This window comes from Lepisosteus oculatus, chromosome 25 (assembly GCF_040954835.1).
Source record: "Lepisosteus oculatus isolate fLepOcu1 chromosome 25, fLepOcu1.hap2, whole genome shotgun sequence".
Lineage (NCBI taxonomy): Eukaryota > Metazoa > Chordata > Actinopteri > Semionotiformes > Lepisosteidae > Lepisosteus > Lepisosteus oculatus.
The window spans coordinates 10,006,513-10,150,691 of NC_090720.1; the positions used below are offsets into that span (position 1 = coordinate 10,006,513).

The 144,179-nt window shown below is 40.5% G+C and overlaps 3 protein-coding genes and 1 long non-coding RNA gene across 6 annotated transcripts; 2 read left to right on the forward strand and 2 right to left on the reverse strand.

Moving 5' to 3' along the window:
* Positions 1–303: 303 nt before the first annotated feature.
* sdf4 (stromal cell derived factor 4) lies at positions 304–12,353 on the reverse strand. Its single transcript, XM_069183780.1, has 7 exons — positions 12,084–12,353; positions 11,165–11,530; positions 8,794–8,930; positions 7,294–7,407; positions 5,990–6,148; positions 5,253–5,428; positions 304–2,113 (listed from the first exon to the last, which is right to left on the reverse strand). Exons 2-7 carry the CDS (start codon positions 11,458–11,460, stop codon positions 1,937–1,939), a joined length of 1,059 nt encoding a protein of 352 aa, XP_069039881.1. The 5' UTR covers positions 11,461–11,530; positions 12,084–12,353; the 3' UTR covers positions 304–1,936.
* A 1,790-nt stretch (positions 12,354–14,143) lies between these two features.
* b3galt6 (UDP-Gal:betaGal beta 1,3-galactosyltransferase polypeptide 6) lies at positions 14,144–19,130 on the forward strand. 2 transcript variants are annotated; one of them, XM_069183830.1, is made up of 2 exons: positions 14,144–15,480; positions 16,076–19,130. In XM_069183830.1, the coding sequence occupies exon 2, from the start codon at positions 16,210–16,212 to the stop codon at positions 17,203–17,205; it is 996 nt and encodes a 331-aa protein (XP_069039931.1). In that variant the 5' UTR covers positions 14,144–15,480; positions 16,076–16,209; the 3' UTR covers positions 17,206–19,130. The 2 variants fall into 2 exon arrangements, with proteins under 2 accessions (XP_069039931.1, XP_069039932.1); XM_069183831.1 differs by having other exon boundaries at positions 14,144–14,379.
* A 2,760-nt stretch (positions 19,131–21,890) lies between these two features.
* On the forward strand, positions 21,891–75,123 carry c1qtnf12 (C1q and TNF related 12). Of its 2 annotated transcripts, XM_069183874.1 has the most exons (8): positions 21,894–22,991; positions 58,027–58,131; positions 60,294–60,405; positions 62,774–62,955; positions 66,118–66,226; positions 68,768–68,861; positions 73,251–73,329; positions 73,966–75,123. In XM_069183874.1, the coding sequence occupies exons 1-8, from the start codon at positions 22,821–22,823 to the stop codon at positions 74,062–74,064; spliced, it is 951 nt and encodes a 316-aa protein (XP_069039975.1). In that variant the 5' UTR covers positions 21,894–22,820; the 3' UTR covers positions 74,065–75,123. The 2 variants fall into 2 exon arrangements, with proteins under 2 accessions (XP_069039976.1, XP_069039975.1); XM_069183875.1 differs by lacking the exon at positions 58,027–58,131 and having other exon boundaries at positions 21,891–22,991.
* On the reverse strand, positions 69,245–92,584 carry LOC107075519 (uncharacterized). The gene is made up of 5 exons (XR_001477035.2): positions 92,458–92,584; positions 84,995–85,033; positions 83,527–83,626; positions 71,709–71,855; positions 69,245–69,325 (listed from the first exon to the last, which is right to left on the reverse strand). It is a non-coding gene; the product is annotated as an uncharacterized lncRNA (long non-coding RNA).
* Between the last annotated feature and the right edge of the window lie 51,595 nt (positions 92,585–144,179).

Genomic DNA, 144,179 nt, shown 5'->3' on the forward strand with positions numbered 1-144,179 from the left:
CACCAAATTTAGCATGGGCATATCTTTGGATCTGGGCAATTTTTACACAATTAAATACCAAACACTGAGCACCTAGCATTATTTGCTCACACATATCTGCTCCCTGCTTGGTTGACATTACGTGCATGCCCAGTGAAAAACAATTATGTAAAAACAGACTCATGCTTTCATTGTGCTTCAGCAAAGTTCAAGGACCTTTCTGTCTGGTAACGTGGTACAGAATATATTAGCATAATTGTTGGGACTCAACCTGAAAGATATGTGATGCTGGACAAAAAAGGTTCTGCAACTTGTCACTGTTGCTGATATTTACACAGACTTTTATTATTTTGAATCATCATCATCATCATTATGTAGATCTTTTGCCACTCCACAAAAACACAGTCTGTTAATGGCACAGAACAAATATATCATGAAGTTCAAAACCAGAGAAGAAAACCTAGCATGAATGTAAAATTGAAAATTATGGTAGGCAAAATATATGGACAAACTATTTTCCTTTTTTTTCTGTCGGGACATTTTAACTTAACTTTTTACAACTTTAAGCACTGTCTGTGTGTGTTTTAAAGCTCTGAACTTTAAACCCCAAATTAAAGCATGTAGATTTGTATGAACTTGCACAGTTCCTGGTTTCTACTGAATCTCAAGAAAAGCTACCCATGTATCTGTACAAAAAGGACAGAGCTCAGTTGTTAAGGTGCACTAAAAAAAGTTTCTTAAAGCAATTCTTAAAGGTTCATATTAATGCAAGGATACATACATCAAGTGTTACAGAGAAGCCAGACCTGGATTCTGATTAGCTGTCATAAGGCATGAGACAACACTGACTCTTGTCAGAAAGTGTCGAAGGTCTCTTGTAAAATGCTTTACAGATTAGATGACAAAACACAGGAAATCCACAGATCATTTTTGAAGCTCTGAGAAACAATCTGTCATACCAAGAGAACAATTTTAAACGACAGTTTTCAAATACTACAAAAGCTGCAAGATGAACCCCTTAGCTGTTGTTGAAACATACCAGTATTTAGCCTGGAGTTTTAAGCATGCTATAGGAATCTATCATTTGGTTTCCTTTAGCTCCTAGCCATACCTCTAAGAGGAATAAAACCAAAGTTTTTATTTAGTGGTAATCCATTTTATGAAAGGGCACTGCAATGTTAGCAACAGTGAAAAAGGAAATCGGACTGTTATTTATTCACTAATGAGGATGGACTTGTACAAATGCACAGGCCCTCGACAATAAGGTGGGCTCTGAAGATTGCTCTCATATCAGCTTGAACGGATGTTATCACAACCACACAATAAAGTAGGCCGTCCAGCTTCTGTAATGCACTGAATTCATCTTAAGGAATGGAAACGAGCAAGAAATCCAGAAAAACGCACGGTCAACAGTGACTTTCCTGTCTGTTGTCTGATTGCACACCTACTTAAGAACTCGATTTTAGTAGAACAATCATACTGCTTTCACTCTCCTGCACCAGAGTTAGGCAAATCCCAGTCTTTTAGGGCTGTAGTCTCTCTGGTTTTCATTCCCCTTCTTACTTAATTGAAGTAATCAATCAGATAAGAAGCCAATCAGCCATGTTTTAGATCTTAAGCTGCTAATTGAAAAGTACCTTTAAATCATGCAGGACTCTGGGCTTTCTGGGCTGGGGCTGCCCATCCCAGCTACAGATGTACCGCAGAGGGGAAGTACATCATCAGGGCCTGAGGAAACGCAAAGCGAGGTCACCGCAAATCATTCCAGATCAGATCCGAGCGATCCGGCACCAGGATGAAGCGCACGAGGACAAGAGGCAGTCCGATGCACGAGGCACATGCTGTTGCTCCGAGAGTGTGGGATCGACTCGCCGTGAAAAGTCGACATACTTTGCTGGGAACGCGGTGGGGGGTGGGGGTGGGGGTGGAAGGGGGAGGGGAGGGAGAGGGAGGTGCCTCAGAACTCCTCGTGCACGTTGCGGGCGTAGTCCATCAGCTTGCTCCCAGTGAAGTACTCGCTGTACTTGAGGATCTCCTCCAGTTCCAGGTTGCGGTTCTGGTTCTCGTCCGCCACTGCGATCATCTGCTTGGCCTCATTCAGGGCGTTGTACTCGTTCATGGGGTCCATGTACTCCTAGAAACCAGAGAGCCAGCTGTCATACAGAGCTGATTCCTGGGGAGGGCGGGGGGGGCACGTTCTCCACTCCGCCATCAAACTCAAACACCAGAAGCAGCTGACAGGGTACGTCTGGGGGTTGGGAGTGTTCCCTACCTAGTTTTTTTACCTATTTTAAATATACCCCAAAGGCACCATCAGGTTCCGGCACGTGCCTGCTACCGAAAATGAATCTGATTTATAGAGCTGATCTCTCAATTTCTTTCACAAGGGCGGAAGGACATCTTGCTTTAAGAGGATGACGAGCAAGAGGCATGAGGGACAAGCTGTCGCTCTGTGCAACCCACTCTAGGTTTTACAAGCTGCATGCTCTTGCAAGAAAACAAAATCACGCCTTCTTCAGGGCATGCCAAGTCTACATTCATTGTGGAGATTTATTTAATATGCATGAGATCTACACACGCTTCAGCTGCTTTGCAAAAGGAATCTTCACTTGGAATGATCATATCTCGTATGATCTGCTAACCTGCTGACTGTTTTCTGAAATGTTTTTAAATCCGAGGCTGTACTGCCTGCGACACTGGAGAAAGCTGGGAGTTCAAGCAGGAAGCAATGACTCGCATCTATAGAACTGTGATTGAGAACGTGCTCCCCTTCTCAATAACCGTGTGGTACAGCAACACAACCGCGCAAGAGAGGAAAGAGCCGTTCGAGCAGCACCCAAGATCATCGGACGCGATCTTCCCTCTCTTGCGACAGGCGCATCAAATGGAAAGCTAGGAAAAACCCCTCCCAGCCTGCCAGCTCCTTTTCTTAAATGTCTCCCTTCAGGGACGAAGTTTCAAAGCATCAGATGCAGAACCGTTCAGTTCCGAAGTTGCACCTATCTATGGGGCATTTAGTACCTCAATATGGACAGTAGATCTTGGACATTGCATTGACTGAATACTAAGTACAGTACAGTCTCGATTATCCGACATAACCAATCAACATGCTATATGCTGTATGAGTGCAAATGCATAATATTGTAACAATAATTGTTTACACTTACAGTGCCTTGCGAAAGTATTCGGCCCCCTTGAACTTTTCAACCTTTTGCCCCATTTCAGGCTTCAAACATAAAGATATAATTTTTTTATTTTATGTGAAGAATCACCAACAAGTGGGACACAATTGTGAAGTGGAACGAAATCTATTGGATTTTTGAAACTTTTTTAACTAATAAAAAAATGAAAAGTGGGGCGTGCAAAATTATTCGGCCCCCTTGCGTTAATACTTTGTAGAGCCACCTTTTGCTGCGATTACAGCTGCAAGTCGCTTGGGGTATGTCTCTATCAGTTTTGCACATCGAGAGACTGAAATTCTTGCCCATTCTTCCTTGCAAAACAGCTTGAGCTCAGTGAGGTTGGATGGAGAGCGTTTGTGAACAGCAGTTTTCAGCTCTTTCCACAGATTCTCGATTGGATTCAGGTCTGGACTTTGACTTGGGCATTCAAACACCTGGATACGTTTATTTGTGAACCATTCCTTTGTAGATTTTGCTGTATGTTTGGGATCATTGTCTTGTTGGAAGATAAATCTCCGTCCCAGTTTCAGGTCTTTTGCAGACTCCAACAGGTTTTCATCCAGAATGGTCCTGTATTTGGCTGCATCCATCTTCCCCTCAATTTTAACCATCTTCCCTGTCCCTGCTGAAGAAAAGCAGGCCCAAACCATGATGCTGCCACCACCATGTTTGACAGTGGGGATGGTGTGTTGAGGGTGATGAGCTGTGTTGCTTTTACGCCAAACATATCGTTTTGCATTGTGGCCAAAAAGTTCGATTTTGGTTTCATCTGACCAGAGCACCTTCTTCCACATGTTTGGGGTGTCTCCCAGGTGGCTTGTGGCAAACTTTAGACGAGACTTTTTATGGATATCTTTGAGAAATGGCTTTCTTCTTGCCACTCTTCCATAAAGGCCAGATTTGTGCAGTGTAAGACTGATTGTTGTCCTATGGACAGACTCTCCCACCTCAGCTGTAGTTCTCTGCAGTTCATCCAGAGTGATCATGGGCCTCTTGGCTGCATCTCTGATCAGTCTTCTCCTTGTCTGAGCTGAAAGTTTAGAGGGACGGCCAGGTCTTGGTAGATTTGCAGTGGTCTGATACTCCTTCCATTTCAAGATGATCGCTTGCACAGTGCTCCTTGGGATGTTTGAAGCTTGGGAAATCTTTTTGTATCCAAATCCGGCTTTAAACTTCTCCACAACAGTATTACGGATCTGCCTGGTGTGTTCCTTGGTCTTCATGATGCTCTCTGCGCTTTCAACAGAACCTTGAGACTATCACAGAGCAGGTGCATTTATACAGAGACTTGATTACACACAGGTGGATTCTATTTATCACCATCAGTCATTTAGGACAACATTGGATCATTCAGAGATCCTCGCTGAACTTCTGGAGTGAGTTTGCTGCACTGAAAGTAAAGGGGCCGAATAATTTTGCACGCCCCACTTTTCATTTTTTTATTAGTTAAAAAAGTTTCAAAAATCCAATAGATTTCGTTCCACTTCACAATTGTGTCCCACTTGTTGGTGATTCTTCACATAAAATAAAAAATTTATATCTTTATGTTTGATGCCTGAAATGTGGCAAAAGGTTGAAAAGTTCAAGGGGGCCGAATACTTTCGCAAGGCACTGTATATAGGGCTTTTCTGGACACTACCTGGATGAGGCCATGACTGGTAAGGGCCAATGGAAAATGTGGCCAGGACACCGGGGTTACACCCCAACTCTTTTTTGAGAAACACCCTGGGAATTTTATTGACCACAGAGAGTCAGGACCTCAGTTTTACGTCTCATCTGAGGGATGGCACCTTTTTACAGTATAGTGCCCCCGTCACTACACTGGGGCATTAGGACATTTTAGAATTATCTGACATACTATCGGTCCAGTTTAGGTCAGATAATCGGGACTCTACTGTCCTGTCTTTGTGTAAGTTCAGTGTAATGTGTGTTTTTGTGTAAGTGTAATACATAATTTTTTTTGTTATCGCTGTGTTTTTCTTATCTTGGCTGCCCTGTAGCGAATTCCATCCACCTCTGCTGCCTTGGCAACGAAGGACTGAACTGGATAAATGCCTCCCAGGAGGAAGCAGGCGTAAGAGAAGAGCCCACCTCCAGCTCCTCCATCGTGACGATGCCATCACGGTTGGCGTCGATGACTTCCTGGAACTCCTTCTTCCTTTCTCGCACCCAGTCGTCATCGATGTCCTGGGCCTGCTGGTTCTCCACGGTGCCCATGGGCAGCGAGATGAACTCGGAGAGGGTCAGCTTTTTGTCTCCGTCTTGATCTGCAGCACAAACATCTTCATTCAGTCCTCTGGGGACCGTGCTGCACTCGGTCTAAATCCTAACTGTAGCGGTACACCCCTCAGATTTAGGGGATAGGGATTATTATTATTAGCAGCAACTGAAATACAAGACATTTAATTTATGAGCACTTGGCAACACCCAGTTCCTATTTGGTAGCTCTTACACACAAGGCACTAAGGGTAATACCTAATACTATACTTTAAGGTGTGCTCATTTTATGCTTTTAATGTTTTAAAATGGCAAAATTCAACCATTTTGATTGCAGACTGCAGTCCACTTATGTAAAGTATATCATGCTGTACATATTCTATCCATTCAAGCGTAGCACAACCTAAGGGCCCTGCTCGTCTTGGGGATCAGCAGTTCAGCAGCTGAACTTACAGCTCTAAAGCATCTTCCCCTGCTGTGAAGCAGGAGACAATGCAGCACCATGGGAGAGCTGGGAAGAGCTGCAGGGAGTGGGAACGGCACTCGGAGGGGTTCAGAATGTGGGGGGGGGGGGCCCTGGAGGGGAAACACGGACAGGGGCGGGCACGCACCCAGATCGCGGACGATCTCCTTGACCATGAACTTGAGCATGCCGCGGCTGTGCTCGGGGTGCAGGAAGGAGAGGAACTCCTCCTCGTTGAGGAGCTGGTCTGCCGGGGGGCCGTCGGCCTGGAACCAGCGGTCCTTCAGGTTATCCAGGACCTCCTGGGCTGCAAACGCGGGGCAACAAACAGGGCGTTACGCGAAAGCACCTCCCCTGCCGCCCGTACACAACCTGTACCGGCCCAAACTGAAGGGAAGAAAAACACTAGCACACCACCACACCACCACACCTGGAGGAGCTGTTCCGTCACCTGCTTTGGTCTTGTGCATTTCGGTTCTAGTTATCAAGCCACAGCAATCAATCTCAAGAATCTGGTTCCTGTTGAGCGATGTGGCCCACAGGTGTTAAGAGAAATACCTCCATCAAAACTATGGGGCATCTTAAGTGCCTGTAATTAGCATTTCTCCAAGGAGCTGAGGCTAGCAACACTCAGCTCTAGTCTCGAGGAAAGATGCCTGCAGTCCTGATGGTGATTGGATCTCCTGAGCAGTGGTAGCAGAGTGGTGTGTGCAACTGCATTTTCATCAAATCCTCATGCGTTATATCATGCTATATCACTGCTGATTGTCTCTGACTCAAATGCGCGTGGCAGAGCTCAGAAGACAGAATCCATAAAGTCACACAGTCTAAGGTACACAGTGGGGTAGGCTTCCACTGAAGCATTTTTTGTGCAATTCCTTGTTCTTTGTGCAATTTCACAAAACAGAAAGCATTGTGGTTGGAAAACGCTTGGGATTTTTGGTCATCCGCAGGAAACACTCAGTTAATATCTGTCAAATACTTCCTGTCACACCACTGGCTTTAATTGTGGGTAAAAGTAGGTATGAAATAAAGATCTCAGTGTTATTATTAGGTATTTTTTTAATACTGAATACTTTAGAATGGTCTTTATATTAATTGGTTCTGTTATATAACCCTTTGCTCCTACTGTATTCAGTACCCACATCTACTGTCTCCTCTCACTGTGTATTTTCATTGTGTATTGTGTACATTTTCAGAAACCATCCTTCGAGTCCATGTGTAGTTAAACACAATCATTCCTCTCCCACTAGAATAATGCATGACAAAAGTATTCATTTTCATTTCACAAGAAAGATCCACAATGTGGGAATGGGTACTTTAACATGCTAAAACAATCAAACAATTATACAGCGGTCTTGTCAGAATTCACTCTTCAGTGTTTGATGCCGAAAGCACGTCTAGTCATTCCAGTAACACAGTGAGGTCGAGATGAAACACCACTCAACTTACTTTCTTCGTCCACTTTCAGCTCCTCGTTATTCTTAATTCTTTCCGCAACTTCCTTCTCGTTGAAGCCTTTACTTGCCAGAAACTTAATCCGGTATTCATCCCAGGTGACGTGTCCTACTCAGGCCAAGAAACAGAAAAAAGGAAAGCCTTTCTTCATACTGATGAGAAATTCTATGGCATCGCTCGTGTCACTGAAGTATTAAGCCCCAGGACTCCAGGGCTGGATGGAATCTAGACATTAGGCTTTGCGGGATATTGAAGCAGTAATCTCATGTAATCTTATAACACGAATCCCAGAAAACAGGCAAACAATCTGTATTGGCCCAATATTTACTGATGGAACTGCTTCAGGACAGGCACTGAGGAATACTGCCACTGCCCTGACAGGGACTGATGTTAACCATAATGTGACAGAATGACAGCTCCTGTCCCGCTTTCATTCCGAGAACAACCTCACAGACTACTAGCGCAAGGGCCAGTTTTGGGAAAATAAACTTGACTAGTGTGAATAAAAGCCAAAAAGCCATTTACAGATTTAAAAATTGTAAATGAATTCAGAAAAACCTACCCACGGGAAACAAAACAAAAAAAAACAGGTAGTAGACAGTTTTCTCTCAACAGTATTAAACAACGCAAAACAATTGGTGAGATCATAACATAAATCTATATGACTGAAGAACATGATAATGGCTATAGCATGGTTCAGTTTGAGCATTTCAGCTAAACAGCCATATCACCCTGCAACTCACAACTGGCAGCCCACTGAAGCTCAGCAAGTGTGAGCCTGGTCAGTACCTGGATGGGAGACCTCCTGGGAAAAACTAAGGTTGCTGCTGGAAGAGGTGTTAGTGGGACCACCAGGGGGCGCTCACCCCGTGGTCTATGTGGGTCCTAATGCCCCAGAATAGTGATGGGGACACTATACTGTAAAAAGGCGCCATCCTTTGGATGAGACGTAAAACCGAGGTCCTGACTCTCTGTGGTCATTAAAATCCCAGGGTGTTTCTCGAAAAGAGTAGGGGTGTAACCCCGGCGTCCTGGCCAAATTTCCCATTGGCCCTTACCAATCATGGCCTCCTAATAATCCCCATCTCTGAACTGGCTTCATCCCTCTCCTCTCCTCCCCACTATGGCTGGTGGGGCTACACACTGGTGGTAGTGGAGGGGATCCCCATTACCTGTAAAGCGCTTTGAGTGGAGTGTCCAGAAAAGAGCTATATAAGTGGCTGTAAAGAGGCTGAATCTGAAGATGGAAGAGACACAGCACACCGTCAAAGCAATCTGGAACACAAACAATCCACTCCAGACCACAGCTACGGCGCATCACAGAAAATGGTTGCCTAGGGACCCTTTCAAATACAGAATACAGAGGACTTGTTTGATCAGCTGCATCAGTGTATTTAAGGCCAACCTGACACTGTCTTGTAAAACATCCGTAACACGAATGCCTTCGACTTCGGTTTTAGGGAAACGGTGTAATTTGAGGGTACAGTCTCCTACCATCGCCATCGGGGTCAACGGCTCGAAAGCTCAGCTTGTTTTCTTTCACGGCCTGCTGGAAGTGTTCCTCCGTCTTCTCCATGATCCAGCGCTGCATCTCCTTGGCGCTGACGCTCTTATCTCTGTTGATATCCACCCTGTGAGGGCGACACGCTACCTCGTCAGCCACTGGAGTGGAAGGCGGGGGGGGGAAAACGTATTTTGTCTGGCAACATATATGAACAAGGCTGCTACACAACAGTGGGAACCATGTTGTCATCCACGGAGGTCAAAATGAAAAATAAAAGGGCGGCGCAGTGTTGAGGCAGCGCTGGGGCCCTGGCGTCTATTTCAGACATGGGTGCCGTCTGTGTGGAGTCTGTATGTTCTCCCCTTGCTCGTGTGGGTTTCCTCCGGATGCCCTGGTTTTGTGCCACAGTCCAAAGACATGCTGGCAGGCTATTTGGCTTTTGGGAAAATTGGCCCTGGTGGGAGTGTGTCTCTCTGTCTGTGTGTGTCCCGTGTTGGACTGGCGTCCTGTCCAGGGTGTACCCTGCCTTGCGCCCGTTGCTGGCCAGGATAGGCTCTGGCTCCCCTGTGACTCTGGATTGGGAGAAACACTGTCTTTTTTCAAGAAATGGCTGGATGAGATTCTCAGATCAGTTAGCTACTAACGACCAAACAGCCTCTTTGTAACCACGTTCATACAGCCACCAGGTCCTCTTAACACTACACCCATAGAGAAGATTTCTAGTAAAACACACAACTGCATAGACCTGGTTTATAACTGACCTAATCAAAAGCAAGCCAGTTAATGCATAAAAAGCCAGAGGAGTCATCGCCTGTGAAATTTAAATGCGGTTTATCAACAAATTCATGTTTTTGTTAACATTTTCCATCCGTGCAATAATAATGATGACAGCAGAGAACTGACTTGCAAAGTCAATGATTGGCTTTTGGCCTCAGAGTCCATACCTTTATAAAGGAACTAAAAAGAAAAACATCCACCCATTTTCTAACCGCAATATCAGGATTGCGGGGGAGCTGGAACCTATCCTAGCAAGCAACAGGCACAAGACAAGGTACATCCTGGACAACATACCAACTCATCTCGGGGCAGACGGACACAGATGCTCACCCTCTCACACCAGAAGCCAATTCACCTTCCAGTATGTCTTTGGACTGTGGGAGGAAACCGGAGCATCCAAAGAAAACCCCATGAGAACCAGTGGAGAGCATACAAACTCCACACAGACAGCACCCCAGGACCCCAGCACTGCGAGGCAGCAAAGCTAACTGCTGCGCCACTCTGCCATTCTGGACCTACAACAGTCTGAGAAGACGGATCAAAGTCCTGACTACCCTAATGACTGAGACCCTCCTAAGCTTCTCCAAACAGGACTTCTGCTCACTGCTGCTCCTGTCCTGTGGCCCTGCTGCTCCAGAGATGCCCCCCATCCTTCAGTTGTCCCACAGACAGCTCCCAGTCCCTCCCGTCTCCCCACGACCCCTCTTGGCCTCCTGTCCCCCTCCTCAGCTGTGCCAACTCTGAGACTCACCTTCCTGGGCTTGCACTCAGAAACTGGCACTGCACCCTAGTAACTGTAAATGTAATACTGTTTTATATCGTATTAAAACTCCTGCACTGCCACTCAGCTGTAATTGGGGTTTTACTGATCGTAACTCTTTTTATATCTGCCTTGCTCTTTAATATTACTGTTGCTGGTTTTTTTAATACAATGGCACTAATAAAAGGGCTTTGATGGAGGGGAGTATGATCCAGCTGACACCCTCCAGAGCTGGAAGCAGAACCACTACTCTGTTGTGCAATACAAACCCAAATGAGTAAAGAGCACCCAAGAGGGGACAATGAGCTTCACCTTATGTGGATCAGAACCGGTTTCTAAGAACAGGGCCCTGGGACCACTGACTCTTCCGGTTTTCATTCCAAACGAGCTGTTATTAAAAAGGGCTGCTCGCTCAGTCCTTGGCTTAGGACATCACCTGCTTTAGGAGAAGCCCTCCAAGAAAGGTCTTCAAATTAAGCACACTGTTGCTCTAAATTGATCCTAATGGGTGCTAAGTTACAATGTGCTGAGGCAGGTCAGAAACCCACCTGCACACCACAGGAAGGCTCAGTGACTTAGGCTCCGGACTGGTGCGAGACTATACTCCAGACAGAGGGGAATGATCAAATCCAGCACTATGCACGGAGAAAAGCTAACCTGCATCTCATCTACCTTTCAAGGAGATGAAACAAGCTGTACAAGCAATGCAATTAAAGGGTCCCATTAAGACCTAATGAAGCACTCGGCTGGAAGGAAAACCACCAAAGAGGACTGTGAACTATCCTGAACTGTTCTCTTGAAACCATCATCAAACCAGCTCATACTTGCTGAAGATCTCGATCAGCTTCCTGCGGTTTTTCCTGGGCTCGGAGTCCTCCTCGAACTCCTCCATCTCCTTGCCCAGGAAGACCTCCTGGTGGAAGTCCTTGTTGAGGTGCCCGTCCATCTCCATCTTCACCCCGTTCAGGTGGTCCGGCGGCAGGATCTCGTTGTCCTCCTTGCTGCTCGGCGACTTGTCCTTGAGCGCGGACATGTTGGCCGGCCGGGCGTGAGCCCCCGTCAGGAGGGACACCGTGAAGACAAACAGGTGCACAGAGCCCGCAGGCCAGCAGAGAGCCATCCCCACTGTCGCTGAGTGGCCTCGTCTACAGGTCTCCCCAGTCCCACAAATCCGGCAGAGAAACAAATTGCTGGGAACAGGACATTAAGAAACCTGCATTAAGGAGGGCACCAACTCTAACCCACTGTGTGATGACGAAACACGATGCAAGATACAGGTTCTCTTTCGTAATGATACTAAGGGGGTAACAACTGGATATTACCCAACAAATCTCTCTGTTGGGCCGTTGACCGTTTCGTCAGCCAGATTCCCCAATCCTTAATCTGATCTCAGCAGCCGCCGTTTTCACATTTTCCGGCAAAAGCTGACGTGGAAAGTGAAAGTCCGATCTCGGCGTCGCTATCGACCGCTTGCATCTCGCTATCGGAAATACGACCGATGAAGATCTGGCGAGGACCGTTTTGCATACGTCTTGCGAAACACGGGTTAAACTTTCGAGTAACAGTTGCTTGCATTTCAAGATCGCGTTTTTTTTTTATTTTCAATCCAAAGGGATACCGAAACGCTTCAGGTGCATCCCTTTTTCAAGCGTGAAATTAAACTTAAAGAACCGCCGCGTTCATACAGTACTAAATCAAATGCGAAAACTCATTTTAAAATATTAACAAGGATGAATAACCTACCTCCTGACACCCCTTTTCCTGTATACCCAGGTGAAGTCCCACTGAAACGGACGTAGAAACGGCAAATCAGTCTGTATCTCTGCTGCTCCCTGTTTTATGTCGTCCTAGTTCCTGTACACGTGGCTATTTCTATAAATATCCCACTGCCGTACCTCCCCTCTCAATTCAAACCAGATCCGCAAGAGCTTCCAGATTTATGGCACAGACGCTCAGGAAATATCGAGCTCGCTCCCACTTCCTAGACGAAGGCCCAGCCCCCGTAACCTACAACACAAACCCACGCCAACGCCAACAAGCCTCTCCAATCCCAGGTGACTGGCCTGCAGCCGGAGGAAAATTGCAGCCGAGCAAATGTCCTGCGCCCTCTGGCGGAGAGATGTGGTTTTTCGGTCTAGGCTAGGGCATCACTTTAATTAATGGGAGTTGGGGCTTTCATCAAATAAAATCTGTGTAGCTTTCCTGCGTTACCTTTCTATAAAAATCAATCAGTAGTATTTACAGACATATATGAACATGAAATAGCATGACAGGAGAAAAGTAATCCTTTGAAGAAAAATACCAAAAAAGTAACACTTTATTTCTAAACATGTCACAACTTGGACTTAGTTATTGCAAATGACACCTTTGTTTCCCACTTATCCTATCTGGAACTAGGCCTTTCTGATCTCCTAGCCATTCTCTTTTCGATCAGGGATCCACTGTCTCACGTTCTGTATGTTTCTGCAACCGGCGATCAGCTGACCAGACTGGGTTTGCTGATTTGGCTCTGTCCTCATCGTCTTGCTTCTGTAAAACTCTGACACACTGGAAGAGAAGGGACAAGCATTTCATAGCTCTCTTTTCACCACTCTTTAGCTCCTCTTAAAACTCACACCACCTCCTGTGCTCACTCTGCTCTCTCAGTCTCTCACAAGACTAGAAAGCAGGTGGCATCTTCCAGGCTTGACTGTATATCGTAAGTCGTGGATGGAGCACTTGAATACAGGGATGCAATAGAGTCTTCCAGCTTCTTCACCCTAGTTCCAGCTTTTTCTCCCACATCCTTGAAAGCAACCATAACAATCCTAGTTTTTTAGACAATAACACAGTACAGAAACTGCACTTATTAACACTAACAATCTTTTTATGGCTTCTGATTACAGTTCTCTGTCTATATCCTTATTCTGCTTGGCCTCAGTGCTGATTTTAATACTGTTAAGCATGACACCTTACTTGCTCCTCTTGAGACAGTGTTTGGAGTTTCCCAACTGCTTTTAATTTACTTAATTTACTGATTGACGACGCTTTGTCCCTCTTGGAGGTTCCAGGTCTGAAACTGGACTTATTAAGTCTGGTGTTTCTCAGGGCCCTTTACATGTTCCTGCTTGATCAGGAATCATGATCACATGGTCTGAATGATCATTTCTATGCTGATGAGATTCAGATCTACGTCCGTACTAAACCTGACACTACAGTAGCCGTTTCTGCACTCTCTAATTGCATCTCTGACATAAAAAAAACACGAATGCTTGAAAAATTCCTGCATTTGAACTGTGAAGACTGAAGTAATGCTTCTTGGCACTGTACTATTTGACCCACGTGTGCAAAATACTGTGAAAACGTCATTCTTCTATCTCAGAAATATCGCCAGACTATCCTATGTGTCCTACAGTATGTCGTCTCTGACTGTAGCAGAAAAGCAGATCAACACAGGTCTTCTCTAGAATTGATTACTGCAACACCTTCTTGCTGGGGTATCTAAGTCCACACTGAGCAAATTGCAGTACGTCCATAATTTGGCTGCCAGAATCTTGACCAGTTCAGGATTGTGAGAGAGCCGGAGCCCCTCCTGTCAAGCGGAGAATTTTCAGATATGCCCCGTATGGAAAAAAAGGCCTGTGATTAATTGCTCAGCTGTCGCCAGTATTAGAAGAACATGTTCCTCCAGGACCAGCGACTCAACTCGCAGTTAGGTTGTCAGCGCGCACGATAACCACTACAGTCCTCCACGCAGCAGGGGGCGCCAAACACGCGACGGAGCGACCGAGCTCGCTTGCGCAGCCGCCCCAGCATGCCGTGCACAGCCCGCTGCGCTGCTGCAGGTACCGCTCGGATGGGATGCTGTCAGAGCGGCTCTGCTGCGGACGTGACTGAGTCAGCTTCTTAAAGACCTATATCGTTATAAAAAAAAGCCAGTTGCAAGCTAGGGCACAGTTCTGCCTCGCTGTGCCGATGGCAGGCAGGCGTCTGCAACGATTAAGCACTGCGAGGTTATGGGAATGTACGCGCACTTAACCAAATCTAGGGTGTTGCAGAGGTCAGTGTCATCTTCGTGTGACTAATTTACAATGTATCGTGCTGTTTCGGCAATTGTAATTGAGTACACCTAAAGATAACGCAGTACGCCAATGTCGAGGCATTTATATCGTACGCATTTAAAATAATATTTCAGTTTGCGTGTTTTTTTTTAAATAAAAAATAATGAAACGGTGAATCGGCAATCCAACCATAATTATGTTAATTTGCACGGTCTAGGTGAGACGCAAAGCTACCGATATCAGTTAATTATAACATATTTATTCAGAGGTTGTGACTCAATTGCGTACTATTTTCTGCCCTCGTAGTGGGGATGCTCTTCAGTTAGATACGCTGTCAAAGTGATCAGATCGGTCAGTTTCGCTGCGCCGCTTTGTTATCAATGCAAATGAACAAAAGAGCGGACGAGTATTTCTCGAGGACAGGGAGACGCAAAGGCATTAATAGAGGACATTTTGTATCCCCGTTTCTGCCTTTGTTGCAGATACATTCTGCGAAATCTTCAATATTAGCAGGGAAATAAGTGAAGTCTTCCTCTCGATGTGCATGATTCAGTTTTCAGTATATCTGAGTATCTGAGTAATTCCTGTAGCTCCCTCTCGCCCTAAATCACAAATACCCTCTCAGTATTCGTAGGTCCGCTTTCTAATTTAAGAGGTAAAAGATACGGTGTCTTACTAACGTAGATGATTTTATGGTTACTGTACATCTTTATGCAACATTAAAACAACACTCAGCTTTCTCGAACATCTACGCATCTAAATTAGGCTTTTAATAAATGCATTAGGCTTAATTTGTGCAGTCGTTTAATTCGCGAAGTGATAATGCCCCGCTGCTCTCCGCTGGAAATCGCCATTAAACACGTTAGAATCCATCGTTTTAATTTGTCAAATATGTTTGATTTGAAACAGACGAGCCGGTTAAATAAAACTGCCTATAGCTAAAACTGTAGCGTCGATCTGCATAAACGTCAATGTGGAATATTTCTGAGAGATCGTAGGTTGTTAGTACAAAGTCTAAAAGAACTTTTGACTTTAATCTAAAGATAAAAAACACGTCAGATTTGGTGTTCCTCTAATAAACATCAGTAAGCAGAGGACAGGTGAGTTTGATGTTTAATTGTATATTTTTCATTCTCTTCAAAAGCTGCCTTTGATCAGCTTTATTAATCTATTATGATTAAATTGTGCATGCATCTTCTGCATGTACAATAGTTGTTTTTCTTTGCTGTGCTTTATAGAATTAGTTGAAGTGCAAATTTCAATATGAGTTATTTTAGGTTATTGCCAATGACAGTTATTGATATGGATGTCTACATGTTCTGTCTTTTTTCATGACGGCAAAGGTCACGTAATGCTTCCATGAAAACAGACTTAAAAGTCTCAGAGATTTAGTCTCGGCATCAAACCATGATGTAAAGGGCCCAGTATCTCTCTGTCTGTAATGTGCCCAAATATTCAATGCATTGGCAACCCTACTGTATGTAAAAATCTTTTGGCTATTGGTGTGAAACTGGCTTTTTAGACGTTTCCAGTGAGGTCACAGTGTTCTGCGCTCTGAATGTAGCTTAAAGGGACCATGCATGAGCCTTATTCCTTCCGTCTAAAAATCTGAAGGAGATCAGATCCCTTCTGAGACATCTGAGACTGGAAAGCTTCAGTGCCTCTCCTAAGCCGTGCCCTTAATCTCCTCACCAGGAATTTCTCGCTCTTTTCCCGATCTTCTGCTGTGCTGGGCGGCGCTCTGTGGCGAGCGGGCACGAACCGGACGCCGGCTCCGGGGGCTGTTTGCTTTCCCCTCCCTCCGCCAGGTCTCCCCGAGGCGGGGCATCATGAACCTGGCGCGGCTGGTGTGCCGTCACAAGACGGCCCTGGCCCTGGGGGGCGGCTGCCTGTTCGCGGCGGTCCTCCTCTACCTGGCCAAGTGCACGTCGGAGGCGGCCAAGGGCCCGGAGCCCGGATTCCCCGCCCAGTCCGAGATCCGCGCCGAGCGGCGGGACGCCGCGGCCAAGGTGCTGAGCGCCTTCCTGGTGGTCTTAATCACCACGGGGCCCAAGTACACCGAGAGGAGGAGCATCATCCGGAGCACCTGGCTGACGAAGGGCGACCCGGACGTCCTGGGCCTGTTTGTGGTCGGCACCGAAGGCCTGCCCCCCGAGGACCTGCAGAGCCTGGCCGCGGAGAACGCCCGATACAAAGACCTCCTGCTCCTGCCCAACCTCAGGGACTCCTACGAGAACCTCACCCTCAAGCTCCTGCACATGTACTCCTGGCTGGACCAGAACGTGGACTTCACCTTCGTCCTGAAGGCGGACGACGATACCTTCGCCCGCCTGGACGTCATCAAGGAAGAGCTGCGCTCCCAGGAGCCAAGGAGACTCTACTGGGGCTTCTTCTCTGGCAGGGGGAGAGTGAAGTCGGCTGGCAAGTGGAAGGAGAGCACCTGGACCCTGTGCGACTACTACCTGCCCTACGCACTGGGGGGGGGCTACGTCCTGTCCTCGGACCTCGTCCACTACATCCGGATCAGTGCTCCGTACCTGAAGGCCTGGCAGAGCGAAGACGTCTCCCTGGGCGCCTGGCTGGCGCCCGTGGACGTCCGCCGGGCGCACGACCCCCGCTTCGACACCGAGTACAAGTCCCGGGGCTGCAACAACAAGTACATAGTGACGCACAAGCAGAGCCTGGAGGACATGCTGGAGAAGCAGCAGATGCTGCTCAAGGAGGGCCGCCTGTGCAAGGAGGAGGTGAAGCTGCGTCTGTCGTACATCTACGACTGGAGCGTGCCGCCCTCGCAGTGCTGCCAGCGGAAAGATGGCGTCCCCTGACCGCGTCTCTGCTCGCGGTTCCTGGCGGCTGCCCTCCGGGACGCGGCGGGAGACGTTTGTTTCCTTCCCCGGTGGCCGGCAGCCCAGGTGAAGAAAAGACCAGATTTGAGGAGGACGGCGAGTCTTCGAGTCATTGTTTGCAGTCGTTTTTTTGGACCTTCACTAAGCGTCTTAATGAACGAGCCAGGTGGGGTTAAAAGGGGGCTGGCGTAATAATAGCGGATAATAACGTCATAACGACCTGGCCGTAACAACAGATTATTCTGTGGCTCATACCAAGAAATGAGCCATTTCCGCCCCCCACCCACCCTCGTGGACTACGTTGTAACTGCTGGTGGTTTGATCACGCATATAAGGAAAGCTTTCATTTAGCTGCCCCTAAGTCCCTTTCTCCGTAGTTTGAGTTTATGGGCCCGGCCGAAGGCGGTGTTGAAGCTGCCCTTGGCCCCCGAGATCCATTGGATTTGAAGGCATCGTGGGATTTGCCACGCCGAGGCAGCTCTGCTACTTCAGAACCAATCCCGTTCCCTTGTGTGAACACTGGTACACAATTGTGGAAGTCGGCTTCTTAATTTATAGTAAACATTTTTTTTTTAATTTAAAGACGCTTTTGAAGGATGTGATTTTCTTTTCCTGTATTGATTTGGCGGGGGTGCGAAACAGTGGTCCTTTCTCCCCCCCTCCTTCTGGGTGGCTGTCAGACTTTATCATTTGATTTGACATTGCAGAACGTAAATGGAAACTTCTGTGAGCGAAGGGGACGTGCTGTTACAGAAGGAAGTGAAATCGGTGTTCCCAAAATGATTTTTTCCCCCTTCAGATTTACACAACATGTATGGTACTTGAGTGATGATTGACTTCCATTCATCCATTTTCTAATCCCCTTTATCCAATACAGGGTCACAGGGGAGAGCCGAACCTCACCTGGCAAGCAACAGACACAAAACAGGATCTGCTAGTCCATTAAAGGGGCACACACAGACCTGCATATACTCATACCAGGGCCAATTTCCCCAGAAGCCCAGTAACCTACCAGTTTTTGGGCAGTGTGAGGAAACTGGAGCAACCAGAGAACATACAAACTCCACACAGACAGCACCCCAGACCCGGAATTGAACCCAGGGCCCCAGTACTGTGAGGCGGCGATGCTAACCATTTTGCCACTGTGCCCATTTAAAAATGATCGTGAACCCCCCAGAAATCAAAGAAAAACAAGTAGGGGAAAAACAAACCACATTTCCCCATATGAATAGTCAGACATGTTTCTGAAGTACTGTTTCAAGAATTTTAATCAATGATGAAAATTATCCATAAATATTCACTGGAAGGCGTGCAGATAGAGGGAGTTGTGGTGGATGAAGGGATGAGCTGCTGCCTCAACTCTTTGAGTCCAGGGTTTGATTGAGGCCTCGGACACCTGCTGTTTGGAGTTTGCATGTTCACCCCAGGGCTCGGACTCTCTGGGTGCTCTGGTCTAATACCATATCTTACGCACAGCCTGGATGGGATGATTGGGGTTTCGAGTTTGTCCCTGTTTGTATGCATGTATGTCCCGAGAGGGACTGGAGTCCTGTCCGGATTTGTGATTCTGCTCTTCCTTTGGGATAGGTATAAGGTTTTTACCCACCCTTACTGTGAATATCTGGCTTTTGGACAATACCTGCATAGACTGACTTTAATTAGGTGGTGCTGGCGTGGCTCATACAGTAACCAAGATCTTCTACCCCTGGTGCTTGACTGCTTTATCTCTGGTACGGGATCAGAGTTCATTGACGGAAAAGCTTCGGTGCCGATGACAGTGTGTGCAGGCCTGAGACTCAGAAGCCCCTTTGAGGGGGAAGAAGCATCACTTTGCAAGCTGCAAAAGAACAAGTCAGGGAAAATTCCACGCTGAACAGTAAAAATAAAAACCACATTTCTGCTGTGATTTTTCTGTCGAGCCTTCTTCTATCGAGCATTGATGTAGTACCTGACACAGGATCAGCCGACGAAAGGTGTCTTTTTCTCTCTTTACTTTTTAGTGTGGAATTAACATCTACTGTAGTTGTTCTTTATGTGTTTTTTTAACTATTCTATTCAGATAGTGGTATATTGCAAGTAAAAAAACGATGCAATTTAACCACTCACAATGCAAAGTTTCCAACATTCCAATGATTATTTGCAAAAACTCTCTCCTTTTATTGAACCCGAATAATAAAGTTGAAAGACATGTCACCTTAATACACCTAAGTGATATTAATTGTTCTCATTTTAAACTGTGTTGCGAAAACAGTTCTTGACCCAAGCAGGACAACTTGTAACAAATAGGAGTAATAGGTTTATTCCATGCCGAGAAGAGAAGAAAGAACACAACGTTTCGGCCGTGAAGCCTTCTTCAGGTGAAGAACTTCTTCACCTGAACCTTTTTCACCTGAAGAAGACTCCACAGCCGAAACGTTGTGTTCTTTCTTCTCTTTTCAGCATGGGATAAACCTATTGCTCCTTTGCAGCCTACGCATGCTGACGCAGCTCCCCACCTGAACTACTTGGAACAAAGAGTAGTTTTCTGTTGGACCACTAGATGTCGCCATCACTCAACTATTAAAACCTCTTCATCGTTTCAATTGGAGATGCCCCCCCACGACATTAATCTTAAATCCACAAAACCTCCTGAAGAAGGACTAACAGAAAAGTTTAGCATCTCATTAATTCAGCAACAAAACACATTTACTTGCAAATCTCACAATTGCGAAGAAAAAGAATATCGTTTTTTTTGCTGTATATCACACACCAAGCAACAAAGGCTGCATCTGCGGTTTATGAAGAACCTGCCGGATGAAGTCGCAGTGGCATTTTGCTTACTGCTGGAATAGGGCAGTGACCTAACATGGCTGTTCAGTTTTTGTCCTGTTGCTTAAGGTAAAACAGAGAATGTGGGAGAAGCCAACGTGTCCACGCCTGCACCCTGGCGTCTTCGTCTCATTGAATTACTAACAAGCAAACGAGCTCGCCGGACCCAATAGCCCAATCATGTCTGTGACGCTGTGGTTTGTGCTCTGAAGAATAACTCAAGGACCTGTACTCCTTGAAAGGAAAGAGCGCTTGAGGAACTCGTCCTGCCCGGTTTTGCAGAGGCTAAATGTCAGCTTCAAGACAGTGCGCTGTTCAGTACTGATCCGTACTAACGGTCCAGCCTGTGCTAAGGTATGTTTTAGACCTTGCTGCACCACACTCTTGAGTCCTCACATTTAACCCTTTATCACATTTCAACAATTCCTGCTTAGCAATTAGCTGCTAAGCAAGAGGTGGTAAACGGGGGAGTTCCGATTTTCTCCTAAGAGATGTTCATTCTGTTGTGAACATCTGAATCACCCAGCTGAGCATTCACCTGGGATGACTTAGTCAGTACCTCTGAGGTACATGAAAAGTCCCCCCATCTAGCAAGTTCAATGCCAAAGTTTCCTTACCTTACCTTAACCAATCTGCGTAAGACCTTCGTTTAAAACCTGGAATTATTTTGCTCGGTTTTGATGCACAGTATCACAACACAACGATAATGACCTGTTTTTAAAAATTAAACGATATGTAAACTAGAGGAGGTTCTTGTGCAATGTTGAGCATTATGTCACTTGATGCAAAACGCTACAGTTTGTGCTTTGTAAGCTTCATGTTTTTTTTATTATTCTGCCTTATTTACATTGTGTAGTTTAGGACAACGCCATGGTAACTCAACATTTGTGTAACAGCTAGGATAGCTACACAACGGCCAGGTTGGCGCTTTCCTTGGGTACTCGGGACAAGAGATGGCGAATAATTAAGAGACGATTAATGCAGTCAGGCTTGCACCTGGGAACCGAGAGAAAAGTCACGTGAACACGAAGGAACTTCTCTTAATGAGCTCAGGGTTTTAGAGAAGTATGGAAAAACAGTATAGTGCAACATCCTATGAGATACTGTACGTGCAGGCCTATTGTACCAACATGAATGGCCCTTTGAAACCCAACTGTCTATCCCTGTCTACACCCAGAAAAAATAACGGTATTATCGTCCTGAATTCTGCACCTGTTCACGTTTTCGGTCCGTCACAGTATCGCAGTTATTGCGCCCATCGCCCTAATCAGTTTTAAAGCGCATCACCAAGCAATCCTCAGTTTTTAAATTCGGTAAAATTACGTTTTAAAACGGTACGTAAAAGGTATTACACTGCTGTAGCCCCTAATACAACAATGTTATGTTCTGTTAAAAACTGGAGTAGAAAGTGAGGCACTCTCTGTATGTGAAAGGATAAGAGGAACGATTTTTCCACCAAATTCTGTATTTCTTTCAACATTTCTAAATATGGAAATCGGATGATTTAAACCAGCAGCGAGGCCAAATAACACACAGGAATAGGAAGAGCTTTTATGCGAGTATAAATATGCGCTAAACTGAAATAAACGGACCAGAAAACAAAACTATCGTCTTGAAAAATGCTGGAAGCATAGCTTGGAAACTAAAAAAAAAAAATCTCATTTTAACACGCCTAACGGACCGCTAATTGCGCAACACCATATGGGCAATTTTTAATACACCTGGCAAAAACAAACGTTTAAGCAAGAAGCCTCTGCAGATTTCTTTTTTTAAATGAATTTGAAGGTGCACCTCTACAAAGAGAGGCCGTCAATGTTGACATGAGCCCTCCTCTAAGTTTCAGGACCTGTGTATTTAAATCCTCGAGATAGAGCAGAGCACAAGAGCGACGCACTGCCAACCTGACGAGGTGGGAAGAAAAAGGAAAAAAAGAGCCCAAACTCCGATCCTGGAAGCGTCTGAGAGCTCGGCGTTTTCACCCTAAAAGTGTCAGCAGCAGGAGGAATATACTGCAAATTATCCCTGAATTCAGAAAACAAGAACGCATCGGGGGGGTGGGGTTGCCCTTTTTGGGGGGACTTTTCGATTTTGAAGCTGTTTGGGAGCTGTCTGCAGGTTAGACCACGCTTCTGCTAGAATGAACGGGGGGAGACTAAAGCAAATCTCTCTTCGTGTAGAAGCCACGTGTGAAACGGACAGGAGTGGGTAGGGGGGTCGGTCTGTGCGCCGCGCTTTCCAGCCAGCCCCGCTATTAAGAGATTTGACACTTCGCCTCGGAGCCCGGCAACCGCGCGTCAAGGCGCGGATCCGGGGCTTGGCACCAGACATTGATGAAAGAGGGAGAGCTGCTGCCCTCCCCTGCTCACACACACACACGCACGCACGCCCACCGGCCACCCCTTTCTCCGCCGAGCGGAAACCGTGCAAAATCTCCCTAATGGGTTTATGTGCCGTCAGGTCTTCGCAGGGCTTTTGTTCTCCGGGACCACTTCGCTTGAGATTAATTCAAAGCTGAGCAAGCCTGCGTGCTCGACCACCGTGACGCCGACTGGATGACAAGTGCGCAGCCCGGTCGAGGCTGTAGCGCGCAAGAGGCAGAGCGGCCGCCCAGCGCTTCCAAGCGGAGACGGGTTTGCTCGCGTCCCTCCAGCTGCATGAACAGTCCCTGCGAGGGAGCAGGGGCGCCGAGGACTCACGGGGCGTTTTATTCTTTAATTGGGCTTTTCTGGGAGGCAGGCGTGTAGTCTTGCGGGCGTTGGCACAGGACTGCCTTTTTTTTTTTTAAGATGAAGTACTGGTGGCCACTTTTGGTGGTTTCTGTGGTTTGGATGCAGCTGACCCTCTTCAGGGAGGCGAACGCCAAAAAAGAGAGGAAAAAGCAGAAACAGACCCCACAGCAGACTGAAACTTATAACGCCACCCTTTCTAACAGCGAAGAGATCAGTGGCAGTACGAAGGTATGTAGAAACGTCCGCCTTGTTATTTCTCTATATTCTTGTCTTCAAAAGTCATCTTCATATGCACCTGTTCGTTATATAGCGTGGTTATACAAACGCTATGCTCTGATATTATTAGTACGACTGGATAGCACATAGTAGAGTCGAGGCATCTTGATCTTAGCAGTCCACGGCGGAACTTCTGAATTGTTGCGATCACCCTAATGAAGTTGATAAGGGCAAATACAAATCACACGTCGTCTTCAGCTGCGGTAATGCTACAATTAACTAACTACACGCAACGCACACGCCCGAATCGTTTTCTCTTTCAAGTCATCGCTGTATCAGGAATGTAATAAGCTGTAATTGTACCGTTAATGTTGCAGTGGTTATCAGTGTCTGCTGTAGTATTTTATTTAAACTTTGGTGACCGTCTTTCTTCGCCACTTGTACTTTCGTCGAAGTTTAAAAGTGAAAATACAGGCACTGCTTAGATGACCAATTTTATTGCGAAACAAACCGGGTTTTAGTTTGAAAACCTGTGTGAAAATACTGAATAATGAAATGATAATGAAAACTCTGCAGATTGTGTGCTTTACAGCGTACTACAAATGTTTCCTATAAGATTGTAAGCAACCACAACTGAACCTACAGTACTTCAGACAGATCGAATTGTCTATAACGTTAAGCAGTACATCACAAAATACTTTGGCTCATTTTTGAATACTTTTGGTGTTATTCTTAATTGAGGATTTCTAGGAGAAAGGCTTTATTCTTTATTCTTTTATTGGGGAAAAAAAAAACCTCATGCTCTTATAAAGTTCACCCAATAACTTTTCAGTTGGGCTAAGAAGAGAAGGGAGGCCAACTGTACGTCAAAATGTTTCTTGTCTGCTACTAGTAATTTTCAGTTGAATTTATACTTTACTTTTAAGTGTCCTTACTGAGGTTACTGCTAGTTTCCAGAGTGTGAAATGATAATTTTGCTGTACATTTAGGTTTTTATAGTAACTTTTATTTTGCAGTGACAGAACTACAGCAGTTTCTCACATTCTCAATAATGCCTATCTGTATAGCTGACAGTGTTGTGGAGGGATTTTATGTCCAAGTCAATACAGAAACAAACCGAGTGAAGATAATAAAAGCATTATCTTTGGCCCTTTGAATACTCTGGTCATCTACTTTCATCTTACTCTTTAATTGGGCTACTTTTATTTTGCCCGTCTACCATTTACAAAGTACGTGTTGATTGTGACCTGCATTCTATAATGCAAAGGTTCTGAAATGTCTCATCAAAATTCTACTCCTTCTGAAGTTTCATGATCGATACTCAGTGAATAAGCTATACTATATTTCTTCCTCAGATGCACAGAGGCAGTGTAACTTTTATATCTTACACTCCTGTGTGTTATCTACTGTAACTCTTTACACTTTTGTGTAGGGCTCACAATAACTGCCTTTCAAGTTTGTGCACGGTTCAGGTGAGCTGTTTAGCTCACTCACAGTCCTGTGTAATGACCACATTATAACTTGTAAGGGATACGACTCTCTGTGGTGTTTGGCTGATTTAGTCAGTACATACAAGCAAAATTGTATAAACACATATCTTAATTTTAAAAACATTGTTCAGGGTTATTTTTAGGAAAGGTCCTTTTCTTTGGAGGTTTGTGTTTTATCATGGCGATGACTGTCACCATACAAACTCCACGCCAATAACTCCAGTTAAAAAACAACAGGTTTGATGCTGACCTCAGAACCATCGAAATTCCCCAAGGACGAGCAGGACAGACTGTGGATGGCAGAAGCACAGCCATCTGAAATATACTGGGGGGAGATGATTCGGACAAACGCAAACTAGTTGTGTGACAGTGTCCTCTGAGAACATGAAGCCGAAGCAGTTAGCAAGGGCATAGTTGGATGAGAACAATTTCCATAAAAAATGACAGCAAAACAGGATGTTCATATGAGACTTACAATCCCTGACTTTTTGCAGTGAATTCACAGGAGCTGAATGAGGTTCTTGTTTGTTAACAGACCAGGGCATAACAGAGCACTGATGTTGCTTTTTTGTAATACTGTATGTGCATGAGTGGTCAGGTGATGGACTTACTGCACTCTTTTTACAGATACAGTATGGCAAAGGACAGTGGGAGTCCCTTTTGGATCTCCAGCTTTTAATTTTATGACAACTGCATTGCCTTGTGGCTCCTAAATAACAAGGGTGCTTTTGCTTTTTTGCACAGAACAATGTCAGGAGAACTGGGCAAAAAAAATAAAATAAACACGAATAAACTGTTGACCTAGACATACAGATTTGGTCAGTGGGCAACTTTCCCTGCCCGTTTTTAATGCAAATGTCAGTCTAGAAATGTAGAAATCATATTTTAAGCAGAACTTAAACTATCTTGTATGATCTGTGTTTTTTAATTTGAGTCTTACATTTTGTTTGAATTCTTTTGAATTGTAAAAATAAAATTTTATGATGACAACCCTGAGAATGTAAATAATCAGCCTGAAAAATTCTACTCTCGTGTATTTCACTGTGACATGGAGAAAATCTGATTTCACTTGGTTCTGCAAGTTTGGCATGTTGTAATTGATGTATTGGACTTCCCCGCTGCTTACTTTTTTCAAACAACAGAGCACAGAGATGCGCAAAAAGACCAGAGCCTCTAGAAGACGAGAAGGAATTGTGAAGCTGAGGTTAAAGAAATGAAATGAGTTGCATTGCTCCAGCATGCATCACCGAACTCGGTTTTAATCCGAAATTGTCAGTGTGTAAACCTTCAGCAAGATCAAGAAATCCCTGGGAAAGAAACCAGAGAGTTTGGAGGAGAGCAGATCAGCACCTGTGTGTGATCTTGGGGATTAATGGAGCAAATTGTAGCTGGTATGACCTGAATGTTTATGCTAAATAAATGCAGGGACAGTGTATCGAAGAAGGCCTCTAATCTATTTATAATGGAGCTTTACTTAATAAACCCAGATAACCAGGCATTAGGCCAGCAATGCCAAAATACTGACATTGAGTCAGTAAAATGTCAAATTGTGGACATAATGACCTTATTGGTCATTTGCATGTACAGTATATGAGATGGTGTTAGGATTGTATGGACTGTTTTTGTGTTGGACCTTTTGGAATCAGGGCATGCAACTATAGAATTTTTAAACTGGTGTGCTCTTGTAATGCAGTACCTGTAATGACTTTAGGAAGTTAGAAATACGGGGTCAATTACTTCACTGTTTGAAACCTCAAGTAAGCATTGTGGAAGACAGCAATTTTGATTTAGACAACTGTTTCCAAAGGGGATTGGTTTTGCGTGTCAAAGTGCTACTGGTACTACTTCGCTTCTGTGTGAACCAGCCATCACCCAAGTCTTTTTTTTGCTCAGACTGTTTTATGTTGCATGCAAATCTGATATTTAAATCACATTTGTCTATTTCATGTATTACACGCCTGAACTAAATCTTTTTAGTCTTGAGCAGAGACGTCTGGGGGGAGACCCAATTCTGATCTTCAAAACCCTTTAAAGACATTGTACTGTAAGCCTTTGAATTTAAAGCCATTAGTGAATCACGAATGGAGACCAAAAGCTGAAATGACAAGGAAGAGCACTTAAAACCAGAGACACTTTTATAAAAAAAAAAAGTCAAAGCTGATGGCTTGGCTTTGTTCAAGTAGATGAAAACCTTGAGTCAATTAGAGCATTAGAGATGTTAGGAAAAAAGAGACAAGGCCAATCTAGCCTCTTAAGTTGCTAGTGCAGTGCCTCACCTGGGATTTGAACACACAAACTGCAGTGGACTGGTATTTGAACTTCGGTTACAGCTCCAAAGGCCTAACCACTGATCCACACTGCTAAGTTACCTGCCAAATGAGTTCCACAGTAGATATAAACTGAATGGCACTTCTCACTTCTAACCATTGTTATATCGGCATTGATGAGCACAGTTCAAACCAAAATGGACACAGTAACTTGTAAAACCTCCAATCACAAAATAAATGATATTTCCAGGTATGCGCAGCGCCGTATTGCCGTCAGTGTCTGCGATTCAGAATGAGGCAACAAAATACTACTGACCTGTTCAGTGTGCATGCAGATCACAGTGGAACATTTCTGTGGTGAAATGTTTTGCAGCACAGCCTGTACTTATTCACTCGTACATCACATGACATGAGTCTTGACAGTGACTAGTGAGCAGGAAGGGCCGCATCACGTCACAGTTCTCGCACACTCCCGACAACGTCAGCTACGCCGTACTTTCGCACAATTAACGATTTTGTGTTTAATTCAGAATTTGTCCAATTCTGCGATACCGTCAATTAATCTGTTTCGTTACTGAGATTTCATAACCAGTCGGAGGAATTGGGACTGCGGCTCCCCTTTAAAATACTGAGCTACAGGTCTGCAATGCGAGATTTTAAAGGATATGTAAGCCTGCTCTTTGATTGTGAGTAGCAGCGGCGCCCGGGTGTGTATTACTGCCGAGTCTCCTCTGAGCCTGAGACACCTGATAGCTAGGCACTGTGAGGCTGTTTGTAATCAGGACCGCAAGCCTCATAAACTTTTAAAGAAACGTTTCAAGACTGGAGCCTAACTGAAAGAAAACACTCAAAGAGGGATTAGGGTCCCCCTTTATTCTTTTCTTTTATCACTTTTTCAGGCGGCAGGTGATGACATAACATCTTAGAAGAGCTTGTGAGTTTTGGGAGAGCAGCAGAGGGAGATAGCCACATTTGTGCTGGTCATGGAAAAGGGCTCCAGTCCTTCTGGTGTGTTATTTGTATGTAAGCTGACACTATATCTTGGTTTTGTTTCTATCACTTCCTAGCCCCATCAAAAGTAAGACCTGCTTTTTAAAACAAAATCTGCATCACACATTACACCCGCAGAGACATCTTTCTCGGGTCTTTCTCAGTGAGGAAATATACAGAGAAAGGTCCCTGAATTTGGAGCTGCATCTGGATTTTAGCTTCAGGTGAAGTCGGGTTGGTGGTCTAACTTGGAACTAAAGTTAATTTAAAACCACAAAATCAGACCCCACAAATGGAGGATGAAAGATTTTCTACTTCATTGTTAGCAACAGCCATTGCCACTGACCAGCGAAAGACTTACAAGGTTGTATTTAAAGCAGTCTAGACTGATATCACACCCAGCTCTGTGAGTAATGGCATAAGTGAAGCCTGAGGGAAGCACTGAATTTACTTGTTGCATCTCTAGCGATGATTAATGCCAGAAACTCAAAGCCTGTGTGTAGTCCTGTCACAATTCCTCCCCAGCACTTAAGTCCAAAAGAAAACACCAGGCGCTTGAACAGGTACAACTGTTTACAGTACAAACAAGCTTTTGATGGCAGATGACAGCTGCAGAGGCTTATGTGTTCAGCTATTAGTCATGCAATAGATTGAAAATGACAGGAATTCTGGAGGAAACTGCAGTTTGACAGGTTTGACAGTGGGAGCAGGAAAAAGTGTCAATAGCCGCAAGTCTGCTCTTGCTGAGCTGAATTTGCAAATGCTGCAATGGCCCAGGAAAATAATGTAATGCTATCGAAGCTGACGTGTGGCAGGCTGGAAGACAGCAGGATCAGAAAATCATGCTGGCGGCCATCTGTGCTCAAGTGTTGCCTCTGTGCTGCTCTGGCATCTCTGTCAAAAACTGAATGCACAATGACTGCTTGGCTTCTTGCACAGATGGTAATTGTTACCTCTAAGAGACATATCAGCGCTATTTCTGTAAGAATGAAAGTCTACAGTATAGAAAAAAACCTACTGATGAAAATATCCATATTAGACAACAGAAGCTTGTGGTCATATACCCTTGCTGTAGCCGAATTCCAGTGGAAAACTGGAAACATGCGTCTGGTAATTACATCATGATTGAGAGTCCTGGCATGGCAGATGTCATAAACCAGGTTGCTGGTCTAGGTGTTTTTGGTGGACCAGTTGGTCAGTAGAGTGACCGTCCTGCCTACTTGGTCACTAAAGTCCCAAGTGCAGGATGGCAGGAGGGAGCTTCACTTTAGTGATGAATAATGAGCAAGTTAAATATTGCGCATAACCTGCACTAGTACAATATTGGGTAGACCCTTTCAAATAAGTAAAGTGGGCGCTTTTAACCAGAATGCATCTGTTACAATAACAAATGGCTCGAGTTTAAACAGGAGAGGTTAGACTTTCAGGGCAATCATGCACTTTATGTGATCGGAGTGAGTTGATCTTGGTGACGTGACCTGGGTGTACTGTATGTCATGCTGATGAACTAATTTGAAATGCTTAATTGCATAAATTGTGGCTTACAATAGATAGTTTGACTTTTTAGATAGATTTGCAATGAATGAAACTGCAGTTGTAAAATGCATCCGTGTCCACTTTTATCCACACATGTAAGGGGCATGAAAGGGATTATAAACCGCAATCACAGATTATACGTCCTGCTCTGCACCATGCATACAATTACAGAAGTGCGAAAATGAATAACAGAAATAATACAAAATATCTATAATCAATACATATAAAAAGGAGGAGGCATCACTGCTGTAGGAATCTATCTATTCCATCCCGCTACAGTATATTACTTCCATTTGTACAATGTTATTCAAATAGATCAGGTATTCCTGTTATCTGTTTAGTCAAGAGTAAGTTGCTCAAGATATGCATCAAGTCATCCAACTATTTGGACCATCAAATTTTTCCTTTTTGCTGACCAGGCTAAATTAGCACTGCTCATGGTCAGCTCATTTACCCACCATTCCCTGCCCCCGCGGGAGGGCGACTATAGTTCGACTTCAGCTCCACAATACCCCCCTCCCAGCTGGAAGCACTGTCTAAGCCCATCCTGTATCACGTCTTGGCTCCTGTGATGGGACGAGCAGGCTGCTGGCGTTAGAACACAGGAGTACAGTATCTACTCCTGTGTGAACCAGACTCTCATTCTTCTCCTGACTCGCTTTCCCTGCACTGCAGGAGCTTAGACACAGTCCCCTGCTACCTGGCTGCTGTTATATCCTAATTTGCTGATCCTGGGGAATGTTTGGCTATCCGATGGGCCAATCTCATGGTCCAGTTTTTTCACCTTTTGGAGACGCCTGATTAGCATCGGCGTTCCAATGTCAGTCCAGCAGGAAAGCGCTTCAGCCTAGCCTCTTCTGGCACCATCCACATCATCTGGCACAGCTACTGTGATTTTCTTCTCAGACAGCATCCTAAAGATCCTATGTTTTCTTCAACCTCCAATCAATCTGAGCTACATTCTCAGTAGACCAGACGGAGTCCACATCAGTCTGACGCCGCTGACAAACTGGGAGATCAGTCACAATCTTTGTAAGCCCAGAGAGGGGTCCAGTAAAAGCTATGCCAAAACCTGAACTGGACCATGAATCCACATTAATGAGGAAAAAAATGCCTTTGCCCATATATCATAGTCGCTTTTCATTCACTTCTTCACTTCAAAGTGATTTCCCTCTTTCGTGATGATGAAAATGTAATATTAAGTTCCCTGAGTTTATAAAGTTCTTCACACCCAGAAGTAATCCAGATGCCTGTCATGTGTAGGACCCACTACAAGCTCTCGCTTGGGAGCAGCACCCTCCTGGGAGATCCTTGGCACCTGTTCAACATCAGCAGCTCATTACACAGCAAACCAGTTGGAGAAATTAGGAAATTGACCTATGGGCTAACCTGAGCTTGACATTGAGGTGGGCTAATCTTAGGAAACCAGCCTGGAGATGAGAGTTACCACCCCTGCCTTTTCTAGCAATGCCATAGGACTTTGCCCACAATTGCAATGCCTCACAGAGTGCAGAGTCCTCTCTATGCTGGGACACTAGTTCGAAATTTCTTGTCTGAAGGAACGAGCGCCACCTACTGGTCTCCTAACACTACAGCCTGATTTATTCTCTGAGCTCTCTCATTCCATAGAGTTTAGGGTTAGGAATGCTCAGCTTTTTACCTCTGACAAGAGTAATCTTTAAACTGGAGCAGCTACTAATGAGTTCTCCCGAAGCATTCATTCCTTCTTTCAGAAGATTCCATCTGGGGAACCTAATAATTAAAAAAAAAAACATTTTTATGAAATAAAGAAACTGATGGAGAGCTAAGTTCTGTGTCTTTCATTATCATGCAATGTGCATGTTAGTACAAATCTGAAAAAATGGGTAGAAAAAGTTATTAACCCATACAGATCAGTTCAAACACTACCCATCTACTACCCACCAATATCTAATACCCAGTTATTCAGATACAGAATAACATTGCCCAGAGCCCACCCAGAGTGCATACAGGCATTTGTGCCTTCTTAGATATGACAGACAAAATAGATGCAATGTTCAGTATGAAAATCAAAGAAAGCACTTTACACCAACAAGGCAGGACATCAGGGACCGAGCAGGGGTTAATTCTCCTAACCTGTAATACAGAATTATTATTTCCTTTTAACTTCATTTCCCAAGTCATCAAATTAAAAAAAAAAAGCAGGGAGTAACAATAAAACAGTCTAAATTCTACAAGGGAAATAAAATTGATGTTTGTGGCATTCATATGGAAAGTGATTAAATAAGTGTGGTTTGAGCCAATCAATCCAATGAAGATCCAATATTCTATATTTTATCACCTGTTCACATATTAAAGTACATAATTAGTGCTGTATAAAACTGCATCCAGTCAAAATTGACCACAAAACCGAAGATTTCCCTGCTTAAGTGCTGATTATTGTGTATTTTTTGTCCGTGCACATACTACATATTATTTAACAAACATTTCCAAAATTAAAGAAAAAAACAGCAGATTCTGGGCTCTGTTACTTATAGTATGTATCACCTACCGCAGACATTGGAATATATTATAGTGAAAATAAATATAGATTTTAACAGAATGCATGCCATAATTTATACAAAAAGCAGGTGTGACAACTTTCCTGAGGTAGTTGTCTTTTTATAGTGAGAGGAAGCCTGGGTAAACTCTGGAAGATTTCATAAGAGATTTTATGGCATACACAAGTCTTTACTAGCTAGGTATGCACACTCAGTGTGTTTGAATGTTTTTTTTTTAAAAGAAATTAAGTTTTGTCAGTGTTTCCCAATGGGCAAAAAGGCACAAGAAGAATAATAAAAAGAAATAGTTAATTTTCTCTCGTTTTTGACCTCCAAGACGTCACCCTCAGGCTTTGTGGTCCTGTCTCTGATCTGCTGACGGAAGTCGGGCCAGTGGACTCTTCGGCAGGAATCTCCAGTTTTAGTGCAAAACGAAGAGGAGTCCTCTCATGGCCAGAGGCTCCCGTGTTGATCACAGATGTTATTGTAGATTTATCATAATGCTCACACAAAAGCTGTTCGACAACTGCAGCTTGCATCCAATGCCAACATCTTACAAAATGCAAGACATACTACTGCTCTCCGACTTAGTGCTTTCTGGAAACCTTTGCCTTATTTTTCATAACAAGGCGATTTTAACATCCCTAATTAAAAACACGAATGTTTTTTACTAAACACAAAAAACAACAGTAAGCTTAATTTAATTATTTTACAAAATTTGTGCATATAGTTTAGCAGGGAATAAGCATATGTTTATTTATGAACATTGACATAAAAATAAATAAATACAGCCTTAATTGCCACCAAAGAAAGCTGTGGATCCAGGCTGGCTGATTGGAGTGAGCAGAAATGTCTTTTGTGAATGGCCATAGAAGTATCAAGCAGTGTGAAAATGGTCTGAGAAATGACCAGTGATTTCATTTGTGGTCTTCGGTGAAGTCACACTGGTCAAGAAGGCAATACTGAAAAACGGCTGCATAGTTGGGTGCATTTACATTGTTCTCAGGCCTGACACCGAGATGAAGAGAAAGAGAAGAATGGCACATTTAAGCTTAAGTGGCTCCTACCGTGGCCAGCAGCCATATCACCCTGCAACTCACAACTGGCAACCCACTGAAGCTCAGCAGGTGTGAGCCTGGTCAGTACCTGGATGGGAGACCTCCTGGGGAAAACTAAGGTTGCTGCTGGAAGAGGTGTTAGTGGGGCCAGCAGGGGGTGCTCACCCTGTGGTCTATGTGGGTCCTAATGCCCCAGTATAGTGACGGGGACCGAGTGTCCAGAAAAGCGCTATAGTGTAAGTGTAAGCAATTATTATTAATTATTATTACCGTAACTGTGGCTGTCTTCTAGTGCTTTATAAGTCATTATACAGAAGCTTTTTAGCACCATGGAGAAAAAAAATCTTTAATTTATACAAGATAGTATTGCGTTTATATGAGAATATTATTGTGTTTAAATGCAATAGTTTGTGATCAATGTTACCTACTATATTAATATATTGCATTATATATGCAATAATGTTGTCCTGTGCAAAGTAGCATTGACTTTAACAACAGTAGAATTTCGTCACACTCCCTCTTTTGGTAAAAAAATGCAAAGTAGCAGGTGTACTGTTTTTTGTATACATGAAGTAGAGCACAGTGCACAGAGCACAGTCCTTGTGCTATTTAGCAGTAAATGGGTGGTTACTGTTGATCTATATCATAATGAAAATCGCCAAAGTCTCCTGTGGCAAAACAGGGGTGTCATGGTCTGGATGCTTGAGGTTTCTGGGCAGGGAGATACAGCCTCACAGAGGAAACTGATGTTAGGAGCCGTTTGAACTGAAATAAGCTTAGCTGCAATACAGTTTTGCTTAGGTGCTGCCGATAAGAAAACAGATGAAACGTTTCAATCCCACTTGAGCTCAGTAACCTAACTGACATTTCCCAAATGGAGCATATCCCAAGAAGTGCTTTTAAACAGGACACCAAACCTGTGGATTTCTGAAACTATTTCAAGGTGTAGGACGCATCTATTGTCTGAGCTGGCGACTGTCAGTCTTCATCAGCTGGCAGAGCAGTGTAGACATTTGCACAAGAAGCTGCTTTAATTTAGACATTTAAAAAAATACGGCCACTACTACGATCGTATCTGAACTCTGCTGCTGAGTCAGGCTGCAGGACTTCCAGTCAGAGCATCTTAGGAAATATTCTTGTTCAAACAGCTTTGCTTTTGCTCAAGATATTAAACCAAGTAACTCCAGCTGCTCTCCCTCTAAAACCTATGTGTGAACAGCTGAAATGGCAGTGATGGAAATATTTACCACTATTACTTATGTCCTAGAGGAAACGCAAGGCTTGCCACACAGGAAGGCGGTAATCAAGGCACAAAGGGGTTTCTGCTCCACCAGCAATGTTCAGATTGTTGTTGCCATCATGAAAGCAGTTTGGAGTCTCTTTGTGCCCTATTCCAGAGTAAACCGGGGGGAACAATTCAACAAACCTCTGATCAGTTTGTGAATGACTCCCTTCATGGTTTCATTCTTCACCGCAGAGGTCAGCGTGTCAGGAGCTAGTTGTATGAAGGTGATTGCATGGGCCTACACCACAGAAGACCCCAGATATTTCTACAGGCAATATCCTGGTGTTGGGATGGCTAAGCGTACCAAATGTTGTACAGCAAGTGAATGAGAAAGGTACAGAACACTTTGATGTCCATCACTTAAAAACACTCGGATGAACACTCATTTTGTGTTGCTCTCTGTATTGTTGGATTTTTGGAAGTTAGAACCTGAACATACAGTGCCTTGCGAAAGTATTCGGCCCCCTTGAACTTTTCAACCTTTTGCCACATTTCAGGCTTCAAACATAAAGATATAAATTTTTTATTTTATGTGAAGAATCACCAACAAGTGGGACACAATTGTGAAGTGGAACGAAATCTATTGGATTTTTGAAACTTTTTTAACTAATAAAAAAATGAAAAGTGGGGCGTGCAAAATTATTCGGCCCCCTTGCGTTAATACTTTGTAGAGCCACCTTTTGCTGCGATTACAGCTGCAAGTCGCTTGGGGTATGTCTCTATCAGTTTTGCACATCGAGAGACTCAAATTCTTGCCCATTCTTCCTTGCAAAACAGCTCGAGCTCAGTGAGGTTGGATGGAGAGCGTTTGTGAACAGCAGTTTTCAGCTCTTTCCACAGATTCTCGATTGGATTCAGGTCTGGACTTTGACTTGGCCATTCAAACACCTGGATACGTTTATTTGTGAACCATTCCTTTGTAGATTTTGCTGTATGTTTGGGATCATTGTCTTGTTGGAAGATAAATCTCCGTCCCAGTTTCAGGTCTTTTGCAGACTCCAACAGGTTTTCATCCAGAATGGTCCTGTATTTGGCTGCATCCATCTTCCCCTCAATTTTAACCATCTTCCCTGTCCCTGCTGAAGAAAAGCAGGCCCAAACCATGATGCTGCCACCACCATGTTTGACAGTGGGGATGGTGTGTTGAGGGTGATGAGCTGTGTTGCTTTTATGCCAAACATATCGTTTTGCATTGTGGGCAAAAAGTTCGATTTTGGTTTCATCTGACCAGAGCACCTTCTTCCACATGTTTGGGGTGTCTCCCAGGTGGCTTGTGGCAAACTTTAGACGAGACTTTTTATGGATATCTTTGAGAAATGGCTTTCTTCTTGCCACTCTTCCATAAAGGCCAGATTTGTGCAGTGTAAGACTGATTGTTGTCCTATGGACAGACTCTCCCACCTCAGCTGTAGTTCTCTGCAGTTCATCCAGAGTGATCATGGGCCTCTTGGCTGCATCTCTGATCAGTCTTCTCCTTGTCTGAGCTGAAAGTTTAGAGGGACGGCCAGGTCTTGGTAGATTTGCAGTGGTCTGATACTCCTTCCATTTCAAGATGATCGCTTGCACAGTGCTCCTTGGGATGTTTGAAGCTTGGGAAATCTTTTTGTATCCAAATCCGGCTTTAAACTTCTCCACAACAGTATTACGGACCTGCCTGGTGTGTTCCTTGGTCTTCATGATGCTCTCTGCGCTTTCAACAGAACCTTGAGACTATCACAGAGCAGGTGCATTTATACAGAGACTTGATTACACACAGGTGGATTCTATTTATCACCATCAGTCATTTAGGACAACATTGGATCATTCAGAGATCCTCGCTGAACTTCTGGAGTGAGTTTGCTGCACTGAAAGTAAAGGGGCCGAATAATTTTGCACGCCCCACTTTTCATTTTTTTATTAGTTAAAAAAGTTTCAAAAATCCAATAGATTTCGTTCCACTTCACAATTGTGTCCCACTTGTTGGTGATTCTTCACATAAAATAAAAAATTTATATCTTTATGTTTGAAGCCTGAAATGTGGCAAAAGGTTGAAAAGTTCAAGGGGGCCGAATACTTTCGCAAGGCACTGTAGCTTTATCCAATATGCGGGGGAGCTGAAGCTTATCCCTTCAAGCTGTATATGCACAAAAAACAGACTTTCTACCTTCTTGTATGGACATCTGTTGCTTCGCTAGTATCCCAAGCTCCTCCTTTGTTGGGAAAAACCTACTTGCCTCACTGACAAGATTTGCCGCCTTTTTTATTTCAATGGGCTGTGTGACCCACAATGCACTGTTTCATCCCTTCTCCCATATAGACATGAGCTGACCCACAGCATGGCCCTCTTCATCAAATAACCTCCACTAGTACTAGGTTTAAAGCTCTCTTTTTCCGAAACATACATGCAGACCGAACACCATATGTGACTATTCTCAAAGCAAGCCAAACGATAAGTGTCCTGTACAGTAGGTTGCAAATGGATAAGGTACTAGTCGCACACTTCAAGGCTCTCTAGATCTCGATAGCAACCACAATGTTAAATGCTACCCTATGATAAATCCCACAGACAGACAACAGAAGGTAAGGTACTCGCTTGCTACCTTGTAAAAGATGTGATTTTAAATCTCTAAAGGTTGTCCATCTAGACAGGGAGGTCAAATTCTATTTAGTCCAGCTAGTTTTAATTGGCTTCAATGGTTTGGAAATAGCAGCCAAGTTAACCGCAAGAGGTTGGTGTGGGGGAGTTTAACATTTGTGCCTGAAACCAGATACATAACTCTTCCATGAATGAGCCACAATAGCTGTGGTGTTTGGCAGCACATGATAATTTCTTGAAACTCAAACCTCTTTGGGTCACGTAAATCATTCAGCTTTAGCAAATCACTTAGTGCTTGTCGTTAGACAGTGACCAGTTTTGGATTACATTACTTTTTGGGTAGGAATCCATATAGACAGACTTAAGTAGTGCAGTCCAATAAATATTTTGGAAGAGTATTACATTATATCGTGTAGAAAAGGTGCATCTATATAGACGTATACACATATAATTCTATGGTCTAAGAGATATCAGACCTTCATCTAGTCCACACCAAGTCCTAACAGTTCATAAATCTAACCTCATGTGACAGATAACATGCACAAATTTGACCTGAAAGGCTCCACAGCAGAAAGTTTTTCTTGTTCTTTTTCAGCATGAAATAAACCTTTACCTGTTCCTTTACAAAAACCTGTTACTTTGTCATAATATGTTAAACAAAATTATCAGTGGCCTCATGAATGCCTTCTCTGTGGAAGATACACCCCAACCTTACTAATCCATTCTGAGCAAGTGCTTCATTTATTCCCAACTCATTCTCCTAGCAGTGAGCACTCAAAGCAGACTTTCATTACGTCAGAGCCAGAACAAAGGATCCCAAATGTTAAGTTACATAAAGTAATCTGATCATTTTAAATTAGAGCAATTTATTTCAGCATTTTGTAGAGTTATTTAAAACATTAAGAAACTTTATTGCTAAACAGAGCAACATAAAGGAATTCATTTAAGAATTCTGCTTCAGGCTATTACATAAGTGACAACAAGGTGCTATATATTCAAAGACAGTTAACCCGAGTATTTTAAATAGGTGATAATGAAAGTGTTACAAACGAATTGATGTATTGCATTTGAGATTTACACAAGGTGCAGCACAGTGGTTGGCATTGCTGCCTCACAGCGCTGGTGCCCTGGGTGCAATTCTGGACCCGGGGTGCTGTCTGTGTGGAGTTTGCATGTTCTCCCCATGTTTGCATGGATTGGCTCCCACGGTCTAAAAACAGACTGGCTTCTGTGAAAGCTGGCCGGGTGTGCGCGCATGCGTGGGTGCGTGCGCTCTTGAGTTGGACTGCCTTTCCATCCAGGGTGAACCCTGCCTTGTGCCCACTGCTTACCAGGATGCGGCCCTGTATACTTTGAAAGTTTGAAAATGAGTGGACGGATGGAGAAATACACAATTCTGTAGAGCTAAGAAAAATCTGCTCTGGTAATTGAAAACTACCACAGCAGCAGTAGTTCTGACTTATTTTCTGGGTCATGACGCATTCTACAACACTCACTTTTGGGAGAGTATGGTTTGGAGGAGTTCCAGTTTCGGTTTTCTCAGCTCAGCCTTCTGCGTTTTTCTTCTGTACTTGAATATGCTTGGTAATTCTTCACATTCCCACTGGATCTATTGCGATACATCACTGATGCAGCCCTGCAATTCTGAGTGTGCTGTGGTTCTGTGTTGATGTCCCTACTTGCTTGTAAAGCGCTTTGTGAGCCTTTGGGATAAAAGGAGCTTAGGTATTCTTATTAATTTTAATTACTTACTAATGCTTTACCAAAACATGTTTTCAAAGCGATTAGCAGGCCTGTATGTCTTAGATTACGCACACAATACATGCTTTCTAAATGCTGGAAAGACATGTTGCACCTGGGGAATAATCACTTTGATTGTAGTAAAACGTGTTGGCAGAAACAAAAAGCAAATAACATAAAATACAGTTTTAGTGCAGTAAAAACACACACGTTCAGACTTGTGAGATAATTAGAACAGATATATTAGCGCTGTATCTATCTGATCCTCTCAATGGCATCCAGAAGAGGTCTTAATTAATTATAGGAGCCACAATCATGAATGTACAAATAGGACAAAAAACTGCACATATTTTAATGTGTTTAAATTAATCAATCTTACCTCAGCCCCTGTAAATGGTGTATATTGCCTCCTAATCCTTTCCATATCTTTGTTTTCTTGTTGTTAAGAAACCTTGTTGAATAATGACTTGTAGATGACGGTTGGAAAGATATGCAATCAAGAAAAAAAATCATCTGAATTCGTCCAGTGCGCTTGATTAATATCAGGGCGGCCAGATGAGATCACAGATATGTGAATGTCAAAGGACAAAATCAACACTAGGTGGCACTGCACTGTTATAACTGAGATTCGTCCTAATTGAGAGTTAAATCAAGATGCGCTGACACCCTTGACATAATCACGGCTTGGGGGCTACAGCAGCTCTGGCATGAGAAGTGGCCAGAGCAAGGGCAGAGATATCTAATGGCAGCGACACACCTGGTGCTTTATATATATTCCTATGACCAAGGCAGGTGATCCTGCTGGCTGCTGAGTCACAGGGCCATGGGTGGTGTTGGAGTCATCAAGGGGAGATCCTTCAAGGGACTGACAGCATGGGGAGGGGTGAGGGGTCACCTACAATGCCATGCTGTTGCGATGTGGGCATTACAGATTCCTCCAAAAGCTTACATGTCCACAAACCAGGAACCCAACCAGGAATGATGCTATGAAACCTCATGAGGAGGCTGTGGTAGCACAACATGAACTACATCTGGGTGTTTCCTGTCCCATGTGCCACAGTTTTGTGTGTCTTCAGTCCCATCGAGGGTGAAGTGAACTTGGTTGGTCCACAGGTCTTCATAGCCACATGCACAAGGAAGCTTAATACAGTGTCTCTCCCTTTTACTCCTGCAGCTCTTGCATCATGAGTACTGTATCAATGAGACTCGCAGATGCTTGTGAACAGACCCCAAAGACAAGTGTACAGTACAGGCCCTTGAGTCCTACACACAGCATGTTCTTCCTTGTCTGCGGTGCAATCGCAGCTACCACCTCAACAGGGGGTCATGGCTAACCTGACCTGGGACAGTCAAAAACTCAACTTTTCACATTAGTGAAAAGTTGACAGATGGAGACCCAGGAGGAAATTTCTTAGCCTATGAAACTCTCTTGTATTAGAAGACGAATTAATACTTAGGAAAAGGCTAGGAGAAGTGAGGAGCCATTATTATAAGCATGTCGACCAATACACAACAGTTTTTGTGCATAAAGCACATAATCTCCGCAACACAACCTAGTGACAACCAGGGTGTGCAGTGCCATCTAGTGGTGAATTCCACACACTACTCCCAGTCTAATGACCCTGAAACCATCTGTGTGCGCCAGAAATCTCAAGGAAAGTAGATGTTTACAGGCATATTCTTTTATATTCAAATTCCAAAATCAGATAGGGAAATGAGGAGCACAAGCCCTGGTTCTGATCTGATTTGTATTTGAAGTATGTTGACTTTAATCAACAAGCTACCCAACATAATCCTTTGCTCTTCCTTCTTGATTTCTGTTTCCATTCACCTCTGACAATTGGACTTTTGCACTTCACTCAAATCTTAGTAAATGCTAAGAAGCAGATCTGATCAGCAAAATTGAAAGGCCTGTGGCTTGTTATACAGCATGAAAACAGATAAACAGCTATGCTTGTCTGACTGTCCCTTTACATAATTCTGTCTGCTGCTGCAGTAGTTTCCAACCTCGGTCTGGCTGGTCCACGTGTCTTTCCTGTCTTTTTCCACGTTTTCCTCTAGCCAAGCTCTTCATTACAGGTTATTTCCAAGGATATCACTGAGCCACCTTCCCTGAGTTGAGTGCTTTGAAATCCAGACTCAAAAACCTTCTCCTGTCCATTTGCATCTTCTGCATCCTAAATCCTTCCGTTTCGTGATGCTAACTGTTATCTGTTGTCTTTATTACAATTTCCAGTGTTTTTTTTCCTATAAAGCGCTTTGAGAAGATGCACTGTATACATTCTAATTCTTATCCATATTCTTATTATGCTTCAGTGATTTCATTTCTTTTCAGTGCATATTTAAAAAAAAAAACATCCTGGACCAGTTTCTCATTTTGGGACTTTCCTCATACCATTTTGGTTTGTTTGCAGAAAGTACTCTTTGTGGAAGAAGTATTTGATTAAATGAAAACAAGTTGAGGTGGGGGATGTATGAAATTCATTATGCTAAGATGGTGGAAGCAATTTGCTTGAAGTGGGGCATTCTTTGACAGCAAGGTTTGAGTGCAGAAACAGCGCAACAGGTAATCAGATTAGTTAAAAGCATCTGTCCGTACCACTGACACTGTGGTTGCCCAGGGCCAACTCAGGGGTTTACTATGTGAATTATTCCTGTTCTGAATTAACATTTTAAAAGCTGTACAGTTCCTGATTCCAGGACTGGTTTTGTCACACACAGAGACAGACAACATCTGGACGAGAGCCTGCCAAACAAATGGGAATGTTTATGATGCCACTGTTGTCTTTCTATTGAATTTCACTTCTGACCTCAATTTGGATATTTAGAAAAAAATATTTTTGAATTGGGGGCACAGTGGCGTGGTGATGTGCTGTCCAGACACACAGTTCCGAAGAGATGCTGGTAGGTTAATGAGCTACTGAAATATAGCATGAGTGTTTGAGTCTGTATGTCCTGCAGTGGACTGGTGTCTCTCACACGGTGTACCCTGCCTTGTGCTTGTTACTTCCTGGATTAGGCTCGGGCTTCCCTGTGATCCTGTACTGGCTAAGCGTATTTAGAAAATGGATGGATTAATATACTGTACATACGTATTGTGTGGATCAACTATTTATTGTGTTTAGTTAACAGATATCGCAAAACAAACATATAAGAAACAAGACCGCACAAAATGAAATCAGATCAAGCAGTAGATGATGAATTTGCCGTCTCAGAACTCCTCTGTGCCTCTTCCTTATCACTAGAGTTCTTCTGACAATGATGAAATCAGCACTTTAGCCAGCTGTGCCAGAAGTGCTTACATGATCACAAAGGAATTGTGTTCAGAACTTGCTGTTTTTAGTGCTTACTTGTAAAACTTGCCATGATATATGCACAGGGAGGTCTTTACATAAACCAGTATTCCACTAATTATCTACAATCAGGGTTACGATACGCAGTGAAAGTTAATTTTAAATTGTAATTCAATACAAAAAACAGCTGAAATAAAAAAAAAAACATCATTTCGTGATGTACTGTTACAATATAGCTCATGAGTAATGTAATAATTTCTTAGGATTGTGTTTTGGATTAGCTCCTGTTCTATTTGTTCTTTTTGTGTTTAAAAGAGCTTTAAGCATTAAACAAAACGATGTGTCATTGCCCTGTGTAATGCTACATGACAAGTCCTCTGTGGGTGTTTGTATATTCTGGAGGTGGACCTACTCATACGATGATTGATGAGTTTGGGTTTCTCTTAACTCCTTTTAGAAGTTCTGTTCATTTTTTGTATCACATTTTAACAGATGACGTCCCATACGAGCGAAAGTATGCAACAGTGTTTTCAGATCCATGTTTCTGAAGAAGACTATATGTTACAAACAGCTACCTAATCAGTGACTACAGATGATGTATTTCATAAAGCCTACACAAAAATATCCTGAGTAATTTCTAAAAAGAATTCTGTGTAACACATGAAGGTTTCCTATAGGAAATGAAGTATTTCTGACGTTCCTGCAGCACATACTCAGGGCCGGATTTTAACATTCGTAGGCCCGTCGGCACTTTCACTCCGAAATGTGCGAAAAGGGGTAAACGCCCATTTAATTACAGTACGTCGATTGACATGATGCTCTTTAAACTCTTCTGATGCTAAACCACGTGATTGACGGAGCAAGTCGAGCGACCATCACTTCGATACGTCTAGTTTCTAGAACAGATAGCGTCTGATTATTGATCTGGAGCACCTAGAGTCCGTCTCAGGCATGTTGTTTCAGCTCGTTTTTCGTTAGTCACGAGTGTTTCCCTCCTCCGTAGGCCCTAGGCACTGTGCCTGCAGTGCCTAATGGGAAATATTGCACATACTGTACAAGGCCTTGCAGAACCTTTCGGATTTCGTTGCTTTAAAGCTTGCAGCCATGACACTTGGAAACAGCAGATGATATTTGTTGTACACCCAACATACTCCTTGCATTCAAAGCAAAACTGGAAAAAAAAGCTGCAAAGCTTAGCAAAGCCGGCCAGGCACACTTAGACTAGACACCAGCTCCAAGGAGCAAGATGGAGAGGCAGCAGCTCGTGGTTGCTGGCTGGTGTTACATTGTTTGAACACGGTCTATGTGTGTGTTGGGGTGGGGGAGGGTCGAGGTGGACTTACTAAATGAAACTCCTCTGGGCGCAACACTAAGCATTTAATCGCAGCGGCGTGTGCTGACAATTCAGAGGGAACGCTGGAAGCGCGCCTGCCTCCTTGGCACCTGCGGCACCGCTTCCCTGCAACAGCAGAGGACGGGCGTGACGTCACGCCCAGTAACCGCCGAGGTGGCCAGGGAGCTGGCTGGCACGTCAGGACTGTGTGGTACTCCTGGAGGGGGGGGATTGCTAAATCTTAACCTACACGAGGAATCACAGCATCCGCTGAGCCAAATGTGTTGGGGAAATTGAGACGTTAGGGTATGAAGGAGGTTTGGCTTAACCTGCTTGGCTGAGGACCAGCCACCTAGCCTTAGAATGGAGAAGTGAGGACCCCCATCCAGAGTGGTGGGGGGGCCTAAGGGTGGAGATGGAGTGGAGTAGAGATGCAGAAGGAGAGAGGGCCTCTTCCCATTATTAATTCTTGATAGCTATGGTATTAATATATAAAACGCTGCTAGTAATAGCCTTTTAGGAAGTGCATCCTAAAGGAACATGTTACAGTCTGAACTGGCAATGTCTACTAATTGTACGGTATATATTTATTGTATAACTGAAAGAAATGGTGTGAAATGAAAGGAACAAATAAGACTTTAAAGGGGTCTCATCAATATGATGCCTATTGGACAGAGCCCCCTCTACTAATGCGCATGTACTCTCATTCCTTCTTAAATACAACATGCTGTTACTTTCAATCACTTTTAGGGTCCATTTGCGGTTTTCATTTGTCTTTTATTGTTCTGTCTTGTGTGGTTTGCTGCATAAATTGCCCCCCCGGGAATGTATAAAGCATTTTGATTTGAATTGAAAATCCCATTTCATTTGTACAAAATGTAAGAGTGATTCAACTCATCGATATGGCGTTTTCCATCCTGAAGTGCATTAAATATAGGAGGTGAGGCACATTTACCACTGAAATGCAGCAGCCAGTAAACACCAGAAGCCTCACTTCATACAGCACTATCCTGTGTTGCTATAGTGCCCTGTGTATGCAAACAATCAGATAGTGCTTAAGGACTTTAAAGGTATAGATGGCAATAGCACAGTAGTGAGGTGAACGAGTACAAACTGCTACAGTTCCTGGGAAGAATGTCTAACATAAGTATATAGAAATTAAAGTCTTAGCTCATAAAGGCTCCATGGGACAGATTGCAGTCTGACTCGAGTTTTGACGAGACCTGTGTGCAAGACTCGAAAGAGAGCAAAATCAGTACTTGTGATCATCACAGAGACGACTGAGGAAGAAAGCTGTCACTCTCCAGAAGTGATAAACAGTAAAGTGCCTCAAAATATGCTCTCTGTATGAGAGACAGTAATCCAGTAGAGCATATGGTAGCTTTCTTAGGACCCAACAGAACAGTAAAATGTATAATTGCACAAAGTTTCCTTAGTGGATATGTTTCACTTCTGCGGCTCATAGCAGTCATTTCATTTGGTTTGTACATCTTATTTCTTATCAAAGGTTATGTTGAAATGGGAAAACCCTGTCTGTCACAATGGTAAAGCTAGCTATTAGTGAAGGTGGGCAGATACCGTCATGAAACCCATGGACAGACCCAGGCTGGAATAAAGCAGTCATTCCCAGTGACTCTTAAAAGTCGAATTAAAAAAACCATCAGCGACCTGTTAAAGTATAACAGGAATCACACTGCACACTGGATTGATGTAGTTTGCATCCTATTGAGGGCACGCTGTGGGATAAGAGTTATCAAAACAAGCTCAATTTATAATAAAAAACAAAGACACTGGAAAACAACTACTTTTTATCTCAAACCACAGTATACCATGTTTTTCCTGTTAGTAATAATTGAAATACCTAACAGAAAACATGCGGTAGTAATTTATTAACATTATTATAAATAACAATACTACTACTAATAATAAACTGCGATCGCTGAAGTGATCTCCAGGAGTTGGGCTCTACGTAACACCTACTTAGTTGGGGAAGAGCGGTGGCTCTGTGGCTCAGGATCCACGCCTGTGGCTGGAAGGTTGCCGGTTCGTATCCCGCGGCCGGCAGAGGAATCCTCCTCCGTTGGGCCCCTGAGCAAGGCCCTTCACCCCAGCTGCTCCAGGGGTGCTGTACTGTATAAATGGCCAGTCACTCCCTGTCTGTGTGTCTCGGGCACGTAAGGTAAGAGGTTGAAAATACCACTCCTAGACGTCAGTTCAGTTTTGTGTCCAGCTTTGAAGGGCACCAGGGGTCTCAAAATGAAAATGAAATGAAAAGGATCAGAAGAACTGGTGTAGATGCATCAGGAGCTTCAAATGCCTGGTCTGTATAACCCTGGCTGACTCACAAGCTTGTGGGACGTAACTGCTTAAATTTACACCTTTTGTAACTTATTGATAGACAGTTTTAGCCAAAAGCAATAAATGTATTTTCTTTGTAAACGGTCAGAAACAGAATGACACGTGACAAGAACTTGGCTGGGTGTGTGTACAGTATAATTGCACTCAGCTGCTGCTGACTGGTGTTGCCTTTTAAGATAAAATGATATTGCCAGACGACCATGACTGGATGAAAACTGAATGAATGAGAGAGAGGGGCACTTAAAATGTGGTTCTCCACTGATTTTTTTCTAAAAAGCTACTTAAGTAGCAAAATGAATGATCAATGCTGTGGATATATTTTTAGACTTTTATTAAAAAAATGTTTCATATTACCTTTAAACCCCTTTAAGTAGTTGTGTCCATCTCTGATTTAAGGCAGAGTAAATACTGACTTAAATTCTTCACCATTTCATGCTTTATGTGTGTGCTTTGATGTCTCACAGAAGGACAGACATTTAAGATGAGCAGTGACCTCAGTGAGGCACACGTCTAAACAGGTTAGAGGACAATGTGGGGAAAGCCCATGCTCTGTGTTCGTATTAGTTGTCATGCCTGTAGTTTTGTATGGATAAAGCAGTGTCACGTGAACTTGAATATTTAATCAAACACTTCTAGCGAAGCAATGCAATACGAGATACTCTTCATAAAAATGTGACGGTCATTATTTGACGTGCTGCCATACAGTGTGTGTATGATTTTAGGAGAAATCTCCCAGGGTTGCAGGTTTTGAAGGTTGCTGTGTAATCCACAAGTCTGGAGTTTTGGCAGGTACCACAGTGTTTGTGTTGCAAAGTCTCTCTCTCTCTCTCTCTCTCTCTCTCTCTCTCTCTCTCTCTCTGCTTCTTTCAAACATATAGCAAGCAGACTGGAAAGTAAGATAAAGCCTGGAGACAGAACTTGTCACCTGCTGATAAACCTCCATCCATTATCAGGAAGAATTATTATGGCTTGTGGCAACCCAGGGCCTATCCCAGAATTCCACTATTTATAAACCAAACTAAGTTTCTAGGTAAGCATATTGAACTATAATACATCTGAGTAATAATTATAATGTTTTATAGGAGTTTTTGGACTTGACTTTTGAATTAATGATGCCCGACAAAGTGTTAGCTTGCATAAGAGGCAATAATATAATTTTCCGTCAGTTCTGATTGGTGGAAGAACCCACTGAGAATGAGTTACTTAAATCTGTATTAAGTTGAATAAAGCCATTTTCAAATTCTGGAAGAAAGTTGTGAATAACAAAATCCAAAAGAGTAGAATGAGTAATAACATACAATTTCACTTCCTTTTAAACTAGGAAATAAAATTAATTGGACTGATTTTCAAATATATGAGCAACATGATTTTTTATGAAGGCAGACACTTGGAGATCAGTACCTATCAATGTGGGCGAGTTCACAGTCTATGGCTCTATCCTCTATCTTCTGGAAAAAATGTTTTAAAAACCTAAAAGTAATAAAACACCCATTAAAAATAAATTAGTCATTTAATATTTGTTTAATCCTGACCAATATCTGTAAAGTAATTTAAATTGCACTTGTATTTACCTCAGTAATAACAAAATAGCATTTTACTTTTCTTAGAGATTTAATAGAAGGGTTTTCACACATGAAATACAGGGAGTTTCCAATATCACTGTATTCAGAAACAAAACTCCTGATGTGAAGAAGCAAGTATTTTATTTAAATGACTAAGTAGGCGGTCTGTTGCCTGCCAGATCTAAATGAACTCCATTTCTGAGAGCTTGATTTCCTGGGATGTGATTATCTCCACTTTCTATCTTAACCACAGCCTTTCGATGTTCAGGCAGGGCTCGGGTAGGATTCAAGACATTTTTGTGGTTGTTGGAGTTAAGCTCCGACCATGAACATGACTTTTCAGTGAGTTAGCAAAGGGTGTGGAGCTGTAAAAAAATATATAGAATGGGGAAATTTCTCGTTATTAAATCTCTTTAATGCAGAAATAACCCTTAATTAGTAGTAATAATGACTATTAACATTCTTCCCGATTGCTATTATTACTTGATGTGTGATTAACCATTGCAGTGACTGAAGTTTGAAACTCAAGAGCTCTCCTGAATATCTGATATACCACCCTATTCTTCTAGATCCAGGGAGCAACAAGAATTCTCAATGAGGTACATTATAAAGAAGTCTTTCAAGGTCTTTAAGTCTTTAAGGTGATTGCTGATAAAAGGTAGTACACCTTTCTGTGTAGAATCACGCCTTTGCACGCCCTGGGCACCAATCACAACAACTCATTTAGTATTAAAAAGCCAATGATTCTGCGGATCTTTATGCAAAGAGGATACTTCCTATTTTGCCACATACTGCGCCAGCCTCAATGGATGGGTGTCTCAATTGTTGCCCAAACCCTTATTTTACTAGTACAGCTGGCGATATAACCAAATAAATGGTCTAACTACAAGACGCTGGTCTTGTAGTTATGAGCGTGTCCACTTGTAGAGCACTTACAGAGGTTAGTCGGTTGCCCTACCACACTTGAACAGGATGCTGGGGGGCATTCGCCGAGACAAATGTCAGCCCAGTTTACCGCTCCTCTTGATGTAGGGTAGCCCTACTGCTGGATGGGCCACTTGTATTGTTTATGATCAATCAAGGGTGTTTTTCAACATTGGAGTTGAAATTACACTTCAAGTTAGTTTTAGTTAAAGTTGTCCTGGGCTGGAATGAATCAGGGCTCCGTGACCGATTGACATACAGGATGATGAAGAGATTGCAACTAGTCCAGCCAGTTGGGTCAGAAATGGGGTCGTCTCTCATGAAGCAATTGGATCCTTGTCTGTGTAAAATGCCCACCGCCAATTAGCTCTGCATTATTGGCAACTTTTTGAGCCGATTTAAGCCAATTGTGTCCATAGTTTGTTCCTTCAACACCCAGCTCCCAGTTCCTTTCGCAATCGCAGACACCGATCTCTTCAGAAAGTAGCTCAAAGACGGGAATACAAGGGCTCATCTAAGGGGATCCCCTAGGGGAGCCCGTACCCCTTGAAATCAGTCACTCAAACAAGAAGTCACATTTTTCTAATTCATTGCTCTTCACCTCAGCTTTCATGGTGCTAATCAAGGCCCAGCAGGCCTGGCCAAGGACAGCTGTGATAGTTCTACATCAAGACTCAGCACCTGTTTGGAAAACATCTGGACTTCAATTAATTAAGCAGCTGACCTTAACTGATGACATCAGTTAAGACATTGCACTCTGATGCAATGAAAATTTGGTCAAGAATCAGGCCTGCAGGCTTCTGTTTCTGACATCAGCTAATAAAGCCCTTTTTTATTTAGGACTGGAGCTGCAATAACCTTTCAGTTTTATTGAACATCATCCATGCTATATATTATTTTAAAGACTATGTCATGTGAATTTAAATGTTTAATATTAAATATAAAAATATGCTTTACATGTATAATGTTATTAAAACGAAGCTTCTTATTCACAAAACTGAAACGCAGATTGAGAGCAATTTTGTCATTCATTTTTCTGATAAAGTTCGCAAAGTGAAGAGTTAGGGATTCAACTTTTCATATAACAGCAGTGATCACTTTGAGCCCTATATAAATGCTGTTTTATTACTAAAAGCAGTCGAAGTTATTCAAAATGAGCAGTTTGTCTTTAAAGGCATTATGCTGTTCTTCAGCATTTTATTTCATCTAACAGTCTTGGAGCCTACAGTACCTGCTGCTGACTGAAGGTCAGTTGAATCGCTTCCCCTCTGGTCCTTGTGTGGGAGGAATTTGACAAAATGGATTATAAATATATACTGTATATTATAGTTGTAGGGTGACATGGGTGACCTGGGCTCAATTCTGCACCTGGGGTGGGATGTGTGTGGAGTTTGTATGTTCTCTCTGTGCTTGTGTGGGTTTAATTTCACAATCACAAAATATACTTGTCTTCTGGGACACGTTGGCTGTAGGTGTGAGTATGTGTCTGTGTGTGCCCTACAATGGACTGGCGTCCCACCCTGGGTCAAACCTACCTTGTGCAGTTAGTTAATGGATGTATGGTCTGAATGTTGTAAATAAAGAAGGTAGCAGCCAGAATGCAATAATCTAGTGCTGGATATGTTTATTTTTAAACTTGATTTATGTCTTATGTATCCCTTTAAGTAATCAACATGATAGCTTAACATTTAATGGAAAATCTCCCCTTTTATAAAGAGGAACATTTTTGGCCATTTTTACATGACAGCTACATTAAGCCAACATGACCTGGTTATAAAAAATAAGCAAACAAACAAAAATGTAAAAGTAAATTGTCAGAAGCTGTGCAATTGCTGCTTCGCTTAACACATATAGTACTTAGGAGTGATACGAGGGCTCTGCCGAAAAAAACAGTCAAATATGCTTCAGATTTAGTTTGGTTGAGAAAATATGAATAAAATCTGAGAGGCTTATGTGAACTGTAATAATTCCTAGAATCCATGAAGCATGTTTAAACATTTGTAATACTTTGCTCAGAGTCTTGTAGGTTTTATCATCCATTTTCTACTGCATGTTTTCTGAGGCAATAAGAAATATATTGTTTTTTTAGTACTGAGACATTAGTCTTTAGGAGTTATATTCATCTCAACATAACTTTAGGTTGCCCTCAGCATAGAAACCATAGGGCCCAGCTCCCCCACAACCCTGAGCTGGAAGAAACAGTTAGAAAATGGATGGATGATCATCAAGCTGTGGTTGGAGCTAGTGGACCTTGTGCAGCTGTTCCTGCTCTTACTGGGATTGAATCCCAGTCACAGAGGGGCGCTATGAGTGTGCACAACACCAGGACAATGGACAACACTGCCAAAAGTCCAAATCCTCTGCTACATTCGAACTGTGCAGTGCGTAGATTTCAGAGGGGGTGATGTCACTTCTGTAACTGGCTCGGTGTAATGTAAGTAACATTGTGTAACTCAAGGCGTACATAACAGTTCTGTTACATGAGTGACTTTAACAGTTGAGCCATTCTGGAGCTAACCGATATTCTTTGAGATTCACTGTGGAGAGAAATGATTGAAACCATAAAGTTTTGGATTTGAATCCAGGCTGCTCAGGTTATTCTAATGTATCTGTAGCTGACAGTACTATTTTCATAATAATTAATAATTCCTTACACTTCCTGTATATAGCATTTTTCTGCACACTCCACTCACAACCACATGCTTTACAGGTAATGGGGACTCTCCTCCACCACCACCAGTGTGTAGCCCCACCTGGAAGATAAGATGGCAACCAGAGTATGCCAGTACACTCACTACACAGCAGCTATCAGTGGGGAAGAGAGCAGAGTGATGAAGCCAGTTCAGCGATGGGGATTATTAGGAGGCCATGACTGGTAAAGGCCAGGGGGAATTTGACCAGAACACTGGGGGAACACCCCTACTCTTTTCAAGAAATGCCCTGGAATTTTTAATGGCCACGGAAAGTCAGAAATTCATTCTAAGGACAGTGCTTTTTTACAGTATAGTGTCCCCATCATTATACTGGGTCATTAGAACCCACACAGACCACAGGGTGAGTGTCCCCTGCTAATTCCTCTTCCAGCAGCAACCTTAGCTTTTCCAGGGGGTCAGGTACTGACCAGGCTCACACCTGCTGAGCTTCAGTGGGCTGCCAGTTGTGTGTTGGAGGGTGATATAGTTGCTGGCCGTTTTATAATAACTTATTCTTAGGATCTCTGTTATGCATGTTGCTGCAGTTGCTTTAAGATAGTGCCTTTCACAACACGTTTGGTCTTTCACCACCAATGTATTTAAGACATTTTCAAAGAGAATTAAACATGTATTTAAGTAAGTGAAGTCTTGCACCGTGAGCTTAAGTTTATGACTTGAAGTGAAGTTTATGACAGCTCCAAGGTAATAGAACTACAAGCAACTTTAACAAAGTATTTCAGACTTGTTTTGATGTGCCAGACAGCTACAAATGAGAGACTTTGTAAACACTAGGACATTTTTATGGATGAAGATTACTGATGTTTTCCCAGGTTCTTTTTAGAGTGCATTGTGCTTATGCCAGGCTGTTTACACAGCAACGTGGAAAAAAGTGGACTACACGTGAGCACATGTTTAAGAGATCTAAGCTCTCAACACTTAGTTTTAAAGAGATTTATACACAATACCTCATTAACTTTCTTGGGTCACTGAGCAAGCTTGTGCTTTGTACTTAGTATTGTGACGTTCCACTGAACTTTTGAAATGAAGCAATGGCTTCAATTTCAGCCACTGTCTTGATCTTAGTGGACAGATCCTCCATTTAGCCTTGTGCACAAAGATATGCAGATGTCCTGTATCCACAACAAATTATCTACCTTTTTTTTAATGCCTGTAGTAGTTTTCTCAATAGATTGGGCCTTGTTGGCCTTTTTCTGTGTTTTTTTTGTGCTGGTATTTTCAGAAGGGTGACAGCATTTGACCATGTAGACTAGGACTTTATGACCCCAGTGTCTGCTCTTTTTTTCCCCCCACCTGAGCTCATGATAATTTAAGTGAACCCCAAATTTACTGAAATGTACCTTACCATATTGTTTTCGGTTCAGAAAATGTCAATTTTTTTATACCTAAAAGTAACTTGACAACACTGGTGAATAAGTGGAAAACCATTATAAAAGGTCTATTACAAAATAAGTGAGATTAAGCAACTGTGTGCAACTTTTTGATTTTAGATACTCTATTTAGCATAGAACACAAAGGTATGTGTATGGATCTGCAACAGATTCTGTGTTTTGAAAGAACATCAACATCTGGTGATGTTCAGTGTTTTCCTCAGTAGACGTGTTTGATGAGTTTTCTGCGTTTCTGTGCTGATATATCCTGGAGGATCACAGCCAAATAGCAGGCTTTACTGTCACCAAATCCAGGAGTAGGAAGAACATTACTGATGGAAAACAGAAATTACAATTCAAGATATTTGAGATAAAATTCTCTTGGAATAAATTGCGCTATTACGGGAGATGTGCGATACTGTAATAGCTACAGTTTTATTCCCTTATATGGAATGCAAAGTTGATTAGAGCAGGTTAACTCAACTGTCAGCAGACCTAATCTGGGAAAAAAGAGGTCTGTTTTAAAGACGATGCATTTACAGTATGTAAGAAAGTCCTTTACAAAAACTCTCTCACAGCGGCATTAAAGAAAACATGATCCTGGAGAGATGTCAAGCAACGCACAGTGCACAGAATAAGCCAGTTGCTTCCTGAAAAAGAGAGAAGGTACATAGTGTAACCAGTTCTGATGTCTGGCACCATTTAATAGTATCTTTAGGCAAGATTTTCCAACAACAGTTGTAAGCAGAAAGTGTGACTCACTGGATTATGTTATGTAATTATAGTGCTTTGCATTCAGGACAAGTGGGCGCGTGACTTCAATTTTAAAATTTCTGGTGAGCTTTTCGATTAGCACTTTTGTAAAAGCCCAGTTTGTTAAAAATCCTGGAAACGAGCGGTTCATTTTGTTTCAGGATGAATGCTTAAGAAATGCTGTAAGCCGCTAGCAGTGTTTAGTTTTGTATCCTTTACTGTTCCCCATGATCGAACGTATTGCTGTAATCTGTTTTTGTGTTTGAGGTCAAATCTAAATAAAACCTCACTGCACATCTACCATCCAGGTGCTCCCAGTTGAGTGTCTACTAAAATAGCAGGCTTTGGGGGGGAGACAACGTGACGCAGCAAACAGAATTCCTGTTTTTTTTCTTCTGTTGTGACTTGGAGAAGGAGAAACAGACAAACTAAACCTAGCAGTTGCTTTTTGACACACCTCCTGCATTCTGTGCTGCTGTGTTGCATTGAGATCCGTCCAACAACAATGCAATTCTAAGCACAATGCATCGCTGCCATACACTATACTAGGGATGTAACAACTGGAGTCACAAACTACTTTGTGGGGAGCGTTCTGGGACACTATGGCTGCCATCGCATCATCCAGGTGGGGCTGCACACTGGTGGTGGTGGTGGGGAGTCCCCACTACCTGTAAAGCTCTTTGAGTGGAGTGTCCAGAAAAGCGCTATATTAGTGTAAGCAATTATTATTACTTATTGTTTGTTCACTGTACTCTTTCACCTGATAAATTACAATAAATAGTGCAGATTCATATTCCTTCAGCAATGCAGCAGTTTGGCTGTTTGGTTTGGGTTCAGCAACAAAGGCCAGGGGAGAATTGTTTTTAATGATCACCCTGTAAAGAATACCTAAAGGCTACAGAGAACATGTGAGCGTTTAATTTTTAGAAGTGATCCCCATAGCCACTAGGATCCAACCCTTCTCTCACTTGTGTCCTCAGTCACCTGACCTGCCATTTTTCCACAAGATATCTCCTTACCTGATGCTAGTACTAGAAACTTTCTTCCCCTCAAATAAAAAAAAACACTTATGCTAAAATAAATGCTTACATAAAGCAAAATAGTTATGCCACTTTTTTCATAATATTACTAATTATTATTTCTCCACACCTCAGATATGAAGTTATCATATACAGTAGTATGTCAATTAGAGAAAGTGTTGTATATTGTATTTGCTTAAATCTCATTTAGTAAAATCATAAGCAGAAGTTGGGGAAAGGTAGGCAGAGGAAATTGAGTCTTCCAAGCTTGATGGGAGTGTGAGCATTTTTTTTTACAGGACATCAAGCATGAACATATAGCTTGAACCAGTACCAAATTTCCAATCACAATGCAGGATACATGGAAAATACTGGTGAAGCTCTGGATTTAGTCCTGTAAAATTCAATGAAGTTCTTTTAGCAAAGTCACAGCAGAGTAAATAACTTACCGCATCTCGCCTTGTTGCACTGGACATGTCACAGGATATGAAGTCATTGATTGATGGAGAGACTATGTGCAGAGCAAAAGGTAAAAGAATTTGGTGATGACAGCTTGGCACAAAGTTTTGAAAATAACTTTTTCAGTGGTCAGCTTCATGGCAAGTTTCAGATCTGCATGAAAACGTGGAAGAGAAGCTGAAGAAAATTACACGTTGCCCGTATTTTTATTTGGCACTATATGAGAGCACAGCTGTGTATGATGTAATTCACCTATATGTGGACAACGGATTTGTGCATCTTTTGAGTTGTGCCAAAGTTGTGGACAAGTCATTTTATGGCGTGCAAATAACCTGAAGTTACATGGAGCAATGAAGGGTTTGAAGTGGTTACCTAATATGGAGGTATTGGCATTTCTTGTTGGCTCTTATGGTAGAGCTCCTGCTATGCATGGAACAAGGGCTGGCCTGCAGGGTGTATTAGAGCAGAGTGAAGTGGACTGTTCAGGAAGGTACAGCAGTGTGCATCAGGAGTCACTGGGTGGAACCTGCATTTACAGAGCAGGGACCAACCTGTGTCGGACTATGCTGCTCATCTGAATGGGAGCCGAAGCCATCCTGTACTTCCGAAAACCCAGCTACTGCATTTTGGATTTAGCCCACTTCGTTACAAGCAGGGAACCCGTTTGTGAACTTCAACAGAGGATGTCTGAGCTCAGGGTCACTAGTCTACCTGCAGAGCTGCTGCCAGGGAGTTTCATTGTAGGGTTTCAGGATTAGTTTACAACCTGGCCTAATGCTTTAAATCATCCACTTAAACAACTGCTGTCAATGTCAAGCCCTTTGCAGCTGGCTACAACTGTGTATACTGCTGGCTGATCCTTTCTTTGTGTCAGAAAAGTGCAAAAGATCGCATCACCGAGTTCAGTTTCCAAACCTGGGAAAGCAGGCACCAAAACTGAGTTCAATGTGTAGGAGTGCTTCCATTTTGCGAAAGCTGCAGCTCAAGACCACATCGTTTAAGTCAAAAGAAAGAAATCTACTGACGGATAACACCTTCCCTCTTATACAAGTTAGATTCACTAAAGGTTCCATAGAAGTGAATGCTCAGACAGACCTTTGATTGGCAGGTGACTAACATCTGTAATGTTAGTTAGAGGGTTTTTTGGTTTATTGTCTTTAATAATCCCCTTGCCTGCTGTGTACTGAAAATATTAGTGAAAATGCACATTCCTTTTGTTGTTTTACATTTTAATTCTATACTTTATATAGTTTTTTTTTTTTACAAGAAGCTTACTCTGAATGAAAGAAAGAAATATGGTGGTCACTATAGGCATTGTAATATATATTCATATAGTGTACCTTATAGCTGCCAAATCCTGCAGTATACATTTGCAAGGATGTAAAGTTTAGAGTTTAAAGTTAACTACAGTGCTGCTTATCTGCTAATTACACACTTTATAGCAATGAGAATACTAATTGAAATGATTAAAGCAACACAATAGTGTGATTGTGCAATAATTCCTCATTATGTGGCTTCATGGGAGTCTATAGTCCGAGGTGGACTGAATTACAGGTCGTGAAATGTGCCTCCCTAATTATAATATGTACTCTGTTAAAAAATTGAACAACTGTATAGACAACTCTCAGACAAGGAGGGGAACTGAGTGGCTGATAGGATATACACTTTAATGAATATGTCCCTAATTCACCTTTTATTATAAATGTCCCGCTTTTTGCATGGCTGGATAATGACATCTTTGTGATTTGAGGGGACTTAAGTTAGAGATGTGCTCTTCAACAAACCCAACATTAAGATGCTTTTAATTAAAAATGAACTATTAATTTAACCATTAATGTTACTGTAAGTCTTGGGTGAAATACACTTTCACCTTTTCACATCTCCATTCTTCCCAATAAATAATTTTCTACTAGATTTTCTCAAAGATGTCTTTGCTAGTAGATAAAAGTCACAAGGCTTCATATGGCCAGTATTATTTGATAGAGTCTATAGAAAAACATTAACCAAAGGGCACAAGCAGAAACAAGCTGCTGTATATCAACCTTTAACTCACCAATGGCAGCCCCCTGAAGCTAAGCAGTGCCTAGAAAAGCACTATACAAGTGCAAGGAAATAATATTACCACCAGGAGGTGCATATAAAACTCATTATAGAACACCAGGTATTTTTTTAAACAAAGGGTTGAGGAAGTCTGGAAACGTGGCTGGGCAGCGTGTTCCATAGTCGATGCCCTGGCTTCATTCAAGAAATGGAACAGACCCTCAGATCACTTCATTACTAGCAAACAATCTACCGTAGATAGAACATAAGATTATGGAAAGAACATTCTTCCTAATGATACCTTTGTTCTTAACTGTGTTTGTTTTCAACAATTAATATACTGACTGCCAGAGGAGGAGAGAATTTTGCATGAAGGAGATATTGCAAGTAAAGAAAATTCAGCAGATTATCAAATATCTGAAACCACTGTGGGTATACAAACAATTATACTGTATATGTTGCACATTAGAGAGAAACATTGTCAACATTGTTTTAACTATAGGCCCATTACATCGTTCAACACAGATGACAAACTATAATCAAAATTCCAGGTGAAAAAACTGAAGATGTTCTAAGCCAGGCTTTTCTATTCAGATCTGGTTGGATTTGAAATCTGGCTCTGGCCTGGGGTCATTGCTCTTGACTAAGCTTGAGAGAATTCTGAACAGACACCGGCTGTTGTATGCGACACCTTAGAAATAGCTGAAAGTCAGGATAACATCAGGAATAGCCACTGGACCGTAAGAGAAATGGGGACTCTTAAACCCCCATTCGTGGTAATAACATGGCTGGACTCAGACTATAAAACCCTCTGTAACACTGTTGCAATTCAAGGCAATACACCTTGTGTGTGTCTCCTTCACTGTTCTCTGGAAACGTCCATTTTCGTTACAATTAAACCCATCTCAAATCTTCACTGGACTGCACCGCGACTCTTTGCATCCCTTGTTATAGGAGGTATCTCGATGGATAATTTAAATAGATTTTTTACATCATTCATAGTTGATACAGATAATACAGAGCCTTGGTTGCATTTCCTTTGAAGAGGAAAAGGCCTCTGATGGAGCTTCTGGCAACAACATTTTGGATTAGTACAGAGACTGTGGGATTTCAGGAGGCACTACAAGGACATGAGCTGTTGCTGATGATGTCTTATTGCTGTCAACTACTATAATCCCTTAACAGCTGCTGCCTATGGTCTCTCCTCTTTTCACAGATTCCATGGGATACGATTAACTGGGTGAAATCAGAAACCATGAATTTAATGCATATTTTAGATAATGGCGTAAAGTTTTGTGGCTCATATTTGGCATGATTTATCAGGGCATTATGCTCACTCTACGGTTGAAATATATACAAGCACATTACACGAATAAACCTCTTTGTTCTTATTCAAAAAGTACCCTACACAACTGGATGAAAGAGGCCTGTCTTTTCTGCATAAAATAATGTTATAAAAACAATCACCCTCCTCTCCCAGCAATTGAAAAACATTATGTAGATGCCAGTATATTAGCCATCAAATTGTCTTAGCCTAACTGCGTTGAGTGTCTTTCATATTGTATATGTACATAAGTATTAGAAAAAGTGAACTTTGAAAGTATGGCAAATATGGAAAAACAAGCTACAAAGAGAAACTTAACCGACGAGCAAGATAATTGAAATTTAGAAAGTTGTAAGCATGAGTGGTAAATACCTAATTCACAGCTGCTGGCTTGTGCATTGACCTTTTCAAATACCGCAGTGATTGTTTTTATCTGCGTAGCTTCCCGAGATTCATCGTGTGGACCCTCATGGATCATGGATGGATTTTGTAAAGCGTCCTGTGGACAACTTCCCAGGGAAGTGCAGAAAGAGAAAGAGGCCTCTAGTAAGTCCAGTCTTCTTTTCTTTCAGGCAGAAATGTTGTGACGGGGATTTAGCTATTTTTTTTCCAGCCTGTTCAGGACTTTAACTGGGTTTGCCCGTCCGTGTGGGTGCAGACCGGCAGAAGAGTTTCTTTTTCGGCTTTCATAATTCCTAAGACTTTAGAAACTGATATTCAGAAATTGACAGGAGGCTGTTGGATCCTACACATTCGGTTGTAATTTCTGTTGAAAAAGATCTCAAGAGATATACATTAGTTTTGGCAACAGAATAGATAATCTAGATGGACATGACTAACATTTTTAAGGAAGTGCTTCCTATTTTCAGTTCTAAATGCACCTGTGTTTAATTCCTTGTGTCCTAGGGTTCCCTTCATTAATCTGCTTGAAGTTGTCCTTCAGGCTGACATAGCCTATGTGTATTTGCAAAAAACTTGCAAAAATGCAGAAAGTAGTACTGATTTTGCCACATTATACTTGTTACATCGGTGATCATGTATTTTGGATGATATAGCATTCCACAGGAGAAATGTTCCTACAAAATGCGAATTATGGAATTAATTCTAAAATTCAGGAAGGGTCATGAAGATGCTGAGGGTCAGCTACATGTGATAGTATTCCTTGCTCTCAGAAACTGAATTACCATGAGGATTTGTGTTATGGATGTGCCGAAGCGGACCCACCTTAACTCCACTCTGTACATGTCTCTATGAAAGCAAGGCTTTAAGATCGTTTTTCTGACCAGCAGACAGTTGTACCTGAGTGCTCTGTACTGATAAAAATCTACATAGTAAGATTCAGACCTGTACTTTACAGTACCTGTACCTCTATTTAAAAATGAATGTACAAGCCTCTGACAAAATTATTGAAGGAGTCTGTAGGCATATTAAAGGTATTTCATGTCTTGGAGCTGCCAAAACTTACTGTTAAAGGTCCTGACAAAGCAGTTGCAAAGAATATGATTCAAAAATGAGAAATGACTGTTTGTTTTCATATGATATTTTTCCCCAAAACTGTTATTACTGTGTTATTACAGCCATTTTAATTATTTCTAAACCACACAATTGCAGTGTGGGCCTCTGAATTGTCTGAGTATATATATTCATTCAAAGCAACTTGTACTCTGTTATATACAGTAGCTGGGTATTTTACTATAATAAGTTGTTCTTTTACTGGAATGATTTAGGCCACAAGGGTACAGCAGCAGATTTTACAGACATCTTCAGATTATAATATGAGATTATGCTATGACTTTAGTTTCTTAGCCCAGAATGGTTTTCATAATGGTATTAGTCTTATTGAAAAAACAAAATCACTTATAGGACCTACAGGAATCATGCTCCCCATTTTTTCCCCACATATTGGTGTACAGTTGTAAAAACTATCTAAATAAGAAAATACATCAGCCTAACCCATTTTACAGCAGCCACACCCCTCCCTCCCCCACCTAACCTAAACTCTGGGTCTCTAAGATCCATTTTGAAGAGAAGGTTATGAATTTAGAAAGTGCTGAGGAGACGTGAGACAAGAATGAAGAAAACGAATCCAGAGTACTAAAAGCTACAAGGTGCTCCTACTGTCGAGAAAAAACATCCTTTGATTAGCACTTTCAGTTATTGCAAGGCCATAGTTGTCATACATCTGGAATTTTCAAACTATTCAGTGTTAAATGGAGATAGAAATGTAAAATATCAGTATTAAAAGGAAGGGGCTGAAACTGAGAAGGAAACCTATGAAAAATGATGTCTGATGGAGCAAATAGAGTATAAAGAAAATTTAGACTGCTGTAATGATGAAACATTTACTGTTCTATAACCTTAATTCAAAGTTATCTGAACCGTAGTGTTTAGCTGTTTTACTATGGTTATGCTATACGTACAGTACTATATGGAACTTGATCTCACGCATATTGAGTTTCAGTTTTGTCACTTTACTACTGCACTTTGCCTGTAATAGATCAAAGTATTCTGAACTGGCAGGCGATGTTTTCAAAGATTGGTCACTGCATAAGTATGTGAAATCCTGCTACTGTAGGTTTCAAAGCAGCACTTCTGACATTACCAGGAGGACTTGGCAGAGGAAAATGTGGAATCCTGAGCCTTTTAGAAATGCTCACCTTGTTTTTGTGTTGCGTTTCGTTTGATGGAAAATGTTTTCTTTTCTTCAGCCTGGTCCCCCTGGGCCCCCTGGTCCCCCAGGGCCACAAGGTCCCCCAGGAGCACCAGGGGCTGAAGTGACTCAGGAGGTCCTGCTCAGGGAGTTCCGGCACATGATCAAAGGTAGGACACACAGGGCATGAATTTGTTATCTCTGAGGCAGTGCTCCTGGAGGGCCAGTGTGTTTGTAGGTTTTCATCTGGACTCTTAATATCCTGAATCAGTGCATTGTTGGCTTAATGGGACCAGTTTAACAGTCTCTTCCAGTTCTTCAGATACTGGTGCTTTAAGGAGACCTGGAAAACTTGTAGACACGTCGGCCCCCTGGATTCAAGATTTAAGAACTGGTGCAGTGAGTAGGTACAGACAAAGTTCATACAGCCAGTTATGCAAAGGTAGTAATGATGCAGTGTTATCCAGAAGTACATGTATCTTCAGAACTGTATTTGGAAGGATGAGTTGCTATACTTTGGGCTTCCACAGAAATCTTCTCCTACTTCTATCCTGAGTTGGGGGTAGTCCCAAATACTGAATCTCATCTAAGAAATACTGGTCCCCAATCCCTTTTGCTTGCTTGAACAGACTGTGTGGACCCTGATCATGGAGGAGCTATGCTCATTGAGCTGATGTCAATGGGCCTCCAGTCTTTCAGCTCTTGCCAGTGGATGAAAGTACCTGTAGTAGCCAGGGCTTTGGGGAACAGCATGAAGATCCAAGGGCAATCTAGTAGCAGCTGCTCAAAACAGCAGCTACTGTAGATTGCTTACAGTACTTAAGCTTGCCCTCCCTTATGAAAAAGCAGAGAATTGAGCAGACATCTTGAAAGACTGTGTGCAGGATTACATTACAGCATTAGGTTAGATTAAGTTCAGTATTAGGGACTACCCACAATTCAGGATAAAGGCAGGGGAAAAGTTTGGTGGCAGGCCAGAGTTGAGCAAGCCACCCTTCCAAATACAGTTCTTTAGCTATTTCTGGATAATACTAAATCATTACTACCTTTGCATTACATTATAGAACAATATTTTGACATTTGAAATGTGGATATGCACTTTTAAAGAAGGGATAAGGATACAAAGTGGTGCAGAATCTATAATCCTACATTTTGGGATCTATGTTACTTTAATCTGGTCATTTCGATCTGGGTATTCAGATACGATCATTGCTGGATTACATTTATCTCATTTACTAGTATTGATGATCATTTTGAAGTTGGGTTTTTGAAGACTTTTTGAAGACGTGAAATGCAGCCTATGAAACCAGTACATCATAAAAAACATTGTGATTACCAGAAAATAAATCCCTACAGCTAAAACATTTAGAAAGGCCCTTTACCAAACACTCTGTGGCCTTCCAGCTTCTTTCAAACATGCCTTTAGGAAACATATGTGTAGCCTGGCCTACTTTTGCCCCAGTGTCATTACTTTAACTTCTTCCTATGCAAAATATGATTTCAACATCAGAGCCACATGCAGGTTACCTGTTTCACCTGTATGCACTGTACTAATAGCACATTTGTCACTGAGCTTTCATGCATACAAGATAAGATAGAATCATCATCTACCGAACAGTCACATTTAGAAAACCAGGTCCGAGTGGATATGTTAAGATAATTAAACATGTAGTAAATCCTTGGTTTAATTGACTAATACAGGGGAAGAAGTGTCCATTATTGAAAAATGTCTGTTGCATCACAAAGTGTTTTTTTAGCTTCCAAACACTGAAATGTACTGTATACTGTACACACTTTCTGTATGTTCTGTCTTATTTAAGAATTACAGTCAACACAATGAAGTTTGTTCCTGTGCCTTTCTTCTCATTAATATTCAAGTTTCTTTAATTTCATTTTGTAAATATTCTGTATAATTGTTGCTAAAATGTATGAAGAACAAAAACACCCTTCATAAGCAATTGACCTTTCCCTATAGAGCACCACTGATATTCCTGAATTCTAGACCTATGTAGTATTTTTTTTTTTACTTTGTTTCATTATTTGTGCATTTCCTCATTATTGCAGGTAGAATCCAGAGTTTCTGATTTTCCTCTTTAGCAGATTGCTGCATTAAATCCAAAGTCAGTTAAACTAAGGGGCTTAATGTGTGAGCATTCCTACAGTTTCTATCTTAATGTGCATCACATACTGTACAAACATACAGTACAAATGTCTGCCCTAACAAAAGCAGCATTCACGTCACATGTCTAACATTGCACTTACCTCACATTTGGAAATTTCAGAATGGTCAAACCTGGTTAAATATATGGAAGCACTATTTAGAGGCGTGAATTACTAAGACCATTTTTAAACCGCAGACAAAGTGTATTGTTCTTAGACTACAGTAGGTACTGAGATAACAGAATTAAGATCTGTTTCCATCAGGAGGCCAGTAAGTATGGTGCAGCATTTGAACCAGAATAGAGCCATCGATTCCATCTTGGTTGATGTTTCTAGTACACACCATGGGGTAATGCATCTGTCTGGTTTTTCCATCAGAAGCCACTGAGAGACGAGCCACCACAGACAGCCAGTCCAGTCCCAGCACTCTGCCTCCTGCTATTATTTCACTGGAAAGCCTGGCTGCCTACAGGAGGATAGAGGAGGCGTTTCACTGTAAACTGAAAGGACCGGTGACTGTAGACAAAAGAACACTGGCAGAGCTGCAGAATTTTCAGACGGTAAGTGTGGAACTGGAGGACAGGAACAAGCCCTAAGACACACTCCGCTCTTTAACAGTGCCTTGAAAATATAATGTATCATTAATTCTTTACCAAATCTACGGGCTCACAAGAACAAGAATCACATTGCAGGAAATGCTTGAATCTTGTGGAGATACATTGTTGGGTGGCTTATAAATGAATCGTGAACTCTAATTATAGTAGGGATGAAAGTCAAGGTAAGCAGGAACAAATAAGCAATTGGATTCATTAAACTTGCTTATAAGTACATAATTCATATTATTTGCAGCTCCAGTCATCAATTTACCCACTAAAAAGGCATAAGGAAGTTCCATGGTTGTGTTTGTCAGAGGGACAGGACTCAAAATGAATCAATTTTCTGTTGATTTGCTCCTCTCCACATACTTCTATCCAAAGCAACGTATATCTTTGCTAAAGTGTACAATAGAGCCCAAGTAGGATTTGAGCCCAAAACCTTCTGGATAAGCATCCACAGCCCTGTCCACTATTCCATTCTGCTGTCATTTCTGTTTGAGACGTTTGTAAAGGGATACTATTGAGAAATTGGTGTGTCTTCCCTGACGAAGGGTGGGGAGCAATTAATTCTCAGCATGAAAGACATGACAAACTGCCAACATGAAAAACGTTGTGGAGTTTGTGTTGACTGTGAGCTCTTCTGCCAATTGCACAATCCTGACTGCATTGACGCATATTATATCAGCCTCTGGACAGACTGCAGAGAAAAAGAGAAATGTTCCACCTCTCCTCCAGAGTAGATGCAGTGAGGACTGGTCAGGTGTTGTTGAGCAGTAAGGTTGTCCACCATCTACACGAAAGATGTTTTTGTGTTGAGGGATTACTGCACACACCATCACATTTCCACACACTTCTTGTGAAGCAGACACCTCAGTCTGCAGGAATCATCTCTCACAGACAGTTCTCCCTCACTCATTCAATTCAATTTTGCCAGCAGAAAGCAAGCATTATTCATTAACCACGCTGGGCATGTTCTACTTTGAATCTTTTGCTGTTGTCACTACTCAAACAGTAAATCTACAGTATGTACGCAATCACTATTTAAATCATAAATGACCTTATGGATTGGCGTAGTGAAAGTCTGTTTAATTTTTCATTGTATCTGTCTTTTCTAGCAAGAGAATCAGAAGAAAATCAAAAGGTTGTTCTCCCAACTAGCTGTCTTAGTTGCCCGCAGGGCAAGAATTTCTTTCGCTTGAGTTGTTCCAACTAAAATCCTTCCCAAACCTGGTTTTTAAACACCCTGAAGCAAACAAGCTTAAATCTGTGCAAGAGAATTAAACATTATGTTGCATTAAGATCTAGCAGCAGGCTGTCAGGCAGGGTCTTAACAGCTTTCATGTAATGTGTGTTCAGACATTCATTCACACCCTCCTGGTAATTAGGCTGTCTGTGCAGACATCCCTGCAGTATCAGGCGTGCGCTTCTCAAATGACTATAATTGCTAGTGGTTTTTTCTGGGGGTGCTGTAGGGTTACCCACATCCCACCCTCTCGTTGTTTATTTTCTCCCACAAGCCCAGGGGGAAAACAAAGAAAGTAGATTCATCCACACGAATTTACTGGTGCCTTTTTGAGGAAAAAAAAAACAGTCCTAGGTTGGACTGCAAGGGGATGTTTTCTACATTTGACTCCTGTAAACAACACTTTCAATCCTTTCTCTCCAAATCGGTCGTTCTTTATTTAAGGTGCTCGCACTGTCTGTGGGTGCGAGATACCCTTTCTGGGGGTGCAAGACATTCCAGATTTCTTCAGAAGGCAAAACACAAATGACTTCAACGAGTGATAAGATGCGCAAGAACATATATTGAGAATCAGAGGGGTGTAGACTTCGGTCAAGGTGAAGAATCACTCAACTAAATGACTAACATCTTTCTCGTTTCATGTTTTGGTAAAAACGTATGGACTTTACAGTAAAACAACGCTGGTGTTTCAGGTTACCGATGAATTATGGATTATTCCTATCTATGGGATTTATTAAATGACAATGTTTTTAATGCATCTCAGCATATTATATTCAATGTCAAAACTAGGACAACGCAAGTTAGTTGTGGCTCCACACAATGTTCATTTCAGGGAATATCTGCATTTTAAGCAGCATGGGTGGTTTTCAAAGACATAACAGCAGTTGCAACAGGTGGAATGTGTGCTGTAAAACAGACAACACCATTTTCAGAACAAGCATTATTCTTTTTAAGCTGTTAAAACAAGGGGAAATAAAACATGTATGCTACATAGGAAACATGGTTCCTAAAGGTAAAAACGAATCTGTGAGACATTTGATAATCTTTAAGAAAGAAAGTTTTATCTGTAATACAGACTTTTTCACAGCTACCCATTCTCACATTGGCCTAATGGCTCAGCTCAAGTGCAAAATGCCAAGAACTGAACAGGATAGAGAGCAAAGATGGGCTTGGCTCTCTAGTAAATGGAAAGTTTTCTTTAAGGAAAAGGAACAAAATTTTTAATATAACAATATCAGAACCGAACTTTAAGGTGTTAAAGAGGTGACGAAACTGAATGAGATAACCCAAAAGTGGACAGATCAGACCACTGGATGTGGAAATTTCTTCAGTACCTTTTACTAAAAAATACAACTGTTCTGCAGAAGGCCCTTTTTTAATTGAGTCACTGAGGACGTTCTATATGTATGTGTTTCGAAAAATCATATTACACAGATTGTAAGGCATTACAGAAAACATTAATGTCTGTATGTATGTCAATGTTTAATAGTTCTATCAGGTTAGTGCTGCTACCTGGCTCTTGATTCCTGTAAGTGTTTAGACAGTAAAGTTTTATAAAGGCTTGTGTACAATATTTATAATATGTACAGTATATAACACTGTTCCCTGCACGGATCTTTATTCTTGCTTCTAGCTTCACAGTGCTCTAGAATGGCCTGTCCATGTGGCAACTATGTAACCAACATTGAACGTTTCTTTTTGGGTTCTCCATTTTGTTGTGAATGACAGAATTTGTTCGCAAAGGGCTCTCGTAAAAAAAAAATCATGTGTGCTTTGCACATTTAAGCATGCGATTGTCATGCTCCTTAGCTCTTTATAAGAATCTCACATGCTGCAGAGCTTCCTTGATGACTCACACTGACAAACTCTGGTTGTCACGGTAGCCACCTGCAAAGGGAGCCTTTCTGCGGGGGACTGGGATGGACCTGACCACTGGGAGATTCACAGCGCCAGTCACTGGAATCTATCAGTTTTCTGCCAATGTCCACATTGGTAAGTAACTACCGCTCCAGTCACACTGTTCTGCTGTTTTGAGTGTAATGGCTTTTAACTGATGAACAAAATTAAAAGTCCAAAAATTGAGTAATTTCATGAGATTCCACATGGGTTCTACAGAAATGTAGGTTGAGGAATGTTCTAAACCCATACATGTGCTGTTACAGCTGTTGAAGTTTTCAGCCATCTTTTGTTCAGATCGTAGGACTTCAATAAGGCATTTCCATTTTCATCTGTTCAGGGAGGTGGGCGCTAGACCAAACCACACACTAATATGCTCTTCACAATGTGTAAAGGACAGCATTTCATTTTCAGAAATATGAACAAAGAAAAAAGGTAGAAAATATTTGCTGGTTGATAGGAATTACAATGATTAGAATTCTTTCCATGGAAGAGTTCAACAAATTAAAACTATTGGTTAATGTTTGATTTTACAGAATGTGATTTCAATTTACCAAAGCATCTCCAAATATTTATTCAAATGTTTTAGATGGAAACAATGGGGGCCTAGGAGGGGGACTATTACCATGCACTACATATCAAAATATTCAAGGCTTTAGAAAAATTTTTAAAAGAATAGTCAGCCTTTCAAGATTCAAAATGTAACATTAGCATCAAAAGTCATGCACTGTTTAAATCACTGCATGCACTAGGTAGAATCATGGGTAGAAAAACAAATATAAAAGTATAACAAAAATAATTAGGATTTTTTTATTACAGGTACTGGATTGATTTGCAGGAACCTGTAGACAAATTCACATGAGGAGCGCTCTCTAGCTGGCCTGCAGTGACTATAATCTACACACTTTTACGCCTCACAATGTCCTTGCAAGTCTTAGTTTTCACTGTTTTTAATTCAAGGACATGGTCTTCACTGCAGCATTCCTCTGTAGATTTCTTATTGTGACTCATTACTGAAATGCGCAACAGAAAAATGCCTGTGGTATTATTGTATAGGCTCGTTCTCGACTTAAACCTCGATGCCAAGCTGTAAAATAAAAATTACTCACAGCTCTTCCCTAGAGGAGGCTGTTCTTGCCGAGAAGCAAATGACTCACGTGTTCAATTGTCCACGTCCTTACGTTACCTTGCTACAAAGTTTGAGTATTAAAAGATTAAATATTTTTTCAACGTTTCTGTGTGAAGTGAAGTCAAATTTACCTAAAATAAGGGGTTAAAGTCCCGTCTTTACAAGCTTAATAATATATTATAACAATGATTAAGGAAATTAATATTATTAGAACTGTAGCACAATGTTTAAGATTACCAGTTAATCAATGACCTCCAAGTGATCGTTATGCTGGAAGATTTACAAATGAGGCCATTTGGTGCATCTGCATCTGGCTGCAACCAAAGTCTTATCATAGATCAAGCACAGTTTTAATAAGGAATCATATCATACTGTTCTGTATTATTGCAGAATGACTAATGTTCTACTGCAAAACTGAACTATGACTGCAATACAATTAGAGTACAGCTTGATGAAAGGTGGAGCTTGTGGCAGTAAGAAGAAAATGGCACATGTTCATTATTTCAACATAAAAAGGGACGTTGCATATAGAGATATGCATAATTAATGCATGGTGAAAGGGTTACTTGCATTCTGCCACTGCTTGGGAAACTTCAAAATCCACACACAATTTAAAACACGTGTTTTTCTACCTTTGTAATATGAATAGGTATCCAGTTCTCATCATCTTAGACAATCTGACCATGACTGAATTCACACACTGTTTTGTCAGTAATGAAATCCTACAGCATCTGTAGAAACTGATACTTCTTTACATTCTCTGGCTCCGTCAATGTTCCAGAATTCTGAGAGGGACACAAAGCCAGCAGAAACGAACTCTGGGGACGCAGCATGTAAAATTCTGCTAATCTGCCGTGCCGACAGCAGCTATGGGAACGGTCTGGCTCATAGGAGAAGACTTAGGCTACGTGTTAGTCTTCAGGAAAAGAATTTAAACACAGTAAATCACAAAACTGGTCTCGCAAAACCTCTCAGTTGTGTCTGTTCTTATTTCAGGTTATTTTCAGGTTTTTTTTTTGAGCCACACTGTCAATTCAATGCCATCTTTCACAGATTTTGCCTTCTTTTAATTAAATAAAGATTTTCCTTCCAAGGGAACAATTTGTTATTTCTTCCATCCTGCAGTAACGGCTACTTTTCTCTACATTGTCTGAGTAACGAATTAAGACCAAGGCATTTGTTGGCATAGTAGTAAATACCCTTGTACTTTTCATTGCACTGATGATAAGTTCTCTTTTGATTTCCCTTTTTTAGTTTTATCAATTCGATTGTGGTGGGAGGAGTCCTTGAGCACACACGCATGCTAACCGGGAGCCGACACCATTATTGCGAATTATAGATTTCAACAGCTGTCCCTGCACATGACTGCTGTTCTGTGCCACAATCTTAAGGGAGCTGACCCAGAAGCAGCCTATGAGTGAACAAAGTAAAAACCATAGTTATCTTCTGTGAGCTGCATAATTCTGTCCTTAATCCGCAGTTCCTCTCGCTCTTGTGTCCTGATCCAGATCACAGCGAAGTGAAAAGAAGCAAGACCCAGCTGAAAGCCAGAGACAACGTGCGGGTTCTGATTTGCATCGAGTCGCTTTGCCACAGATACACGTGAGCACCTTTTGTCCTTTGATCCGATTCTCGGTAGAACCGGCCGTCACGTCAGTCTTTCCTGCCCCCAGTTGAGGGTGTCCAGATAATAATAGCATCACTTTATTAACCCTTTACAATTTCTTGCATTAGGAATGATTTTTTAGCATACCCCAGCTTGCTCTCCATGAGACACGCAGACAGGGAGAGAGCCTGGGGTCAGAGCGCAGGGTCAGCCATTGTACAGCACCCCTGGAGCAGTTGGGGTCCCATTGTACGGCGCCCCTGGAGCAGTTGGGGTTAAGGGTCTTGCTCAGGCACCCAACGGAGTAGGATTCCTTTGCCGGCTGAGGGATTTGAACCGGCAACCTTCCAGCCACAGGCGCAGATCCTGAGCCACAGAACCCCTGCTCCGCCCCACAAATGGTTGTGGTGCCTGGCTCTAAACATTTTGTCTTTGGTTTTTCACATAACGTGCACGAAACCTGAAAGGAAAAATCGATCAACAGTAGCTCAGATTTCTTATTATGCAACAGGGCTACTACACTTTAGGGATATCAAATTGACATGACTTGTGAATAAAAATAAAAAAATGAAAAAACTCACAATTTTAAGAATGGAAAGCACAAATACATTCTAGAAATACTATATCTCCCCCAGGGTAAAACTGCTTTTAGTACCCCTATTAATAATGCTTTAATTCACCCAGTATTTTACACTCACCCAAACCGCTTCAAGGATAGAATGAGTTCAGATATATAAATCATTAGCAATTAGTGTTCCTTGAAAGAACTAAACAGAATGTGGCTGTCTGAGCATTTTCCTGTGTATAAAGACCCTTTGTACTGTACACTGTTACCACAAATTTGCATTTATATGTTCAAGGTGCAACACGAAGCCAAAAGCCACAGTTTGGCTATTTTATATGGCAACATCCCACAGTCCCTTTTTACTCTGATTTTGATTTGATTTAATTGATGTTCTATGCAATGTCAGAGAATTCACCACTATTCAGTTAGCATATACTTTTATATTTTTCTTCTGCATGGCCTAGCTCAGTCCTGGTCTCGCATTCGGAAGATTTTCCACACGTTTAAAAAACAAAATGTATTTTTCCCCCCCAAAGTAATGCAGACGTTTTAAATGTGATTACATCTCCGAAAAACAGATCGAGTTCCTGCTCTGAAGGTACGCAAATTGTGTTCTGACTGATTTTTACGACCCAATCTTTTTTTTTAAGACCACAATAACATGCAGCACTTTATGAAATAAAGGTGTATTTTAGTGCCCATTGACTTTCAGTATTATTTATGAGGTGTAAAACGTTGTCTGTTTTACCTTGAGTGGAACAATTTCCTGTTAAAAACTCCAAGCAGGTCTTATGAAGGAAGTAACCTTTCGCTCCAGAAATCCAGGAAATAACCTTTCCTGCATTCTCACTAACCTTTTCAATCTCAAATTTAAACTACAAGTTACCATATTCCTTGAAGGAGCCAAGTTCATGGTAGAACTGCTTAAAGAGTGAACAGAATCTTATTTTCCATCTTTTTCACAACTTTTGCCTCATTCATTTGCACTGCCTGGCAGCTCACCCTGTCTCAGTAGGTTCAGTTTCTCTCATCCTGGATTTTAATGATAAAAGTATACAATCAACAATCTGAAAGTTCTGTCCAAGACTTGGCTCTTCAGTGTGTTAAACTGTTGAGATAGTAAAATTAATCTATGCCGCATGGCTGCTGAAAAGAACTGCAATAAAACTGATTCACCATAAAACATGTTGCTATTTCCACCAAATGCATCATACCAGTGGTGTCAGCTGGAGGTGAAGATAGTTTGTAAGGGGATGAACCACAGAGCTGGAACTACACCAGGATCGACAGCTCGACACTACGCAAACTGGAGATTTCAGCTACCTAAACTGGTTTTGAAAAAGAGCACTTAGATATAATCAAGTAATAATCATGTCATGTGCCCCCATCACTAAACTGGCGCTGCCCTTCAGATGAGACATAAAACAAAGGTCCCAACTCTCTGTGGTCATTAAATATCCCGGGGATTTTCTCAAAAAGAGGAGGTGTGTAACCCCTGCATCCTGGTCAAGTTTCCCCTGGCCTTTACCAGCCAATATGTTTGAGTCTATAAACCTATGCTTTGAGTGACTATCACACAGCTCCCCACTAATGAACTTAACTACAAAGCTAGACAGCACACAATGTGACCCAAAGAAACCTGAAAAGGGATTAATAATACAGTAAATGACAAACTAAAATGCAGGTTTATAAACATCATTTCCTAGGTGAGACCTAAAGTATATAACTAATATCTGAATGCGTGAACAGTAATTGATTATGCTGGCCGAGGAGAAATCAGACAGTATACGCTTTTGAAAACACACGAATTCTGCAGCCTACATGGCTTGATAAAAACACCACTTAAAGTTCAGCTTTTCAAGTTTACATATACGTAAACTACTTTGAACTACAACGAACAATGCCGGGATGTTTCTAGTTATGTGGATTAGGCAGCTGAGTTTATCTTTGCCCGTTGTGGAGCTGCTTGTGCATCATTTCCTCCTCTTTATTTTCACAATAAAAAATTTCCTTCAGAAACAAGGAAGGAAAAAAGGAAAAGGAAAATCACGCACGAGCCTTCCTTCAACGTTTCGTCTTTCTCAGCACGTGTAGTCAAAGCCCTTAATATAACCCCCCAGCACTGCCAGTTTTGTTTTTCAACTAGCAGTTTAACTACTCGGCATAATTCTGAGCAATCTGGCAAAATAAGACTTAGAATGAATACATTTTTAACGTATTGTAGCACTACGACTCCATGTCACATAGCAACATCATGTTGATGCAAATGTCATTTTACCTGCTGCCCTGACAGCTGTTGAATTCTCAGGAATTCGGGGATAAAAGAACCAAGCTTGAGGGACCAATGGCAGCAACCGATCTAGTTTTAATTTCTTTTGGCTCCACTGTCATCGACAAACTCTCGGCTGGAGGTGCTTCTTGTCCACTGAGGAAAAAGCAAAAAAAAAACTCCAGGCTTTTAAGAAATGTACAGTATTTGATGAAGATGTCCCGCCTTGTTGGCAGGATAATGAGCTGATGTTAATTGCAGACAAATGCATTGATCCATAGAACATTTCAATCTTTTGGGATTTATCAGACTGCAGCAAATAACCAACTGATTAGAATATTAGTCCATCTTCCACATGTGGTAGTAGCTTATGTGGAAATAAAAGCTGCACTGTGGGAACTGGGAAAGTTCTCAGGAGAATGTACAAATGAGCTCTTGCAGTGCAGAGATCTGTAGGTTTGGTTCATCTCTGGGCCTGGAATCCCACAAGCACAATGAGGTGGGTTCACTGTTAGCAGAATATGCTCTAGTTGCTGTTTATCAGGGACTCCTGTGACTGTCAGAACCAAAGACAGAGCATGGCAGGGTTGTTGCAGAGTGGAAAAGACGAGGAAGCAGACAGTGTGCAGCTAGGAGGCCCAATGGTACGAACTGCACGAATGCACCCTGCAAGATCTAAGCTGACTCGGCTATAGATTAATAATAATAATCATTGCTTACACTTATATAGCGCTTTTCTGGACACTCCACTCAAAGCGCTTTACAGGTAATGGGGACTCCCCTCCACCACCACCACCACTTTGATTACCATGCAAAGAGCATGAAACACAAATTGTGATTGCAATCTTGGAACGTCCATTTAGAAAACTGCTGTAGGCTTTCTTCAAAGTCTAAATCCGTGCAGATCCTGTGATTGAACTGGGGGAAGGTGAAACAACTGTGGGCGAAAGTCACGCGGTTATAAAACAGCAAGGGGCAGCAGCTTGCAGTTGTGAACATTACACTCCGCATCTGCCAATTTCCTGTTAATGAGGGAAAAAGCGGCACGCTTGTTAACCAGGAACAGCTGGAAATCCCGACTCAGATATTTGGTTTTAGAAGTTTCTTGTAAGAGAGTCTGTCTGAAAAGGGACACAGGACCCAGAGAATGAACACCACATTACAGGAACCTTAATCTTATACCTTTATGAAAACAGATCTCTTAAGATATGTATCAGGAGCAACCCGTTTATTATTTAAGAGCTGTTATTTTATCTTGTTCCTGTTCCTCAGTATCCAGAAGATTTTATGTTGTGGTAATCATACTGCAATGATTAAACCTGATTGCATGAACTTGACTATTTCCCATGAGGAAAAAGTGTAATGCTTGATAAAGCCTTGCAAAAAGATCAATGTGTTAATTCAAACCAGAAAAGCACTGTAACAGCAAAGCCTAAGTTTGGATTTCTCTGTAATAAAGCATATTGACAAAACAACAACTAATCACTTAAGTGAATAATTACAGAATATATAATTCTGGATAAAATATGTATTTTTTCTTCTTTTTCCTAGGTCCTTAGAGATGATTGTCGGATTGGAAAGCAACAGTAAGATATTCACAGTTTATGTCCATGGATTACTGGAACTACAGGTAAGGACCAGTATGGCTCCAGCATCACTCAGAAATTTAAAACCGTTCTTTGCTACAGCTTTCTTTGGGGTGCAGCACAGATTTCCCCAGGAAGACCAACTTTGCATGAAATAGTGCCTTGTTTCCATTAATGTAAAAATGAAGCCTCGGTCACAATCATCAATTAAAATTTGCGAGAGACAGTCTGACAATTCTGTCATCAAATTGCACAGGTTAAAACTCGCCAAGTCAAAACCATTTTTAGGTACAGTATATGGTGCATCCTCACAGAAACATACATCTGCAAAGCAGATTTCTGCTTTCCTAACCAATGTTTCAGAACACGTTTGCAGATCGGTCGCAGTTTAAGAGAAATAATTCAGTGGCCGGAGGACCTCAATGGTGTCTCAGCTCACATCAAGCAAGTCAAATTGCAAACTTTTTAAAGCTTCTACTGAAGACGGGTGACCCAGCAAATTAATATTTCACTTGCCGAACGGTCATGTGCATTTCAAGACTAAACATCTCTAACGGTGGAGTTGTAGATGTATACTGTAGGTCGTGGTCAGTCATACATCCTAGCAAGAAGAATAATGCCACTCTGACTCTGTGTGTCTCATTAGGAGGACTGACATGTTCTTTTTCCATTCTCCCCAGGCTGGACAGTACACATCAATATTTGTGGACAATGCAGCAGGGGCTTCCATTACAATACAAAGTGGCTCCGATTTCATGGGCATGCTTCTGGGTGTATAGCCCCCACCCTGTCCCTCTCCCACCCCACACACGCACCCACTCTGTAAATAACCAGACTAATGGCACTTGAGGTCTCCCTCAGACACAAAAGTCATCCGCACAGCTCGAGAATGAGTGTGGAAGGGACAAACTGAGCATCGCTTTTCTGAGTTCTTCACACCTCGGTGGTCATGGTCGGGGATGCCTGAGAAAACGTGTTTTTCTTTCTGCTCTGGATGGATCCGTTTCAGAATGGCAGGGGTCATGCTTCGATTCACTTGGGGTGCCTTTCTTGGCTCGCCATCTCTCTCCCAGAGATCACTGGCACGCATTTTCATCTCAGTTCTGTTTTAAGATAAGACGGGCACAGAAGACCTGAGACTACAAAAGCTATGTCTTATATCTAATCCAATCTGCGAGATCACAAGACTCATCACCATCATCTATGGCCCAGGTGCTTAGAGGAAAATATTTATTTTACGTGTCATCTATGAGCACACATTTGGTTGTATATGTTACTTGCGCTATCGGCTTATAAGCTTATTAAAAAATGTGTAATTCAGCAGCGTGCTATAGACGGTCTCTTCACTGACATTTCTGGCAAATCAAATAATTTCTTTTTTTTTTAATATGCTTTGCTTTTATTACACACTGACTGGATAAGCCTTGGTCAATGACTGGATGAGAAATGGAATTGGTTAGATTTGAAATGGATTTCTGCTTTATTAAAGAAGTGTATTCAAGTAGTACATCTGTTAATAGAGTACTATTACACTACTTTCATAGTATTGGCTGTTGTTTTGACTAAACAGTCAAAATGTCACTAAAATGATCCCATGTGAAAAACTGTTACTTACTAGAAGAAAGACTTATTGAGCCTGGTACATAACTCAGAATACAAGCCCATCTATTCTGAGACTTCTAGCTCCGAGAGGTTGTTGGCCTCCATTTGGAGCTCCAAATCAAACAAAACAAAAAAATCCTATACAATATGATGACAGCAGCTGGATGGGGTTATTTATTTGATGGGTTGTCCCAAACCATCTGTCATTAGTCTCTTTTCCGAGTTAAAAATCGAACGTCTGCCAACAGAAGAAAACCTGTGGCCTGCCAAGATGACATTTCTGGGCCAGGAGCTTGACAGTACGAACAGCAAAAAAAATGAAAAGAAAAAAAAAACAGTGCTGCCTGGGTGCACAAGTTTCTCTTAACAGCTCTGCAACTACTCTTTCAGAAGCATAAGGAGGGTTATTGATGGCTTTGCAGGTGCACCTGCAAATCTCACTAAAATACCACCGAGGAGAAGAAACAACCATCCATCACTCCCCCCCCCAAAGTTTGATTAATTTTAAATGAAATTATTAGTGTATGTTTTGGTTTTGTTTAAACTTCAAACATTCCCGCTGTGAAACTAGTTCCCATTGTAATGGTGCAGACATGCTCTCAGTTGGAAAGGTTTGCAGGGAACTTGCAAAACATTGAATCAATGTAAAAGTGGGACTAGCCAGTATCTGATTGCCCCATGTCTTTAGGAATGGAGGAGAAGAGAGAGGGTAGATAATGAGGTCCAGTAAGTGAGACCTAAGCAACAACTGTGTGTATATGGACCCTTTACAAAAAGGGTATTCTGTGAGATAAATGACAAGAAGAGACGCTTAATGGGCAAAGACTAATAATAATTAATATAATAATTGCTTACACTTACAGTATATAGCGCTTTTCTGGACACTCCACTCAAAGCGCTATAGGTAATGGGGATCCCCTCCACCACCACCAGTGTGCAGCCCCACCTGGATGACTAATGACTAATCATGGCTCAACATACTACCGATTACCACTTAAAGTGCCATGACTTTAGAAAAGCTGGAATGAGAGTTTCTGGTCACAAACATTTGTTCAGATGAAGAAGCCATCAATAACACTCAAGTGAGCACTGATTGCCTAGACAGTTTATTCCTGGGTGAAGGGGTGGTTTTTGAAAGTACAGTAAGTAGGCTCATGAGTTTACTAGCCAGACAAAGGCAGCCACATGACCGATGCATCTATGGAGCAGTGTTATTTTGTGTTTCAGGATGTTTTGCAGGTGTTCCATGTTAATCAAAATACATGTATCCATAAATCTTCTTTGTTCTGTATGTTATGCATGATTCACAGCTACAGTCTCTTTGGACTGGCAGCTCTCACACCAGCTACTGTACCACATCAGAGTCTCCCAAAGAACTCCTGGACCTGGACATGGAGGAAGTGATTGGGGGAAGTGTTATAGTGTTAGTCCAGTGTACAAAGTTGCAGTTCAGTTTCTTAATCAAACAGCTACATGCTCATTTTCTCCACAGGTCCAGCCTTGAATTAAGCTAAAGCCTAATGAATTAAGCTAAAGAAAAGAAACAAAAACCACACAGCACATCCATTCTTTAACAACACACAGACACCAACACACTCATGACACTAGCATGTCCTTGGACCATAAGAGGAAACTGGGGCGCCTGGAGGAAACCCGTGTGACCAGAGAGAACATGCAAACTCCACACAGACAGCAGCCCTGGAATTGAACCCAGAGCCCCAGTGGTGCGAGATAGCAATGCTGACCACTGTGCCTCTGTGCCACCCTCACAGAGAACAGCTAGCAGAAAATATAACAAAAGATGGCGAAATGATCACACCAGGCTTCACATCATTTTGGATATGAGGTGAACTTGAAGCTGGGCCTCTATTGTAAATGAACTTCAGAAATATATGTATCTTGTCATAATGGCTTGCTTCTGGGTCCAAGTGCACTTCAGCCTTTATTTATTTTTGTAAACATTAACCTGGGTAATTTTCTGAAATCAAAAGTTTATTTTTGTTGTTCTTATATTATTTGTAAATTAATATACTTGCATCAACAACCCAGACAATACGTGGATATATTAATGATAAAGTATCACTAATGTAGAGGAATATACCTGGAAAATGAAAAAAAAATCTTATGCTTGTGTTAATTCTGATTTACAGTATTTAATAAATTAATGATCTGCACTTACTGTATGAGCTGTACTGTCATTTATTTAGTCGATATTATGGAGGGGGGTTGTGTTGGGAGCACAGTTCTTGCATCAGTGAGGTGGGAGTCGTACCTGTGTTGGCTTTCCCCTGGTAAATTCTTATTTTCAACTGGGCAATGGGATTAGCAAACAGGTTGGCACAAAATAACAGACATCCTAGCTTGAGACACTTATACTTTCATGTTTATCCAGTGCTTGTGCACAGAGCAGGGTAGCTCTTAATAAAAAGTAATCTCTCAGATGGAAAGACTGGATTTCAGTGTTTCATAGTCAAATGCACACAGACTTGAAGTCTTTTGCAGTTGCTATTCCGGTTTGTTGGAATTTTCAATCCGTTATACAAAGCCCTTGTTAATCCTAGTGGGACTTCAGTGAAGGTCCTGATTTCTACACATGATTCGATGGGATAGGGACTAGGTGCTCAAGTTCAATTGAATATCATCCATGTGCAATGTTCTGCTACACTGTGGCTATTTTACGTTGATCTTGTACAGTACATAAAAGCTGGTCACTGATTGCAATCATGAGAAAGTTAGACATCAAACAATCACTGGTGCATATACAACCCTAATTCTGTTTCAGTTGCCATGTACGCCACAACTTATTTCAGTCAATTTAGACTTTCTGAATTTAGTGTTACAATCTGACATGTACTGTAAATTATAAGCTGTCCTGCACTGAACAGGAAGCAGATTCTCTCACTGTGAAGATGTTCATATTACAGCTGGCAACACACAAATTGCCTAAATAAACAGAACTAATGAACTATTTAAGTCATACAAATTTGCATTTTTCCAGAAGTGATCATAGGGTAAGGCCACATACTACACCAAACCACAATTAGATCATAGACTGAGAACACTTGACTTATTGGAAAAAGTAGTTTTCCGTTTGTTACAGGTTTTAGCCAGAGAAAAACAAAAGCACAGCAAGAAAAGAAACATAAGGCAGGGGACACACCTCATTCACAGCCACCTCAAGAATAACTTTTCTTATTTCACAGACTCCAACAGCCCTTGGGAGCCTTGTTGTTGATTACAGGTCTCAGGTTCATGAAATCCAGAACTCAAAGTTCAAACACTTACTCCTAGGGTTGGGGGGAAAAAGTTCAGTTTCATTCCTCTCCCCTTCACACTACCTCGTGCTTTCGTACAGTACCTCACTGGTTTTAACCCTCAAAGCTCTCCGTGCAGACACCTTTCGTATGTTGTTGTGCTCAAGAGAAGTTTACGATCTGCTCTGTCTCTTGCTTATGTGACTAGAGGGGGATTTATGTCAAGGAACGTTTGTGTTGATTTGTGTCCCCAGACAAAATAACCAAGACTGTGGCAGGTCAGTTGATCACCCTGAATCCTTCTTCTGCGGTGAAGTAAATTATACAGTACCATGCCCATACTGATAAACAGGATGCTCAACTGCAAATGCATACATACCAATTGAAACATGGCTTCACTCAAGCGTAACACTTTGCGTTTCTTTAAACTATTACAGCAGCCTCTGTTTCAGCAAAGGATAAACACTTTCCAGTCATGAAATGAGGACGGCGATGAGTCTTCTTAATACACTGCCGAATGCCACTGTAAACAACCCTCGGCATATTTTTTTTTGTAAATCACTTGAAATACCTCAAAGTACAGGGCAGTGGAGCAGCCCTTGTCTCTCCAAGTAATTTTGCGGTCCCCCCCCCCCATAACACAGGGGAATCTTGGAAACCCGAGCTGTGGAAGGGACTGAAAAAATAACACTGTTCAGAGAGCCGAGGTGCCGCCGAGTCCTCTATTGCGACACGTTTCTTTCATTTCACCAAGAGGTTTAGTCGGGATCATGTCTTGCGCCATGTCTCATTTTGCCAACTCACAGCGACAATAGCATGTTAGAACAGTGTTTTTAAGTGAAAACAATTAGAGGTACCTGGGGGAAAAAGCTTTGTTTCACCAACAATGTAATATTTCTGATCCATTTTGGTCCAGCCAGACCCACAATGACCACTGGCCCATCTTACAGCGTGTATGCTGTCAAGACTCAAAGAGACCCTGGATTGCGGCCTGCCAAAATACCCAAACCAGCCTCTCACTTGAAAGGAGAGGTGCTATCTTCCCAGCTTGGGGGTTAACTGGCTGGTGATGGCGTGAATTTTTTCCAGCCTTTTTTGTTTTTGTTTAGAACTGTGCAGTGAGGTACTGTGAATAAAAGGCAGACTACAGCACATACAATATGAAATAAAGATATGCACAGAAGGTAAAGTGTAGCACCTGAAAGGAAATTCAAATATGTAGAGCAACAAAAAATGTTTTAAAGTCAGGAAAAAGAAATGTGGTGTGTTTCAGTTGAGAGGCACCCAGTGATCCTCAATCCTTGTCTGTACTCAGCTCCCATTTTTACTGGGATTTAGTCTAACTGGGCCCTAAATTACTGGTGGCAACTGGTGGCTGCAGATGATTTAGTTATTTTCCTGTCCAAAACAATAACTTTATTCCCTACCCAATGTCTTGAATAAGGGGTTGCATTATTTAATTGTTTCAGTATACAGTATTATTTAATAGCATGGTTTTATCATGCCTGCTCTTTCAACATGGATTAGGTTTAAGCTATCTCTGTTAGTTTAAAATTACAGTTTACGCCTCAGATTTTTGCCGGAGGCTTTCACAGACTAAGCAGGATCAAGTGAATGAGGGCCTCCGACGATTAACGGCAATAACAAATATACTCTGTAGTTTGCAATTTGTCCTGCTGAAAATGCTTTCCATCATTAATTTAGGGATGGATGTCATCGTCTAGCCAAAGCTGTTTTACAGAGGCAAGTCAAGTAAAATCCAGGATTGTATATTGTTTTTATAGTTGTTATAGTAGTTGCTCTCACTGTGTTGCATGAAGTACTGACTAAAGAAATCAGTGGTATGGAGTTCTGATTAATCCATTCATGCATCAATGCTTATAATCTCATACAAGAGGAGAAACTGGCATGTGTACAGTAAAGGCTAAAGCCTCTTATCAGTACCTTGTGATACTCTGGCCACCCATGGTTTGAACTGCCTAGTTGATGATTATAATGTATTTGACGCATGATCATTTGGTGATGATTTAAGGTCTTTGAACCTCTTTAAATAAAAAGATGTTTCCAAAGCTAAGCACAGACAACAACAAAAAATCTTATTTTCTTTCAGACACTAGTTCCATAAATAGAAATCATGTCGTTGGCAAAGAATCAAATGCTCGTTTTTGTGTTCTAATCGTCTCAACGTTCAATCACCTTTCATTTGTTATGCAGGTAAAAACTGCTAGTGGTTAATCCTCTGGCCTCCTTGCTACAGCCCTAGTGCAAGTATAGGAAAAATGGATAGAGGGTGCAAAAGCTGATTTTTTTTAAAGAGATGACAGATCCAAAAAAAGTTGAGTCATTGAATGAAGAATGGTGCATTTTTAATGCCCGAGGCAATGTGAGCTTGTACGTATGAGTTTATATGAGCTTACATGTCAGTTTTAAAGGAAAGTAGCACGAGCCAACACTAAGAATATCTAGCGACAACACATTTGATGGCTAAATGTTACATAGTAAAGATCATTGAGTTCTGACAATTGTCAGAAATAGTAATTTAGCAGACAAATCTCTTCACTTGGTATACACTTTTTTTTTAAATAGAAGACATTTCAAGACCAAAGGCTGTGATGACAACAGGACATTCAATAACAAACGAGTATGTCACAAATGTTTTCTGCATTTGATTGGTTTGTCCTGGATTTTCAGACCCCCTCTGGGATCTCAGATCTAACAGTGGTCCCCCCATCTCAAGGATGACTGTATGGAGGAGTTACTTCCAGTCACGTCACATGGTGATATTAACTCAACTCTCGAGTCACTGTAGCTTTCCTCAAGTGTGACATTCTGTACTCAACAGTTACTCCACACCAGAGCTTTGAGCTCAGCTTAACCCTTAATACCAGTATTCTGTGACATTTGTTTCAACAACTAATACGTTCTTCCATAACTAACTCTGTTGGCACATCCTGTTTGGCCATAGACAGACTTTTTAAAAAGACAAGTAGCACCCCACAGCAGCAGTCCTGGATCAGGTGGTCCACCCAGATCCTCTTCAGCGTACTTCTTCCCACCTGAACCTGGCAAACTACCCCATAACCAGGTGGATTATTTTTTCCAGCATCTAGGTGGGGCTGCACATTGATGGTGGTGGTGGTTGAGGGAAGTCCCCATTACCTGTAAAGAGCTTTGAGTGGAGTGTCCAGAAAAGTGCTATATAAGTGTAAGCAATTAATTATAATAACCACCTGTCCAACACCTCAGTACAAATCTAAGCTGTATTTTCTCAAATATTCGACACATTCTGACTCTCACAGGCCTGCAAGCAAGTTCAAACCCTATGCCACCTGCCCAGTACAGCTGATACAGTATACCCTCTCCTTTCATGGCAATCTCAATACACACATGCTCTTATAAGTCTCACAATTAGTCCAGGGGTGACCAATCACACTCAAGGCCCATCACACCAGCTCTTCTCTCATATGGAATGTCTCTCCTTCTGAGCACTAATTACTGGACTTATTCAGAGCAGCTGTGACTCATTTCACAGGTTCTTTCAATGAGCAGCCCCTTTCCCTGACACACAAGCTCTTATATGGGGTTATGTAGTTGGAGAACTGAACACAACCTTTCACCCTCAGCTTCAGAGGTCTAACCACTACTCTAAAGCACCCTCTTTGAGTAGGGCTTCATCTTCTAAAAAGTAAGTAAATCATTTAACGCGCCATACTGTACGTTTTTCATCACCCGCCAGGCCAACAATTTATGGATATCAATCTTGCAAAATCTTGGTCAGATGTCTTCTGTAGGGATTGTACTTGGACGTGAGATTTTCCTGTTTTTTAAATGAAGGAAATGTGTGCTTGTTTCAAACATTCTAGCTTTGACTTCCCACTTAGATGGAATGTCAAAGAAATCTCCAGATGTGCCAGCTTACTCCCACACAATGATTTACATCCTATAAGCATCCATCTGATCATACTTTCAGCAGAAGACCTGAGGTGGCTCAGTACCACAATAGCATAAATGCTGTTAAACCATTATGGACACATAAGAACTAGTATCAGATCTCCACTTTTAGTTTAAGCAAAAAGAGAGAAGAACATCTGAATTCTGAAATTCTGAAATACTGGTAGGCTATCTGGCTTCTGTGAAATTGACCCCAGAGTGTGTCTGTCTGTAACTGGCTTCTCATCCAGGGTGTCTCCTGCATTGCACCCAGTATTTGATGGGACAGACCCTAGCTCCCCTGGCATCCTGCATAGGATAAAGAAATAAGAAAATGGATGGATGGAATTCCTTTACTGATCAGTTAAGTAATGGGCTCAATTATGGGACCTTTGGTCCTTGAGAGTTCACTAACCATCCCGTAGGATTTCCAATTTAACAAATCGTTGGCAGCTGATCACAATTATATTGTTCCAAAGTATTTAGAACTCATTAATGGTTAATTATAAAACCTGCAGCTTACCATGAACAGGTAAGAAATGGAGAGACTGAAGACGAGAACTCATAAAACAAAGTGTACAGGATAAAAACAAACACACTTTTTGGTTTCAGAAACAATACTTTAGCAAAAAAAAATCCTTGCAGATTTGATTTTGCAGTCATAGATTTATAATTGAACTCAAAATTACTTTCCCTTGCCTAAATGTTAATTTTGTTTTTTGAGGGTGTATGTTTTCTGTTGTCCTATAATTTCTGATGTTTTGTGAGATCTGTGTGCAGCATAAGCTACCTCGGTTCATTTAATATGAAATTGCTCTTTGGTGAATAGCAAGACCAAGCAGGAACCTACTGTACCACTAATCCATTAAGAGGCAGGGTTCCTGATCACTGATGTAAATGTAATCTGCAGTCTTCACATTTTTGTCAGGTTCCAACCTGATCCTGTTCGCATAAAAAACAATTGTAATGCAAAGAATGCTAATCAAAGAAGAAATGAGTAAATTACATCACATTTAAAGAGATTTTATGCATCTTCATAGGACTGGAAAAAACATTGTACCCCAATTTTCCAAGCTCAGTCTTGTCAAACAGCAGAAGAGGACACATTTTTATACGTTCTCTGTAGCAAGTCCTAAATTGCCTTTGTGTAGCCATTGTGAACATAGTTTTTGGTCTTTCTGATTAAATTCTTGGGTTAACCATGAACCTCGTGGCTCCAAAGTGCTTTAAACCCCGTCTGAGCTGTAAGGTTAATTATACCGAAAAAAACCCTAATGAATATCTCAAGTTACATCTAATTCACTATCAATAGAAAGACGGTCGTCTTTGTCAGGCACATTGAACACATTCCATTAGAAAGAAATGGTGAATCTAATTAACTTTGAACACTCGGAGGTCTGCATTTTGTTGTACAAATGTGAGCCCGAGAATGAAAGCTGCTCGAGACGACATCACCTTAAAGCCTGGACTGCTCGGACATCAGAGACAAGAGGAAAATTGCCAATGAGGAGGGAGACTTCAAATGCGGTTGTTGCTGGCAGAGGTACTGGAGGACCTGGGAATGGAACATTTCTCAGAAGCACCCAGCATGAGACCAGGGTGTTTGTGAGGTTTTCTTTTTTGGATTAAGCATTAAAAATGAAGACCTGCTCGCAGTGTGGTCAAACAAGTCACCAAGCAGTTTTGTTTTTGCAATGGCTCTCTAGCCAACACAGCACCAGAACAGGCCTACAGTACATGACACTCACAGTAAGTGAGAGCCAATACAAACCATTTATTAAGAATCACATCGCCAAACCGTAAGCTTTTTCAGGAAATGTGAGCACAGGAAGTGATCCGCATCAGACTGTACTGCATTGAGAGATTCATTTAAATTGTCCAATTAATTGAATGCGAAAAGGGTGGGAAGTGTTACAAAATCTAGAAAAGAAAATATCTTATTTTGAATTATTTCAATTTCCTTTTGAAAATATCAATTTGATTTTTTTCTGTAAAAAGTTCTATGGGATATCAGTCCAACACTGTATAAATTGCTTTTAATTCTAAATGCAGCAAATGAGGCTACATTGAACTAGTGATTCTGGTTATTTTGTCTGGCAGCTCCTTGACAAGTTTAAAGAAATGGAAATTTGGCAATAATTATTCTCCCCACAGATCCCTTTTTAACGTTAAGATGTTTTCACACAATGAAAATGAATTGAATTTTAACTTTGGCGACTCCCTGTCTGTTATGCAGGACTCACTGGCAAGCTTTCTGTAACGAGCCAGACTTTGCATTAGAAACAGGAGATATCGCTTTGGTGTGGTAGGATACAGTCCATAAGGTTATCCATAGCCAGGGTTCAGAAGACAAGCAATTTCACCAACTCTCAGGTTCATGTCCTAGTGGAAATGTTGGCAGCACTTAATTAGCATTTTAATAATTGTAAAACCTTTACATCTTATATGAATTATGCAGTTAGAAGAACATTTCCAACTGACAATTCCTCAATGACACTATTTCTACACTATTCCTCAGTGTAATCGACAAAGTCTAAGCTAGACCTCAGCAGGTATCAGGTGGGTCTCATTCACAAATTGCTGCCTTGTTCTTGAGTAAGTTTCAACCTCTTAGAGCAATAAAAGAGGGTTTCCACCCATCCGAAAAACATTACTGGACAATCCTCACCTTTTCCCTTAGGTTTTCAGATAGCCAGACAACCAAAAGCAGCTGATCCTACAGCATGTAGACACTCACGAGAGACAGATCAATTGTGTAATCAGGAGTTCAAACATTAAGAGCTTTTAATAAGTGAATATTGCTATCATTTCTAAACCTTAGAGAGAGCTGCAGCAGAAAGACCGGCAAACTGTGGCTTCTTGTCTATTTTTAGTCTACCTGGCAGGTACACTTCCTGAAAGATGTAGCAAAGGTCAAACTTACATTTTGTGACTTGTGCATGAGGCATGGTAGTGCTCAGGTCTGGAAGAAAGATGAAACAAAAAAAAATGAATTATGCTCAGATCAACATGTGAAAATAGTTTTACTATCAACAGTTCCAAAACTATTAAAAATTATGAGTCTGAAAATACAGCATGCTCTATTACAGAGAGCAAAGGGTGAACACAATGTAGTTCTTACATTTTGGTGCTGCATCAACTAATTTGATCAGCAGTTTTTGAAAATTGTTTTCCATCTGTTTTTCATACTGTAGAATTGTGGAAATATGTTTACACTTTCTCGCCAAGCACCAATAATGAGATTTGACTAGTTTCTTGATTAAAAAGTTATTTAACACTCGTTTTCCACATTTCACTTTTTGTAGAGTCAAACTAGACAGTCGTGTCTGGTCAAAATACAAATAGGCTTTATCATCTTTGACCAATCCTCAAAATAATGGGGTTTGATCAGTCAAAACCACAATACTGTAAGGGATTGAACTGATTGGAGGAACAAACAGGTTTTTGGTCAGGAACCTCTTGGAAACACAAGCAACACCTCCTAGCCAGGAATGTCAATGTCTTTGGATCGAGGAATGACTGCCTGCCAGACCAATATATGACCACTTAACTCACTCTTACAGACTCAGCATGCTGTCATTTGACTGGGCAAACTAAAACATGCTGTAAAACAGTGACAATAAAAGCTTCAACTGTCGATCATATGACAGTTTAGCCTAAGCAAATGTGTGAAGTGCCTAAACTACCATAAAAAGTCAGAATTTGTCAGTGTCTAAAGAAGATGTGTAATTTGGAAAAGACATAAAGCATTCCTTGAGAACAGTCAATACAATAGCAAAGCAAATACTGTACTTGAATTTAAAAATACCACTACAGGTACCAAGGGAAATTTCAGTTTGTATTTTTGTGCTACCAAATGAAGGGGTGGCATAGCGCAGTTTGCAATCCTTTGAGCTCATAACTAAGTTCAAATTGTGGGTTTAAATCCCTGCTGCAGATACCTTGAGTGAGGTATTTTACTTCAGTTGAATTGTCCATTCAGCCTTGTGCTCTCTAGTCCACCTAATGCTACAGAAACAAGGATAAGCTTTGACCCAATAAGCCCTAAATCATCAGTGTCTAATGACTTGTAAGTCTTCAGTTAAGTTAGTAATTTGTTCAATTAAACGTGAAGTGGCTATAGACCTGCAGGATTGTACTGTAGATATCCAGGTGGGGATTGCTAAATGATAGCCACGATACAGTACAGTATGTGAAAAGGTGAGGTTGCTTGTAGCATTAGACCTTCGCATACCGCAGCAAGTTAAAATGATCCAGTGAACCTGTTGACATTTACATGAGAGTTGCTTTTTATAGCAGTAATATCTTAATGACAATATCTGACATTTCATTGTTTGGCACAGCACTCTGACAAAGAACCTTGGATCACGTTAAAAGTGGTGTTCCAGAAATGCATTACTTCATTGCTGACCAATGTCTTCTGATAAGTATTGCTTTACGATAGCTTGCATAAGGAAATTGCTGTCATTATCTTCAGCTTCGTATCTGGCTATTAGTCCCCCACTGTACTGTAGATGTGTCACTTATGTTGACAGTTATGTTGTATGCGGGTCTCTGATTTTCCGAAAGTCCCTGAAGCAAGGTGAGTTGCATCAGCTGATTGTTTGCAAAGTTCTCAGCATGGTCCAGTAGATATGAATTGATCCATAATCTTCCCTGACTTGGGGGTCCAGTTGGTGCCAACACAACAGCTCATCTCCATCTCCCACTTCACTGCTGCCTAGACAGTATCTCTTTTCACTTGGAGTCTGATTGAGAGAACTGGATCCCTACTAGACCCATCAATGTTTACACCCTCTCCCAGGTTTCCCCTTGTCTTCAGCAGGGAGCAACGACAAAGACTGGCACTCATGGCACAAGACTGGCAAACGGCAATACTGTACATCTGTTTCCACCATGGCACCCTGAAATGTCCTTGCAGTTACTGATCTGGCCCTTGCACGGTGCCATCTGACCCTTCTGGATCTGCCAGAAACAGCGTTGAGCCTAGAGCTCTAACAGGAGCTAGACCCTGTACAGTGCTGCTCTTTTCTTTAGCAGTTTCTGGAAGAGAAGGAGACTACATCCATCCTCAAGGCCTTCCCTACTGCCATAGGGTGCAGTTTTCTATTACATGGCTAACCAATCCCTGCAAGAGGCTGGCAGTGACACTTTGTGATCTACTGGAAGTCCCAGAGTCCCAGGTGGAGTACAGGGTGGAATGGGTGGAGAAGTCATAGAAACTGGATCTGCGTCCTATGTACATGTCAGTCTCCTGGGGTTACAGGCAGTGCAGCTGTCCTTGCCATACTCACACTGCTACAAAGTAGACATGCACTAGTCTTGACGGGTACTTGAGGCTTGCTCTCTCCTAACCTTCTCTGACTTAGTGTCTGCTTCTCTGATTACAGAGGGTTTGGAATCAAGGAGCAAAGCGCTTCCCATGCTCTCCCAACTAGTGTGCGGATATCCATCAGAACTAAGGCATTGTGACCTCACACAACAAATCCACGCAAAGTCTGGTCAAAAAAAGGCTTTTTAGAAGTGGTGCTGGACAAGCTTTTAAGTTTTCATACTTCATGTTCTGCTCATTCAATCTGAAATAAACATCAGAGGTCATAGCCTCAGCTTTTGCTTATGAGCCATCTAGTAGGATCTGCAAACTTTCCCTGCTTTCCTGTCTGCTGCAATATTAATATAACTTGTCCTCCAAACATGATCAAGATCTAGTATACTGTGTTATACAACATGCAGTCAGCTCAAGGTAACCAAGCAGTGACCCTGACAAGGCAAAAAGAGAAGTCATCCAAACCCAACTTGTAAATTTTTAGGAGACAACAGAAAACTAGCCAAAACCTACACAAATGATGGGAGAACATCCAAGCTCAAACCCAAAAAGTGTGACTGGGATCCTCTTTGACTGGATATCTAACTTCAACACAATGGTGTAATACAACATTTCTGCTACTAGAAGCAGTCATTAGAAGACAAAACACTAGTTTCATGAATATGTTACAAGTCATCAATATGTTATAAGTTACGGATCAACTTTAGCTCAAGCAAAGACATTCGTTAAGACTGAGATTCTATGTACACCATGCCACTGTCTTCCAGGAAGACAGAACTGAACATGGATTGTCAACACTAGTTTGATCAAAGAAAATAGCCTAAGATACAGGGTGAAGAGATTTATTCACTGTTAAACTTTCATATTATTTCTGGAAACATGTGAAATCAAAAAGAAGCCAATCCCAACTTATAATTAATCTATTTCATGAGGGTGTTTTTACAGCATGAAATATTTTAAATGAGGCATGAGGAAATATTGAAACGGGAGAGTGGTTTTTACAATGGTGGAAATCAAACTTTTTAATCAAGAAGCCAAATGTCCTTTCAAGAGCACCTTTGAAGTGAAAATGGTGCAAAACCAAATTCAACATTACCATAGACTGCATAACAAAACAATGGCATGCCATTTGATTTGATATGTGTTCAACCGATTTCCATTGAATAGACTTGATCAATTTGGGAGGAAGGTTAAATTCTAATCTTGCATAGATCAGCTTGGTTATGTTACATATCTATCTCGCACCCAGGACTTCTCTTCTTTCAACTCTCATGCACCCCTTCCGACACCCATCTGCATCATTGAAGCAGCTCCCTAGCTCATTCCTCTCAATTGAAAGGGGTAGATAGGGGTTTAGGCAGCCTCATCTTGAGGGCAAGGTTTCCATGCCCTCAGCTAGACAAATCTCTCCAAGTCCCTCAATTGCATTCATTACAATCTTGCCAAACTGAGTGCTTAAGAACTTTGAGTAGGGAGCTGCGTCAACACACATGGGTTGCAAAAGACAGGTAATGCTTTATTCGACGAATGAAAGGAAAAGAAAAGAGACACCAGCCGAAATGTTGTCTCACTTTACTTTTTTATTTCATTCACTGAATGAAATAAATATAAATAAACCTCAGTGCTTAGTTATGGTACCAGATTTCCATTTTTTATTTGATGGTCAATATTTTCTCCTGGTACTGTGATCTGAGACTGAAATGAGACAAATATCATTAAAACAAGCATGCTTTGATGCTGCTCTGTTAACCTACATTAGAAATTGGGCAGGATGGCCTACAACCAAGTTGAAGTAATGTCTTGATCTGTAACGCACTGCTTTCTGGAGGGGGAGAGGAGAGCCTTTCTTTTTGGATGAGCCAAATTCTGGCATAAAGGGATCTACATGTACAGTAGGTAAACACACCTAGAACAATTGTAAATGACATTTGCCTGCAATTTGGAATTCTAGATTTCCCCAAGAGGCTCCTCTTTTATTGCTCGGTGCATGCTGACCCCTGCAATTCAGATCATACAGTCTGTAAGAGTAAGGGCTGGACTAGTTGATTTGTTTCAATGGGGTGCTCACAGCAATCACCATGCATTTCAGCTGCGAGAGGCTCACTGCAAAAAGAAGCAAGTGGCCTGACTGTATATAGCCTGCACTCCTTTCATCACATGCCAGTACGAGAATCAGGTGCAGTAATAGCCATTGACAATTGCAGCTTATAAAGGAGTTGTCAGAAAAAAACAATGAATTTTGGCAAGAGACAAAATCTGAAACATGCAATTTGTCAGTCCTCATTATATATAGTCGGTTATAAATTACAGAAAGTACAGCCTGAATTTTAACACGCATAGAGCACATTCAGCAGAGGGTGAATAACAGTTTTCTTATTTTCACAATGCTTTTTTCTTGCAGGGAATCTTGCCAAACAAATGACAAACTGCTAAATTTATGCTGACACTTCCAACTGCTTTCACACTCGGCACATAGGCAGGAGCTGCCTTTGTTTTGGTTGTGTTTTGTTTGTTGTTTCAGTTTAATGACAACGAGGAGGGCGTGCCACGACTCATCCAGGCTGGAGAGCATGCCAGGAGCATTGTGACATCCTGCCTTCCTCAACAGGAATTTCCCCGTTATCAGCATCAAGATGAGCTGACTGATCGCAATTATATCTGCCACGCTGCTAAAAGCAACATAAAAAAATGCATGGAAGTTTGACATTCACAATAGAGCTATTCATAAAGTTCCCCACCAAGTCTACATTTTTAAGGGTAGCAAAGCTGACCTGTTTTCCTTGTCCCGTACTCCTAGGGGGAGGGATGGGCTCAGAATTTTAATTTTAGAGGCAATCATAACCCTTCGGACGAGGGCACTAAGCTTTTATTCCACGTCTTTTCATGTTCACTAGTGAAAGGTCACATGGAAGATGGATTTCATTTCGTGCTTCTGCTCATTTGCACACATTTGCACACGTCTTCAGGGTATGGGGCTGGGTAACACTGCTGCCTCTCAGCACAAGGGCTCTGGGTTTGATTCTGCTCTCGAGCATCAGTGTGGAGCTTGCACGGGCTCCTCCCACTTCACAGTGATAATCACAAGGACATACCGAATAGGTTGATCGCGGTCTCTAAATAATCCCTGCACTGGATTAGTGTGCCATTAAAGTTTGAAATCAAACCTCATCTCCAACAATAATCACTGAAAGCTGTGATTCCTAATCCTGGTCCTAGAGACACGATTGTTTTTTTTTCAAGCCAAGTTGTGAGATACACCACTGAATTTACAACAGACTGAATAACACGATTCATTTGAACCGAGACTCCTTTTATATTTTAAAACCTCCTGGAGGTAACTTTTTAACTATTGCGTACCCTAATTAAAATCAAATCCCGGACTCTTGAGCTGGAAAACAAATGCTTGCAAATGTTCCAATCAAGCAGCTTATTAATTCAATTAAGTAATTGAGCTCAGCTGGAATGAAAACCAGCAGGTACACGATATTGAACCCTGATTTAAGAGCAAAGTAACAGAGTGGAATAAGACCCAAAATAAGTGCTTGTTTTTTTTAATAAAAGGCAACAGCATGGAGAAGCCTTTCAAAACAGGATGCAGTTTCAATAAAGCTCAGTAATAACACATTGACAAGGGAGAAACTGAACTCTAATATCCCCATTCAGAACAGGGGTGCACCATCCTGACCCTACGGATGAAACCAGCCAGGACTTCCTCTCCCCTTTACTCCTACGATCGCTATCAGATTAATTGAACCAATCGAACAGCTTCTTTGAGCTCTTCAGGTGCGTCTGCATTTGAAGAGAGCGAGCCATCACACCAGCCCTCTCATGAAAGGATTTCCAGAACAGGAGTGGGCAGATCAGGAACTGCATTGCTCTTTTGAAGCACAGACCCAGATTGAATCTACAGTAAGAACTGTTGAAAAAGCTGCTTGGAGTTTCCAAAAGGGAGTAAGATCCAGCAGTACTAAGGGCCTCACTGCATGTACTCTATATGCAAAGAGTAGTGGGCTTCTACCTTCACCGCAGCTTATACTGTAAGCTTTCAAAGAGCACAGCTGCTCAGTATATTAGAGCAACACATAGCAGGAATCTCCCACCTGGCTTGTATAGGTAATTGTTCTTTCAGCAGGCCATTTCTTAAACTAAGCAATTCAGGAATCATTCAGGACCAAAAATCAAAAGAAACAGGGTTCTATTAACTTATCATTAACAGGCACTGGCAATATTGAGTAAAAGATTCAGGTGGGTAGCTGCGTCAGCATGCGTAGGCTGCAAAGGAACAAGTAATAGGTTTATTCCATGCTGAAAAAAAGAAGAAAGAGAACACAACGTTTCGGCCGTGGAGCCTTCACCTGAAGAAGGCTCCACGGCCGAAACGTTGTGTTCTCTTTCTTCTTTTTTTCAGCATGGAATAAACCTATTACTTGTTCCTTTGAGTAAAAGATGATTTACAAGACACCTCCCTCCTATTATAGCTGAAACAACATGTTCTATTATATTTGACAGCAGTTTTGTCCCTTTCAAGCATAGCATTAACAACATTTAACATGCACTTGCACAAACTGTGGAAACAGAGGGCATCAGTGAAACTAGCACGATGGAGCAGTAGGGTGTTTGGTGATGGCTGGGGGGAACATTCATATGATCAGAGCTACTGAGGTTAAAGGTTGAGCCTCAAAATTAAGCAGGCTACCAATACCGAACAAGTCGAGTCCAGCTCCACTACAAAACAGGTCACATGAATCGTAGTGCATTCTAAAACAGGTTTGTGGACAGATAAGCTCAACATGAATGCCATTTTAAACCAGAGCAAGTGCTGAAAAAGCAGGAAGGGCTAGCCTTCATTTCAACTGACACAAACTTTTATGTTCCAATATTTTACAGGGCAATGACACATTGGAATGTGGAGAACCCAGACAGGAATATAAAGATAATTAAATAAAAACATTTCCCAGTCATAGTTAAGTTAGAGGAATGCACAAAAAGGGATAATCCCTTCAGCTGAGTAAGGCAAAATGTTAGCAATTGTTTCTGCTTAATAAAGTTTTTCCATTTACCTGCAGGCCACAGATTTCACCTTCACAGTTCCTTAAACTTTCTGTTCATTTTAAAATCCTTCAATGTGTGTGTATATTTTTCCTTTTACTTCTACGTCAGACTCCTACAGCACCATCTCAAACCAACAAGTGCAGTCTCAAACACAAAACCGGAACTGCTCCTTGGCATGAACTTTTCTATACAGGCCAAGAGACAATAGCAAACAGCTGTTAGTAATCAACCTAGGTCAAACTATCACTTGGCCCACCTGTTGCCACATGCCTTCCTGGGAGCTGTAGTTTCATCTAGCATACCTGCACCTCTCATCAAAGGACTACAAAGACCTGCAAGCTTACAAAGCTTAACACTTTGTCGCCACAGGAAAAAATGTCAGGTTCTTGGTATGATGTCCCCTCAAACATTTTGTAAGATCTCTGGAGGTTTATGCAGTAGAGGCCCGGTTTATGGCTTAAATTAAAGTTAAGGCCCAGTGTTTGCTTCATAAAAAAGGATTTTCAGTTGTTGTCATATTTTAAAAATCAGTTGTTCTAGTGTAAAAGTGAGATGTGGTGTTTATATATTTCAAGAAAATATGCAATACATGTATAGCAACATAAAAGCAAAGGAACTGCCATTTGAGTTTGAACTCAGTTCTAGCCAAAATAAATTCAGCCAGCAGAAAATGGGAAACATACTGTAAATAGAATGTCTAAAAGTGTTAATTCTGCACTGACAGTGACAAAAATCATTTTACATAAAGAATAGCATACAGTGGTTCAGTGGTGAGCTGCTTTACAGTGCTGAGGCACTGGGTTCAATTCTGGGGTATACAGTATCTGTGTGAAATGTGTATGTTTCTCTTTGTTGTGTGTTTGTGTGGGTTCCTCCCACAGTTTAAAGACATACTTGTAGCTTGATTGGCTTCTGGGAAACAAATGGCCCTGGTGTAAGTTAGTGCATGTGTGTGTATAAATCCATCCATTTCTAACTTCTTAATCCAATTCAGGTCAGCCGACGCCTATCTTGGCAAACAACGGGCACAAAGCAGGGTACACCCTGGATAGGATGCCAGTCCATCGCAGGAACACACAGATTTAAACACATCAGGGCCAGTTTTCACAGTAATTATTAATTGTATACAGCTAGAACAACACTCAATTAAGACAGAGCTAAGGACAGCATGGTGTTGTGGCTGCTAGTGCTGCTTTATAGCCTTTGGGTTCAGTGTTTGATTCGAGCCAGGGAACATTCTGTACAGAGTTTGCATGTTCTCTCTACATCCACATGTGTTCTCCATGTTTCCTTCCCACCCTACTAACATTTCTCCAGATTATCTGTGTGCGTGTGTTTGAGCCTGGGTTGCCATGATCCTTACTGGAAACAAGTAGTTGTCTGATAGAGGGTGGGTGGATGGGAAGAGAGAGCTAGACTGCAGAACTACTTGCTGTAAAAGCTCTTCAGAGCTGTATACCACTAATGCTACTCAGCATTATCTAAGTCTATTTGCATTGTGAAAGAAAGCCCCATTAAGATCATTCTATTTTCTTGCTGAACAAGACCCTCCTGTAGGGCTTCTGTTGCAGAGCTACCCCTTTTGCCAGAAGGAGGGAACATTTTATTATGTAAAAGTTAAGTTAACTTGTATTATGCAGTCTGGGCAATTAAGAGGGAAACATTTTTTGGGAACCCAAATTAAAAACATAATGCGTATTTTAGGAATATCTGTACCTGTTCATTAATATTTCACCACATCACTACCAAAGGCTTACTTTTAACCGGATTCAATAAACTCGAAGCCCATGGCTTCTGTGCAGTTTATCATGTCTTGTGCATGCTTGGAATTTTTTCATGGCAACCTGATTACACTAAACAGATTTACATAGTTTCAGACAAAGTGATATAAAGCCCGTAACAAAGCAGTTGTCATGGTACCATCCAAATAATTTTTGCTTGCTGTTCGGCTTCAAGAAAGGCATGGAAAATGCACTAAATGTGTCACAAACCTCTTTTTTTTTTCTGAAACCAGGCCATCACCTTATTCGGTCAGGGAATCTAGTAAAACAGCTTGCCAGTTCTTTCAAGCTAGTGTTACAATGTCCAGCTACCAAGGCGCTCTGGAATAGCCAAAGTACACAACAAAACTTTAGAGTTTGATTTGTGTATTCGTGTCTAAACTACCACAAAAAATAAACATTTTAGTGCTCCATTTTTAGACTTTTAACTCCTGAACAAAGCTTCAGATCTGTTCTTTGCTCCCAGAAACATGGTATGATTCTGGTTTTGACTAGTGCATGTACAGTAGTTGACCCACACAATAAATGCACTAAATCCTTGCTTCTTGTCTCTAAAGAGCTGCAGGCTTTCAGTTTAATAAATAACTGGCAATAATGCTAATTCAGCGCAATGACATGTAAAATTCTACTTTAATGTATCTTGATTTCAGGCTGCTAAGCCACACACTTTCTATGGGGGCTGCAAGTCAATAGATCAAAGGAAGATATTAAAAACTTAGAGGAAACGAACATCCAAAAACCTTTCCAGAAGCCATTCTTCCATTTTCTTACCACTTCTTCCAATTCAGAGTTACGGTGGAGCCAGAGCCTTCCTGGCAAGCAGTGGGCACAAGGCAGGGTACACCCTGGACAGGACGCCAGTCTATTGCAGTTTGTCAGACTTGGCTTTTCTATACATACTTCTGCTCATGCAGGAGTGGAAGTTTTACAGGTACTGGACTTTATACAGTATGTTGGACATTTTTGCCAACCAGTGCATTCAGAATTCACTTGTCTTTTCTCAGCTTGCTTAAAAAATACTAGCTCTTCTAAAAGAAGAGGTTTGAAGTTTCTACACTCCTCTAGGACCACAATCCTGTGGGTTTCTCGCATCTCCTTATACAATCAGATGGATTATTTAACTACGTGATAAAGTAAACTGGGCAATTCAGCTCACGATTAAAACTACTGATACTTTTTCCTCCCACTATTGTCTTCATTCCACCCTGGACACTGAACGACATGATTGAGATCACATGCTCACTTAATGGTCACTGCTTCTATTTCTTTACTTATTGAGAAATACAGTAAGTCAAGCATAGTATTCTGAAGCTAAGAACTGGGTCTGAGAAACCTGTTTAGTAAATGAAGCTACTGAAGGCTTACAATGCTTAGGTAATAAAGAGAACTGATAATTATACATCTCATAAGATATTATGAAAACAGAAGTGGAAAATTTTCAGCCTTTAATAATAAATATCAGGATGTAAATGGGTGAAAGACAAATTGCAGGTACAGTATGTTATATAAACAGCTCTAGTAACACAGACAGGGAAGTACTATATCACTTTATTTTTCAGATCCCCAGTGCTTCCACTTTAAAGGTGAAGTTGTATCCAAGCCAACTCCATTTAATAAACAGAGCACACAAAATGCAAGAGAAAGCTGTCATAAATCAGGGATGTCAGCCACTAGATATTTCTGCATCACTTCTTTCTGAGACAGTGTTCATGTGACCTACAGGAAAAGCCTTCTCATTTTTTTTTTCAGATCTCTGTAGCCATAATCTACAGTAAAGGAGGGGAGGGTGTTAGCAAGCAGGCACATGCTGAAAAGGTGGTGTTAATTATCTTAACCTGAAAAATATGTGACTTTAGTTTTCTGTGCCATTTCAACTAGGATTAAAGTGTTTCTGTTGCCTATTTAATCCCTCGTGGAAAGGATTATCTTTGCTTTACACTAGTCTGGATAATGACCACTGCCTTTCTACATAAAATGGAAAATAATGCCAATTCTTTCCTAGTTAAATTCACCATGAATGTAATGACAGGTTTAGACTAATCTCAACAATGTTTTTACATTTTATTCCAGATGCAGTTACATGGACTGTTTATTTGCTGTCAGGAGTTATTTATATGTTTGTTGACCTAATAGTATTTAGTAACAAGGAGACAAAGAAGATAATTCAGTCTTGCTTAATAAAATCACAGCCCGATTCATGCCAGTTCTCAACTACTGTGTCACTGCCAAACATGGTGGTTCCTGAGTTTCTTAAACAATAAAGATAGTTTCACAATTAGCTTTTATCTAATATCTTTTTGCAAGCTCTAATTTCCATTTACATCCAAGTGCGGTTCTGCCACAGAGTGCCAATGGAGGTATCTTTGAAACGATGGGTCTCAGTTAAAGAGACACAAATTGCACAAATGCTGTCATAAAGACAAAAATGGTGCTTATTTATATACTGTAGCTCTAGGGGATACAAACATAAAACATGTGTTACTGCTTTAACTCCACCTATATTTCTTCTTCACAGTTTCTGGTCTATTCACCTGCCCAGGGCTCCTGCGCTTACCAGCTACAGTAAAACCAAGAGTCCTTCACAGTTTCAAAAACTCAAAAAAATTCATAGAATTCCCAAGAGCTCCACACATTCCACTGTCATGTCTTCCCTTCTTCCAATGACACGGCACAACCCAGAGGATCTAATGTCTTCCATAGATACCAACTTTTTACCAACTTTGGATGGTAAATGTCATCCGACTAATTGCGTCCCTTCAAGTGGTCAGGTAACAGGCGATGGCAGGTCATTCCCCACTGCTTCCTGGGTAATGTACAGTAGTTCAGACACAGAACAGCCTGCTGCCCTCTTACAGACCATCTAGTGAATGAATGCAAATTAATATGATTTATTAATAGCACTATGTGTACAGATTATGTGTACAGTACTATGAGCACAGTTTAGACTTGAAGCAAACTTGAGACCGCTGTAGCTACAGATCCAGACCTCACTTGATTCAAAACTTTGGGAAATGTCTCAGACCTCAGCTTTGTGTTCAAATAAGTAGAGACCTTTTTTCACCTTCTTGCTCTTGCTTCTTGCTGAAATAGTTTAGCAGAAGTAGTACATAGCCCTGATCTGCTATGCCAGTTATTTTTGTTCCCCAAGAAAAACCTCACTGGTGTTTGTTTTTAATTTCCACTCTATTAGCAGAACAAGAACCAAGAGAACAAAAACATCTGGTTGTGTTTAACAGATGTGTGTTTCCTGTATCTTTTTATTTTTTGATGCTTTGACTGTTAACAACTCACCATGCCGTTATTGCTACTGTATGTAGAGCCATGTTTTGTCTATAGTGCTCTCTGGCGATACTGTTATCAGTATATTCTTTTTCTGAACCACTGAATCATGATGGCGTAATGGGTTGAAAATGATTTTCTTTGTTGTTGTTTTATTCCTCAGGTCGACAGAGAATTGAACCACAGAGCGAATCATGAATTGTGTGCAGAGTGTTCGTTAAATTGCTAAATCTAGCCAGGCAAGGTAAAGAATTGTACACAGGAACCAAAAAAAGTAATGATAGTAAAAGATAGTAAAGATAGAACATTTTAGCAAAAGGGCAGTCGATACTGAATATCCTAAGTTGATTAGTGAGGATAAAAAGTAATTATCTGCTTCAAGCAATTTCCGATACAGATGTTTTTAAAAAGCAAGCAAAAATATACTATCATGAACACAAATCACATTAAAGAATTGCTGAATTTCCTTGTCCATTGGAAAATCACAAAAAAAAAGGATCTTTCAGGTCCTTCTTTTTTTTTAAAGAGAAAAGCCAAATTAAGTTCACAGAAAGAATCCTTTAACACGTGGAGTTATGAAGGGCAGTCATTCTACTTTTAATCTGGACCCATCAGCCGGAGTAATTCGATTTTAAACTTTCACATACTTAATCCTTTAAGAGATCATGGTGTTTAAGCAAGCATGCAGTTGACATTCATTAGGAAAAGGTTGCACATAAAGACAACTCTGAAACGGTTTGACAATATCTTTTTTATCAGGTAACTAAGATTGGAAATGTAAGGCATTTGACAGGATTACCAGCAACAGTTATGTGCCATGCAGGAAAAACACTGCATATCTAAGAACAGACTACAGCTCATGAGGCCACATTTCACCAAGGAAGGCTTGGGTATCAGTCACAGCATTCTTTTCACCCATGCCTTTATTCTTGTCCTTGAATAGTGAGCAGACGAGCAGAACCAAGAAATAAGCTACTTCAACTGCTGGATAACGCACAGGAGTACACAACACGAAAAACACAGATAAAGAACAGCAGTCCCATCTGGGGACTATTGAGGGTCATGTCAGAACAGTGTCACGGATACGAGTTTACATGTAGAAACCTTACTCTCATATGGTATTACCGCCCCATAGGATCCATCACACCATCGCTTACAGAAAACATGTGTACTTTTCTAGTTTATACATATGCATACACTGTATTTATGTTCAGATGTATTGACTGAATACCAAGAGTGTGAGGTACAGTAGTGCAGTTGTTAACATTCCCGCTTCACAGTGCTGAGGCTCTGGTTTCACATCTGGATCTGGGGTGCTGTCTGCATGGAAATTATATGTTCTCCCCCAGTTGTGTGGATTTCTTCCCACAGTTCAAAGACATGCTTGTGGGCAAATTGACTTCTGGGAACATTGGCCCTTGGTGGAAGTTTGCATCTACCCTGCGATGGACTGGTGTCCCATCCAGGGTGTATCCTGCCTTGTGTCTGTTGCTTGCCAAGGATTGGGTCTGGCTTCCTTGTGACCTTGAATTGGATTAAAGAGAATAGGAAATTGATAGTCTCTGTTAGAGGGCATGCTGCCTTCCTAATTAAAGTTCTCTTGAAAAATATCTGACATCAACAGAACATTTGTCATGATGGTTGGATTTTCCACAGGGAAGCGGCTGTTCCATTTTGGTACCTCGTTCTTGGTCCACCTTTGTATTTTAATAAGTGCATTGAAAGCACAGGTACAGGCACAAAATGGCGCTATCAGCTTAGATTGATATCAGTAGTTAATGGGCCTTTAGGCTCCAAGATGCATTTCTTAAAAAAATATTACAGGGCATGGAATGCAGACCATTCAGAGTCAATGGCTCTATTAGAGACAATTGCACAGCCATTTCAGAAACATCTGCTGAAAGAGTCTAATTTGACCATTCAATTTCTGATTTTTATCCTGTGATCTTACTGCTGTATTGAGGGTTAGACAACCCCAACCATTTTCAAAGAAAAGAGGGGGAGGCTATCCAAGAAAATAAGGTCTTTTTTTTGGAAGCTGTTTTCAGCTGTTTTTTTTGCAATGCAAAAATATCCTTCTTTTTAATGACATTAGCACAAACTTGTTTTTATGCTCAGATGCTTTTGGAAGAAAACAACATTTGTGTTTAAATTCAGCTCGCAAAAATAAACTGTTTCAGAGCTACGGAGGTTTTCTCTCTGTCTCCCTGTTAAAAAAGGAACGCGAACTTATAAGCCTCACACTTGGCTTTGTGCTCTCTCTCGAAAGTAGAAGCTATTAAAAATCTCTCAGGCAAGACTGACTCCTTGTAGTCCTTGTTAAAATGGATGTCAGGACAACGTCATGTTTGAAACCACAGAAAGTTTACTCTTGTTATTCAATTATAATTTCTCCCGACGAAGTAGAATGTATTTTGGTGTTTGGAGACATTAAATTAATTATTTCTTCCTAGCAAAATTAAAAAAAATGCAAACCGCCTTCAAAATCAAAAATCAAGGTATAGGATGAAATTAGACAGTTCAGCCAAAGATATCTCCTCAATTTACCTGACAGGTACATTTAAAGTTAATAACGAACAAGTTCAGGTTTGTCATATGTACCTGAATACAATAAAGGGCTTACTTGCGCGTTTCCTCTCATAAATGACACAATAGATAACATAAACAATGACATAATGATGACATAGCAAATGACATCACAATTTATTGGCGACAGGAACGTGGTAGCAGCAATAATCTTAAGCAGCACTCCGAGAGCAGTAGTGTGCAAAAATTAGGTAGCCCTCTAGTGGGGCAGAAGACAGCTAGGGGTATTTTGGATGTATTTTCTTAATGTTGGCCAGATTTAAACCCCCGGCTAAGATGCATATAGTGTCAGGGTTTGCAGTTTTGTGTTTATTAATTAGTGGGTTAAGTGCAAGTTTAGCGTCTGCTTGAGGTGGTATGTAAACTGCTGTCATGGTGACAGAGGAAAACCCCTTCGGTGGGCAGAAGGGGCGGCATTTCACTGTCAGGTATTCCAGACTGGGGGAAAAGAAGGGAGTCTGAGCTCCACGAAGCGTTTATCGGAAAGCATACACCACCTCCTTTCCCCTTACCCCTGCAATATATGGAAAATCCGTCAGGCTGGATGGCAGGATCAGGTGAGTCTGGGGCGAGCCATGTCCCTCTGAAACAGAGTACACAGCAGTCCCTCATCTCCCCGAGTTCATCTAGTGTATTTTTCAGTGATCGGGCGTTTGCCAGAGGAATGCTGGGGAGCGAGGGGTCGAAAGACGTGGCGTTTCCGTCTTGCTTGAAGGCCTCCATGTCTGCCATGCTTCTGCGGTCCGCGGCATTCGCTTTCACCTTGAAGATGTCACAATGTGCAGTTCAGGACCCTGTGCAGACGGTATAATCCGGAAGCATGACTGGAAAGAGACTTCTAGGGAAACACAGCAGGAGCAGGACGGGAAGACAGACAGGGGGGCATGACGGCTGTGATCTGGTGCTCAGAGGGCATGGTGCAGGTGAACAAGTCCAGTGGGAGTGCAAAAGGGAAAAACAGCGCTCAATCCAAAGTCCAGGTAGCCAGGAGATCCAATCCGAGACGAGACTAACACAGTTAAAACCTGGAACGGGATCCGGAACAGGAACAGTACGTACAAAAACGTACGTCTGTAACTCTTGATCCAATGTCGAAAAGAGCAGATAATTCGTACAAGGCAACGGCAGGAATAGTTTGCATGTTTAACGTTAACAATGATAACGCACAACACAACAGTGAACACAATTTGTGAGGAGCTGCATGCAAGACCTTGCCTCTCTCTGGCGCCATCTTATCAACATCTAACATACTGTATAGCGAGGGTTTCTTTCACCTGGAGGAGGCAAAAAGAAGATGGACAGGGGAGTCAGGCGAAAAATAAGAACACGATCAATTTGATATTGGTCAATGACTGATGGAAAAGCAGTGTATTAATGCGTCAAGCATTCCCAAAGCATGACGTTGGAATGGATCAACAAGCAGTCGTCGACATCAGGATTAACCTCAGGAAAATGTGCACTGAAAGAATGAGCAAAAGGTCAGGAACTTCCCAAATTTGACAACAAAGCAAGGTTACAGAGAATTGATAAAAAGACAGAGAGATAAACATCAATAAAGAAAGATTAGGCAATAATAATAATAGCAATTGCTTACACTTATATAGCATTTTTCTGGACACTCCACTCAAGGCACTTTACAGTTAATGGGGACTCCCCTCCACCACCACCAGTGTGCAGCATCCAAGACGTTTGAAAAGAAATTAGGGAAATAGAATCTAGAGCAGAAGAAGGAATACTTGACTTTAGAAAGATGGGGGAAAAATCTGTCTTGGATAGTTGAGAAAATTCTATTACTAAATGACGAGAGAAAAATACTAAAAGCAATAAAAAAAACACAAAATAAAAGGCAGGATAATAGGTTAACAATGCAAAATTACAAAGAATGAAACGGTGTATGAGAAAAAGTGAAAGAAAACAAATGCCAAGAGACTGAAAACTGCATTGAGTGCCAAAATTAACATCTCCATACATGAGGGAAGCTCTGAACACAAGTGAAGAAGGAATCAATGAACCTATTTATCCAGTACAGGGTCACAGGTCTGTCAGAGCCTATCCCAGAAAACATCAGGCACAAGGCAGGATACACCCTGGCCAGGACACCTGTTAATCAAATGGCTCAGACAAATACAAATACTGACACACAGATACACAGACTCACGCCAGGGCCAATTTTCCCACACACTAAGGAAAGTCACATCAACATGGGGAGAGCATAATAATTCTGTGCAGACAGCACACCAGGTCCAGGACTGAACCCAGAGCCCCAGTTTTGTGAGGTAGCAATGCTAAACCATTGCACCACCACCCCCCCGAACTTAACAGGAGCCGCCAAATTCTTATTAACTTACATTTTGCAGAGAATCACTGGAACAGGTGTCGGAACTCACAGATGAAGCAAGAGATTGGGATTAAAGATAAACCCGCAAAAAGAATATTCTGGCTATTGGCATGTAGCACAAGGACAGGCAGAATGACAATACACAGTAGATTACAGTACATACCACATGACCAGAAAGTAAGACCACATAAAACCTGTACTCTCTCCATTGGCTTCCTGTCAGGTACAGGGCAGAGTTCAAAATTATTTTACTTATAAGGCTCTCAGAGGTCAGGCACCTGTCTATTTAATGGAGCTGATTAGTGTATACAATCCAAGTCACCCACTTAGATCACAGAACCCATGTCTTCTTCTTATTTCACATATTAATTAAAAAAAAAACAGCTGGCATTAAAGCCTATAGCTACAGGGCCCCTAGTTATTGAACAGTCTGCCAGCATCTCAGAATTTAGGGCAAGCTTGCTGTGAAAGGCGCTATCAAAATAAAATAGAATTGACATACCAGAGCTCTACACAGGCACATAATCGGTACGAGAAGCAGAGGGAGACAATAGAAGAAATGGACTGACATTGTTAAATTGGACACAGGGAAGGAAAAGACCTGACAAAAGACAGTTTGGTATCCTTTTGCTGTGACCTCATCGTTGGAAGAGAGAAGCAGCCAACCTGAGTATCTACGGGTATCTCTATCGCAAATACACTGGAATTGCTTCTGTGGTTTCAAAGTTATAACTTCTTTACCACACTTATACGTTTGCCTACAGTACATATTGTATCTATCTTGCTAAATCCTTGACTTCCTTCCCTCTTTACAAGGTAAGAGGATACAATATTAAAAGAGAGCTTCTATTGCAACTTTCCATGTCAAGAATCCCAAAACAGTAAAAGTCAAAAAGCCTCAGGTTTATCACCACACTACGCTTTACAAATCCGGTATTTGGCACAAAGTTCTTTGTTATAAATATTTGAAGTGTGATCGGTATGAATGGACAACTTACGCTGGAAATGCCTGTTCCATTAAAGATGGGGAGGTTTGCAGTGCAGCATGAAGAACCATCATTAAACTGACCTGTGAGCGTCATAAAAATCAGGCATGATTTATCACTGGACTTCGACCTTTTTTTAAATAAATGTTATTTATTTAGATGAGGCAAAATTTGAAAAATTCTAGAGAGCCCGCAAAGGCCCAGATCGGTCTTTTGTGGCCAATTTGACTTTCGTCGTTTAAGGCAAAACTTATGTCGATTTATGGCTAAGCTAATTCTGCCAGGCTTAATTAGCAGCCAATAATGTAAACCAATCAAAAGCAGGTGTTAAGAAAAAAGAGGGACAAAGGGTCACACCGACAATGTTCATGTGGCAGCGAGTAATTGTGATGAACTTCAAATGTGATTGCTCAAATGAGTCCTTTATCTTATCAAAGAAATGCATTTGGAATCTTTTTTTTTTAAATGGAATACAGATTTGTGCGAAATAAATATGCTCATGGGACAGTTGCTTCCTATGTAAATCGGCACTCAGCACTTTCCAGAGATTTTCAGATCTTCACCTTAAGTGGAAGCCTCCATTCATTTGTGTGTCTTTTTCTCTGAAAGAAAATTGCTTCCGTCAATGATCAGCTAGTGGCAACGTGTTCTGCTCTAAATTTCAAACTAGCTAGAGAAATTATATGGTATAGAAAACTGCAAAAAGACAGAATTTTAACTTAAGGTCTTGCACTGTGTGACTGTCAATGTATAGGCAGGAATAAAACGTTTTCATTGGTAATTTGGCACCAATTGCTCATCTCAGTGGCATATTATCTGACTTCATTTGAATTTCAATTTCCTCCAACACCGACAGCAGACAATACAAATAAATGCTGTGCAGAAATGCAATTAGCAGTGGCAGGCCTGTTTTTCAATGAAGTAACACCATTCAAATCCCTTTTAAGGCAGCTGTCACCTCCCTCAATGCAGGACAAGTATGCCTCACTTTGTTAAGCATGTTCAGGAAATAAAACTGGTAAGATGCAATCTAAAATTGTCACATTATGTTTAGACGTTGTTCAGATTTTCTTTAAATACCCAATGTGGTTGCCAAATAAGCTGACCAACTGCCCTCATTACAATTTTTTTGAACATTTCTCGATAGGTCCTGTTATGCAACTTGGGTTCCATACCTTCATGATCTCAAATATCAGATGAATGTATTTGACCACCAAACCCTGTGACTGACCTGTTCTCTATCGGCTCAATGCCATTTTGGATCCTACCACCCCTTTCAATTTCTGAGAGGTGGTGTTTAATGATACAGATTTTATTTCATATTCTAGATTTGCAGAATAAATCAAATATGGTTACCAAACCACAAGACCAATGTCAGGTTTTTTGCAGACTTAACTCAGTCAGTGAAGGTTTGTGAAATTGCATGCAATTTAGCAAATTAATAATCTGAAGAGCAACAAGAAGAGATGTATAACTTAAATATTAAGTATATAACTTAATATATATATATATTAAATATATAACTTAAATATTGCCAGCTTTCTTCTTTGGCTGTTTAGCAACACCACAATGGTGCCTGCCTTACCCCTCCTCCAGAGACATCCTTTGTTGGGTTTGAATTGACAGCAAAATTAGGATTTTTCTGAGCATTCCTGAACAGACAAGATCAGGATGTTTCATTTATATTAAGCTTGCAAATGGGGTATGTGCAATATTCCCCCCCCCCCCCCCATGTATAAAACTTTCAAAAACATTTTTCAGTTTATTCAATAAGCAAATTAATATGGTGATATGTAGCAAGGGTAACAGCCAATATCTATGCTCCTGGGAATATCAGGATGGCATTATTTCTAAGCTCCTTCTGACACTCAACCACAAGCTGTTAGACAGGTCCCTCTCAACTGGTAACAGCATCCCATAATATTCCAACTTCCCACTTCCTACTTTGGAATGCCAGACAACAGACACCTTGAGTTTGTGTTTCATCACAAAGTGGCCTTGTTAGAATTGCTGCACTTTACATTAATACAGTATGTTGAATGCCAAAACACTTACAGTTATGCTACTCTAATCAATATAGATGATGAATTTGAAGCGATTTGAATGTACGTTACTCAGATAACAGTGTCAGTTAAAGCCTGATAAAGAGTATTACACAAACAGCAAGAAAAAAAAAACGGATATCAATAAACTGGTATCATTATAAAAAAAAAACGATCATTTGGAAGCAGTCTCTAACCACTAGAATTTGCACATGTTGCTGAGGATAACTGAAAAGTTCCATTTGTAAGTTCACATTTTTCAATCTGTACTAAATTAAATCCACAAGACCGTGCAGCTCAACAGTCATAACTTGTCCAGACTGCTCAAACTATTACCATAAATAAGGTTCCAACCGAGCACTGACGTTGTTTCACACAGGGAGCTTTATAAATCTTCAGACTTTATTTCCATTTGGGCACCAGGGCTGTGGTGTTTGTTAAGCAAGGAGGCAGTCAGAAAGCCTGGCACTTACCTCAGATGACAGCACCATTAAGCAGCATTGTTATGACAAACATGTCAAGCATTTTTGTAAGTATGCACTCCTTTCAGGAGAATGAATAGACATCTTAAATAGCACAGAATGGCCCTAATACTGCTAAATCTCCCCTCATTATCTCTATCTTGAGTGATAAGAGACGCAAGCAGATATGTGGCACTGGGAAGTCTGAAGCCCTGAACCCTGGCTCTGCACATGGAGGTGTCTGTTGATATACTAAACACTAATCCCAGACTCCCAGAGACAGCAGACATGCAGCGACAGACAAAAGGGGTCAGCGAGCCCCTTCCAGCAGCAGAGATGGCTATTTATCACAGAGTCTCTCTCTCTCTTTCTCTCTCTCTCTTTGGCCGCCAAGAAGTTGAGGATTAGAAAAGATGAGCCCCAGTCTCCTCCACTGTCTCCTGCACTAAAGCAGCAATGGCTGGGACATTTTTTTGGGGAATAAACAAAAAGAACAGGAATGCCCCTTAAGATCCGAGTGGCCCATTGCTGGCATCTGCTCTCCAAGTTCAGCGAGCGACCGAGAAGAAATGTCGGAGGATCGCGGAACAAAATGATGGAAGGACTTACTGGCATCTAATATGCGTGGACTTTTTACAGGCAATGTATAATGTTTGCACAGATCTAAGAGCACGTTAAACAAGTCAAGTTTTGTGTTCTTTGCTGTTGCAGAGACACCCTACTTTACAAAAAAAATATTGCTGCCTTGAAAACTGTTCACAGAGAGCAAACAAAACATTTGTGGTATTAAAGAATTCACAACACATTAATACAGCATCTTAAAGGAACAAAACCACTTTAGTCTTGAACTGAAGGAGCTAAGAGTGGATGTAGAATTTACTGTATGAATTTATCCAGTTAGAGTTTACATTCTTCCTAGAATTTTTCTGTACAGTATATCTCTGCGTCAAACATGGTGTTGAACGTTACCATGCCACGCCATGGAGACATATTTGTAATCTGTTCAACTATCCTGACATCATTAGAGCCGAATTTCCTGGTGAATATTACACCAACCTGGATGCCATCCTGAAAACTCAGGACACAAGGCAGGACTTCTCCTGGACAGGGCATAAGTCCGTTCAGTTAGGGAGGAACAATTTAGAGGCAAACATTAACCCAGTCAGCATCTTTTACTCAGAATACAACATGCAAAAAAATCCACACAGAAGGATCTCCAGTCCAGACTCAAAGTTGGGATCCAGGAGCAGTGAGGAAAGAGGCAGTCTTGTTATTCACCACACCATTTATCTACTCTATGTGTTGAGGATTTGTGTTAAAGAATGGTTTCTATCTCAATGGAAAGGTTACTCAGAACAAGATGCCAGTTGTGTCAGTGTTCCAGTACAAACAGTTTGGAATAAATCAAGCATTAAGGTCACTCCCTTGTAATAACCCTATAACCTCAATCAAAATCTTAGGGGGACAAATAGATTGTGACAGGCCTTACTCTCAGCAGGACGTCCGCAAAGGTCAGCATGCAGAAAATCTCACGATGGCCTACAGAAGTGAAGGTGGCTTTTTCGACGGGCTTCTCAGGAAACTCACAAACCAAAAGCCCCAACTACCAATAACACTGTAGACCATGCGCTCTCTTTAAATACCAAACAAAGCCTAATTCCACCCTTGTGAGAATGGGAATTCTGAAACCCCTTACCAATTAACTAATAATAACAATCAATCCCCATTGCGACTGTTTACAAAAATGCGAGACGTTGTAGTGGCCTCTTATGCACAAATGAGCTCGTTCCATCATGAAATTCAATCTTCACTTCTGGAGTCTTCAGGAGTTACCTGATACAAGCTTAGGACTACAAGCAGGACCACAACATAAACCCTAAGCAAAAACAAGATATTGATTATTTCTTAGAATTGCCAAAGATCGAAAATAGCCAATAGAGGTGAACACGATTTTACCACTTAACAGTCTTAAACACCAATCATCAGTAGTACATGAATGTTTCCAAAAAACATCTCTCAAAGCCCAAGATTAAAACAGCTTTTGTTTTTTCCTTATTTTTAGGAAGTTTCTCAGTTTCTGTTTCCATAGAAGAAGTTGAGGTTCCTTAGGAGTTCAGGCACATAGTGGTCCAAAAAGCCATGTACGAAAGAATTTAAAACAGAACGAAAACATTTTCCTTTTCTTGTGTTGGTACTTTTGCACACAAATAAGGGAAAAGGAGACAAATTGCTCGATAAATCTCAAGACACTTCACTGTCAGTTAGAATTTCATAGTAAAAAGAGAAATATTTAAGAGCTCTCCAGCACGGTGATAAAATCTTGCAACAAAAAAAAACAACTGAAGACATAATTCTCGTTACACGGGGCAATTCTGAAGTTTAATACATGCCAAATGAAACCCTGAAATAAACTTACAGACTTCAAAATGAAAGTAGCTCCCTCCTATTGTGAGAGCTATGGCCTTTGGTTGATATCCATCAGGAGGGATAACCTTTAACCTAAAGCATCATATGACAGCGAGCACAGGAGATCCTGGTGTAGCCAGACAGTCTGACGGAGGGTGTATCTTTCACAGTCTCCTTAGAGTCGCTCGGTGTTTGCAATATAAACAGTGCAACCCCTGTTACAACTCACACTTCAGCTGGGTTTCGATAGCAGTGAGAGGCCAGCCCTTTCAAGATCACAGCTATTAGCAACCCCCATTTATTAACAGATAGTCTCTGACAAAGGGTTTTCCACACTGACAGGCATTAAATAGCTGATGAAAAGCGATTTAGTTTTTTTTCCCCCAGTGTCTCCTTGGGCCTTTCAAAGCTGTCTCTGCTGTCCCCATTCCCACTTCTGAGATGCCAACATCTGTCCCGTGCTCCTCTGCTACTTCGAATATGAAGAATCTTAAATTCACCTAATGTCAAAAAGAAGAATAAATCCTGGTAATGGGAACTATTAAAAGTACAGATTCTCTTCTATAGTTTCTACAGTTTTTAATGGCCACATTGATAAAATATCAGCAAAAGTAAATGTATTTACTTTTGTGATGTTATCCACTACAAAATTATTGACCATAACTTATTAATCTATTATTGATTATGTAATAACAATAGTAGCTAAATGATTGTACATATCATTTTTTATATATTACAGAAAGTAGATCAGTACTATGAACTTCTGTAGAGACAATCAATTTTAGCCCAAATACAGTACAATATAGTACAATTAATTATAATTGATGTATTATAATTATAATAGAATTGACTGCACATTAATTTTAACTAAGGTGTTACAAACAGCATATTGTTATACCTTGTGGGTGAGACGTTAAGCTGTGCAAAGTACTGGCGAGATATTATAATTTCCTGGGTAGAATATCCATCAACAAAAGCAAGACTAATAGCCTATTTGTGTCTCAGACAAAAATGAACATGCTGACATGTCTCATTGAATTTGTGCATGAAACATCATGGTTAATACACATTATCACCTGTTATTTTTTAGATTGGTTTACCCTTGAGTTTTAACTCAATTCAAATGAAGTCATTTGAAGAAAAAAGATCAGTCAAGTCGAGACTTGTGTGCTCAAAGGATGTGACAGAGTATTGACAAAGTCATCATTTTGAATTCTCCAAAATAACAGATATTGAATGCACAAAACCTGTACTGCAGGTTTATTCTTTTGAATGTATTTATAAAGCTCCCAATATAAGGAGAGGTAACTTCTCCCTTTCCTGTCTTGGTAAAAGTACTGTATACTGTATGTGGTTTATACATAAGTACAGGAATATACAGTAAGAACTGCAGAGAGCACAATACATTTTTCACCTTCGGTGGAAGAATTTCTACCTTTTGGTGTCTCTTTGGCAGCACAGAAGCCCATAAATACTTAAAGAGGAAAAGCCAGGGTTAGGCATGGAGATGAAAGTCGGTTTTGGAAAAAGATTCCAGATCTTTGGTCCTTCACATTAATGGATGGACTGAACTGTGTAAAAAAAAAAATCTGAATTTGAGGCTAATTAAATAGTTTCTATTACAGTTTTGAACAAAAAGAAGTGAATGAATAACGAATAACATTATAGAGTAATACATCTGTTTCTCTTCATTCTTAAAGGCTTGAGTAATGGTGTTTGAAACCAGTATTCAGGTGGTTTCGACTTTAGACCTCAGCACATTTTAGGATTTTTTTAATAGGAAAAAAACATTTTTAACCTGATTAGTATGCATTAGGAAGTATACAATAGTGTAATTAGTGTGTTCCATCGCTTTACCTGTGACCCTCCAAAATAGCACACGTGGACATACAGTATGATGCCAACACCTGTATATATAGGCTGTGACTTTTTTAGTGAGATCTTCCCCATTTGATATCTATTGAGAAATAGATTTAAAATGCAAACAAAATTCGGTTCAATTTTTAAAGTACTCCTCTATCCTCCTGAACTGGTTTTGTACTCCAGGCATCCCTAGGGAATAAAATTGATATTATTAATGTATGGAAACATGAACATATGGAAAGACCAAACAATACTTTTGAAAGTATTAATGTATGTAAAATAAAGCAGTGCCTAGACTATATTCATGTTATAAAAACAATCATTTTTGCCAGATAATATTTTTTATGCATTCCATTAAAACAGTTTAAGTTTTATTTCATGCAGTGTCAGACTGGAATGTTAAAATATTGTTTATGGTTAGATAGTGTTATGGATTCTCCATTGTGTAACTGAAGGCAATTTTGGAGTGGGGGAATGCTGGCATGGAGTATTAGATTCTCCGAATCCAAGTTTCTCTGATCAGGGCAGACAGGGCTCAATGGGAGAGAGACTGTATAATTGCAGCTCAGACTGCTCCCCACACCTGCTGTGGTTTATGTTCTGCACGAAGAGGCCAGATAAACCCTGGCACAGACGGTTTGAAGGATCATTCCACACTTCAAATCTCGGGATCACCACGGTCTTTTTGTGGATCCATTTTGTTTTTGGTGCATCCAATTGTGCAGACATGTACAAACCCGCCTGTGTACGGCATACTCTTACAGGCACGTGTGTATATACTATATTCACACAGGCACACGTGTATATACTCACACAGATACACATGTACAGTATATAGTTATACAGATAATGTTATGCAGACACACTTGTGAAGAAGAAGAAGAAGAATTCCTTAGACTTATATAGCACTTTTGTAGACACTTCACTCAAAGCGCTTTACAGGTAATGGGGACTCCCCTCCATCACCACCACTAGGCAGCATTCACCTGGATGATGTGATGGCAGCCATAGTGCACCAGAACACTACCCACGTACCAGCTCTCAGTGAGGAGGAGAACAGTGTAATGAAGCCAGTTCAGAGATGGGCCGTCACTAGTAAAATCCAATTTGAAGTTTGGCCAGGACCCCAGGTAACACCTCTACTCTTTGAGAAACACGCTGGGACCTCGGTCTTACGTTTCATCCGAAGGACATCACCTTTTTACATTCTAGTGTCCCCGTCACTATACTGGGGCATTAGGACCCACATAGACTGCAGGGTGAGTGCCCTCTACTGACCCAACACCTCCTCCAGCAGTAACCTTAGTTTTTCAACAGGAGGTCTCCCATCCAGTTACTGACCAGCCTCACACCTGCTGAGCTTCAGCTGTGGGTAATACAGGTATATTCATACAGACACGTGTACATACTCATACAGATCCACTCATACAGACACACATATATATATATATATTATATACAGGTACACTCATAGTAACACACCTGTATAAACAGGCCTGATTTAATACAAAAAGTGTGCTGCTGTTGTTGTTGAGCCAGGTACTCCACTCACATCATTGCAGTACAATGCACAACTGTATAATTATAGTTCAAATTAAATGATACTAAAACCTCTGGTATCACAAAACCAGTTCTGTATCTTCATTCATAAATAAATGCATATTCTCTATACATAATGATCATTTCCCCAACTTGCAACATGAATGTTACACTAAGAACACAACACCAGAAAAATATTCCTAAATATTTTAGTCAATGCATGAAATCCATTTTTAAAAAATTTGGGATTTTGAGAGATACATTTGAAGTCACCAGTAATAGTTAATTATACTCTGCAAAGTAGGAAGTGAAAGATGTTTTTGATAAGTTGTGTTTTCTTGGCTGTGACTTGCACCACTTTTAGCAAATAAATTGTAAAACAGAAGCTACTAATGGAGGCATGAATAGAGAAGAAGAGCTTCACTGTAAATATCATTTTAAGACAATATTCCAAAAGCTCCCAGTGCAGAAGAAAGGGGATTTTCAACATCGACTCACAAGGGTCCAGACAATACTTCAATACTTTGTCATAACAACTAGTTGCAGGGGTTTTGATTGGGTGAGCTCTTGCAATTAAAGACATACAGTACAAATATACAACATTAAACCAATAACTGAATTCCCCCAGCACATTAAGAAACCATCCTAAAGACACACCGGTATTAACCCAGTCTGTCGTACTTTAGAACAAATAGAGAATTTGGTAAAAAAAACCCTGATAACAAACAAAACACAAAGTGTAAACACACTGTCTCCCCGATTGGCGCCATCTTGAAATTTGTGCAAGCCCTTAACAGACAGCATCCACCCAAAACCTTCACATACCCTCTGAAACGCACACAGTAATAAAATAAATAACAGCGGGACCAGAATATCCTCGTTATTATGAATAACAATGAGCCGTGCCAACATTTCAAAATTAAAGTGCAGAGTTTTTATGCAACTCTCCGACGCTCTCAGACATAAGATATCCTGTTTTTTGGTTGTAAGCTAAGAAGGGCCAGTGTTCCCACTGCAGAGCAAAGCTGCTCATTAAACATCGCTCTGCATGCCATGTGAGAACTGTTTTTCATGCACCAGCTAAATTACTAAATGCCTCTACATTCCCAATTCTAAGGGCAGGAGACAGACGCATTCCTTCAGGATTACTATAAAGTGCCTAATAACTTCTGCCTACTATCGCTACATCAGGTGAACATTTATCCTAATCCTGGAACCCAATAGTGTTTAATAACATATGCTAAGGCTGCTATAATCTTTCAGTAACTTGGATGCCTTTTCTTTAACTGTGTTTTGTCTTCTTTGATGTCAATTTAAGGATTTACAATATTGTAAGCCAATAAAAAGCTATCCTTATATTTTGTAAAGAGATAAAATGTGACACAAGCCATGCAAATAGAGTACTGAGGTTCAAAAGGAAATATGTACAGAATAAGTTTAAAATTACAGACGGTTAAAATTTCATGAATGTACTTGCTCTTCATCGGTGCACTGCTTGTTTAATCTTCCATGTTGCAGATAACAAAAGTGACAAAGACAAAGAAAAGCAAATAGTTTTAGCACAATTAGACCCTTGTCTCCCAATGAGCTACAGTATGGAGATCATTATACCGAGTGTGACAAACTAAAGTCAGGAAGCGAATCGGTGTTGCATGTGCTCTGAATCACGCTGGATATTCTCCAGTATGGTATATAAGAAATACTGGGGCAGTGGGGGTCTTTCTGCCATTAGGTCTGGGGGAGCACCAACTCCCCCAAAGTTTAAAGAAGAGCCACTTTACTTTAAAAAAGCATCAGGCTCCACAGTAGGCTTCAAAGAAGAGTTATCCTTTGCCAGCAAAAGCATCATTGCCCCAGTACTTTGAATTAAACCAGATTGAGGTGAGACGTACCTGGTTTCTGCTCAATAATTTTTAATAATGCAGGAATACTATATATGGGTGGAATGGTGGTTAGCATTGGTACCTTGCAGCACTGGGGCTCTGGGTTATATTCTTGAGGTGCTGTTCCTGAGATGCAAATCTGTATGGAGTTTGTATGTCCTGCCCATGTTTCCTTCCACAGTCCGAAGACATGCTGGTAGGTTAACTGGCTTCTGGGAAAATTGGCCATCAGTGAGTGTGGGTGTCTGTGTGCGCTCTGACTGGCATCCCATCCAGGGTGTACCCTGCCTTGTGCCAAGTGCTTGCCAGGATAGACTCCAGCTCCCCCACAACCCTGAAGTGTATGAAGCAAAAAAAGCAACCTCTTTTTTTTGTTATTCAGTGTCCAGAGCTACCCACAAATACTGATGATTAACTTAATTAGTCTGGATTGCCAGAGTTTCACCCACCCATTAACACAGTGATAAACCCAGCTCTCAAGCAATATAGCCAGCATGCAGCATATAATTTAGCTCCAGTGCATGGCTAGTCTGTTCAACACTCTGGATTCAAGAGGAATACTTTATGGTGACGATGTGCCCTCAAAGCACAATTTTAAGATTCTGATGACTGAACCATACAGTATTTAACTGCACTGCACACAACTGCACATAACCATATAGTGATAGAACAACTGTTATTGCTCCACTTAAAGCCAAAACCAGCCATACAAAATAACACAAACAAAAGAACAAGGTGTAACTCCACTTAAAACCATAATTACTCAAATGGTTTAATCTGGAAACAAATGTTCTGATTCACAAGATTTGGCTGACATCCTGCTTCAGACAGTTAAGATGGGAGCACATTCAAGTCATTTTTCTGCGTTAAAAAATAACCTTCTCTCTCCGTCAAGGCCTCTGATTGACTTCACTCTGTAGGGCACATCTTTGCCGTGGAGCTCCGACGCTATTAAATAATTTAAAAAAAAGCATTGTACTGACATATTCAACAGACGCTGAACCAACGCCTTCCGTGCTCACTCGGATGTGATAAAAACGGCCTACAGCAAAGGTGAAAAGGAATCAGTACAAACCCAGCAGAGGCGTTCCATTTAGTTTAATGCATTTTGCATGGGACTACAGAATCCAGGGGTAATACAGCATGATGCATGTTTTTTTTCTTTCTACAGAAAGAAGACGTAGAGGAGCTGTCAGGACTGGATGACAAACTGTACGTGATTGTAAGGGTCTTACGTTCCTCCTTATAAATCGATTATGGAGTGCAGATAACCCTCCAGAGAGAGGCCGTACATAACTCCTGTAGCATCGCTACAAAAACATTCTCCCGGATTAGGTGTCCAACCCCCTCCCTCTTCCCATCACGTCTTCCAGCAGGAATCCTGCAGGGAAGGACGATCCTGCAGAACTCCGTTCATGGGAAACAAGCAGGAATTCCGTCTAAATCGGGCTGGGGGGGGGGGGGACCGCAGGATTTGTTTGGAGGGAGCAGATGGAAAGAAGGGAGAACGGAGAGCAAGAGGGAGGGAGGGAGGGGGTGGGGTGGCAGAAGTTTGAAAGGCGGGTAAGAAAAACAGCTCCTCACCCCTCTTCTGTGAACATTACATGCATGGGCGCTCCTGAGGTTGGAACGGGGACACATCAGCGTGTTACTAATAACGCCTTGAGTTTTACCTGGCCTGACAGCAAGAAAATGGGAGGAGGAGGCCTGGCTCCAGAGTGTTCAGTCAGGCAGAAAGCTTCCAAGCTCTGGGGCTAACGCAGGTCAAGTGATTTGGCGCCTAGGGTGTATTAAAGCTATTTACAAGAAAGAGAGGGATTTATGGTGCTTCAGCCAAGCCTGCCATTTTATACGGCTTGACACTAGGTGGTCCTCTTTCCTGGCCCACTCAATCATTAACAAATCGGAATAAAATAAATAGATGTGTGTATGTGTATCTGTATGGAAAGGTTTCATTTGTTTGCTCTCATTGAACAGGCCCCAGTCTCCACATGAACAAGCCTGTTGATAAACACACAGGCACAGAATTTGCAATTAGTTCCCAGAAATGACAACTCCCTCGGGAAATCCATACGCTGCTAAATTAATGATGTTGAGGAGCAAATACAACTAGTCTTGGGCTGCTAAACTAACCTCTTCTGAGTTTCACATACAGGTACTTTTTGTTATGACAGCAATCTGTCAGTTAAGAAAGTTGAAAAATATGTTGTCTGTGCCATAACGTCCATAAAATAACAAATGGGTTTAGTTACAATGTTTTTACTGTCTACATTCAAATTTCCTCTTTTCTTCTCTTATTTATAAAATATCCCATGGTGTTTAAATTCAGCCTTTTAATTGGATAAGACAGCAAATAAAGATCCTTTGCGATCCTCATATACTGTTGACTTACAGTACATTCCATCATAGCCTGTATTTAGCGTGAACCAGTCTATAAAATTTAGGATTTTGACATCACACCATCCAGCCCCGCAGACAATCTGGGACTCTTCTTTGAAACCACACCATCCTTTCAATTACACTCCAGTTATAGGAAACGTTTTTAATTAACAACCACCCTTAATGAACCATCTATGATTTATATCACGCATTGCATAAATATACTGATAACCGTTACAGAATCTTTCTGAAATGAGGATCATAAATACTTTCCATGACCAAGAAGAATCAATAACTAAACTGACACAGAAATGAAGAACTTTGCATTAGTAAGCTTAGGCATTGATACCATCAGGAAAGAGAGGAAATGAAAATACTAGTGTTATACAGCCACTGTCAGTATAGTATATTAATATACAGAAGTAGAGACATAGTTATAGTTAAATGTTTGGTTTTTACAAAGACAAATCTTTTTTAAATAAAAATCTGTAACAATAAAATGATACAACCATTTTATTTTTTGGGGACTGACCGATAGAGTATTACATTAAGCACAAAAACTTTGCATTCAAAACCTTTAAAAGGACAGTTGTGACATTGAATGTTTGCAATGGTTAGTCTGCATTGTATCAAGGTTTTGTCTTGCTCTTTACCGCAGCCCTAGGCTGTAGAATATCTGGGCACATCTCTCTTCATGTACAATTCCTTACAAACAGAAAGTGCTGTAGGACTTTATTTCTCTTTAGGCTAAGGTGTGATGTTCCAAGATATTTTGACAGAAGAGAAGTAAATACTGTAACTGAAGGCACTGGAAAATCACCATAGAGGAAATTAAATGAAGAGAAAACCTAATAAAATTGTGTAGGCTTTCCTGAACCGATCCTTACCAAAGCTTCCCAGTAAATTAATTGCCCAGGAGTCCCCTGGACAGGTTTTTGTCAGGAATGTGCACAGTTTTGCTGAGCTTGTGCTGATATAACAGCATGTGAGACACCACAATATTATCCCCCTTCACATGTTTAGTTAGATGTAATCCACCATTTCAACACAATGCTGTTTTCTAGAACATTTTTACTGCACAGATAAGCTTTTAGCTTAGCTCTTATTAACGTTACCATCTCTTTGCATGTAAAAGAACTGAAAGTCATCTGTCTATAATTACATGTTTTTTTTGTTAATGACAATTAAATCTACAATTTGCCTATTGGTCAGCATAATCTCTTTCTTCTGTTTAGTTAATGAGCTATCTAAGATACTGTATATTTAGGCTTCTTAATGATCTTTGATAAAAACACTGCTCAAGTCAACATTATAGTTTAGTGTCCTATTAATTTATACAAATGATGGGACAGCTGTCTTGTGAAATTTACAGATAATACAAAAGTGTGTCTGTGTGGGGGGGTTAAACACTGTAGCAGCAGTAAAGGGTATATAAAATATTTCTAAAGTATTCTGAAGTGGAAAAACACCTGAAGATTAAATATAAAAATAGAGAAGAGCATAAAACCCAGGGAAGCAAGGACCTGTACAGTAAGTGTACAATTAGAGATTCCAAGTTTAAAAAGTGAACATCTGGATACATATATTTAGCTATCATTACTAAGCAGGAATAATGCAAACGTTTCTGTCTGAAGTAAACCTTAGATATTCCCTTCTTCAAATCTGCATTGAAATTGATTGTAGTCAGTGAGAGTGACATCAGACAGCAAGCAATCTGGAGCAATGAATAATAGGTGACAATTTCAAAGAAATATATACAAACTGGCCAGGCCAAGAACTGTAAGAGAACCATTATCTTCACATTAAACTATGACAACACACAGTAATGTACCCATATATAGTAATCTATCAAAACAAGTGTGGATTGAGTTTACTTTCAAATCTGTATGTGGTTCTTTATTTAAATTTTCTTTCAATTGCATACTGTATCAAAGCACGCTGGTCCCAGAATTCTTGGAGATTTGACTAAACAAAATCGAATGCTCTACATTTTCAGCTTGCGTCACACTTGTAACATCTTGAACTTTTCACACACCAAAGTAATCACCATTAATATTGTAAGACATAACATTTATTTCAGACAGAAACACAGAGAAATTTAATATTTGACTTTGTTTTTTTTACTAGAATAACAAAGAAACAATTCCATGTGAGCTGGTTTCAATGATCAGAACTGTTTCATATTTGGTTCAGTTGTGGAAAGAGCTGCACTCAACTCCTGAATCACATTTTTGTAGACACATACATACCTGTACATACTCTCTGCACTTTCCACAGCACCCCAGGGAACTTTCCACACTAGAACACTAGTGGGCTGCGACACACACTGCTCAGTAAAAATAAAGAGCAACAATGTTTCTTTTCTCTACAAAATTTAGAAGATTAATTAAAAACATTGTGTGTATCCTCACCTTTCTTTAGAGTAATAAAATAAAAATCCTAACAAACATCTTTGTACAGTTTTTGTGATTTTGACTAAGATAAAGCATTTTACATTTACATGCTGTGCCTGAATAATCGTCTTTTTAATCCTGAACATCTTTAATCGCATATCAAGACTGTTTGTAGCAAGTGAAATAACCCCACTGCCATCTGGTGGTAGACACAAACCTACAGAGAGTCAGAGAGCAAAACCGTGATTCTTTTCAGATTCTAGAAATCGTGAAAATCTGTGCCTTGATGAAACTCAGATGGGTGAAAACCTATGAAAATGCTCAGAGAAATTGGGATAAAGGTCTGGATAAATGCATTGTGAAGTCACTTTGATATCTGTCAACACAAAACCTAGCAGAGTCCATACCTCTGCTTTGGACTGGCTTGTCAGTATGGAAGGAAAGGGTGATCTCTGCAACAGCAGATCTTTTAACTTTTTCTGGTGAGTGGTTTAAGATCTGCTAATGGTTTAAGATCTTGAATGGTGGACACCTCCTTTCAGAACTATAGGTTAAGTATGACAGCACAGAAATCAGGGATTTTGAACCAGTGCTGCAATGCCTCACGGAAGTATTCAACAAAAATGATGCGTGCACACATTTGTGAACATGAATAACTTGAAGCAAATCTTGAATGCTCAAACTGAACATGTCTGTGGCAGCACAAAGTTAAATGTCCCCCAAAACTGCAATGAAAAATGTATTATTAGAATATAACAGGGTCAGAAGGAGGGCATGATTGGTACTCAGAACTGCCTTGTGAGAACATGAGAAGTGAGATTCGAACCCAAGCCTCCACAGGACAAGAAGACTGAAACACAGTTGCTTACCAGCTTACCAGGCACCCCGAGATGGCACACCTTCTTGAAAGGGGTGGGCTTGAATCGAGCTCGCCAGTGACCAGTACCTGAGAGGCCTCGGGGCCCGAACCTCTATCTCATGCTCTAGTTGATTGCAGAAAGGGCTGCTGCTGACCAGAGAAAGACATGGCAGTTCGGGACACAACCTGAAGGACAGGACAGGCCATCCAAAGCAACACAGATTCCAAGTGAGTTTGTATTAGCATGCAGAAAAGAGATCAGCCCTGAGCCTCCACAGTGAGAGAAAATAAAACCTAATAATACGTTTGCACAGTGCTTTGATCAGCCTGCCAGAAACATGTTTCGACAAATTCTGAATAGGTTCAGATTATCAAATATAAAGGTTAAGTACATAAGCGAAGAACACATTGCGTACTTCATTCCAATCTGAATGTGTATTTGGTAATACTTGAAGCAATGGAATTTATTAGTATGTCTTGATAATTAGTTTCACACACAGCTCTTTGTGTAACAAAGTCTTGCTTTTGCAAACTTCCTCTGTCTGTGGTCTGCATGCAGAGCCTGAAGGTAAAGTGATTTGCCACCTTCATATTTGAAATAATTATTTGATGATTATTTGATGCCTCTTACCTGACACTTAACAGTTTTGATTAGTGCTCTCACAAGCCCCATTTGTGTTCTATTGCACAGCTGGTCAGTTCTGGCATTTCCAGAAATGGCCACTCCTGTTACACACAGTATGTTTATTATAACAGGACCTAAGAAAAGACAGGTCTTGGAGGAAAGACTTCAGAGGAAATCCACATTGCTGCTTTAAGTGGCATGGGTGAAATCCTGGAATTTCCAGATCAATGCTCCAGTGTGGTGACCGAAGGCATTGTGCTACAGGAGGTACCACGCTTCAGAGAAGACATTAAACAGAGGTCTTGACTACCACTACCACTAGCAACTGTGTCACCCTGCAGCCCACTGGAGCTCAGCAGGCATGAGCCTGGTCAGTACCTGGATGGGAGACCTCCTGGGAAAGCTGAGGTTGCTGCTGGAAGAGGTGTCAGTGGGGTCAGTAGGGGGCGCTCACCCTGCGGTCTGTGTGTGTCCTAATGCCCCAGTATAGTGACTCTGTGTGGTCATTAGAAATCCCAGGGTGTTTCTCGAAAAGAGTAAGAGTGTAACCCCTGACATCCTGGCCAAACTTCCCATTGGAAATCATGGCCTCCTAATAATCCCCATCTCTGAATTGGCTTCATTACTCTGTTCTCCTCCCCACTGAGAGCTGGTGTGTGGTGAGTGTTCTAAAGCACTATGGCTGCCGGTGCATCATCCCACCAGGTGGGGCTGCACATTAGTGGTGGAGGGGATCCCCATTACCTGTAAAGCCTTTTTTGTCTGTGGAATGCCTAGAAAAGCCCTATATAAGTATCAGCAATACTTATACTGTACTTCTACTACTGCTGTTATTATTATTATTACTACTACTTGGTCATTGCAACTCCCATGACACTGTTTATAAGAGTGGAGCTGTTGATGTCAACATTCTGGCTAAATGCCACTCTGGCCTGCCTTAATATCCTCTTTAATTTAGATGTTCTTCAGTGGTGGGCAAAGGACAAATGCAAGGAACTGTTCTTATTAATAATAACTTCATAGCTCAAAGAAAGAACAGTTTACCACTTTAAAAAAATAGGACTCTTGTATATAATAGGCAGATAGATTCCATTTTCTGCATGCAATAAGGTATTAAATTGATATACTGAACCTTGTGACACATACAGTACACACATATATAGATATACTGTAAATATATATCAATCCATCATCAGTAATTGAAACACTGGATGGGATTGCAGTCCATGCTAATCAAGCCTATCCAGCATGTAATGGGAGGAAACTTCTTCCTAATAGTAATTTTGCACAGCTAGTTTTGATTTTAACGAATGAAATAACACACCACAAGAAGTCAAATTAATGTATTGCTATAAATCTAAATCTTTGTCATATTTGAACATCCTGGGACACAGCTCTCAATATATCAGTCCTATTTGTTCCCACTATTACAGCAGAAATAGTGATAAAAAGAAAAAAGCTACAATCATGATGAAGATATTTGATCCATCTTGTCTCTTTGCTTGTTAATAACTAAATAGCCTAAATGTCCTTTCTCCTATAAATCTGCGTATCAAAAGCAATTATAGGCTCCATTAAGTAATTAACTTCCTTTTAAATCTCCTGAAAGTTACAACAGTCTGTGGTTAAGCAAGTAAAAACTCATTTCCCTTAATGCTTTCTTTTCTTTGTGGCACTTAAAAGACATATATTTTCCCTTCTGTGTTCTCCTGCTGATATGTGGTAAACTGACAAAATAAATGTCTTAATTAAGGAATAAAACGTTTCTATACTGTTGCTGTGTGAACTGTTATGAGAAAGTATTTGACAATACACTTAAAGGAAACTGAAAATAAAAATGAAGAATGAATGTTTACCTTTTATAGTTTTTAGTGTTAATTGTATTTGTTTCATGTTAGTTAATAACATATTACTTGAATGATTAGAGAATCTCCAGTTTCAACTAAATAATGAAAATAATGAGCACAGCTGGTAAGTATTACACGATCAGGAACAGAGTGCAAAAATTACAGCAGAGTATTCATCAACAAGTGAAAAGGCTAATTTAAAATGTCAGATAATGTAAAAAATAACCCTAAAAATGAAAATAATACATGGATTCTAAATGCATTCTTAAAATGTAACCAAAGACTTTTATAAACTAGTCCAAGTAAAACATTAACACCATTTTTGGAAAGGTTTAATGTGTGATGTATGCTATTTTCTGTATGCTAATCTCTCAGAGTGTTTTGGAATTCTAAAGCCATGGAAAACCTTCTTTCTGCTTTGTTATTTACCTCACTAATTTGCCACTCCTCTGTGAAAAAACATCCTCTAGGCATTTTGTAAGAGGAAGTGACATCAATGCACCACTATATGTTTGCAATGAAACATTGTGTCAGGAATAGAAGAGTCCAGATTCACTCTGGCCTGTTTCAGAATACAGTAAACAGACGTAAATGAGCCCATCTAATCCAAACAACTGTAATTTACAGATAACAGATGAATTATTACTGTAGAGACAATATATAGATAATATAAATTCATAAGGTCTTGTATTTAAAATACTCAGGTGCTTAGACACTCATTGCTTGCTATTGGTGTTAAAGCACCAGAATGTTTTGAATACAGGACCAACACATTTCACAGTATAATTTTTTATATTCTAATATAGTTAGAATATGTACTGAATAGTATTAAACTATATCTTCAGTAAACTGTATCTTCAAATGTGTAGATCCTTGCTGATCTGATTGTCTGAAGACAAAACAATGCTTTGCAACTTTGGGCAGTGGTGTCATTTCACAGAAGACATTTGAAGGGACTTGCGATTTGTAATTCTGCTTTCTAGCTTCATTTTAATGACTCACCTGCCACCCTCTCAAGCAACACCGAGATGCTTGTCCTCACATGTCATCAATAACCTAGATCAGCCAAAACACAAACGCTAGGATTTTCCTAACTACTGTATTTCAGTCCTGGTCACACGAGAATATTTGAACAAATGCCATTTTAAATGAAACGTCTCGCTAGTAAAGTGGACCTTCACTCACTGGGTAAGGGATGTGATGTCCTTTCTCCACCTTGAGCTCTTTTTAAACTTCTTTAAGAGCTTGCAGCCCCACCCAGACAAACTGTATGAAAGACCTCGAAGACTCTGGCTTCCCTCTTGTGTCACTACCTTTCTTTCTTTCTTTTCTCTTTTTCCTTCGCTTACCTCTTCCAAATCTCTGGTTTCTTTATTTCTACTCCTTTATTTGTTTTTACATCATTGTTGGGTTTACAGTTTGTTTCGGTGCCAAGTCTTTGCCATGATGATTGTTCACATTTGTTTTATTATTGTATATGGTGGGTGGGAGTGCCGTCGACTCATGGCGACCCTGTGGATAATTCCCCTGTCACTATCCATAGAGTTTTCATGGCAGGATACAGAAGTAGATTGCCAGGCCTTTCCTCCACGCAGATAGTGCGAGTGTTGTTGCCGTTGTCACGGAAACGTGATCCTCCACCACCAACACCGCCCCATACTGCTGCTGCCCAGTATAAGGTAAGATCAGATCACTTTAATGGCCATATACAATTTCTTGTATTAGGAATGTGTCTTTTCGCATACCCCAGCTTGCTCTCCATGAGACACACAGACAGGGAGAGAAGCTTTGGGTCAGAGCGCAGGGTCAGCCATTTATACAGCACCCCTGGAGCAGCTGGGGTTAAGGGCCTTGCTCAGGGGCCCAACAGAGTAGGATTCCTCTGCCGGCCACGGGATATGAACCGGCAACCTTCTAGCCACAGGTGCAGTTCCTGAGCCACAGAGCCACCGCACTGCCCCTATAGGTTATTAGAGAACCTCACGCCCAACGTGGGACACGAACCCACTACCTTGAGGTAATGAGACGGGGCTCATTGTGTATGATACCATGTAATATTCTTTCTTTCCCCTGAGAAACCAATAAACAAATTGAACATAAAAGAAACGTCTCTGTTGCAACTGTTGTTAATCTAGCCTGAAAATAAGCTATTTTAAAAGTGATGTTTCAGACCACTACTGGAAAAACACCCCTGTAGCAACAAACATGTTTCTGAGCAATTCGAACACATACTGTATGAATACAAGTTTTTGGTGACACCAGAAATCTTTTCAGTAGCTGTTTTGAAGTTCAACTAGTTAGTTACTTTTATGTTAATATGATTCTAAAGGAATCTTGTCAGCATGGATGTAGAAAAAATTATAATAATTATATATTACTGTATATTTCTGTGAACACACCAATGAAGAACACCCGAAGAAGGCTTCACAGCCGAAAGTGTATACAGTACAGTGTATACAGTACAATATTGCAGCATGAATAAATAACTTTACATGTACTGTAACCATGTTTTAAAATGTTTACACATTAAAGCAAGAATGAAACTACAAAAGTCATTTTGTGAACTCAACCACGATGACTCAATGGCTGATCTAATCTAATAAAGATTTATCTTCTTGCTGAAAGCAGAAACAGACCTTGGGTGAAATCCTCAAAATCTTTCACTCTGAATCACACCATGTTTTAAAACATATACATTACAAAAATATAAGTGCTGACAAGCCTTCCGTTTCTTTGTTGTTAATTTCAAAGCTCTGACAGCTGAGCTGGTGCTTAATAGAGCAGATCATTCAGGATATCTCATCTTTAAAATGAGAAATAAAAAAGTCAACAAATGCTCTTGTGATATAGAACAGCTAGAGCATTCATGACGATGTTTTTAAAACATGCCAGGAAGGACAAAAAGGAGAGTGAGATACTCTCAATCTTCTTCTAACAACTTCTTAAGATCTGGAGGTCTCCTAAATGATCTGCATGGATGAGTTACACCATGTGGGTCCTAATGTCCCAGTATAGTGACGGGGACACTAGACTGTAAACAGGTGCCGTCCTTCGGATGAGACGTAAAACCGAGGTCCCGACTCTCTGTGGTTATTAAAAATCCCAGGGCGTTTCTCGAAAAGAATAGGGGTGTAACCCCAGCGTCCTGGCCAAATTCCCCATTGGCCCTTACCAATCATGGCCTCCTAATAATCCCCGACTGAATTGGCTTCATCACTCTGCTCTCCTCCCCACTGAGAGCTGGTGTGTAGGGACCGTTCTGGCGCACTATGGCTGCCGTCACATTATCCAGGTGGATGCTGCACATCGGTGGTCGTGGAGGGGAGTCCCTATTACCTGTAAAGCGCTTCGACTGGAGTGTCCAGAAAAGCACTATATATTGTAAGTGTAAGCAATTATTATTGTTATTAATTGTATTGTCTTCTTCAATGCAAAGAAATGTGTTGTAGATAAAATGGGAGAAATCTATTTCCTGGACTGAAATTGGTGGTTCCTTTATAAATAATTCTGTGCTTGTTACTATGTCATCGAAAACTGGCCTGGAGGCCGTCCACATCATCACTAGGCCTGAGCTGAATCTATATGTCAACTCACTTGCCAACAGCATGTTCTCAGTCTCCCACTGACAACAGCTCCCTGTTTGCCAACAGCTCTGTGTGTCTCACAATGGAAAGTCGCCATCAACTTTTAGATGTGAAACCCACAGATGAAGGGTGGATCAAAGTTCGGTTTTTATCCTGGCCCACACTTGTCTGCTCGCCCACACTGAAATAGTCAGCACAAAAACAAGGGAATATTTGATGGAGAGCTGTTTTTGTAAGCATTGCCAGTCAGTAGTGATGGAATTTCATTAAGTAGGTGCAAAAAACCTCTGGCATCCATGCAATCGAGCTGTCAAGTAGGCTGTTTCAAATTTACTTTGGACCGCACATTCAAGCTCTGATACACTGCAGTCTAGGGACCCAAAATTCAAAACACCCCAAAACAAAATTAGGTCAGTGGAAGAAAACTCTGTCCCTTTGGTAATATAGTCTCAAGGGTATTTAAAAATGCAGCAAGAAGAAATGGAATTTCAGACAGATTGAGTAAACTGGATAATTGGAGATTAAATTTAAGAGGATAATCTTTCTTGAGGGCCAGAGCCCCCATTCAAACTTGGATAAGACTGCGTAATCACATTACCTTGTGAGGTGGCTATAATGTCCTAATGATAATATTTACACCCATCCTGTAGATTATGGAAGTGTAACTTTCTGTGCTAATACCAGTTATACGTAAGTTTCCCATTTGGCATTACCGACGATTTTTAAATTGCCACCAAACGAAAAGAATTGAACAAATTTAGTTTTTCTTCTTTGCAATATTGTGATAGAGGATATTGCTCTATCTACTTGATCTATTACTTAACTAAGTAATAAAAGCATTGTCAACCATTATATTGTTAGTGACAGCAACAAAAAAATATCTGGCTCCCAAAAGTTCATAAAATCAGACATTTTAAACAGTTCATGCAGTTGTTTTTTGGTTGGTTATTTAAATTGTTTTTCAACAAACCAATAGAGAGAAATAATAAAATGACAATGAGGTGTAATACGACTTGCCTCTGGGAGTCAGTGTTGACCATCGCAAGATGTTCTGATGGGTCCTAGCTGTGAATACTCTATGGGAAGTTAATAGATGAGGGGCTGGTGAGTTCCTAAAAAAATGAAAGAATCATAAACCGTGATAATACGAAACGTGCCATATAAAACAAAATGACCCCAAATTTCAGCACAAGCAATTTTATTTACCACCCTACGTCTCTCCCATTGACTAGCACGTCTTAATCCACTTGAAAGTGGAATTGTGAAGCCTCTTTCAGTCTCTCAAAATCAGGGATCACGGTTAACAACTCGAAAGTCAATGTAGAGCCCAGTGTGCTCACTCCCTGGAAGTGATAAGAAAGTGGGTAATGACAAAGACAAGATATTCATTACAGGATAGAAGTGGACATCCCTTTCCTCAGATGATCCCAGAGAATCGGTCGGCACAGCTGTGTTGTTGAAGATGTCCCAAGTCATCGATTTCAAAGCCGGTGCTCAGCTTCTGATTAGATCATGTTTTAATGACAGTATCTGCAAGAAAAAAAATTCAAGATAACATTGAAATACCACCTTTCCTAAATTTCATTTCTGTCATAAAAATCAAATCTGCCATCAAACATCCTCTATGTTTTTTAATAATCCTAACCCTAACCCTAGCTAAGGGTTTGGGGAGGTTAGGGTTAGGGTCCAGATTTTCTTCACAGAACTAAATACAACCTTCCACTCATTTAAGCGGAAAATATAATTCAGAGAATCAAAAGATATGTCTGAAAAGACCAAGCAACCTTGCCAAACCAAAGAAAATGTATCAACTATGGTACAACTGTATTTTTTTCAACTCTCCTGTGTTTGGAAATTCAGTGCTGAATGGTGTTCTCAAAGAGCACAATTTCAAGGTTAAATAGGTTGAGAGTCAGCAATACCCAATAAATCTTAGCTGTATCTATTAAAATGCCTGTCCGTGCATTGCAAAATGCAAGAGCTAGAACATATAACCAGTTTCTATCAACGTTTTGCTTTTAGGGCAATGCAGAGCATACAGCCATACAGTATATGGAAGAAAAAAAATGTGAAGATAACATTGAAATACCACCTCTCCTAAATTTCATTTCTGTCCTAAATCACAGCCATGCCATCAAACATCCTCTATGTTTTCTAATTATCCTAACTCTAACCCTAGCTAAGGGATTGGGGAGGTTAGGGTTAGGGTCCAGATTTTCTTCACAGAACTAAATACAACCTTCCACTAATAAAAGCGGAAAATATAATTCAGAGAATCAAAAGATATGTCAGAAAAGACTAAGCAACCTTGCCAAACATAAGAAAATGTATCAACTATGGTACAATTGTATTTTTTTCAACTCTCCTGTGTTTGGAAAATCAGTGCTGAATGGTGTTCTCAAAGAGCACAATTTCTAGGTTAAATAGGTTGAGAGTCAGGAATACCCAATAAATCTTAGCTGTATCTATTAAAATGCCTGTCCGTGCATTGCAACATGCAAGAGCTAGAACATATAACCAGTTTCTATCAACGTCTTGCTTTTGGGGCAATTTAGACAACATTCCCTTTTAGGGCAATGCAGTCCATACAGCCATACAGTATATGCAAGAAAAAAATGTGAAGATAACATTGAAATACCACCTCTCCTAAATTTCATTTCTGTCCTAAATCACAGCCATGCCATCAAACATCCTCTATTTTTTTTAATAATCCTAACCCTAACCCTAGCTAAGGGATTGGGGAGGTTAGGGTTAGGGTCCAGATTTTCTTCACAGAACTAAATACAACCTTCCACTAATTTAAGCGGAAAATATAATTCAGAGAATCAAAAGATATGTCAGAAAAGACTAAGCAACCTTGCCAAACCAAAGAAAATGTATCAACTATGGTACAATTGTATTTTTTTCAACTCTCCTGTGTTTGGAAATTCAGTGTTGAATGGTGTTCTCAAAGAGCACAATTTCAAGGTTAAATAGGTTGAGAGTCAGGAATACCCAATTAATCTTAGCTGTATCTATTAAAATGCCTGTCCGTGCATTGCAACATGCAAGAGCTAGAACATATAACCAGTTTCTATCAACGTTTTGCTTTTGGGGCAACACAGAAAACATTCCCTTTTAGGGCAATGCAGTGCATTCAGCCATACAGTATATGCAAGAAAAAAATTGTGAAGATGACATTGAAATACCACCTCTCCTAAATTTCATTTCTGTCCTAAATCACAGCCATGCCATCAAACATCCTCTATGTTTTCTAATTATCCTAACCCTAACCCTAGCTAAGGGTTTGGGGAGGTTAGGGTTAGGGTCCAGATTTTCTTCACAGAACTAAATACAACCTTCCACTCATTTAAGCGGAAAACATAATTCAGAGAATCAAAAGATATGTCTGAAAAGACTAAGCAACCTTGCCAAACCAAAGAAAATGTATCAACTATGGTAAAATTGTATATTTTGACAACTGTCCTGTATTTGGAAATGCAGTGCTGAATGGTGTTCTCAATGAGCACAATTTCAAGGTTAAATAGGTTGAGAGTCAGGAATACCCAATAAATCTTAGCTGTATCTATTAAAATGCCTGTCCGTGCATTGCAACATGCAAGAGCTAGAACATATAACCAGTTTCTATCAACGTCTTGCTTTTGGGGCAATTTAGACAACATTCCCTTTTAGGGCAATGCAGTGTATACAGCCATACAGTATATGCAAGAAAAAAAATGTGAAGATAACATTGAAATACCACCTCTCCTAAATTTCATTTCTGTCCTAAATCACAGCCATGCCATCAAACATCCTCTATGTTTTCTAATTATCCTAACTCTAACCCTAGCTAAGGGATTGGGGAGGTTAGGGTTAGGGTCCAGATTTTCTTCACAGAACTAAATACAACCTTCCACTCATTTAAGCGGAAAATATAATTCAGAGAATCAAAAGATATGTCTGAAAAGACTAGGCAACCTTGCCAAACCAAAGAAAATGTATCAACTATGGTAAAATTGTATTTTTTGACAACTGTCCTGTATTTGGAAATGCAGTGCTGAATGGTGTTCTCAAAGAGCAAAATTTCAAGGTTAAATAGGTTGAGAGTCAGGAATACCCAATAAATCTTAGCTGTTTCTATTAAAATGCCTATCCGTGCATTGCAACATGCAAGAGCTAGAACATATAACCAGTTTCTATCAACGTTTTGCTTTTGGGGCAATTTAGACAACATTCCCTTTTAGGGCAATGCAGTGCATTCAGCCATACAGTATATGCAAGAAAAAAAATGTGAAGATAACATTGAAATACCACCTCTCCTAAATTTCATTTCTGTCCTAAATCACAGCCATGCCATCAAACATCCTCTATGTTTTCTAGTTATCCTAACCCTAACCCTAGCTAAGGGTTTGGGGAGGTTAGGGTTAGGGTCCAGATTTTCTTCACAGAACTAAATACAACCTTCCACTCATTTAAGCGGAAAATATAATTCAGAGAATCAAAAGATATGTCTGAAAAGACTAAGCAACCTTGCCAAACCAAAGAAAATGTATCAACTATGGTACAATTGTATTTTTTGACAACTCTCCTGTGTTTGGAAATTCAGTGCTGAATGGTATTCTCAAAGAGCACAATTTCAAGGTTAAATAGGTTGAGAGTCAGGAATACCCAATAAATCTTAGCTGTATCTATTAAAATGCCTGTCCGTGCATTGCAACAAGCAAGAGCCAGAAAATATAACCAGTTTCTATCAACGTTTTGCTTTTGGGGCAATATAGACAACATTCCCTTTTAGGGCAATGCAGTGCATACAGCCATACAGTATATGCAAGAAAAAAAATGTGAAGATAACATTGAAATACCACCTCTCCTAAATTTCATTTCTGTCCTAAATCACAGCCATGCCATCAGACATCCTCTATGTTTTCTAATTATCCTAACCCTAACCCTAGCTAAGGGTTTGGAGAGGTTAGGGTTAGGGTTCAGATTTTCTTCACAGAATTAAATACAACCTTCCACTCATTAGAGAAGAAAATATAAGTCAGAGTATCAAAATATATGTCTAAAAAGACTAAGCAGCCTTGCCAAACCAAAGAAAATGTATCAACTATAGTACAATTGTATTTTTTTCAACTCTCCTGTGTTTGGAAATTCAGTGCTGAATGGTCTTCTCAAAGAGCACAATTTCAAGGTTAAATAGGTTGAGAGTCAGGGATACCCAATAAATCTTAGCTGTATCTATTAAAATGCCTGTCCGTGCATTGCAACATGCAAGAGCTAGAACATATAACCAGTTTCTATCAACGTCTTGCTTTTGGGGCAATTTAGACAACATTCCCTTTTAGGGCAATGCAGTCCATACAGCCATACAGTATATGCAAGAAAAAATGTGAAGATAACATTGAAATACCACCTCTCCTAAATTTCATTTCTGTCCTAAATCACAGCCATGCCATCAAACATCCTGTATGTTTTCTAATTATCCTAACCCTAACCCTAGCTAAGGGTTTGGGGAGGTTAGGGTTAGGGTCCAGATTTTCTTCACAGAATTAAATACAACCTTCCACTCATTTGAGGAGAAAATATAAGTCAGAGTATCAATATATATGTCTAAAAAGACTAAGCAACCTTGCCAAACCAAACAAAATGTATGAACTATAGTACAATTGTATTTTTTTCAACTCTCCTGTGTTTGGAAATTCAGTGCTGAATGGTGTTCTCAAAGAGCACAATTTCAAAGTTAAATAGGTTGAGAGTCAGGAATACCCAATAAATCTTAGCTGTATCTATTAAAATGACTGTCCTTGCATTGCAACAAGCAAGAGCCAGAAAATATAACCAGTTTCTATCATCGTTTTGATTTTGGGGCAATATAGACAACATTCCCTTTTAGGGCAATGCAGTGCATATAGCCATACAGTATATGCAAGAAAAAAAATGTGAAGATAACATTGAAATACCACCTCTCCTAAATTTCATTTCTGTCCTAAATCACAGCCATGCCATCAAACATCCTCTATGTTTTCTAATTATCCTAACCCTAACCCTAGCTAAGGGTTTGGAGAGTTTAGGGTTAGGGTTCAGATTTTCTTCACAGAATTAAATACAACTTTCAACTCATTTGAGCAGAAAATATAAGTCAGAGTATCAAAATATATGTCTAAAAAGACTAAGCAACCTTGCCAAACCAAAGAAAATGTATCAACTATGGTACAATTGTATTTTTTGACAACTCTCCTGTGTTTGGAAATTCAGTGCTGAATGGTGTTCTCAAAGAGCACAATTTCAAGGTTAAATAGGTTGAGAGTCAGGAATACCCAATAAATCTTAGCTGTATCTATTAAAATGCCTGTCCGTGCATTGCAACAAGCAAGAGCCAGAAAATATAACCAGTTTCTATCAACGTTTTGCTTTTGGGGCAATATAAACAACATTCCCTTTTAGGGCAATGCAGTGCATACAGCCATACAGTATATGCAAGAAAAAAAATGTGAAGATAACATTGAAATACCACCTCTCCTAAATTTCATTTCTGTCCTAAATCACAGCCATGCCATCAAACATCCTCTATGTTTTCTAATTATCCTAACCCTAACCCTAGCTAAGGGTTTGGGGAGGTTAGGGTTAGGGTCCAGATTTTCTTCACAGAACTAAATACAACCTTCCACTCATTTAAGCGGAAAATATAATTCAGAGAATCAAAAGATATGTCTGAAAAGACTAAGCAAACTTGCCAAACCAAAGAAAATGTATCAACTATGGTACAATTGTATTTTTTGACAACTGTCCTGTATTTGGAAATGCAGTGCTGAATGGTGTTCTCAAAGAGCAAAATGTCAAGGTTAAATAGGTTGAGAGTCAGGAATACCCAATAAATCTTAGCTGTTTCTATTAAAATGCCTGTCCGTGCATTGCAACATGCAAGAGCTAGAACATATAACCAGTTTCTATCAACATTTTGCTTTTAGGGCAATGCAGAGCATACAGCCATACAGTATATGCAAGAAAAAAAATGTGAAGATAACATTGAAATACCACCTCTCCTAAATTTCATTTCTGTCCTAAATCACAGCCATGCCATCAAACATCCTCTATGTTTTCTAATTATCCTAACCCTAACCCTAGCTAAGGGTTTGGAGAGGTTAGGGTTAGGGTTCAGATTTTCTTCACAGAATTAAATACAACCTTCCACTCATTAGAGAAGAAAATATAAGTCAGAGTATCAAAATATATGTCTAAAAAGACTAAGCAGCCTTGCCAAACCAAAGAAAATGTATCAACTATAGTACAATTGTATTTTTTTCAACTCTCCTGTGTTTGGAAATTCAGTGCTGAATGGTCTTCTCAAAGAGCAGAATTTCAAGGTTAAATAGGTTGAGAGTCAGGGATACCCAATAAATCTTAGCTGTATCTATTAAAATGCCTGTCCGTGCATTGCAACATGCAAGAGCTAGAACATATAACCAGTTTCTATCAACGTCTTGCTTTTGGGGCAATTTAGACAACATTCCCTTTTAGGGCAATGCAGTCCATACAGCCATACAGTATATGCAAGAAAAAATGTGAAGATAACATTGAAATACCACCTCTCCTAAATTTCATTTCTGTCCTAAATCACAGCCATGCCATCAAACATCCTGTATGTTTTCTAATTATCCTAACCCTAACCCTAGCTAAGGGTTTGGGGAGGTTAGGGTTAGGGTCCAGATTTTCTTCACAGAATTAAATACAACCTTCCACTCATTTGAGGAGAAAATATAAGTCAGAGTATCAATATATATGTCTAAAAAGACTAAGCAACCTTGCCAAACCAAACAAAATGTATGAACTATAGTACAATTGTATTTTTTTCAACTCTCCTGTGTTTGGAAATTCAGTGCTGAATGGTGTTCTCAAAGAGAACAATTTCAAAGTTAAATAGGTTGAGAGTCAGGAATACCCAATAAATCTTAGCTGTATCTATTAAAATGCCTGTCCTTGCATTGCAACAAGCAAGAGCCAGAAAATATAACCAGTTTCTATCATCGTTTTGATTTTGGGGCAATATAGACAACATTCCCTTTTAGGGCAATGCAGTGCATATAGCCATACAGTATATGCAAGAAAAAAAATGTGAAGATAACATTGAAATACCACCTCTCCTAAATTTCATTTCTGTCCTAAATCACAGCCATGCCATCAAACATCCTCTATGTTTTCTAATTATCCTAACCCTAACCCTAGCTAAGGGTTTGGAGAGTTTAGGGTTAGGGTTCAGATTTTCTTCACAGAATTAAATACAACTTTCCACTCATTTGAGCAGAAAATATAAGTCAGAGTATCAAAATATATGTCTAAAAAGACTAAGCAACCTTGCCAAACCAAACAAAATTTATGAACTATAGTACAATTGTATTTTTTTCAACTCTCCTGTGTTTGGAAATTCAGTGCTGAATGGTGTTCTCAAAGAGCAAAATTTCAAGGTTAAATAGGTTGAGAGTCAGGGATACCCAATAAATCTTAGCTGTATCTATTAAAATGCCTGTCCGTGCATTGCAACATGCAAGAGCTAGAACATATAACCAGTTTCTATCAACGTCTTGCTTTTGGGGCAATTTAGACAACATTCCCTTTTAGGGCAATGCAGTCCATACAGCCATACAGTATATGCAAGAAAAAATGTGAAGATAACATTGAAATACCACCTCTCCTAAATTTCATTTCTGTCCTAAATCACAGCCATGCCATCAAACATCCTCTATGTTTTCTAATTATCCTAACCCTAACCCTAGCTAAGGGTTTGGGGAGGTTAGGGTTAGGGTCCAGATTTTCTTCACAGAACTAAATACAACCTTCCACTCATTTAAGCGGAAAATATAATTCAGAGAATCAAAAGATATGTCTGAAAAGACTAAGCAACCTTGCCAAACCAAAGAAAATGTATCAACTATGGTACAATTGTATTTTTTGACAACTGTCCTGTATTTGGAAATGCAGTGCTGAATGGTGTTCTCAAAGAGCAAAATGTCAAGGTTAAATAGGTTGAGAGTCAGGAATACCCAATAAATCTTAGCTGTTTCTATTAAAATGCCTGTCCGTGCATTGCAACATGCAAGAGCTAGAACATATAACCAGTTTCTATCAACATTTTGCTTTTAGGGCAATGCAGAGCATACAGCCATACAGTATATGCAAGAAAAAAAATGTGAAGATAACATTGAAATACCACCTCTCCTAAATTTCATTTCTGTCCTAAATCACAGCCATGCCATCAAACATCCTCTATGTTTTCTAATTATCCTAACCCTAACCCTAGCTAAGGGTTTGGAGAGGTTAGGGTTAGGGTTCAGATTTTCTTCACAGAATTAAATACAACCTTCCACTCATTAGAGAAGAAAATATAAGTCAGAGTATCAAAATATATGTCTAAAAAGACTAAGCAGCCTTGCAAACCAAAGAAAATGTATCAACTATAGTACAATTGTATTTTTTTCAACTCTCCTGTGTTTGGAAATTCAGTGCTGAATGGTCTTCTCAAAGAGCAGAATTTCAAGGTTAAATAGGTTGAGAGTCAGGGATACCCAATAAATCTTAGCTGTATCTATTAAAATGCCTGTCCGTGCATTGCAACATGCAAGAGCTAGAACATATAACCAGTTTCTATCAACGTCTTGCTTTTGGGGCAATTTAGACAACATTCCCTTTTAGGGCAATGCAGTCCATACAGCCATACAGTATATGCAAGAAAAAATGTGAAGATAACATTGAAATACCACCTCTCCTAAATTTCATTTCTGTCCAAAATCACAGCCATGCCATCAAACATCCTCTATGTTTTCTAATTATCCTAACCCTAACCCTAGCTAAGGGTTTGGGGAGGTTAGGGTTAGGGTCCAGATTTTCTTCACAGAATTAAATACAACCTTCCACTCATTTGAGGAGAAAATATAAGTCAGAGTATCAATATATATGTCTAAAAAGACTAAGCAACCTTGCCAAACCAAACAAAATGTATGAACTATAGTACAATTGTATTTTTTTCAACTCTCCTGTGTTTGGAAATTCAGTGCTGAATGGTGTTCTCAAAGAGCACAATTTCAAAGTTAAATAGGTTGAGAGTCAGGAATACCCAATAAATCTTAGCTGTATCTATTAAAATGCCTGTCCTTGCATTGCAACAAGCAAGAGCCAGAAAATATAACCAGTTTCTATCATCGTTTTGATTTTGGGGCAATATAGACAACATTCCTTTTTAGGGCAATGCAGTGCATATAGCCATACAGTATATGCAAGAAAAAAAATGTGAAGATAACATTGAAATACCACCTCTCCTAAATTTCATTTCTGTCCTAAATCACAGCCATGCCATCAAACATCCTCTATGTTTTCTAATTATCCTAACCCTAACCCTAGCTAAGGGTTTGGAGAGTTTAGGGTTAGGGTTCAGATTTTCTTCACAGAATTAAATACAACTTTCCACTCATTTGAGCAGAAAATATAAGTCAGAGTATCAAAATATATGTCTAAAAAGACTAAGCAACCTTGCCAAACCAAACAAAATTTATGAACTATAGTACAATTGTATTTTTTTCAACTCTCCTGTGTTTGGAACATCAGTGCTGAATGGTGTTCTCAAAGAGCACAATTTCAAGGTTAAATAGGTTGAGAGTCAGGAATACCCAATAAATCTTAGCTGTATCTATTAAAATGCCTGTCCGTGCATTGCAACATGCAAGAGCTAGAACATATAACCAGTTTCTATCAACGTCTTGCTTTTGGGGCAATTTAGACAACATTCCCTTTTAGGGCAATGCAGTCCATACAGCCATACAGTATATGCAAGAAAAAAATGTGAAGATAACATTGAAATACCACCTCTCCTAAATTTCATTTCTGTCCTAAATCACAGCCATGCCATCAAACATCCTTTATGTTTTCTAATTATCCTAACCCTAACCCTAGCTAAGGGTTTGGGGAGGTTAGGGTTAGGGTCCAGATTTTCTTCACAGAACTAAATACAACCTTCCACTCATTTAAGCGGAAAATATAATTCAGAGAATCAAAAGATATGTCTGAAAAGACTAAGCAACCTTGCCAAACCAAAGAAAATGTATCAACTATGGTACAATTGTATTTTTTGACAACTGTCCTGTATTTGGAAATGCAGTGCTGAATGGTGTTCTCAAAGAGCAAAATTTCAAGGTTAAATAGGTTGAGAGTCAGGAATACCCAATAAATCTTAGCTGTTTCTATTAAAATGCCTGTCCGTGCATTGCAACATGCAAGAGCTAGAACATATAACCAGTTTCTATCAACGTCTTGCTTTTGGGGCAATTTAGACAACATTCCCTTTTAGGGCAATGCAGTCCATACAGCCATACAGTATATGCAAGAAAAAATGTGAAGATAACATTGAAATACCACCTCTCCTAAATTTCATTTCTGTCCTAAATCACAGCCATGCCATCAAACATCCTCTATGTTTTCTAATTATCCTAACCCTAACCCTAGCTAAGGGTTTGGGGAGGTTAGGGTTAGGGTCCAGATTTTCTTCACAGAATTAAATACAACCTTCCACTCATTTGAGGAGAAAATATAAGTCAGAGTATCAATATATATGTCTAAAAAGACTAAGCAACCTTGCCAAACCAAACAAAATGTATGAACTATAGTACAATTGTATTTTTTTCAACTCTCCTGTGTTTGGAAATTCAGTGCTGAATGGTGTTCTCAAAGAGCACAATTTCAAAGTTAAATAGGTTGAGAGTCAGGAATACCCAATAAATCTTAGCTGTATCTATTAAAATGCCTGTCCTTGCATTGCAACAAGCAAGAGCCAGAAAATATAACCAGTTTCTATCATCGTTTTGATTTTGGGGCAATATAGACAACATTCCCTTTTAGGGCAATGCAGTGCATACAGCCATACAGTATATGCAAGAAAAAAAATGTGAAGATAACATTGAAATACCACCTCTCCTAAATTTCATTTCTGTCCTAAATCACAGCCATGCCATCAAACATCCTCTATGTTTTCTAATTATCCTAACCCTAACCCTAGCTAAGGGTTTGGAGAGGTTAGGGTTAGGGTTCAGATTTTCTTCACAGAATTAAATACAACTTTCCACTCATTTGAGCAGAAAATATAAGTCAGAGTATCAAAATATATGTCTAAAAAGACTAAGCAACCTTGCCAAACCAAACAAAATTTATGAACTATAGTACAATTGTATTTTTTTCAACTCTCCTGTGTTTGGAACATCAGTGCTGAATGGTGTTCTCAAAGAGCACAATTTCAAGGTTAAATAGGTTGAGAGTCAGGAATACCCAATAAATCTTAGCTGTATCTATTAAAATGCCTGTCCGTGCATTGCAACATGCAAGAGCTAGAACATATAACCAGTTTCTATCAACGTCTTGCTTTTGGGGCAATTTAGACAACATTCCCTTTTAGGGCAATGCAGTTCATACAGCCATACAGTATATGCAAGAAAAAAATGTGAAGATAACATTGAAATACCACCTCTCCTAAATTTCATTTCTGTCCTAAATCACAGCCATGCCATCAAACATCCTCTATGTTTTCTAATTATCCTAACCCTAACCCTAGCTAAGGGTTTGGAGAGTTTAGGGTTAGGGTTCAGATTTTCTTCACAGAATTAAATACAACTTTCCACTCATTTGAGCAGAAAATATAAGTCAGAGTATCAAAATATATGTCTAAAAAGACTAAGCAACCTTGCCAAACCAAACAAAATTTATGAACTATAGTACAATTGTATTTTTTTCAACTCTCCTGTGTTTGGAACATCAGTGCTGAATGGTGTTCTCAAAGAGCACAATTTCAAGGTTAAATAGGTTGAGAGTCAGGAATACCCAATAAATCTTAGCTGTATCTATTAAAATGCCTGTCCGTGCATTGCAACATGCAAGAGCTAGAACATATAACCAGTTTCTATCAACGTCTTGCTTTTGGGGCAATTTAGACAACATTCCCTTTTAGGGCAATGCAGTCCATACAGCCATACAGTATATGCAAGAAAAAAATGTGAAGATAACATTGAAATACCACCTCTCCTAAATTTCATTTCTGTCCTAAATCACAGCCATGCCATCAAACATCCTTTATGTTTTCTAATTATCCTAACCCTAACCCTAGCTAAGGGTTTGGGGAGGTTAGGGTTAGGGTCCAGATTTTCTTCACAGAACTAAATACAACCTTCCACTCATTTAAGCGGAAAATATAATTCAGAGAATCAAAAGATATGTCTGAAAAGACTAAGCAACCTTGCCAAACCAAAGAAAATGTATCAACTATGGTACAATTGTATTTTTTGACAACTGTCCTGTATTTGGAAATGCAGTGCTGAATGGAGTTCTCAAAGAGCAAAATTTCAAGGTTAAATAGGTTGAGAGTCAGGAATACCCAATAAAACTTAGCTGTTTCTATTAAAATGCCTGTCCGTGCATTGCAACATGCAAGAGCTAGAACATATAACCAGTTTCTGTCAACATTTTGCTTTTAGGGCAATGCAGAGCATACAGCCATACAGTATATGCAAGAAAAAAAATGTGAAGATAACATTGAAATACCACCTCTCCTAAATTTCATTTCTGTCTTAAATCACAGCCATGCCATCAAACATCCTCTATGTTTTCTAATTATCCTAACCCTAACCCTAGCTAAGGGTTTGGGTAGGTTAGGGTTAGGGTCCAGATTTTCTTCACAGAACTAAATACAACCTTCCACTCATTAGAGAAGAAAATATAAGTCAGAGTATCAAAATATATGTCTAAAAAGACTAAGCAGCCTTGCCAAACCAAAGAAAATGTATCAACTATAGTACAATTGTATTTTTTTCAACTCTCCTGTGTTTGGAAATTCAGTGCTGAATGGTCTTCTCAAAGAGCACAATTTCAAGGTTAAATAGGTTGAGAGTCAGGGATACCCAATAAATCTTAGCTGTATCTATTAAAATGCCTGTCCGTGCATTGCAACATGCAAGAGCTAGAACATATAACCAGTTTCTATCAACGTCTTGCTTTTGGGGCAATTTAGACAACATTCCCTTTTAGGGCAATGCAGTCCATACAGCCATACAGTATATGCAAGAAAAAATGTGAAGATAACATTGAAATACCACCTCTCCTAAATTTCATTTCTGTCCTAAATCACAGCCATGCCATCAAACATCCTCTATGTTTTCTAATTATCCTAACCCTAACCCTAGCTAAGGGTTTGGGGAGGTTAGGGTTAGGGTCCAGATTTTCTTCACAGAATTAAATACAACCTTCCACTCATTTGAGGAGAAAATATAAGTCAGAGTATCAATATATATGTCTAAAAAGACTAAGCAACCTTGCCAAACCAAACAAAATGTATGAACTATAGTACAATTGTATTTTTTTCAACTCTCCTGTGTTTGGAAATTCAGTGCTGAATGGTGTTCTCAAAGAGCACAATTTCAAAGTTAAATAGGTTGAGAGTCAGGAATACCCAATAAATCTTAGCTGTATCTATTAAAATGCCTGTCCTTGCATTGCAACAAGCAAGAGCCAGAAAATATAACCAGTTTCTATCATCGTTTTGATTTTGGGGCAATATAGACAACATTCCCTTTTAGGGCAATGCAGTGCATACAGCCATACAGTATATGCAAGAAAAAAAATGTGAAGATAACATTGAAATACCACCTCTCCTAAATTTCATTTCTGTCCTAAATCACAGCCATGCCATCAAACATCCTCTATGTTTTCTAATTATCCTAACCCTAACCCTAGCTAAGGGTTTGGAGAGGTTAGGGTTAGGGTTCAGATTTTCTTCACAGAATTAAATACAACTTTCCACTCATTTGAGCAGAAAATATAAGTCAGAGTATCAAAATATATGTCTAAAAAGACTAAGCAACCTTGCCAAACCAAACAAAATTTATGAACTATAGTACAATTGTATTTTTTTCAACTCTCCTGTGTTTGGAACATCAGTGCTGAATGGTGTTCTCAAAGAGCACAATTTCAAGGTTAAATAGGTTGAGAGTCAGGAATACCCAATAAATCTTAGCTGTATCTATTAAAATGCCTGTCCGTGCATTGCAACATGCAAGAGCTAGAACATATAACCAGTTTCTATCAACGTCTTGCTTTTGGGGCAATTTAGACAACATTCCCTTTTAGGGCAATGCAGTTCATACAGCCATACAGTATATGCAAGAAAAAAATGTGAAGATAACATTGAAATACCACCTCTCCTAAATTTCATTTCTGTCCTAAATCACAGCCATGCCATCAAACATCCTTTATGTTTTCTAATTATCCTAACCCTAACCCTAGCTAAGGGTTTGGGGAGGTTAGGGTTAGGGTCCAGATTTTCTTCACAGAACTAAATACAACCTTCCACTCATTTAAGCGGAAAATATAATTCAGAGAATCAAAAGATATGTCTGAAAAGACTAAGCAACCTTGCCAAACCAAAGAAAATGTATCAACTATGGTACAATTGTATTTTTTGACAACTGTCCTGTATTTGGAAATGCAGTGCTGAATGGTGTTCTCAAAGAGCAAAATTTCAAGGTTAAATAGGTTGAGAGTCAGGAATACCCAATAAATCTTAGCTGTTTCTATTAAAACGCCTGTCCGTGCATTGCAACATGCAAGAGCTAGAACATATAACCAGTTTCTATCAACATTTTGCTTTTAGGGCAATGCAGAGCATAGAGCCATACAGTATATGGAAGAAAAAAAATGTGAAGATAACATTGAAATACCACTTCTCCTAAATTTCATTTCTGTCCTAAATCACAGCCATGCCATCAAACATCCTCTATGTTTTCTAATTATCCTAACCCTAACCCTAGCTAAGGGTTTGGGGAGATTAGGGTTAGGGTCCAGATTTTCTTCACAGAACTAAATACAACCTTCCACTCATTTAAGCGGAAAATATAATTCAGAGAATCAAAAGATATGTCTGAAAAGACTAAGCAACCTTGCCAAACCAAAGAAAATGTATCAACTATGGTACAATTGTATGTTTTGACAACTCTCCTGTGTTTGGAAATTCAGTGCTGAATGGTGTTCTCAAAGAGCACAATTTCAAGGTTAAATAGGTTGAGAGTCAGGAATACCCAATAAATCTTAGCTGTATCTATTAAAATGCCTGTCCGTGCATTGCAACAAGCAAGAGCCAGAAAATATAACCAGTTTCTATCAACGTTTTGCTTTTGGGGCAATATAGACAACATTCCCTTTTAGGGCAATGCAGTGCATACAGCCATACAGTATATGCAAGAAAAAAAATGTGAAGATAACATTGAAATACCACCTCTCCTAAATTTCATTTCTGTCCTAAATCACAGCCATGCCATCAAACATCCTCTATGTTTTCTAATTATCCTAACCCTAGCTAAGGGTTTGGAGAGGTTACGGTTAGGGTTCAGATTTTCTTCACAGAATTAAATACAACCTTCCACTCATTAGAGAAGAAAATATAAGTCAGAGTATCAAAATATATGTCTAAAAAGACTAAGCAGCCTTGCCAAACCAAAGAAAATGTATCAACTATAGTACAATTGTATTTTTTTCAACTCTCCTGTGTTTGGAAATTCAGTGCTGAATGGTCTTCTCAAAGAGCACAATTTCGAGGTTAAATAGGTTGAGAGTCAGGGATACCCAATAAATCTTAGCTGTATCTATTAAAATGCCTGTCCGTGCATTGCAACATGCAAGAGCTAGAACATATAACCAGTTTCTATCAACGTCTTGCTTTTGGGGCAATTTAGACAACATTCCCTTTTAGGGCAATGCAGTCCATACAGCCATACAGTATATGCAAGAAAAAATGTGAAGATAACATTGAAATACCACCTCTCCTAAATTTCATTTCTGTCCTAAATCACAGCCATGCCATCAAACATCCTCTATGTTTTCTAATTATCCTAACCCTAACCCTAACTAAGGGTTTGGGGAGGTTAGGGTTAGGGTCCAGATTTTCTTCACAGAACTAAATACAACCTTCCACTCATTTAAGCGGAAAATATAATTCAGAGAATCAAAAGATATGTCTGAAAAGACTAAGCAACCTTGCCAAACCAAAGAAAATGTATCAACTATGGTACAATTGTATTTTTTGACAACTGTCCTGTATTTGGAAATGCAGTGCTGAATGGTGTTCTCAAAGAGCAAAATGTCAAGGTTAAATATGTTGAGAGTCAGGAATACCCAATAAATCTTAGCTGTTTCTATTAAAATGCCTGTCCGTGCATTGCAACATGCAAGAGCTAGAACATATAACCAGTTTCTATCAACATTTTGCTTTTAGGGCAATGCAGAGCATACAGCCATACAGTATATGGAAGAAAAAAAATGTGAAGATAACATTGAAATACCACCTCTCCTAAATTTCATTTCTGTCCTAAATCACAGCCATGCCATCAGACATCCTCTATGTTTTCTAATTATCCTAACCCTAACCCTAGCTAAGGGTTTGGGTAGGTTAGGGTTAGGGTCCAGATTTTCTTCACAGAACTAAATACAACCTTCCACTCATTTAAGGGGAAAATATAATTCAGAGAATCAAAAGATATGTCTGAAAAGACTAAGCAACCTTGCCAAACCAAAGAAAATGTATCAACTATGGTACAATTGTATTTTTTGACAACTGTCCTGTATTTGGAAATGCAGTGCTGAATGGTGTTCTCAAAGAGCAAAATGTCAAGGTTAAATAGGTTGAGAGTCAGGAATACCCAATAAATCTTAGCTGTTTCTATTAAAATGCCTGTCCGTGCATTGCAACATGCAAGAGCTAGAACATATAACCAGTTTCTATCAACATTTTGCTTTTAGGGCAATGCAGAGCATACAGCCATACAGTATATGCAAGAAAAAAAATGTGAAGATAACATTGAAATACCACCTCTCCTAAATTTCATTTCTGTCCTAAATCACAGCTATGCCATCAAACATCCTATATGTTTTCTAATTATCCTAACCCTAACCCTAGCTAAGGGTTTGGAGAGGTTAGGGTTAGGGTTCAGATTTTCTTCACAGAATTAAATACAACTTTCCACTCATTTGAGCAGAAAATATAAGTCAGAGTATCAAAATATATGTCTAAAAAGACTAAGCAACCTTGCCAAACCAAACAAAATTTATGAACTATAGTACAATTGTATTTTTTTCAACTCTCCTGTGTTTGGAACATCAGTGCTGAATGGTGTTCTCAAAGAGCACAATTTCAAGGTTAAATAGGTTGAGAGTCAGGAATACCCAATAAATCTTAGCTGTATCTATTAAAATGCCTGTCCGTGCATTGCAACATGCAAGAGCTAGAACATATAACCAGTTTCTATCAACGTCTTGCTTTTGGGGCAATTTAGACAACATTCCCTTTTAGGGCAATGCAGTCCATACAGCCATACAGTATATGCAAGAAAAAAATGTGAAGATAACATTGAAATACCACCTCTCCTAAATTTCATTTCTGTCCTAAATCACAGCCATGCCATCAAACATCCTCTATGTTTTCTAATTATCCTAACCCTAACCCTAGCTAAGGGTTTGGGGAGGTTAGGGTTAGGGTCCAGATTTTCTTCACAGAACTAAATACAACCTTCCACTCATTTAAGCGGAAAATATAATTCAGAGAATCAAAAGATATGTCTGAAAAGACTAAGCAACCTTGCCAAACCAAAGAAAATGTATCAACTATGGTACAATTGTATTTTTTGACAACTGTCCTGTATTTGGAAATGCAGTGCCGAATGGTGTTCTCAAAGAGCAAAATTTCAAGGTTAAATAGGTTGAGAGTCAGGAATACCCAATAAATCTTAGCTGTTTCTATTAAAACGCCTGTCCGTGCATTGCAACATGCAAGAGCTAGAACATATAACCAGTTTCTATCAACGTTTTGCTTTTAGGGCAATGCAG

What these genes read in the sequence shown, in the direction of transcription:
- c1qtnf12 (XM_069183874.1), top strand. Translation starts at nt 22,821, where the DNA reads ATGAAGTACTGGTGGCCACTTTTGGTGGTTTCTGTGGTTTGGATGCAG. An exon ending in GAAAGAGAAAGAGGCCTCTA is followed by an intron (nt 58,132 to 60,293) that starts GTAAGTCCAGTC and finishes TCTTTTCTTCAG; the next exon opens with CCTGGTCCCCCTGGGCCCCC. An exon ending in TCGCTTTGCCACAGATACAC is followed by an intron (nt 68,862 to 73,250) that starts GTGAGCACCTTT and finishes TCTTTTTCCTAG; the next exon opens with GTCCTTAGAGATGATTGTCG.
- b3galt6 (XM_069183830.1), top strand. Translation starts at nt 16,210, where the DNA reads ATGAACCTGGCGCGGCTGGTGTGCCGTCACAAGACGGCCCTGGCCCTG.
- sdf4 (XM_069183780.1), bottom strand. Translation starts at nt 11,460, where the DNA reads ATGGCTCTCTGCTGGCCTGCGGGCTCTGTGCACCTGTTTGTCTTCACG. An exon ending in CGTTGACCCCGATGGCGATG is followed by an intron (nt 7,408 to 8,793) that starts GTAGGAGACTGT and finishes TGGCCTGAGTAG; the next exon opens with GACACGTCACCTGGGATGAA. An exon ending in TCACGATGGAGGAGCTGGAG is followed by an intron (nt 2,114 to 5,252) that starts GTGGGCTCTTCT and finishes TCTGGTTTCTAG; the next exon opens with GAGTACATGGACCCCATGAA.